Source organism: Echiichthys vipera (genome assembly GCF_963691815.1).
Source record: "Echiichthys vipera genome assembly, chromosome: 20".
In the NCBI taxonomy this organism is placed as follows: Eukaryota; Metazoa; Chordata; class Actinopteri; order Perciformes; family Trachinidae; genus Echiichthys; species Echiichthys vipera.
This window is the reverse complement of record NC_139845.1, coordinates 25,113,760-25,245,905: the sequence shown is the minus strand read 5'-3', so window position 1 is coordinate 25,245,905 and position 132,146 is coordinate 25,113,760. Positions and strand designations below refer to the sequence as shown.

Below are 132,146 nucleotides of genomic sequence, written 5' to 3'. Positions count from 1 at the left end.
TAAGCAGGGTCGGGCCTGGTCAGTACTTGGATGGGAGACCGCCTGGGAATACCAGGTGCTGTAAGCTTTTTCCCACTGCTCTCTACAAGCAGCAAAGGACTGTAGCTGAGTGTGGGCTTGAAGTAATGTTACTTTTCCCATTCCAGGTTACCTTGGACTGCTTTTCACGGGACAATATTGTGCTTTTTACTCCGATTTACCCCGTTTGCAGTTGTTTTGATGACCTTTGACTGCTTCTCAGGGGGCAATCACTGGGCTTTTCCCTCCGCCACATTTAGGATTGTTTTTGTGACTTGGGGTCGTACATTCGAAACATGCTTGCCTGACAAAGCAAGGCGCAATATGACACAGGAAGAAATGCTGCTAACGTGGTAGCAGTGGGTCAGTGGGGAGAGTCCAGCCATGGATTTACAACGTGGCCTTTAACAATGCAACACGGCCAGAGTGGGATCTCCACCGCCATAGGAGTCGCTGTGTTCCCAGCAAGCCACGGCTGTCCCCTGCAGAGACAGGGCAACAAGGAAAGGTGGTGTCAGGGCATCTTTAAAAAGCCCCTTTGTGGGTGCAGAAATTGCTTACGGCCATACCACCCTGAACACGCCCGATCTCGTCTGATCTCGGAAGCTAAGCAGGGTCGGGCCTGGTCAGTACTTGGATGGGAGACCGCCTGGGAATACCAGGTGCTGTAAGCTTTTTCCCACTGCTCTCTACAAGCAGCAAAGGACTGTAGCTGAGTGTGGGCTTGAAGTAATGTTACTTTTCCCATTCCAGGTTACCTTGGACTGCTTTTCACGGGACAATATTGTGCTTTTTACTCCGATTTACCCCGTTTGCAGTTGTTTTGATGACCTTTGACTGCTTCTCAGGGGGCAATCACTGGGCTTTTCCCTCCGCCACATTTAGGATTGTTTTTGTGACTTGGGGTCGTACATTCGAAACATGCTTGCCTGACAAAGCAAGGCGCAATATGACACAGGAAGAAATGCTGCTAACGTGGTAGCAGTGGGTCAGTGGGGAGAGTCCAGCCATGGACTTACAATGTGGCCTTTAACAATGCAACACGGCCAGAGTGGGATCTCCACCGCCATAGGAGTCGCTGTGTTCCCAGCAAGCCACGGCTGTCCCCTGTAGAGACAGGGCAACAAGGAAAGGTGGTGTCAGGGCATCTTTAAAAAGCCCCTTTGTGGGTGCAGAAATTGCTTACGGCCATACCACCCTGAACACGCCCGATCTCGTCTGATCTCGGAAGCTAAGCAGGGTCGGGCCTGGTCAGTACTTGGATGGGAGACCGCCTGGGAATACCAGGTGCTGTAAGCTTTTTCCCACTGCTCTCTACAAGCAGCAAAGGACTGTAGCTGAGTGTGGGCTTGAAGTAATGTTACTTTTCCCATTCCAGGTTACCTTGGACTGCTTTTCACGGGACAATATTGTGCTTTTTACTCCGATTTACCCCGTTTGCAGTTGTTTTGATGACCTTTGACTGCTTCTCAGGGGGCAATCACTGGGCTTTTCCCTCCGCCACATTTAGGATTGTTTTTGTGACTTGGGGTCGTACATTCGAAACATGCTTGCCTGACAAAGCAAGGCGCAATATGACACAGGAAGAAATGCTGCTAACGTGGTAGCAGTGGGTCAGTGGGGAGAGTCCAGCCATGGACTTACAATGTGGCCTTTAACAATGCAACACGGCCAGAGTGGGATCTCCACCGCCATAGGAGTCGCTGTGTTCCCAGCAAGCCACGGCTGTCCCCTGTAGAGACAGGGCAACAAGGAAAGGTGGTGTCAGGGCATCTTTAAAAAGCCCCTTTGTGGGTGCAGACATTGCTTACGGCCATACCACCCTGAACACGCCCGATCTCGTCTGATCTCGGAAGCTAAGCAGGGTCGGGCCTGGTCAGTACTTGGATGGGAGACCGCCTGGGAATACCAGGTGCTGTAAGCTTTTTCCCACTGCTCTCTACAAGCAGCAAAGGACTGTAGCTGAGTGTGGGCTTGAAGTAATGTTACTTTTCCCATTCCAGGTTACCTTGGACTGCTTTTCACGGGACAATATTGTGCTTTTTACTCCGATTTACCCCGTTTGCAGTTGTTTTGATGACCTTTGACTGCTTCTCAGGGGGCAATCACTGGGCTTTTCCCTCCGCCACATTTAGGATTGTTTTTGTGACTTGGGGTCGTACATTCGAAACATGCTTGCCTGACAAAGCAAGGCGCAATATGACACAGGAAGAAATGCTGCTAACGTGGTAGCAGTGGGTCAGTGGGGAGAGTCCAGCCATGGACTTACAACGTGGCCTTTAACAATGCAACACGGCCAGAGTGGGATCTCCACCGCCATAGGAGTCGCTGTGTTCCCAGCAAGCCACGGCTGTCCCCTGCAGAGACAGGGCAACAAGGAAAGGTGGTGTCAGGGCATCTTTAAAAAGCCCCTTTGTGGGTGCAGAAATTGCTTACGGCCATACCACCCTGAACACGCCCGATCTCGTCTGATCTCGGAAGCTAAGCAGGGTCGGGCCTGGTCAGTACTTGGATGGGAGACCGCCTGGGAATACCAGGTGCTGTAAGCTTTTTCCCACTGCTCTCTACAAGCAGCAAAGGACTGTAGCTGAGTGTGGGCTTGAAGTAATGTTACTTTTCCCATTCCAGGTTACCTTGGACTGCTTTTCACGGGACAATATTGTGCTTTTTACTCCGATTTACCCCGTTTGCAGTTGTTTTGATGACCTTTGACTGCTTCTCAGGGGGCAATCACTGGGCTTTTCCCTCCGCCACATTTAGGATTGTTTTTGTGACTTGGGGTCGTACATTCGAAACATGCTTGCCTGACAAAGCAAGGCGCAATATGACACAGGAAGAAATGCTGCTAACGTGGTAGCAGTGGGTCAGTGGGGAGAGTCCAGCCATGGACTTACAATGTGGCCTTTAACAATGCAACACGGCCAGAGTGGGATCTCCACCGCCATAGGAGTCGCTGTGTTCCCAGCAAGCCACGGCTGTCCCCTGCAGAGACAGGGCAACAAGGAAAGGTGGTGTCAGGGCATCTTTAAAAAGCCCCTTTGTGGGTGCAGAAATTGCTTACGGCCATACCACCCTGAACACGCCCGATCTCGTCTGATCTCGGAAGCTAAGCAGGGTCGGGCCTGGTCAGTACTTGGATGGGAGACCGCCTGGGAATACCAGGTGCTGTAAGCTTTTTCCCACTGCTCTCTACAAGCAGCAAAGGACTGTAGCTGAGTGTGGGCTTGAAGTAATGTTACTTTTCCCATTCCAGGTTACCTTGGACTGCTTTTCACGGGACAATATTGTGCTTTTTACTCCGATTTACCCCGTTTGCAGTTGTTTTGATGACCTTTGACTGCTTCTCAGGGGGCAATCACTGGGCTTTTCCCTCCGCCACATTTAGGATTGTTTTTGTGACTTGGGGTCGTACATTCGAAACATGCTTGCCTGACAAAGCAAGGCGCAATATGACACAGGAAGAAATGCTGCTAACGTGGTAGCAGTGGGTCAGTGGGGAGAGTCCAGCCATGGACTTACAATGTGGCCTTTAACAATGCAACACGGCCAGAGTGGGATCTCCACCGCCATAGGAGTCGCTGTGTTCCCAGCAAGCCACGGCTGTCCCCTGCAGAGACAGGGCAACAAGGAAAGGTGGTGTCAGGGCATCTTTAAAAAGCCCCTTTGTGGGTGCAGAAATTGCTTACGGCCATACCACCCTGAACACGCCCGATCTCGTCTGATCTCGGAAGCTAAGCAGGGTCGGGCCTGGTCAGTACTTGGATGGGAGACCGCCTGGGAATACCAGGTGCTGTAAGCTTTTTCCCACTGCTCTCTACAAGCAGCAAAGGACTGTAGCTGAGTGTGGGCTTGAAGTAATGTTACTTTTCCCATTCCAGGTTACCTTGGACTGCTTTTCACGGGACAATATTGTGCTTTTTACTCCGATTTACCCCGTTTGCAGTTGTTTTGATGACCTTTGACTGCTTCTCAGGGGGCAATCACTGGGCTTTTCCCTCCGCCACATTTAGGATTGTTTTTGTGACTTGGGGTCGTACATTCGAAACATGCTTGCCTGACAAAGCAAGGCGCAATATGACACAGGAAGAAATGCTGCTAACGTGGTAGCAGTGGGTCAGTGGGGAGAGTCCAGCCATGGATTTACAACGTGGCCTTTAACAATGCAACACGGCCAGAGTGGGATCTCCACCGCCATAGGAGTCGCTGTGTTCCCAGCAAGCCACGGCTGTCCCCTGCAGAGACAGGGCAACAAGGAAAGGTGGTGTCAGGGCATCTTTAAAAAGCCCCTTTGTGGGTGCAGACATTGCTTACGGCCATACCACCCTGAACACGCCCGATCTCGTCTGATCTCGGAAGCTAAGCAGGGTCGGGCCTGGTCAGTACTTGGATGGGAGACCGCCTGGGAATACCAGGTGCTGTAAGCTTTTTCCCACTGCTCTCTACAAGCAGCAAAGGACTGTAGCTGAGTGTGGGCTTGAAGTAATGTTACTTTTCCCATTCCAGGTTACCTTGGACTGCTTTTCACGGGACAATATTGTGCTTTTTACTCCGATTTACCCCGTTTGCAGTTGTTTTGATGACCTTTGACTGCTTCTCAGGGGGCAATCACTGGGCTTTTCCCTCCGCCACATTTAGGATTGTTTTTGTGACTTGGGGTCGTACATTCGAAACATGCTTGCCTGACAAAGCAAGGCGCAATATGACACAGGAAGAAATGCTGCTAACGTGGTAGCAGTGGGTCAGTGGGGAGAGTCCAGCCATGGACTTACAATGTGGCCTTTAACAATGCAACACGGCCAGAGTGGGATCTCCACCGCCATAGGAGTCGCTGTGTTCCCAGCAAGCCACGGCTGTCCCCTGCAGAGACAGGGCAACAAGGAAAGGTGGTGTCAGGGCATCTTTAAAAAGCCCCTTTGTGGGTGCAGAAATTGCTTACGGCCATACCACCCTGAACACGCCCGATCTCGTCTGATCTCGGAAGCTAAGCAGGGTCGGGCCTGGTCAGTACTTGGATGGGAGACCGCCTGGGAATACCAGGTGCTGTAAGCTTTTTCCCACTGCTCTCTACAAGCAGCAAAGGACTGTAGCTGAGTGTGGGCTTGAAGTAATGTTACTTTTCCCATTCCAGGTTACCTTGGACTGCTTTTCACGGGACAATATTGTGCTTTTTACTCCGATTTACCCCGTTTGCAGTTGTTTTGATGACCTTTGACTGCTTCTCAGGGGGCAATCACTGGGCTTTTCCCTCCGCCACATTTAGGATTGTTTTTGTGACTTGGGGTCGTACATTCGAAACATGCTTGCCTGACAAAGCAAGGCGCAATATGACACAGGAAGAAATGCTGCTAACGTGGTAGCAGTGGGTCAGTGGGGAGAGTCCAGCCATGGACTTACAATGTGGCCTTTAACAATGCAACACGGCCAGAGTGGGATCTCCACCGCCATAGGAGTCGCTGTGTTCCCAGCAAGCCACGGCTGTCCCCTGTAGAGACAGGGCAACAAGGAAAGGTGGTGTCAGGGCATCTTTAAAAAGCCCCTTTGTGGGTGCAGAAATTGCTTACGGCCATACCACCCTGAACACGCCCGATCTCGTCTGATCTCGGAAGCTAAGCAGGGTCGGGCCTGGTCAGTACTTGGATGGGAGACCGCCTGGGAATACCAGGTGCTGTAAGCTTTTTCCCACTGCTCTCTACAAGCAGCAAAGGACTGTAGCTGAGTGTGGGCTTGAAGTAATGTTACTTTTCCCATTCCAGGTTACCTTGGACTGCTTTTCACGGGACAATATTGTGCTTTTTACTCCGATTTACCCCGTTTGCAGTTGTTTTGATGACCTTTGACTGCTTCTCAGGGGGCAATCACTGGGCTTTTCCCTCCGCCACATTAAGGATTGTTTTTGTGACTTGGGGTCGTACATTCGAAACATGCTTGCCTGACAAAGCAAGGCGCAATATGACACAGGAAGAAATGCTGCTAACGTGGTAGCAGTGGGTCAGTGGGGAGAGTCCAGCCATGGACTTACAATGTGGCCTTTAACAATGCAACACGGCCAGAGTGGGATCTCCACCGCCATAGGAGTCGCTGTGTTCCCAGCAAGCCACGGCTGTCCCCTGTAGAGACAGGGCAACAAGGAAAGGTGGTGTCAGGGCATCTTTAAAAAGCCCCTTTGTGGGTGCAGAAATTGCTTACGGCCATACCACCCTGAACACGCCCGATCTCGTCTGATCTCGGAAGCTAAGCAGGGTTGGGCCTGGTCAGTACTTGGATGGGAGACCGCCTGGGAATACCAGGTGCTGTAAGCTTTTTCCCACTGCTCTCTACAAGCAGCAAAGGACTGTAGCTGAGTGTGGGCTTGAAGTAATGTTACTTTTCCAATTCCAGGTTACCTTGGACTGCTTTTCACGGGACAATATTGTGCTTTTTACTCCGATTTACCCCGTTTGCAGTTGTTTTGATGACCTTTGACTGCTTCTCAGGGGGCAATCACTGGGCTTTTCCCTCCGCCACATTTAGGATTGTTTTTGTGACTTGGGGTCGTACATTCGAAACATGCTTGCCTGACAAAGCAAGGCGCAATATGACACAGGAAGAAATGCTGCTAACGTGGTAGCAGTGGGTCAGTGGGGAGAGTCCAGCCATGGATTTACAACGTGGCCTTTAACAATGCAACACGGCCAGAGTGGGATCTCCACCGCCATAGGAGTCGCTGTGTTCCCAGCAAGCCACGGCTGTCCCCTGTAGAGACAGGGCAACAAGGAAAGGTGGTGTCAGGGCATCTTTAAAAAGCCCCCTTGTGGGTGCAGAAATTACTTACGGTCATACCACCCTCAACACGCCCGATCTCGTCTGATCTCGGAAGCTAAGCAGGGTCGGGCCTGGTCAGTACTTGGATGGGAGACCGCCTGGGAATACCAGGTGCTGTAAGCTTTTTCCCACTGCTCTCTACAAGCAGCAAAGGACTGTAGCTGAGTGTGGGCTTGAAGTAATGTTACTTTTCCCATTCCAGGTTACCTTGGACTGCTTTTCACGGGACAATATTGTGCTTTTTACTCCGATTTACCCCCGTTTGCAGTTGTTTTGATGACCTTTGACGGCAACAAGGAAAGGTGGTGTCAGGGCATCTTTAAAAAGCCCCTTTGTTGGTGCAGAAATTGCTTACGGCCATACCACCCTGAACACGCCCGATCTTGTGAAGTTACTCAGTCGGTCTCCACGCTGCTGTCACCTCTACCTCTCTCATCCAAGTGAGGAAGCCGTACAGACAGTGGGGTTTAGATTAGAGCTGATATTAGCTTACGTCGAGGTACATTTGCAAATAAATCAGACAATACAATGTCTGCGTCCACACAAATCCAGTTAAACTGACTCCAAACGCTGTAGTTCACTTGCCAGGCCGGTCACAGAAATACACCAACAAGGAGAAGAAGAGACGGGGATACAAACACCGGAGAGTTTCTCTCCAAATCTGGAGACTTGCCAAATCCTCCTCCATACTAGATAGAAATCTGTTTCTGGTGTTAGTGGAGACTTTTGTGCTGTTTTAGATACTGATCCACAATCAGTGCCAAATTCCCGGGCAAATAGGCTTATGTAGACCCCAACACTACCCTCTGACCCTAACTTTTTCCCCTAACCCTAACAAAATGCTGAATTATATTAGAGGCAGAGGCTTTTGCGACCGAGGGAACAAAGGGCGCTTTTGGGGAAAATGGGTCCGATGTTGCCTAACCGGGGAACGTATAAGCTGATTAGTTAGTCACTTACCAAGCCAGAAATAGACCACAGCACCACACATGCCGTGAGCACACAGAGAACCGAGCGACCAACGTGGTAAGGCAGCGTGGCGTCCATACCTGTCGAACCAAACGTGCCTAGATCCGGAAATTACGCACCAGTGACGCGAGCGCAAAAGGAAGAGGCAGTGGAGGATAGCAGTTTTTATAGCAAAAACCGGCGAAGTACCGGAAGTGAACAAGCCGCCATTGCTGCGGTGGCGTCTCCCTCCAGTATGTGCGTGATTGAATGGGAGCTTTCATTAGAAGGGAACTTTTGCTACAACCTTCACAAACCATTACCTCATGAAGAGTACTTGTAATTATTTTCTCATTTTCTCACTGATTAACTCAGCTCAGACATTTCCATTGTGCTCATTAGGTTTCCCTAGTTAAAGCAACTTACGTTATATTTCACAATAAAACCACATTGAGTTAATTTACTGTTTGTGACCACAGCAGCCTTGATAGAAGCTTCTATGATGAGCTAGCTAAGCGATGTTAGCTTAGCCGACATTACTTGTTAACCAACACTTAGCGTGCTGTTGCTGTTGGGAACATAGTCCCCTCTGTTAATATTCTTGATCCACTTCTGGAGAACATCTGCACGCCCAGGGAATCCATGTAGACCATACGGCCTCAGACAGAGGCGCTCTTCATGAGGTAAATGTTTGAATCCATGTAGAACGTACGGCCTCAGACAGAGGCACTCTTCATGAGGTAAATGTTTGAATCCATGTAGAACGTACGGCCTCAGACAGAGGCACTCTTCATGAGGTAAATGTTTGAATCCATGTAGAACGTACGGCCTCAGACAGGGGCGCTCTTCATGAGGTAAAGGTTTGAATCCATGTAGACTGTACGGCCTCAGACAGGGGCGCTCTTCATGAGGTAAAGGTTTGTGTAGTTCACATTCAGTTTGTTTCCGAAGTTGAAGTTTCCCACTGCTGTTGAAGCAGCAGAGAATTGCACAGGTTCTTCCTGACTTCCTAGACATTGTTGTCAAAAGTAATGCTGCATAAAAAGTACAGGTAAAAGTAGGAAATGTACTTATGACAGCTCCCATTCAAGCATGCACATGGTGGGAGACGCCAGCGCAGCAATGGCGGCGCTGCTAGATGGAGGAAACACACAAACGGCTCGCCGGATTCGTCAATACCAGCCCACCTCATTATGGCCACCAGTGGTGCTAAACACAAGCAGTGACACTAAATGACGTGGATTGCACATATATGCTGCTACACCTTCACCATAATGCACTGAGCTAATCAGTGTTAGCCACGTCCGTCTGTTAGCAACTCTACCAGACGTCTGGTCTCGATGCTTTATTTGATGTCTGTAAGTGCCAAAAAAGACCATGGGATGATTTCGCGCTGGAATTACACATTAACTTAACAGCTCCATTTTAGCGCAGTCAGCTGCATTATCGAGCAGACACTTGCCGAGCCACAGTGTTAACAAGCTTTTCATTAATAAAGTTGATCTGATTGAGTAATAGACAATGTAGCGTTCTATATGGTGGTATGTTATACATAGCGTTATTCTTGCTACGCCTCGGGCAGGAAAATAATATTAGAAATATATGTATTTCAAATCTAAAAAAGGCCCACAGGAAGCTTTAAGTACTGAGTCCAATAGACGGAAATCCATCGGAGCGACTGTGAACTTTAATCCCTGCACAGCAGTGCTGGAAATGTAAAATGTCGTGTCAGCCTTACACAGGCTTGCTACTGGAAGAGGACTAACAATAGAGTACCTTCAGTAATGTCATCAATAAACATTTAAATGTTTTAAACACGAGTCTCATCTTTCCAGCTCCATGTCCTTTAGTCACTTAGGGTATTACTCGGGCACATGCGTGCCTCCCTCATTTTCCTGTGAAGACATGCCATATGCACTTGATATAAAATGTTTTAATTTAACATTTTTATTGTGATATTGTGATGACCAAGGGATGGCCTTTTTTCTTATCAAATGAAAAAAGGTTGCTCCACCACTGTTCTGTGACTCCATCTAGTGGATGTTTGGCAAATCGCAGCGCTAACAAATGTGCAAAAATAGACTTCTTTTAGAGCTTTATTGGGAAATTGAATTTATTTAAACCTCCATTCATGATTTGTAAGCAGCGTAACAGCTTAAAAAGTGTAAATTAGAATATAAAAATGATCTGTAAAATACACACTAAGCTAAAAATTGCAAAATGTTTATAAAATATCTGAAGTATTTTACAAAGGAGAAGCAGATATTTGTTGATTCATTAATAAAGGATATGATTAAAGGATATAATAAAGAATAAAGGACATGATGAAAGAAAAACACAAGACACTCATGATACAAAATCTGTTTTCAAGGTTTTCTTGCCTGAATGCAGATACTTCACAGAAATCAGTCATTTGTAGAATACAGTGCAGCTGATTAAATACACTCATTCCATGATAATAATTCCCTATAGTGTGTCACATGTAAAAGCTAAGAGTAACTGCTGTGATTCTGGAAAACAAACAATCAAACATCCCATGAACTGTAATTTTCAGCAGCACGTACAGCAACAGAACATATTGGGATAAACCCAGATTTAGTTTGGACACTGAATGAGCAGTTATCCGTGCAACTCTCCGTCACTCTCATCAACAGTGTATTAATCAATCAGTTACAGATCAATTAGTTGAAACAGTGGCTGGCATTAAGCATCCATATTAGGTTGGTACATTAATTATGAGACGTAATGACCACTATTAAATTAAAAAAATGATGCGTTATAAAATAATTCCACTTTACAAATGTGAAATAATTCCGCAGCAATTTCAGCTTATTAGAGCTACTGTTATTTTAAAATGACTTTTTAAAAACGTCTGTGATAATGGCACTAAAACCACCTTTTAAAAATATTTTTGGTTCGTATATTCCATATCTGATCATAATTCATAATATTATTTTTCTTTATTTAATGTTGGCCATTTGAAGCAAACATCAAAAGTCGCAAAAAGGAGGAAACCTGTAAAATGTGGTCAATTCCATAGGACATCAGTGTAACACTGGAACAACACAGCTTTCTGCTCCCTCCCTTCAGTGAGAAGAGCTGACTGGACAGAATCAGAGGTGTGGCTGTGACTCAGCACTTTGACAGTGAAAAGCTTAAATTACAACTATGAGGCCTAAAATGTCATACTGCTTCTTGTTTTAATTTTTTTTTTGACATTGATTTAAAAACAAATGGGATCTAGTCCAAGCCCTGTGGTCCACCTGTAATACACTAAATATTACTCTGCTTTTTGTCCATGTATGTATAGCTTCTTTTAGCGTAAATAGATGTAATGTATTTTCTACCTCTTTCTTTCTTTCGAAAGTCTGTAAAATGATGACTGAGTGAAAAGACTGGTGGAGTGGTGCATTCAGGTACTGACTCATGATTCATGGCATATTTGGTTTTTAAAGCAGCAGGTTTTGATCGTTTATATTGCACAGATGAGTAGAAGCTGCTGTTAGTGATAATTCTAATTAAAAACACGGACATGTATTCCATGTGTGTCATATTTGGCAAAACTGAGTGGAACACAAAAGTCCTTCTGAAGTGAAACTCTCAGACGGACAGGATGGTGCAGGATCCACCGGTGTGAGTCTAAAGGAGTCCATCAGAGGATCACACAGCTGGAAGGGGACCCCTCTGCACTGCTGGACACACAAACCAAAGGTTTCAAATCATACTGAATGACAAACAAAACACATTACTATAAGAGTTAAGGTGAACAGAGAAACCCTCTTCCTTAGTTCTACAGTGCAGCTCTAACTTCAAAGTGCAGTAAAAACAGGCAAAGCACATTTTTCAGTGGATTGGGACTAAGAACAACTAAAAAGGTCCCACCTCGTAAGGACGGATAGTGGGAATTATGTTGTGTTTTTTTCTTCTTCTTTCTCACTTTAAGGCAGACGCGCTGATGCACTATACAACTGTTGTTCTTTTTGCCTGTCTGCAAAATTCAATAAAAAAAACGTGTTATATAAGAACAAATGATCCCACCTCGTCTCTGGAGCACCAGCCCGCTTCATCCTCTTGGGGGTGCTGCCCTCACACTCCATTGGATTCTGAGCCTCCTCACTGGTCTCCTGAAGAGAGGGGCATAGACATGTTCACTCTGATGGAAGTTAAATTGAATTTCGTTTTGATGATCAGTAAATAAGTTGTGTGATTACTAACTAAGACACTCCTGTTTTGTCAATTGTCAATGATGCTTCAGATTAGTATTTCCATCACAGCCAGCACATCACTGTCTAAAGACAGCACAGGGACATCTGTTAGTGCTGCACAGCTGAGTCCTTCCAATCTGAGAGAGACCGGACTTATCTGTCGCGGTGGGAAATGTATATAATAATTAAATATGTGATTCGGATAGCTGATATCAAGACCAACACAGAGATATAATCATACTTGGTGTTTATGCTGAGTTATTGGTGAGAAAACATATATCACACAATGCATCTTGGGAGTTTGCGTTTAGGCTTTTTCTGCCGTATCTCGTTAACAGAAGGTCATAGAGCAATGGAAGTTGATCTCTCTAATATGTTTTCATGTACGGGCTTTCCAACGGTGCCACCCCTGAGTGTCTTCCACCTTCAGTTCCTGAGAAATGTCAGTTATCACAAATATAAGAGCGAAAGGTTTCATTTACTAGAAATGACTCATCCATGATAAAAAACAATTTTCTGAGTAAAATTTAATTAGTATTTAAAAGTTAATGTGCAGTGACTATAAAGCCTTTAAATTGAATTTGTAAATATATAATAAAAATGTATTCTTCCTATTCAGTGAACTTATTACGTGAATAAAATGTGTAAATATTAAAATGTTTACTTAAAATATTCTAGTTTCCACTGAATTTTTATTTTACGATGTATAAATGACTTTTATAAATTTAATACACTTCACCTCAAAGTCAGTTTTTTCAGGTTTCATCACATTGAATAAAAAAAAGACAACCATCTACAGGGTTCGTCACCTTTTCCAAGGTCAAATTCAAGCACTTTCAAGGTCCATTTTTCAGCGTACAGTTTCATATTACAAATACATAGATATCAAAAATTATTATTTCACTTATTTTTTCCCCCATTAAAATCATTTTAAAAGAGATGGTAAAATGTTATAAACAACTTAAATTGTTTCGTTACACCAGACGGATAAGAAACGAAGGTATATTTTTTATTCTATAGCTATTTGTTGTGACAGAAATGCAAGTATAATACCAAGCATTTTCAATCACTTTCTCTAAAATTCAAGCCATTTCAAGGATTTCCAGCACCCGTAAAAACCCTGCAGTTATGTAGGAACAACCAACACGTTTTGTTCAGACTTTGTCGGGGTCTGACATTATGGACACTCAGAGCTTAAAAGTTACGTCTTGTGACTTTTGAAGGTGTTCAGTTTGGTTAAATGATAGTGTAGTAAGCAGTGTTATACGCACACAAAACAAACATTTTATATTCAGTACCTCATATTTAACTCTGTGGAAATGAAAGCAAATGGATGAAGATGCCACTGATTTCACTCACTCACTCACTCACCAACACACCATGTCAACCTGTATTTAGTGACTCAGAAAAGAGTAAAAACTGAATTCTATGCATGTCAGTTTGAGGGTGTTATGTGTGTGTAGCAATTTAGTGTACACACACACACACACACACACACACACACACACACACACACACACACACACACACACACACACACACACACACACACACACACACACACACACACACACACACACACACACACACACACACACACACACACACACACACACACACACACACACACACACACACACACACACACACACACACCATGAAACTCACCATGTTTCTCTTCCTGTTGGGGTTGCTGCTGCTCGGTGTGTTGTGGCTGTCGGCGGCTGATCGGAGGGGTCTCCGGCACAACTCATCTCTTTGATGGACTACTGTCTGCTTAGACTGCAGCTTCCTGTAAAAACATACACACACACACACACACACACACACGCACACGCACACACACAGAATCTTTGAAGCAGAAAAATCTGGAAATGTTAGGTTTTCATCAATAACACCAACATGAACAGTAAAATAAATCTGAGATCTTGCACCAACAGAATCACAGGAGAGAAAGTAGACTTCAGACCACAGAGATTCAGTTAGAAGATACAAAAGTACTGAGAGCAGAACACAGACACTTTTAAAAACCCCTTTCTCTCTAACCTGACTCTACAGATGGAGTGATTCTCATTTTTCTGCATATCCATCTGAACTCTGGTTTGGAGATCTTTTGGGAAGAGGTAAAAATACTAGTTGCTGATCGGATAAACCATCTGTCTATCACCAACATACGGGCCAAATCAACCAATCAGATCAACGTATGATGTAAGCGTTGAGGCAAAGCTCAGAAAGTAAACAACATGTGGGTAAAGGATATTTTTGTTTGTGTAAAGTGAATTTACGGATAAAAGGCCCAATTTCAGGAGCCCGGTCCATATTCAACAGAAGGATCCAGAGAAAAAAGAGTTAGTGAGCGGCTGCTCCATAGCTGCTCATCTCATCCACGGAAGCCTCCATGTTGTTTACACTGAACTTTGCACTTCGACCGGCCTCAAAACCAACACTGATTGGTTCGGTCTCTGGTCAAACTTCTCCAAAATTCTTCGCTGCATGTTACCAGACTGATCTGAGAGTGAAATACAACGGCGCTTGCTTGGGCGACTTTCTCTCTGCTCTCCTGCACAGGTCACCGCAGGGAGACATCATAAAATGTACCTCAATTTCCGCACATATTTAATTCACACACACACACACACACACACACACACACACACACACACACACACACACACACACACACACACACACACACACACACACACACACACACACACACACACACACACACACACACACACACACACACACACACACACACACACACACACACACACACACACACACACACACACACACACACACACACACACACATCTGCAGCCTTTTCATTAGTCCCTTGAAGGATGCTTTTAATTCACACTGCCTTCAACAGGACTGTTCTACAAACAATTATTTACAACATCACAACACTTAATTACACATAACGATACATTTCCACTGTTCAAATGTTAATATGGAAATGATCTCCAGGCCTACACCCTACATATATTATACATGTACATTGAGGTCAGCCTGAGAAGGTAGACAGGGTCACAGTTGGGCAGATAAAGAGACAAGCAAGAGTTAAACTGTCCTTAGCCTTCACTGCATCCCTGGTGGTCAGCCCTCAGCCTACCTCACCGTTCACTTTCTGTCACCCAGCATTGATCTACGCACTAATTAAGTCCCTTGACTAGGAATTGTGTGTGTGTGTGTGTATAAATGGGATTTTTCTAACAAAGGAAACATTACACAGACAAAAATTACAATCAAGAGTTAAACAAACTTTCTTTAAGTTTTTGAAAGATGAAAACAGATGAAAACTAGCCTCTCTGCTAATTCTGGCATATTTACAGCAATTTCCATCAATATACACTGTCCCTGACATATAAAATGAATAAAATAAAGTTACCTCTGCAGTCATACGTAGAGGAAAGCTGGCAGCTGCAGATGAGTGTATTGTGTGTGTGAGTTAAGTAGGTATTTTGCCTGGAAACAATGGCTACCAATCTGACTTCTCCACAGAAAACAATACATTTTTCATAATCATTGAGAGCAACATTCGATAGATTCAGAGATGTCAGTCCAGGCAGTGTGTAGTCTTGGTTAAATCAATAATTTAGCCATGCGCACGCATGCACGCACGTGCGCACACACACACACCCTTAGCCCTGCTCTCCTCCCCAGTGGTGGGAGTGCTGCTGACCCCTGGTCCTCTCAGCCTGTCCTTTCCTCACTCCTCCACCACAGCTAATTACAGTCCCTGGAGTTTAAAGCCGTCAGCCTGCAGCCTCGGCCCCACATCTGCTGGGTGGTCTGAGCTCTTTGACAGCCTCCTCCCTCTCCTCTCTGACAAAGTGATAAACTAATTAGCTTGGCCTGGCACGCTGGGGTCGGGGCCTTCAGCATCGCTGGCCCCTCCACATAGCTGGGCTGACCCAGACCCTCCTCCGGGGAGCCAGGGCCAGGCGGACTGGGAGTGGAGTTACTGAGGTCTGGCTGATCAATGATGAGAGGCTGTCTGAGAGACAGACAGGCCTGAGGTACAGTATCAGTTTGTGTCAAAGTTTTCCTGAGAGTCATTCTTTACCTACTGAGAGTTAGGAAAACCAAACCATTGTCTACATGCTGCATACAGAATCCACTACCCATTATTTCTGTAATAGCACAGACAGGAGAAGTTCTGAGCTACATGCTTTTTATCTGATAACAAGAACCAACATATCCCATATCCAAAATACAATTACCATGAAAACACACACACACACACACACACAAAAATACTCATTAGGTCACCAATGTGGATCAATCCACCGCTGAACCCCCCCTCCCCCTTTGACTTAATGTTTACTGAAAACTACAGTGCCTTAATAAAACCAAATCAAACAAAGACATAAATAAAGTGAAATATAATACACAATGTTACATGCATTTCCTTTTCATGGATGCATTCCCTGTGCAATAATTAAATAAACTAGGATTACCTAGGACTTTGATGAGAATTTCGTAAAATGTATTAAGTGTATTTTTCTTCGGATCCAAACAACCGTTGCAAAGGGGCGGTACTTTTGCAGAAACGGTCCATGGAAGCTGGGGAATTTTGGTAATATTTAAAATTGGAAACCTTCCATGGGCATTAATGGAATTTATGGGAATTAACTGGATAATTGGGCGATAAATGAATTGTATCATATCTGAATATAAATACAAACATCTTGTTTTGTCACCATGCAAAATAAAAAAAACATTACATTTAAACAGATTTATTTGTAAGTAGAACTTTATCAAGTTTGAATTATTTTATTGAACAATCAATTCTTTGAACAACAAAAACATGAACGAGTGTTGAGCAAAATATTGACCCAATTCAACAGATGTTCCCGAGTGTACTTGCATGAAATCTGGTTGTTTTAATCAGTTTTGCTAAAATATATTTTCCTAAACTCTATTTAAAAGGGCCAGCCTACAAATGTGTAAATTACAGGTTTATTCCCATTAATTCCTGCCAATCCACATAAATTCCTGTTAATTCCCATGAAAGGTTTCCAACTTTGAAAATTCCCAGAATTTTGAAACCCTGCTTGGGAGTGAGGCTGTCTGAGGGTTACGGCCTGGTATTAAAGCTATGGTCTACATTCTGAAAATCAGTTGAGCCTCTGACACAGATTTGAAAAAAAGCAGACGTGATGGATGGCTCCCATTGGTTAGTTTCTATGCAGAGCTACAGATGACAGACTGAATGGATTTTTTTGTTCTTTTTGCTGTTCACATTGTGTAGATTGGACAACAGGACCATAATCGACGATAAACAATGTTTATAATAATTACCAATATTCCAAATGGCAGACCATAGCTTTAAGGTTCAGGTTAGAACTGGATTTAGGTTCAGTCTAGGGTAAGGTTGAGGTTAGGCATATAGTTGTTGGCTAAGAGATACATTTCTTCATTTTGTGACAAGCATAGATGCACAAACGTGTGTGTGTGTGTGTGTGTAGCAGGTACATACTTGATAGCTGAGCTCAGGCTTTGGTACCAGTCGTTCAGATCCTCCTGGTTGCAGGACATCAGCAGGAGTTTGGCTTTGGGGAAAGTTAGCTGGAGGAAGAGGAGGTAGAGAAGAGCAGTTAGGATGTTTGTTGGCAGCACAGGTGTATATGAGGTGTCATGATGAGTTTGGATGACTGTTACGGCCCTGTCACACAGACATTAGCAGTGCAGCTAAAACACAGGCTAGCTCATTCATTTCAGTTACTGTGTTGTAGCTTGACTTTTTCAGCTGTGCATTGCAACAGCATCCGGGTACACATCCAGGTTCGCAAATCCATCACACAGAAGCACAATTAACAGGCGGAATACCTCTTAGTGTGTGCTTAGTAGTACTATGCTAATTCACTGTTTATCTTATAAGGACAAAAATACTATTCACAGTAAAATGTGGCCTAGGGCTTTGTGTTTCTCGTCTTTGAATTCGATTAAATGGCCCATAATTCACACAACCCTACCTGCATCCTGACCTGTGGAAACCTGTTGGATTTATCTTCTGTGATGGGTTATTGGGTGGGTACTGGATAATAAGCTTTGCTTGGCAAATTCTGCATTCTATTAGGACAGCAGCAACTAACAGTTATTTCATGTGATTAATCTGTTAATCATTTTCTCCATTAATGGATCTATAAAATGTGATGAAATGAAAAATGTGGATCAGTGTTTCCTACAGCCCAAGATGACGACCTCAAATGTCTCGTTTTGTCCACAACTCAAAGATATTCACTGTCAGAGAAGGAAAGAAAGCAGAACATATTTTTGATTTTTTCTCAAAACAGATACGTTAGATACTTTATTTCTAGTGGCCGCTTTGGTGGTAAGATTTAATTGCGGCCGCGCCTCTGGTACCTCATCTCCCAGAGTTCCTTTGGAAACCGAACAGTGTCCACTGTATGACGTCAGGAGGTCTGCAGCTCTCAACAGAGCAATGAGGCTAGATGCCTTCATGTGCTCCACGACGGGGAACAACGTAAAAGGCATCACTGACTGTGCGGAACTTTTGATTTTAGCGCAGGTGTGGCAACACGCACGGAGATCGTATTTCTTGGCAAAGCAGCAAATACACACGCTTTTATTAGTGGGTCATATGATCAATCACCGCTGTTTTAACTCACTCTGTGATAGACAGGAACTTAACAGACAATTATACTTAATCTTTGATAGATCGATATGAACTTTGTCAGAACAATTCATAGTTTTCCAGGACATTTTGTCATTTTTCAGGACCAGCAGCATGGTTTGAAACATGCATTAAAGCCATGTACATATGGGAACCATATAAACTGCAGATTTATCAGGTGTTGATTGTATTTTAGTCGCTTTAGCATCTGTTAGTCATTGAAGGCCTCTCTACACAAAAACGGCAGTAACATTATAAAAACAGTAGAGGGCAGGCCAAAGCAAGCCAAAACCTCTTCCCCCTGCAAACCTGTCATACAGCACAACCTACTGCTGCTCTGCACAGGCATCCATGCCCTTAAAACACTGGAATCTGATGGTAGAGAAAAGAGAAAACAAGTAAAGTCGAGAGAATCTGTCACATTTGCAGGAAACGCTACATTCTGTCCTGCAGGCAGGTGGACGGACGAGTTCTCAGGACTCCTCAGGTTTACAGAGTGACAGGGTCCTCTTCCTTTAAGTCAACAGTAATTATCAACTCTCTCATTCACATTGCTAAAGCCTGCCTCAGATTGTACTTGTCAAACAAACCAAAAGGAGTTGTCTGAGTCCAAACAAAAGAGGCTTTTAGAGCAGCATAATTACACTGGGAAAAGCTATTACAGGGGATCAAAATTAGGCCTCCACCATATTAAATGACCTTTCACATTTACCTGCAGCTGCAGCCTCTACACAGGAAACTAGCTGGTTGAGAAGTGACATATCGATTATTTCCATGTCTGTTTGGAAAGAACTTTACACTGGTAAGGAGGAGTGTACAGCTTATCAAACATAATGTTTTTACACAGGGGAAGGGGGGTGGCTCTCATTATACATTAAATTGATTAAGATTTCAAATGTACCATCATCAAAAGTATTATCTAATTACAGAGTTCAGTGAGTGGGGCCGAATTGAGTGCCGCATGATATTAGGCACATGCCACTTGGGGGACGGCAGTTGATTTATGCACAAATAGATTCCACTTCTATTGCAATGCGGTAATTAGGGATTTGTCAGGAAATCTGACCCTCTTAGGTAGAAATTACTTTATATAATAAGAACGGCAGAGCAAGGAGCCTCATCGCCGCACATAATTTAGCTTGATTATTTATACATCAAAGAGAATCTGTCAGGGATGTGGGAAAATATTCAAGCAGCAAGGGGATATTAGCAGGAGGAAGACTGCAGACAGAAAGAGGGGAGAATAAGGAAGGTCGACAGATGGAAGGAGAGGAGAAGACAGAAGATGAAGAGAAAAATGTGGGGCGAGCCACAAATAAAAGCCAGCTCTCTACAAACATGTGTGACCAAGAAGAAGAAAAAACACCAGAAATTTTAATAAAAGCTATTTTTTCCTCCCCAAACTTTGCATATAGATTGCCATGGCATTTACAGCTGTCAAATTTAATTTGGCTTTAATTCTTCATGGCCCTGGATGAGGAGGGCCCCGGAGTGCTGACAGCCCTTTTCCTTGAGCTCAGGTAGGGGCCGGGGATCAATAATGTGTCCTTATGAGAAATTACGTGTAATGCTATTGAGTATGCATTTGGGCCTCGCTGGGATAAGAGGCTAATGAAATGCCATTTCTGCCATTAGATAACGTGCAGCAGGGCTTGCGGAGAGCGGCGACAGGCTTGAGGAAGATGTATTTACTGGAGGGCAGGAAGAGATGGATCTGCAGCCTAATCTGATCCAGCAACTGAGAGATTCTGTTACAGGACACACACACACACACACACACACACACACACACACACACACACACACACACACACACACACACACACACACACACACACACACACACACACACACACACACACACACACACACACACACACACACACACACACACACACACACACACACACACACACACACACACACACACACACACACACACACACCTACTTCTGACTAATCTCCCCATCTGCAGCCTTTTCATTAGTCCCTTGAAGGATGCTTTTAATTCACACTGCCTTCAACAAATGAAGTCCCACAGGCTTGGTCATGACAATCTGCGACTTGGCATGCCAAGAGCATCACACTGCAACACACATGCTGGACACCGTACTAGTATACAAACTACTGACATTACCAAATTCAAGGCTCCTACACGTTTTCCATTTAGAATTCCAGACTTCTCTGAGGATTTTTCAGTCAATATTTAACATCTGAATACCAATTGTTAGATACTTATTATGTAACACCTATGAATGGATCCTTTTGCAGCTGAATTTGGCTTAAAATTGCCATGTTGGAGATGTTGAAAGATTTCAAGCACAGTTTGTTACGTAGTTTTTCCCACCTGGTATCATTTTACCATCTTTTATATTTTTCATCATGAAGCCAGCCCTGGGAAAACTTGCATCGACCCATGACACTCTTGCTATCGACAACAGGCGGCTTACTCAACCGCACGCAATGTAAATGAGAATCGCAGTCTTACGGCGAGCGGTAGCCATGGTAACCCAATACCATTCTACAGCCAACTTAATTAGTTTCATGTCATCTACAAGTCGGCTATGCTGCGTTGGTAAGCTTGTTTTGATTTGTATAGATTAATATATTTAATTTTAGAAAGTGAGATAGTATTCTGCAAACAACACAAACATTTTCCCAAACTTATCCAGACCTGGAAATGACTCACATTAAATTCACTACTTTTCCACACTGCGTAGAGGCCCTGGAAATTCACACTCATCTGGGTTTTGTGCTACAGATTTTACAAAATACATTATTTCTACAGATACACTGATTTAATGATATCAGGATCATATGTGCCTTGTTGACTGCAATCGTCTTATAATATTCACTGATTGCAGCAGCCGATGTTCATGTTGCATCAATTTTGCTAAATGTTAAATGTTAAAAATGTTTGAAGAAATAATCTTTTTCATGTGTATGACTGACTTTGTGCTCATTTAAAGAGTGTAATGAAGGCATGATGACTTATGACTTATAAGATATTTTATACTGATCCTTTTCTTTGGGGGATTAAACACCAAAGAAACATCGGCATAAGTGACAGGATTTCCCAGTTGGTGCATCCCTAATAAATTCATACTATTGATAAAGGATGCTATGGAATGACAGAGGATTCTAATGGCTGATTAAGAAGGTAAATCAGCTACATTTGCATCAACAGAATAAACAAATAATCATTAAGTGCAACTCTATTTGAAATTACTCTTACTCTGATATGTCATTTAGTTTTGCTCAAAGGTAAAAAACAATATGAAACATTTCCTGGTTCAAGCTTCTTAAATGTGCGACATTCTCAGTTTTGGCTAAATTGATACATACTTAATAAATTAAAAATCAGCTATTGAATTATAACTGGTTAATTTTCTGTCTGGTTTTAGCCACAATCTGTCCACTGCACCTTAGATTATTATATGTTTACATTTGCACTACAATTAGTCCTCTTATTCATACATTTTATTTTTAGGTATCTTTTAAGTTGTATTTTATATTACTGCTTTGATGTGTCCGTGTGTAATGCCGTGTTACACTGCAATTTCCCAGCTTGGGATCATTAAAGTATTTTTATTCTATTCTATTCTATTAAGCACTACAGTACACTACTGGTGCTGTGTGAATCAAGCTTTAAAGGTTGAATATGGAGAATGAAGAACATCATCATCCAGTGTCTCAAGACTGTAGTCACAACAACAAAACATAATTCCATCAGTCAGGTTGCCAGGTTTGTTGCTGAGTGTGTCAGAGCTCAACCTGTTCCATGTAAGTGATAAATCAAACAGGGGAACCACTCATTTACACTAATCAATTCATTTGACAACTGTATTTAACATTAGCCAGTCTTCATCTGGAAGTCTTTCTTTGAATGCTGTGGAATCCATTAGCTAGCTCTCAAATTAACATGGTTCTTGTTTCTGTAGCAACAACAGATAATCCTGGCAACCAGCAACGCCCATATTTTTTTATGGAAAAGCAATAATTTCATTCTGTACCCCTGAAAACACCCTGTGGGTGTGTTTTTAAAAGTATATAGATTTAAATAAAGATTCTACATATTCATCTTTTAATGTCAAAAAGCATCAAATGCTGCTAACATTTAGGACAGACAGAAATGTGAGCAGACAATAGGGTAATCAGACCTCGATATAGCTGCTGTCATCACAGGGAAGCACATTAGTAGCACAACATAAAGAGCTCTTTCAGCGAGAGCGCGGCTACTGAAATGAATATTGATACCATGCAGCACTGGCACTAAACACTCGCTGCATAAACACTTTCCTTACTTGCTCAATGACGCGCGACTCGTCCCTTTGAATGTTTCATGACAGCGACTACATCATTTAGACAATTTGTCAGCCAGCAGCTGTACTGAGACCTGGGAGATGGATCAGGCTGAGAGGAGTGACACGTTATAAAAGTTAAACTTTTTGGCTCTTTCAACAAAGGTCTGAAGTCATTAGGGAGGAGGAGTGGAGAGTGGATACAGGTCCTCTCTGACAAGCAGAACTAAATTACATTTTCATTCAGTGAGGCTCGAAAACAGTCAGAGAACCACTGTCTGGTAGATTCAACAGCAACCGTCAAGGCTGTAAATAAGACAAATCAAAGCAACATACATCAAAAGTGGAAATTAAATAATGCCTCTGCTAAGGACTCACTCATGTGTATATTTAAATCAGTGAGCAGATGTCTCCCCACCTGCTGCCCAAAAACACCATGAGTATATTCTACTTTTCTCTACTCAACTGTTTTACAGTAAAACAGGAAACTACAAATCCTGTGTTAACTACTGTAAATTAGAGTTGCTTCCATACAGATACCAGTATGGCTTCGATACTGCCTAAAATGCTGTAAAGTGTAAAATCTATATTAAAGTAGTTTATTTTTGTTCTTTTTCTTTAATGACTGACTGTCTAACTACATAATACAAGAAAGTTTGACGACATTTGTTCTAGGGCTGCCCCTAAATAGTCCACCAAGCACTGGTTGACCAAAAAATCATCAACCGACCAAAATTTAATTGGTGCATTGGTCGTAGGGAAAAAAACAAAAAAACATTTGAAGCCGTGTCTTGTCAAAATTAAGTGAAAATCTGAACTAAAAGGCTGGAGGGCTTTTAATTTGAAGGGCCAGACACAGGAAGTCTTGACACTCACTCACTGTCAGTGTCTTTTTTTTTTTTTTAACACGGCAGGTCCCTTCGACATCGCGGTTAGAGAGTTCATAATTATTATCCAATCATGTCAGGAAAGACGTCTAAAATATGGGATCACTTCGAAAACAAGGATGACCCCAAGAAGGTCGCATGCAAACTTCATCACTCAACCACAACGAACATGAACCTTAAAACATGTAAGTAACGTTAGACGAACATGACCTAGCACCTTAAACATGTAAGTAACGTTAGACGAACATGACCTAGCACCTTAAACATGTAAGTAACGTTAGACGAACATGACCTACCACCTCAAACATGTAAGTAACGTTAGACGAACATGACCTACCACCTTAAACATCTAAGTAACGTTAGATGAACATGACCTACCAACTTAAAACATGTAAGTAACAATAGACGAACTTGACCTACCACCTTAAACATGTAAGTAACGTTGGACGAACACGACCTACCACCTTTAACATCTAAGTAACGTTAGACGAACAAGACCTATCACCTTAAACATGTAAGTAACGTTAGACGAACATGACCTAGAACCATAAACATGTAAGTAACGTTAGACGAACATGACCTACCACCTTAAACATGTAAGTAACGTTAGACGAACATGACCTACCACCTTAAACATGTAAGTAACGTTAGACGAACATGACCTACCACCTCAAACATGTAAGTAACGTTAGACGAACATGACCTACCACCTTAAACATCTAAGTAACATTAGACGAACATGACCTACCAACTAAAAACATGTAAGTAACGTTAGATGAACTTGACCTACCACCTTAAACATGTAAGTAACGTTAGACGAACATGACCTATCACCTTAAACATGTAAGTAACGTTAGATGAACTTGACCTACCACCTTAAACATGTAAGTAACGTTAGACGAACATGACCTATCACCTTAAACATGTAAGTAACGTTAGACGGACAGGACCTACAACCTTGAACATGTAAGTAACGTTAGACGAACATGACCTACCACCTTAAAAACATGTAAGTAACGTTAGACGAACATGACCTACCACCTTAAAACATGTAAGATATACATATAATAGTATAAGAATTTTGTCGTTTCCATTCAGTTTTTCTGGACACACTGGTCGACCAAGTAAGTCCTTGGTCGGGGGCAGTCCTAATTTGTTCTCCGTATGTATTTGTTCTTGTTTTTCAAAGGGTTTAACCTGAGCCAGGCCAGACAACAACAACAATATGCAATCAAGTTATCATATCACATCCATACAGGGTTAGTAATATACAGTTCTAGGTGGTGCATCGACACCGGACAGCGTAGTGACATCGCAAGCCCTGCTGCGATCATCCTACTCAGTGCGAGCGTTTAAGTATGTATGAAGTTAGCCCGTGAACAGAAAAAAAACCTATGTTGAGACACTTCTTGCTGTCATTTCTGGTCGCACTCTTTCTGTCCTCTCAGAGAAGGAAACTTTTCCACAAGCAAACACTGGTTCAGACGTCCCACATTACCAGCACCAGCTTCAGAGCAGTGACAGACAGACAATTAACCCCCATTAACTTCTCCCTCATGAGGTGCAAGTTTATTAAATTAGAGTTGCTTCCATACAGATACCAGTATGGCTTCGATACTGCCTAAAATGCTGTAAAGTGTAAAATCTATATTAAAGTAGTTTATTTTTGTTCTTTTTCTTTTATGACTGACTGTCTAACTACATAATACAAGAAAGTTTGACGACATTTGTTCTAGGGCTGCCCCCAAATAGTCCACCAAGCACTGGTTGACCAAAAAATCATCAACCGACCAAAATTTAATTGGTGCATTGGTCGTAGGGAAAAAAACAAAAAAACATTTGAAGCCGTGTCTTGTCAAAATTAAGTGAAAATCTGAACTAAAAGGCTGGAGGGCTTTTAATTTGAAGGGCCAGACACAGGAAGTCTTGACACTCACTCACTGTCAGTGTCTTTTTTTTTTTTTTTTAACACGGCAGGTCCCTTCGACATCGCGGTTAGAGAGTTCATAATTATTATCCAATCATGTCAGGAAAGACGTCTAAAATATGGGATCACTTCGAAAACAAGGATGACCCCAAGAAGGTCGCATGCAAACTTCATCACTCAACCACAACGAACATGAACCTTAAAACATGTAAGTAACGTTAGACGAACATGACCTAGCACCTTAAACATGTAAGTAACGTTAGACGAACATGACCTAGCACCTTAAACATGTAAGTAACGTTAGACGAACATGACCTACCACCTCAAACATGTAAGTAACGTTAGACGAACATGACCTACCACCTTAAACATCTAAGTAACGTTAGATGAACATGACCTACCAACTTAAAACATGTAAGTAACGTTAGACGAACTTGACCTACCACCTTAAACATGTAAGTAACGTTGGACGAACACGACCTACCACCTTTAACATCTAAGTAACGTTAGACGAACAAGACCTATCACCTTAAACATGTAAGTAACGTTAGACGAACATGACCTAGAACCATAAACATGTAAGTAACGTTAGACGAACATGACCTACCACCTTAAACATGTAAATAACGTTAGACGAACATGACCTACCACCTTAAACATGTAAGTAACGTTAGACGAACATGACCTACCACCTCAAACATGTAAGTAACGTTAGACGAACATGACCTACCACCTTAAACATCTAAGTAACATTAGACGAACATGACCTACCACCTCAAACATGTAAGTAACGTTAGACGAACATGACCTACCAACTAAAAACATGTAAGTAACGTTAGATGAACTTGACCTACCACCTTAAACATGTAAGTAACGTTAGACGAACATGACCTATCACCTTAAACATGTAAGTAACGTTAGACGGACAGGACCTACAACCTTGAACATGTAAGTAACGTTAGACGAACATGACCTACCACCTTAAAAACATGTAAGTAACGTTAGACGAACATGACCTACCACCTTAAAACATGTAAGATATACATATAATAGTATAAGAATTTTGTCGTTTCCATTCAGTTTTTCTGGACACACTGGTCGACCAAGTAAGTCCTTGGTCGGGGGCAGTCCTAATTTGTTCTCCGTATGTATTTGTTCTTGTTTTTCAAAGGGTTTAACCTGAGCCAGGCCAGACAACAACAACAATATGCAATCAAGTTATCATATCACATCCATACAGGGTTAGTAATATACAGTTCTAGGTGGTGCATCGACACCGGACAGCGTAGTGACATCGCAAGCCCTGCTGCGATCACCCTACTCAGTGCGAGCGTTTAAGTATGTATGAAGTTAGCCCGTGAACAGAAAAAAAACCTATGTTGAGACACTTCTTGCTGTCATTTCTGGTCGCACTCTTTCTGTCCTCTCAGAGAAGGAAACTTTTCCACAAGCAAACACTGGTTCAGACGTCCCACATTACCAGCACCAGCTTCAGAGCAGTGACAGACAGACAATTAACCCCCATTAACTTCTCCCTCATGAGGTGCAAGTTTATTAATTTCTAGCGTGTACACCTTTGCGTATTTTCGAGTTAGTGTTTGTAAACTATTGTAGCGTCTCAAGATGTGCTAGCTTAAATAGCTAGGGCGGCAGTTTAGGTTACTGTAATAACCGTGGTTCTATGAATGAACAAAGTCACCAAATCACCAGATTTGTTTGTATGATTTTAAATTAATTCAAAATATTAAATTGACCTTGATACTTACAGTTTAAAGCAGTTTAAAGTATAAATAATTACGCAATTATTAAATGTTTACTGCATTACAGTGTTGAAGTTATACACACATTATAATCGCTATTGAGTAATTGTATGATTTATAATCTGAATGGAACCTTAAGGAGAAGACTAAAGGGTGCTTTGTGCAACGGGCCAACTTCCTGTTCCCTCTAATATTTTGGAAGGTAACTGAACAATCACATGAACAACACTCACGCTGAGCAGGCCTCCCTGGCTCCTGGTGTGGCCAAACACCTTCTCCACAGTGCAGTCCTTCAGGGGATAGGCGTGCTGGCCAGCAAACTTATCCCCGTTGCTGAATTGCAGCGGGCTGCAGCGCTTTGCCTGCAGCAGCATGTCGGAGAACAGGAAGAACATCTTGGGCTTAGCATCAGCACCTTTAGTAGGAACCACCTTCAGCCAGCCCTCACGGATGTACCACCTCCCTGGGAAAGGAAGAACAGAAAAAAACAGAAACAATCATCATCCCAGACAACTGGTACGGATCTTATATCAGACACAGAGACTGATGTTGTGTCTTTTTATGGACATTTAAGGTTTCCAACCAACTATGGATGGGGTCTGATGGCATTTTAGGGCTGTGCTATGGCTGCAGAAGTTAATCTTAAAACAACACTGTGAAAATAGTATTTCTACTTTATCATTCAACACATAAATTAACTATATAAATCCCAGATTTTTCCACATGCGCGATGAGTGTTACCTGAAGGTGAAATGGTTGTTGCACTGCTCAAGCAGGCTGCGGTCTCAAGTCATCAAAAATAACTCAGTAGATAAATATCCAAGCACAACCTTTTTGTTCCACTGCACATTTTGTCACTTCACCGGCACCATGTTTGTTGTTGTCATAAACTTCTTTTTTTTTCAAACTTTATTGGAGTAACTTTTGAATCGAACGACCTCTAGAGGATGTTTTGCTCAACGTCCATTCCAACATGAAGAACACATTAAAGCATGAGGGCAGAGACGCTGAGAACGATGAAGTACGTCTCTATTTACTCACGAAATGGAGCAGAAATGTTCCTTAAAACATATGGAGTAGGTCAACACCACACTCTATGACGTAGTCATGATTTACAGAGACCTAACAATTCATGTAGGAGTGCGGGTGTAGTCTGAATGCTATTTGGTCCATTGATTGTTTTGTCTTAGGCTAAATAGTACAAGACGAGGGGTGGCTTACACTACACAGTCTATGACTGGACATGGCTACAGATCGACACATTTACACAGCAGCATTACTAGTAAAAGCATACACTGGTGAAACTCCGTGGTGGGAAACAAAATGAAAATAATAAAGCACTGGATGAAGAAATCACTAGTGCAACACAATCATAGCCCCAAAGCTGAAACCCTTCTGCCTTTTGTAGAGTGCAAAGGGCATTATGATATAGTGGTCATCCTCTACCGCTGCCATACAGGAAACCTGTGTAAGACAAGCTCCGCTGAGCACGCAGAACTGCCCCATTTGACCCAGACTGCTGTCACAAGTTAATCCCTGCTCACCACCTCTGACATGCTCAAGAGCGCAGAATTAGGTCCATATCGGTACTGTTTAAACCACAGAACTACACAGAACCTTACAAAACTGCATTGCATTGCGTAACAGATAAAGACGCATTTCAGTTGTAGCTCTTCATAGACGTATTATTTTAATTTCAAGAACATGAAAGAAAAATAAGAGATTTGATCAAATGCTTTTGAACCGCACATCTAGAACACTTTCATTCAGACTGACATCAACATTAGTGTCAGTGTAAATGTGGTAATAACATGAATTCATTTCTATGGGTAATAATAATAGTATATGATCATAGAGATCATAGAGCCCTCAGAATCCGATTGCAGAACTGCAGAGAATAAAATGAATGAGACTAACTAAGCCATGCTGAATTGAAAAGATAAATTTGGACGTAAGATAATCGAAGACAGACTCAGTAGGAGGTAGGCACGTCGGGGTGTGGCTGTGAGGAAAGCTCTCATCTCTTTCACCATGATTGGCAGCAGCGTGATGATAGCTAATAAGCAAGAGGCTGACATTTGGATAGATAAGATGAAAAATTCAGCCTGGGTCCAGGGTGTTTTTGTAATTGCCCAAGCCAGTAGCCTGTGATTGCATTTAGCCTGAGTGGCCAGAGCTGTGCCTCTGGGACTCAGAAAGGACATTTTCAGCTACAGACAAGCCCAATGAGATTAAGTTGCGGGGCCAGGCGGGGGTCAAATTGCTTTTAAAATGCCATGGGTCTCAAACGTAATGGTCGAGACACACGCCCTGAGTCTCTCAGGTGTTGTGTGGAGATTGGAGCAGTGGATGTGATCGTTCTATTAAATATTATATAAATAAAACCCTGATTGAGCCTTATACGATTCTTTAAAGACAGATAGCAACATTTGAACGCGTTGTTACTCTCAGTCAGACCTATCATCTTAACACTCAGTATTGAATAAAAGACAACTATAGTAGGAGATTTCCTCATGAAACCCATCTCTCAGCTCTTTCACAGTGAACTGATAGACCGGAGACTTTTATCCCTGCGATAACTGACATGTTACAGGAAAGGTCTATATTCTGGTACAAATGCATTCTCTGGCCTCATAATTGCAAAAAAAAAGGACATTTCATTAAGTTGAATGTAGTGTGTCAAGATCATTTTAAGAGCTATGAGGCACGTTTCCATTAGGGCTGAATACTCGGAATAAGGCAGGTGTCCTTCACCGAAACGCCCCTATTCTGCATGTGAGGCGCTCCAGTGCCAGGAAGAAGACTCCAATGGAATGCCTGCGTTGCTCCGAGTGACATTTGCTGGTATGTTTACATGCTGCAGCTGAGCAGATGTGATAACATCTGTGACATGACACAGAATTACACAGTGCCGACCAAGCCCATCCTTAATTCGATCATAAACAGCAGAGTCTCTTGTTCTTTGAATTTGTCTGATGATTTCAGCGTCGGTCCTTACTGACAAGTTCATGATTTCAAATGTAAATGTGGACTCGTCAGACCACAGCACACTTTTCCACGTTACATCAGTCCATCTCAGATGAGCTAGGGTTCAGAGAAGCTGACGGTGTTTCTGGGTGTTGTTGATATATGGCTTTACCTTTGCATGGTAGAGTTTTAACTGCACTTGTAGATGCAGAGATGAACTGTGTTAACTGACAGTGGTTTTCAGAAGTGTTCCCGAGCCCACGTGGTTATAGCCTTTACAGAGTGATGTCAGTTTTTAATGCAGTGCACTCTGAGGGGTCGAAGGTCACAGGCATTCAGTGTTGGTTTTCCGCCTTATCACTTATGTGCAGAGATTTCTCCAGATTCTCTAAATCTTTTAATGATATTATGGACTGGAGATGATGAAATCCCTCAATTCCTTAAGATTGTACGTTGAGAAACCTTGTTTTTAAACTGTTGGAGTATTTGTTCACACAGTTGTTCACAAAGTGGTGAACCTCGCCCCATCCTTTCTTTGCAAACCACTGAACTTTTGGGAGAAGCCACTTTTATACCCAATAATGACTCTCACCTGTTTTTAACCTGTGGAATGTTCCAAACAGTTGTTTCATTAGTTTCATTCCTCTACTTTCCCAGTCTTTTGTTGCCCCTGTTCCAGCTACTTTGGAACATAATGCAGAACTTAAAATTGAAAATGAGGGAATTTTTTGAAAAAAAACAACACAATAAAGTTTATTAGTTTGAACATTAAATATTTTGTCTTTGTAGTGTATTCAGTTGAATGTAGGTTTAAAAGGATTTGCAAATCATTGTATTCTGTTTTTATTTACGTTTTACACAACATCCAAACTCTATGTGAATTGGGGTTGTAAATGTAGGGTGTCCAAGCCTGCAGGACCAGTGATTTAAAAAGCTGATACAGGTATGTTTGCTGTAGAAATATATACACACAAACATTTCAGTTAAATTTTAATAAATGTGTAACATCAAACATCATCATTCTGTGTACAGAATGTTATCACATTTAATTTATGCATAAGCAGTAATGTGTTCCATGTTTGCTCAAGTATCATAATGCTGCCAGTGTCCAGGGTGCTGAAACTGATACATTTCAGTCAGTCAGACATTGAGCGGAGTGGTTATACAGACATATTCGGGCTCCTTTCACAATTCAAACTACATCTCACCAGAAAGTGCGTGTTAAAGGTCTTCACCTATGGAGTCAGTCCTGAGGTTTCCGTTTAGTGGGTGAGGTTTGTAATCTGGGTGAATAACAAGGACAAGAATCATGGGTTTAAATGCCAAACAGTTGCTATCTTTTGTAAGAATAATAATTTAAAAAAAAATAATGTTCTTACTCTTTTGTTTTTAAGAATGGATTCAAACCCAATTCACTGCCAGTCTTCCTCACCTTTAAAGTTGTATCAGATATCCCCTATCAGACCCCCTGATAGACAAAGTTGACAGAGTCAGAGAGGTTGGATATGCTCTGGGAGAGCAGAAGTCTCTTTGTGGACCACATTCTTTTCAGACCCCCTGCTTACATCTGACCATACACAGTGCTTTGAGGCAGCAGCAGGTTCAAAGAGCAGGAAGTGCCAAGCACTCCTCTCCATGTCCAGGCCTTTCAGCTTCCCTTGTCAAAGAGCACCTCTGCTCTACTACAAAGTATTTTGGGCTGGACCGAGCGGGGGGCTGAGGAAGGTGGGGCAGGATATAAAGATTGATCTACAAAGGATCCTGTTCCCCCTCATGTGTTCGAGGCCAGAGGAATAACAGAGGCAGGGGGCAGCTGCTGTGGCAGAATGAGGGTTAGGTCTGGCATCCTTGTTTTGGAGAGATAACAGGCATCTTGTACTTTGTTTATGACTGCATAATACTGGAGGCATTTAAGTGGAGGCCAGAGATGAGGTCCAGTGAAAATTAGAATTTTATTTAAGAAATTAATTATTAAAGCTTAAAGTGAACTCAGGAGTATAAAAACCAGAATATGTAATTTTGTGTTAAAGGTTGGAGTCTGTTTGAGTCTGTTTGAACCCAACCCTCCAGTAAACCGCTCCATAAAACAAGTATTGCAGAGGAGTTTGACTTACAGTTAGCGTTAGCAGTTAGCATTAGCCGTTCCAGCTAAGTAAAGATGAAAGTGATGTTAGCGATCAAGGAGAACCGTAGCCATTTGGGTGTGCGTTTGAATGGCGTTTCTCTCCTTTCTCTCAGTCCATGGAGTGAATGCTTGGCCTATATTGACTCTGGTTTTTGCCCGTCTCCGATCACTCAGCTGCTGGGACAAATAATGCCCCCTTCACTGAGGCTCCAAAGCAACTGCAGGATTGTCAAACTCCATTTCACCCAGTGCCAGCCTACAGTAGCTGCACCCAACAACAATCAACCCTGGCAACCAGCAACGCACAATGCTATTGGCTGCTACCATGGAAACACAACGGGAGAGAAAGTCATTGTCAAACCCATCAAATTTTTTTTAAATATTAATTCAGACTAAATATAGTTTTTATGGAAAAGCAATACTTTCATTCTGTACCCCTCAAAACACTCTGTGGGTGGGTGTTTTTTAAACTATAGCTTTTTATAAAGATTCTACATATTCAACCTTTAATTAGATAGGGATATTATCACGACATACTATCTTCCTATTGGCTGTCCTGCAAGGCGGTGGATTACCCACTCAAAAGGACTCGGTTGGTTGGAGAGTTGGACCGGAGTCATTAAGAGGATGATTCAGATCAGCTATGTAAGCGCTGCGAGAGAAGGATGCCCGATTTGTTGTTTTCAAGTTATTGTCCGTGTCATAAATGTATACAAATGAACTGTCAATGGAGTCCCAACGCTAACCAGTGTCGGACGGTGGAGGGCGAGCTATCCAAGTGACAGGCATCAGAGGAGGCTGATGAAGCAACAGCTGAGCAAACACTCTTTACCTGTTAGCCTGGCAGATCAAAGTTTTCTCACTCTGAAACTTATACGCACCGGCAGCCAAGCCTCGGAAGCCCTAGATGCGAATGTGAGCCTTTAAAATAAGATTGGTTTCCCCGGGATTGGGCTTTGTGTGACAATATACATATACATAGAGAATTGTTCGGTTTATGAGGTGCAACGTAGTGTAAGCCTTCATGACCGCTGTCCTCTCTTGTGTCCGTCTCAGCGCTACGTCTCAGCGCTACGTCTCAGCGCTACGTCTCAGCGCTACGTCTCAGCGCTACATCTCTGCACGCTGGTAGACTTGCCCCATGCTCTCCCTGTAGGTGTGCAGCCATAACGCTACGCACATTTCCGCTACGCACATTTCCGCTACGCACGTTCCCGCTACGCACGTCCCCACTGCGCACGCTCTCGCTGAGCTCTCGCTACGCTCTTCTTTGTGGGTTTTTAATCCTCTTGGAAGCAGCTCGCTAAGCTCCGCTCTGTTTGTTTGTTTCTGTCTGGTTAAATCCGTGGTTAAATCAACACATTAATGTCTCTTTCTGCTCTGAAAAAAGGAAGGTTGGAGAATGGACTGAGAAGTTTTTGTTTCCCTCACTGTGACGCCTGTGTTAACTCTGCAGCCATATCTGAGTGTAAAGCGGATGGGTTGAGATGGCATTTTCAGAAAAATCATGCTACTCAGCATTTATGTTACGTTCATTTGTGTCATTCCAGTTTTTGATGAATAAACTAATGTTTCATATGTGCTTGTCAGCCTGGTAAAGTAACTAGTAACTGAAGTAATCAGATAAATGCAGTGCAGTAAAAAATAGAATATTTCCTCTGATTTGTAGTGGAGTAGAAGAATTAAGTAGCATGTAAATAAAATACTCACGTAAAGGACAAGAGCCTCAAACTTTACTTTAGTCCAATAATTGAGTGAAAACCTCTGGTTAACAGGTTTGTTCATTTAACAAGGATTGTTTTTTGACAAGCTTGTTGCACTTTGAGGTCATGACTAATATTTACATTGATAAAATAAAGACAATATATGCACTCCTATGTTGCTGCATTGTTTTACAATATCCATTATTGTGATGCTCATATTTTCCCGGCCCCTCATTTTGGAAAATTTCTGCCCCAATTCCAAATTAATTGAAAAGACCTGATGTAGCCTATTTCAGTCAGTTCAGTGATTGCTGTTTGTGCGTATTTTAGTGAAAGAAAACCCTTTTTGCTTAATTTTTTCTAAGATTTGATAATGTAAAAGTGTTTATATTCTTACCTAGAAGGCAAACAATTGTTTACCTTTTTGCCAACTAAATATATAAATGCGTAAATGCAGCAATGTCTCTCCTACTGTTTCAAAATCTCACTTCACTTTGATTTAAGATTGTTACAGTAATCCCTAAACAAGCTGCCTCATTATTTCAGTTTTTGCATGATTGCATGACATGTCCTTAAGAATATCTGATTAATAAAATAATCTAATTATTAGGCTACAGATCTGATACATGGTATTTTTAGAACCTAAAAGAAATAGAAAAAACAACCGAACCGAAAAACCGTGACCCGAAACCGTGATATGAACCAAAAAGTGGATTTTGTGAACCGTTCCACCACTAATATATATAAATATCTATATAGATACATGTCCGACTGAGGAAGGAGGCCTTCTGGGATATGTTATCCCAGAAGGCTCCGGAGGCAGTTGCAAGGTACCGACGGGCCAGAAGGGCTGCAGCCTCTGCTGTGTCAGAGGCAAAGCAGCTAGTGTGGGAGGAGTTCGGAGAAGTCATGGAGAAGGCCTTTCGGGCGGCACCAAGGTGTTTCTGGAAAGCCATTCAACACCTCAGGAGGGGGACACGGGGAACCGTCCAAGCTGTTTACAGTAAGGACGAGAGGCTGGTGACCTCAGCGGATGAGGTAATCGGGCGGTGGAAGGAGCACTTTGAGGAACTCCTTAATCCGACCTCTTTTGTAGAGGCAGAGCTGGAGGTTGATGGGGAATCATTGTCAATATTTCTGGCGGAAGTCACTGAGGTAGTCAAACAACTCCACAGTGGCAAAGCCCCAGGGATTGATGAGATTCATCCAGAAAAGCTGAAAGCTTTGGGTTTGGAGGGGCTGTCTTGGTTGACACGTCTCTTCAACATTGCGTGGAAGTCTGGGACAGTGCCAAGGGAGTGGCAGACCGTGGTGGTGGTTCCCCTATTTAAAAAGGGGGACCAGAGGGTGTGTGCCAATTACAGGGGTATCACACTACTCAGCCTCCCTGGTAAAGTCTACTCCAAGGTGCTGGAAAGGAGGGTTCGTCCTATAGTCGAACCTCAGATTGAAGAGGAACAATGCAGATTCCGTCCTGGACGTGGAACAACGGACCAACTCTTTACTCTCGCAAGGATGCTGGAGGAGGCCTGGGAGTATGCCCATCCAGTCTACATGTGCTTTGTGGATCTGGAGAAGGCATATGACCGGGTCCCTCAGGAGATACTGTGGGAGGTGCTGCGGGACTATGGGGTGAGAGGGTCACTTCTGTGGGCCATCCTATCTCTGTACACCCAAAGCGAGAGCTGTGTCCAGATCCTTGGCAGTACGTCGGATTCGTTCCCAGTGGGGGTTGGCCTCTGCCAGGGGTGCGCTTTGTCACCGGACTACGCCTCGATATCCTGTCCGTGTAAATCACGAACAGGATATCGAGGCGTAGTCGTGGTGGGGAGGGGTTGCAGTTCGGTGGGCTGAGGGTCTCGTCTCTGCTTTTTGCAGATGATGTGGTCCTGATGGCATCTCAGTCAGTGACCTTCAACACTCACTGGATCGGTTCGCAGCTGAATGTGAAACGGCTGGGATGAGGATCAGCACCTCTAAATCTGAGGCCATGGCTCTCAGCGGGAAACCAGTGGATTGCTTACTCCAGGTAGGGAATGAGTCCTTACCCCAAGTGAAGGAGTTCAAGAACCTCGGGATCATGTTCACGAGTGAGGGGAAGTATGGAGCGTGAGTTTGGCCGGAGAATCAGAGCAGCGGGGGCGGTGTTGCAGTCGCTCTACCGCACTGTTGTGACGAAAAGAGAGTTGAGCCGGAAGGTAAAGCTCTCGATATATCGGTCAATCTTTGTTCCTACCCTCACCTATGGTCATGAAAGCTGGGTCATAACCGGAAGAACAAGGTCGCGGGTACAAGCGGACGAAATGGGTTTTCTCAGGAGGGTGGCTGGAGTCTCCCTTAGAGAAAGGGTGAGAAGTTTAGCCATCCGTGAGGAACTCGGAGTAGAGCCGCTGCTCTTTTGCGTTGAACGTAGCCAATTGAGGTGGTTCGGGCATCTAGTAAGGATGCCTCCTGGGGAGGAGGCCTTGGGAAGACCTAGGACTAGGTGGAGAGATTATATCTCCACATTGGCCTGGGAAAGCCTCGGGATCCCCCAGTTAGAGCTAGTTAATGTGGCCCGGGATAGGGAAGTTTGGGGTCCCCTGCTAGAGCCGCTGCCCCCGCGACCCGACCCCGGATAAGCGGTTGAAGATGGGATGAGATGAGATACATATATATATATATATATATATATATATATACCTTTATATACATATATATTTATATATACGCATATATATATATATTTATGAACAGTAAGCCGTACCTAACACATTTTTCTGTAAAAAAAATTAATACATTTTTTTACAGAAAATGTGCTAGATACATACATTCATACATACATACATATATGTCTATATAAACTTTATATATGTACAGTATATAACACATTTTCTGTAAAAAAAAATATATAACACATATATATATTATAATGTTTACAGAAAATGTGCCCTAAATTAACCAATTAATCACAGCATTATTAGCTTCTGCTAATTTCCAAAGCCCACTACAGCTGCAACAACTGATTATTTTGATTACCTATTTAATAACCCATGTTGTGAAACCAATACCAATGTCAGAAATCACAGCCGACTCAAAATCTGCACCAAATTTGACAGAATGTGTGTGTGTGACTTGCTAGCAGCTAGTTACATTCCCATATTAGAGATCATCTTGCCATGGGATCAAACTGTGAAAAGCTGTGAAGCCAAATTGGGCCTCTTCCAAAGTTTCTCCATTTGTTTCCACACAAACTGAACAATGGAGATGGTGACCCTCCGGTCACTGGATCCATCAGTTACTTGTTCATAATTTTAATAACATGGCTAAAGCTAGCAGACTGGCTACAGTCCAAAGCATGACAAAAGTGTATGAATCCCAATTTGAACCACTAAAGCAAATTTCAGTGCTCTGATAAAGCAAGGTATTACAGTAGGCAGGCTTTACTGACTGATTTGGCCTACCTGATGATAGCTACGGTCACCATTTAATTGAGTTGTAAGCTGTTTCATTGACTTTCCTCTCTCTGGTAATCAGTGATGTGTTGTAAAGTTATGTCTAGAGATAGTATGAAAGGAAGAAAGGAAGTAAAGTATTTCTGATTCTCTGACGTAGTGAAGCTGTAATGTGCATCTCTTGACGATGTGAAAGGAAAAAGTTTGCTGTCTTTGTTCAGACTAAGAAGCCTCTGTGTTCTAATTGTATTACCTTCATAAGTACAGTCACTCCTCAGGCTCTTTCCTCTCCCTTTGTTGTCATTATGTCAGGAGTTTGTAACCGGTGGCAGGCGGTTAAAACAAGTCTTATAGGGAACCAATCTAAATGCTGGTGGTGTCATTCTATAGCCGTTACATTGTGAAATCAACATTTACTATAAAAAATGATGAGTTAAAACCGAAAAGTTATCTGTTGGTACTGTATTTGTAAAATAGAACAGATACAATTTCCAACTGGTGCTTCCAAAATGTTTCTTTGATCTGATCTACTGTCTGAAACCCAAACATATTCGGGTTATAATGATATTAAAACAGAGACAAGCAGTAAATCCTCATATTGGAGAAACTGGAACCACCTAAGTTTGTTTTAAAACGTACAATCACGCTTATTTTATTGAGTCTGATTGACCTCAAGACACCTGAGAATTATTATTTTTTTAAATGAGGTGCATCAGTCAAGAACATAAAGGGACATACATTAGAAAAAAATCCATGTGAAACAAGATAGAAAATGTGAGACGTCTTTGTTTTAAATTGAAGGAAAAGGCATACAGACACAAATATGCAGCTTCCCAGAGAAACAGGCCAACTGTCTGCTGTATCGATGTCCCATTGATTCAGCCTTTGTGTCTCACAATCGCCCCCCTCATCTCCTACAGAGCTACTTAATATGTTTGAGGGGCTTCGACGCCTCTCATCTGTAAAAGGCAGAGCGCTTTTCTTTTACCCACATTAGAGGTGGTGTTGGTGGGGAGGGAGGAGAATGGGTCGGCGTGGGGTTGTGGGGCGGGGTGGTGGTGCTGCTGTTGCTCTGAAGTCTGCCTGGTGGGACCGGAGCTTTATTAGCTGGAAAGGAAGCCGGCGGAGTTGCGAGGGCCTGAGAACTTGGATGAGAGGAAGCTTTTGAAACTTCCCACATTGGCATTAGAGAGATGAGCTGCTATTCAGCGCTCACTCCCGGCCTTCACTAACACATCCGGATATACACACATTAAAAAAAAAAAGCCTGCATATCCAAGCAAAAAAACACACATACGTGGCTATGTGCGCAAATGCATTCACTCATATCCAACACACACACACACACACACACACACACACACACACACACACACACACACACACACACACACACACACACACACACACACACACACACACACACACACACACACACACACACACACACACACACACACACACACACACACACACACACACACACACACACACACACACACACACTTTGGCTTCCTTTTTATCTGCTGGTCCGCAAGATGAGGCTGGGCTCTAATTGGTCCTGGGGGAGGTTGGCAGGGTGAGCGGAGCAACGAGGAGGCCAGACAAACAACAGGAGGGGGAGTGGCAGGAAGAAAAGGGCCACCGCTCCACAAGTAGAGAGGGAACAACAATGGAAGAAGGGAATAAATTAGCAAGAGTGAAGGCAGGATGAAGGGGAAAAGCACATCCACTCACTAACAGTTAGCAGCAACACTCTAGTAATACAGTGTGCTTAGTGTGATGTGCAAAATACTTCAGTTTCCTGCACAATGTTCAATGAATACCGCTGATTAAAAGCAATCCAGCCACGTGCCTCCATACTTAACACATTATTATTTTAGTTTATACTACCCTTGCTTCTCCCTCTACCCCAGAGTGTCCCAAAGGACATAGAGCAATAGAAGCAGAAAGAGGTAAAGAGAAGAAGGAGGTGGTTTCCTTTGGGGTTGGGATGAAACGAATATGTGATCAGAGGCTCTAACCTGCAGCAGACACCTTCGTCTTTCGCCCCTTCAGCAGTTTCTGCACCCGGCAAAGCTGCAGGTGGTTCTCATGGCACCGCATATTTTTCTGGATACGCTGGGACACCTCGCATATCGCCGTCACTGCCCCTAAAGGAAACACACATACACACACACAAATAAGCACACAATTTCCACATACTCTCACCAATGGGTACGTATGATATCTTACGAAATATGATGTTTTATTCAACGCCCTGAAACAGTGACTGGTAAGTAATAGGGACAGTTAAGTTTAGGCACCCAAACGACCTGGTAAAGATTAGAAAAAAAGGCTGTAGTTTGGGTTAGTACTTCCAGAACATGAACACTGGTCCCCAGATGGGAAAGTCCTGTGTTTTGGGACCCATTCACAACCATGACCCTTCTCTCTAGGCTGATTTTATTGCTCTTATACTACCGGTCAGCTGATTGCCTTCATTGCTCCGTACGTAATTTCTGTAGTAACAGATACGTGATTATTATTTAGTGCATTCCTTTTAATAAGTATATGTACGGACAGTCAATAAGGATGGCCTTCTGAATGTATCTCCTTCTACATACGACCTTTTCTGAGCCCACCCCTGATCCTCTTTACAGCTGATTAATAGTGGATTTTGGGGCAGACGCTGATATTAGAGAGTTTAATAGGGGTGCCCCCGACTTAGAATTTTCCTGGTAGACCAGTAATCTTCATTAAGGTCCATTAAACTAGGAATCGTTGCATGTAAGGCCTAGATGTTTGTGCATGTCACATACTGAGCAAGACACACATTAATTCCGCTGCCTCGTCATAGTTTCTTAATCTAAACTTAGAACTTTTTCTGTGGTCTGAAAGTGAAATAAATAGGCTATATAATAATGAGGCACAAAGCAAAGTAAAACATCCCCAACACACGGAAACAAGGTTAGAAGCAAACGGAAATAACGCACACAGTAGCCTACCGGATTGAGTCAGTTTTTCAGAGTCTTGTTGTAATCGAACGATCAACTGCCAAATCTAAAGTACCTGCATGTAAAGAACTCTTTCACAAACTTTTTTTTTGCACAAAGCTTTAAAGTCTTACCAGAACAAATAGGCGAAACATAAAAAAACCCAGAAGCATCCAATTACTGTGCCAGCTCTAATAATTGCTGTAAACATTTAGAAACTACATCATTAACGCGTCCAAAATAACAACAAACAGATGGATTCTAATTTCAAGCTCAACTTTCCTGCTTTTGTTCCGAGCACTGAAACTCAGCGGATGAACTTGATCCTCAGGGCGACTTGTCTACACTAAAATAATCACGGCCTAATTGGCTCGCTTAACTTCACAACAATTACAATGTAAACCAAACAAGGCATCCGTGTAGACTTTTTCCCTTTGTTGTACGTGTTTGGAATATTTTTCCATTGCCTGCTTTAGAAAAACAACAACTCCTAATTACAGTATTCTTGGGCTGAGTTCCGGCCGAGGCATTAATAATACATCCAGCCCATTAGATATTCTGAAGCCATCTTCCACTTCTTACAGCTTTTTATTTCGTTTATTCACTATTTAGACTGTGTTTGACCACGGCACGAGGCCTGTTAACTGTTGTTGTTAAATCTGACGGAGTTTGAGAGTTGCATCAGGTCGGCCTTGGTTATGGTTACTACAGCGGAGTCGGGCATTAGTGTCGTATTAAAGCGGGCTGATGAAAACCCCTGAAGCACTGCAATTACAACAATTAAATCCAGCCAGAATGCACTGCGAGGGGAAAAAGGAGAGCTGGGGGGTGTGGGGTGTGTGTGTGTGGGGGGGGAGACAAAGAAGAGGAAGAGCAAACTGACACTGAGCAGCACAACAGGAGAAAACAACAAAAAACCTTGTGATTCTATCTGCTAGTTTGCTTAATCATATACAATGTGATTTGTCTGGAATTTCTTTTTTAAATAATTCCCTTTACAATACAAACCATGCTGACTATAGGACATTCACACACACACACACACACACACACACACACACACACACACACACACACACACACACACACACACACACACACACACACACACACACACACACACACACACACACACACACACACACACACACACACACACACACACACACACACACACACACACACACACACACACACACACACACACACACACTTTATAAAAGGATCTCTAATGAGAAGAGGAAGAGGCGATGGTGGAGCACATTTAGAAATGTACCTTCATCTTAGAGTCAGGGGCTGTTTTAATTTGTAAGCAAAGGCAGCACACCAGCAATGAGATTTTAATTGATACACATAAATAATTCCTTGTGTACATTCACACTTGAGTCAGATTCGCTGTTTATTTGACGACCAAAATTAGTCATTATCGGGATTCGTGTTGATGTTGAAGATTTTTTTATTAATATAGCTCCCGCTTAATATCCTCTGATCCGCTCCCAATTAATTATGTCAAAATCCACATCGAACTGGAACTTACACGCATATTGAGCTTTGCCTGGCTTTCATTTTCTCTGCTAGCCGAGCAGCGCTGTGACAATAACAACAAATGAGGAATGAAAGGGAAAGAGAGCACTTCCCTTTGTTCCTCAATTGGAGATAATGAGGGCTGTCTTTCACTATGACAGAGTCTGACTGCTGAAATGAAAGTCTTTGCAGGTTTTTGTATTGTTTGGTTTTGTTTTCCTGCTGTTCTAGGACTGGCCTTACATTCTGTATTTGTACAGCTTTACTTAACTCTCTGGCGCTCTGAACTGCTTGCCACAGGTAGGAAGAGTTCCCCCATGAGTGAGCCTAAAGTCTTCGACAAGTGATGCAAAGCACATCAGCACACGCTTGTACTAGTTGTTAGGTTGCTGTCGCTAGCAAACATCAGCCTCAGCTTCACGCTTGTGCAAATTTGCTCCAGACACATTGCTCCACCATAAAAGCACAGTCTTTAATCTGCATTTTTTTCCCCCTTGAGATGCAGTAAAATGATTGTTAAGGCAGCAGCATGATCCGAAAAGATGCTTACTTGACAACTGCTGAAACTCTGGGTTGTCTGGACTCGTGTTGCCAGTCAGATCCTGTAGGAAATGTTTATACCTGTGAGAAAACAGAAATAAAAAAGGTCACTGTATGATCCCCATCAAAAAATATCACTAGAAAAGGTGTTAACTGGAACAACGAACACTTGAAAGTGAGTGAGACAAGCTTTTCATTTCCATCTGACGTTACTCATGCAGCCCAAGCGCTACCAGAGCTACAGCCACTGTTGAACAGTACGTTCTTCTTGTCACAGTAGATTGGATGCAGGAAAACAACAGCGGGGCCTTACAAAATGCAATCTAACAGGCTAGAAAATGTACAGTACATATAGTCTGATTTACAGGTGTAAAGGATTTCGCTAAAAACAATCTACAGACTCAGACGCAAAAATAAACTCTCAGTCATCACTTATGAGCCACTAGAAGTGTGTGGCGATGTTTATGTCTGCAGAGGCCCTGCCCTCTGCCTGGATTTACTGTTTTCTTCATATTTCCTGTGTATAGGAGGTTTTGGGGAGTCAGCAAAGAGTCCTTGGGCCCCACTTAGGAGTGTAACCCATAGAGTGTATATAAAGATGGACAATTTGACAGCTTCCCAAAAGTGCAGTCAAAACTGGATCACCTGATGTTTGGCGGCTGGTACATTTCAAACGTTTGTGCCTTCGAACAATTAGAAAATAACATACTAGTCCTCTGATTCATGGTTTTGTTCTCGCCAACAATTCTGTGTGTTTACCAACATGAGAAAAACGTCCCTGCTCTGTGAGACGGACAACAATCGGCCGCTTACGCGACTCACATGCAAATTGGGGTGTTTCAGCGAAATCCACCTCATTCCGGGTATTCGACCCTAATGGAACCGCACTTGTGTAGACTTCATTCGACCAGCCTCAGCTCCATACAAGCTCCACCTCTTTGACCACTTCTGATTAGACCCGAATCACGCAGAGCCAGGAACTGCCAAGTTGCCGTCGGCTGGAGCCACCAAGATTGAGCTTCATATTGGCTTTTCAGAAAGACTACATTCATATTTTATAGAGTCTAATACGGTTAAGCTCCTGAATGCTCCAGCTGGAGAGAGTTTTGCTTTGAAGTAGAGTTAATGGTGACAACCTCTGACAGATAAAGCTGTAACCTGTTTAGAGCTCTACTGGTTTTCTGAGCCCTCTTCAGACACATTGCTTGTAATAAATGAAACTTTGACTAATTTTCCATCCAGGGGCTATCAATGAATGAATCAAGATTTGAGACAAACCATTAAGATAATGGACCATATCATCATAGGAAAAAAGCTATATATAAATAATTCAAACAAAAACATGGCTGAAAATAGGATTTTCAAAATACACTTTACATGTCAACACTAATTAAATAATTTGTGTTTTATGAATGGATAGCCTTCCCATTCTCTCTACAGCCTGCTGCCACAAGATTTTATCCACTGCTTCAGAATTTTATGAAATGTTATTAAGTCACAATTACACGACTCTGCGAGGGTTTTTAATTTAAGACGGGAAAGTCGTCCGGTCTCCCATCCTTTGTGTAGTCTAGGAGCCGAGTTGTAACAAATGGGGCCTTGTCTGTTCAGTTTGTTTTGTTGGTAAGTTTGTTTGTGCCTTAGGTACAAACAGGCACATGCTTATGATTGCACATACTGATTAGGTGATTTGGTCCAGCTGTGTGCTGTGTACTTTTTAGGCTGAGCTATTAGTCTCTGATCTTGTTCTACTATCTGCTTGTTTGGAAAGCTTTGACAATTGGTAAGTAGACTGTTTTCTGTTTGGGTTAATGCAAGCAGACTAGCGTGTGTGTGTGCGCGCACACGTGGCTAGCGTGTGTATGTGTATTTATTTGTGAGAGAGTGTAAAGTGTGTTTTTAGTTCCTACCTGACTGACTTACTCTATAAGTGCACTAAACTTCCCCTTGTTGGCCAAATACTTTCACTAGTTTTGTATTGCACAGAGCAAATAACACTGAACTTAATTTGGCATCAACATAAATTGTATTACTTATTCTAGACCTGTACATGCATGTAAACTAAAGATATCTGCATGGATTTGGCTAAAAGAAAATGTTGGTTTCGTCAATACTACTAGGTACTTTTATTATATTGATTAAATATAATTGCATCACTAAAAAGAGACTAATATACAATTTTCTTTGACTAAAACTAGACTAAAATGTCATACGTTTTTGTCGACTAAAACTAGACTAAAATGCTCAGACTTTTAGTCGACTAAAACTAGACTAAAATGCTCAGACTTTTAGTCGACTAAAACTAGACTGAAATGCTCAGACTTTTAGTCGACTAAAACTAGACTAAAATGCTCAGACTTTTAGTCGACTAAAACTAGACTAAAATGCTCAGACTTTTAGTCGACTAAGGCTAGACTAAAATGCTCAGACTTTTAGTCGACTAAAACTAGACTAGACTAAAAGTAAAACAGGCCGTCAAAAATAACACTACTCACCACAGCCAGCAGAGGCAACAGGTAGCTTTAGGCAGCGTTTTGTCCATTGTATTTGGCACAAGTTGGCAAAATTGCACAAACTGATTCAAATCTGTTCAGAAAGGTTCTTTGGCCTAAACGCTTAGTTATATATTTTTTCTTTTAGGGCTATGTTTTCACATAGGGAAATACTTTGGTTTCACTGTTCAATAACTTGCAAAATAATTAAAAATCAATGTAGAAAAACCTTGATAAGATCATACGACGGCGTATTAGAGCCAAAAGAGAAAAATCTCGCAGATTTCTGAGATTTAAATTGTAAATCTATGACAAAAGAGATGAACAACTAGCAAATCTACTAGAAAAAACTTGACACAGCTCCGTCCTCACAGCTGCTTTACTGTGGAAATGGAAACTTCCAGTCAGAGAATATGAAAAAAGTTGTTTTCTCTTTTAGTAATTTTAATTTTTGTGATCCTAATACACGGACCCCAAAGATACATTGACCGTAAATCCAAACACTTGAGGAGAAAAATAAAACACTATTTTCTGACTTTGAATCTAATGAATTTTTTTTATTTTTTATTCTTGCAGATTTCCTAGTTTTTAAACTCATAAATTTGCAAGTTTGTCACATAGATTTGCTAGTTTTAAACTTGTAAATCTGCAAGTTTTTTTCTCGTAGATTTGACATTTTAATCTCATAGATCTGCAACATTTTCTCGAAATATTACCCCCCTCCCCCTAGTACGCATTTTTGTTTTTCATACTTGGCCCTAATACCCTGTTGTAAAATCGTGATTGTGATTTTACTGTAAAAAAAACAAAAACGTGTTATGATATTATGACCATATTGCCCACCCCTACAACTGGGGTTGTATAATAGTGACCGAATTGGTTCTCTTTAAATGTTGATTGTTGTATCTTTACGTCTAGCAATTTGGTGGAAAGCATTAGCTCATCAGGCATGAGCTAACACTGTTTTTTGTAGCTTTGTTTTCCTTTGTGTTGTCTTGGATCAACTTGATTGGCTAGTGAGCCTTGTGTTTGGAGGGACTTTTTGGGTGCTACCTTTGGTTGACCGTATGTGTAATTCTCATTCATTGTGTTATGGGTAGCTGTAATTCTGAAAAGGTAGGGCATTTTGTGGGTCAGTGTTATCTAGCTGCTGCATAATGTAGGACTTGGTTGAACTTTTGAACACTGATACTAATTGTGTTAAGTATTTGAAAGACTACTTTGGGTAAGGTGTAATGCTGGGTGTACATACTGACCAAAAGGTCTCACTGTAATACTCAAAACATCTCACTGTTTAAAAGTTCCTTTCTTTGGCTTGCTTTTTCAGTCCAGCTCTTATTTTGCTACTGGATTGAAGGTTGCTGAGGTGAGACCGGGTGACAGTTTGGTGTGGGTAGGTTGCTATAGTTAAGTGTTTGGTAACATTTTGAAGTTTATTGACTCTAGTGCTCCTCTGGTGGTCTGCACTCAAAGCAACCTGACAACTTTGTTCCACTTCTTCTGCTGCCAAAAACCATAGGTTAATGTGATGTAGTTTGTTTTCACCCATCTAGGCAGAGCTTGCTCTTAAATGTTGGCTGTACTTGGTAATCTCTCTGGTCTTCTGTATCTCTCCTGTTACTTTTAAATGTTTCTCAGGCACCGGGGTTGTTGGGTTGCAGGATGGAGATTGTATCACTGAGGGAATACTCTACAAAACCAGTCAGTATGGCACATGTAGTCAGCTTATCTCAGAGAGTATTTAGTTGTATAATTAAATTTTGAGGCAGTATTTTTGTATAGCTGTGACCCTTCCACTCCGCTAGATGTGCCCTGTTTTACTGGCACTTCTCTTTTGTCTTTCTGGCTCTGGATTACCTTTTTAAATAACTGTTTTCTGTTATAAGTAGATTTATTCTCAATATAATTAAGAATGTGTTAGCTGCACTGGTGATCTGAAGATCTCTGCTGGTATGTGCTTGCAGTCAAATGAGAGGTGATTGCATGTAGTGTAGGGTCAATAATGTAGATAAGATGATACTTTTAAACAGAGAACATGATACTGTGATATTGTAGCACCAAGCAGACTTCAAAAGGGAGCTGTTTGAAGAGAGGTCATATTGCTATTAAATTAGCCCTAGGATTATTTTATTTTTAAATAAAATGTTAGCTTTTTCCTTTCATTTTACATTTGCTTCATATTTTGAGTCATGTTTCTCTCTTTATTAAATCACCAGAAAACAACTGTAACAAACACACAGACCAGTCTACACACACCAGACACACAACACATGCTCCATGTGAGAAAGTGAAACTACAGTTCTAAATATATATTCAGCTGTTGTCAAAGAAAGATACAAACACAACACACTTATGTCTGTTATACAACACTGGACCCGTGCATCCGCCGAAGTCCTGTGTCAGGTGCTCGCTGCCCAGAATGAGATGGTTGAATGAAAATAATAAATAGTCCAAGAATGTACTGGAAATACATATTTTGCAGTTCGTCTTTATTGATAGCCTACACTAAAGTTGCAGTCGGGAACATTTGTTTGATCATAGTCACTGAAGCAGACACTCTGAAAGAACAACATAAATCATCCGGTTTAAAAAAAAAGAAAAAAATCTACCACGCTTTATCAACCTGTCCACTCAGCGTGGTCCACAGTTCATGCACACACTACAGATCCCCCCTCCCTGCTCGCGCATGTTACAATATGCCACAAGCTAGGCATACGCTAAATGACGTTAGCAGTTGCTCTCTCTCTCATCTCATCTTCAACCACTTATCCAGGGCCGGGTCAGGGGGGCAGCAGCTCTAGCAGGGGACCCCAAACTTCCCTTTTCCGGGCCACATTAACCAGCTCTAACTGGAGGATCCTGAGGAGTTCCCAGGCCAGTGTGGAGATCTAATCTCTCCACCTGGTCCTGGGTCTTCCCCGAGGCCTCCTTACAGCTGGACGTGCCTGGAACACCTCCCTGGGGAGGCGCCCATGGGGCATCCTTACTAGATGCCCGAAACACCTCAACTGGCTCCTTTCAACGCAAAGGAGCAGCGGCTCTACTCTGAGTTCCTCACGGATGGCTGAACTTCTCACCCTATCTCTAAGGGAGACTCTAGCCACCCTCCTGTGAAAACCAATTTTGTCCGCTTGTACCCGCGACCTCGTTCTTTTGGTCATGACCCTCGAGAGCTTTGCCTTCGAACTCTCTTGGTGCGGTATAGTGACTGCAATACTGCCCCCGCTGCTCCGATGTTAGTAGTTGCTATCTATGGGTAAGTTAGCCAGCCTGCCTCTGTGTAGCATGTACTCAATGCCGTTTATTGCACGTGCACTGACAAGCTCGATTGGAGGGAGCGGAGGAGGTAGAGGGGGAGGGGCATGAGAGTTGTAAACATTCCAAATTTGACTTTTGAGTCAGCTTGATACGCCAGACTTGCCGACTGCAGCTTTAAGCAAAAAAAAAAAGTTATTATTTTTTACAGAAAATGTATTATATCGTGATTTATATCGTCATCAGGATATGAAATTACCTTTATCGTGATATGAGATTTTGGTCATATCGCCCAGCCCTAATATCCATCAAACGTAAGAATTGTGAGAGTTTCAGTTTCCTCTGAAACCTTTATCATTTGTACTAGGATGATGTGACCTTGAAGTGCATTGGTAATTGACATTGATTTCCACAGTGTCTGTCTGCCTTTGCAGCCCTCTGTGTGTGCAGTCTGGGCTCGTTTTAGAGACATAGTGGTGCCACTGAGAGAAGCTATTAGTGATACTAGCAGACTGTACACCACTGCCACTGGTCCATGTGGTGGCATGAGTGGGATGAGACATGTGTTGGACAGTTACAACAGTGTAGTGTGAGAGTTCTTGTATAGACTATGTGAATGGTGACTCTTCGAGCTGCCCTTGGAAACTTGCTTGCCTGACTTTTGAAGACTTCATGAACTAGTAAATCTGTAATATGACATCTTGTGAAAATTTTTATGGTCTTAACATATTTGGGTACATTCTAAAGGTAAATTCAGTGTTTAGGTGAAGGGTTAAGGGTTCCAACCCGTCTCCCGGCTGGATAAGCAAACTGTCTGTTGCTGCCTTTACACAGGTTAAACCCAACACTGCTATTGGCCAACAGCCAGGGTTTGCACTGACTGGATTTGAGAAAGGTCTGTCTCTGGAGCAGCTGATTGCTCTCCTCCCGGCAAAGTGTTCTCTCAGTGAGAGTGAGGCAGAGTGACCACTAGCTGGCCAATTCTTGTCTCATTTGGGATCTGATAAACAGTCAATTTGTCATCATCAATTTTTGATAAATACTGTGACAGCAGGAAGCTGTGCTGGAATCCCTTCAACTCTGTTTTGACCTCAACCTTTAGCCAGGACGAGCACCATCTGCACTTCAGCCCTGAGTCAAGCTATGCTACATAAAAAGCGTTGCCCTCTTTAAGTTCTCTCATTCTGTAAAATAATTGCCTAGATATCAGCTGGCTTCAGGGCACCCTTTTCATCATCATAAAAGTTTGTCAAGGCTGACCTCAAATGCATCCGTCAACTCTAAATGAGCCGCCAGAGCTGGTGTTTTGGTACAGCAAAGACTCCAGAACGCTTGCTGACCCGAAAATACTAGGCTATAAGATAATCCTGATGGTAAATTAGGCTTTATCCATCAAAATTTGAGCTTTATTACTATTGATGGATTGAATTAGCAAGAAATAATGAATTTGCCTTTTGTGAGCTAACTAAGCATCTGTGTACTGCTGCCTCCAGCAGGCAGACCAAAGGATCCTCTCGTGCGTTTTCTCTAAAGCTACACTAATGGATTACTAATGAGACATCACCGTGGCTAATTTCTCAAATTTGCAGTCCTTTGATTCAGTTAAGAAACTCTATGTTGCTGGATGGTATAAGCCACAACCAGAATAGCAATAGACCTAGTGAGGGCTCATAATATTGTGTCTTGCCTCAGACCTATAATGACGTGCAGATTTATTTCTCCTCCCAACCGTTGTCTAACAGATCTTGCTGCAGTTACATATCTGACCACAGATGTACATGGGGGCGCTGTGGCTCTGCACCACTTAAAACCTACTATACAAGTAAAGCAGAAGCTAGTTACATGAGATACTGTATGAGCGAGGAAATATTAAACATCCAGTTGTTGTTTTGTGACTTAGATGCTTCACTAAGTTAGCTAACAAGGTCACTCGTTAAACCACACCGCTTGGTCTCGTTTACTAACGTATTCGTTATTATTAGGGCCTGAGCACGAAAGTGCCAAGGCCTGAAAAGGTCAAGGAAACCTATTGTTTCTGAAAAAATTATTATTATTATTATTATTGAGCTTCAGCTCTATAGCACCCATTCATTACTTTTAGCATTTTTGAGGTGCTAATGGTGCTCTTAAGCACACAAAAAGTTGCACATGTAGTGTATAAAGAGTGTTTATATTTAATACCTGATATGGTACTTGGGCTTGTGTGTGTTAAATTGGCTCAAGGGCACCCCTCAAATTATTCCACTGGCTCCACCTAAAATTTTACCTACACATACGAAATTTGGTAGGTAGATGTAAAGTACGGAGACTTAAAGAAAAAAAGCCACAGGAAGTTGGCCAGTTTGGATTTACTGTGGAATTTTTTCACTTTTGTAACTACACTTTACATCATTCTTGATAAAAGACCGGGCCTGAAGGCCTCTACACACCCATAATGAGTCAGAATCACGGAGCCACCTACTGACAACATGAAGTAGATTATGTGAGAGACATCGTCCAATTTACATGAAATTTATATGGTGTTGCCTACATCTGATATACAGCAACATGGTGTGTGTTCTTTGGCACCACATAGTGTACATCCGAAGAGATAAAAAAAATTCAAATCCATGCCCAGTAGCCGATGCAGAAAAAAATGTCTTGGATCATGCATGCAGCGTGTGATGTTTGCAGGAATGTATAGATCGGTCATAGACTGTATAAAATATGGTCGTAGCATACCTGTCGGGTTCCCTTTCTCTAAACTTGATCCAATCGTACTCGCCTTCGGGAGTCGCCATATTACAGTGCATCCGGAAAGTATTCACAGCGTTTCACTTTTTCCACATTTTATTATGTTACAGCCTTATTCAAAATTTTATTAAATTAATCTCTGTCCTCAAAATTCTTCACATAATGACCCATTATGACCACGTGAAAAAAGTTTTCTTGAGTTTTGAAAATGTATTAAAATTAAAAAACAAAGAAATCACATTTACGTAAGTATTCACAGCCTTTACCATGAAGCTCAAAATTGAGCTCAGGTGCATCCTGTTTCCACTGATCATCCTTGAGATGTTTCTACAGCTTAAATGGAGTCCACCTGTGGTAAATCCAGTTGATTGGACTTACCTGTGGTAAGTCCAATCAACTGGCTCTCAGCGGAGGCGGTCGCATTTTTCCTTCCCTCCTCTCCCTTATCTTTCCCTGCTTTGCTTCTCTTGTCTCGTCTAGTCTTCTGTCTTATGTATTTCTTTTGAGAGACTCTCTCCGCACTGTTCTCTAAACCCTAAAGAATCATGGAATTGATCAACTGGTCTCTGAACGCTATTGACACCATCTTCTCGACGAGAAGCCTGGGTTCGGGGGAACCTGACTGTCCTGCCGGAACGTTTGCAGCTGGCTACACGATGGACGCGTGGGAGAGGTGGCGGGTCGTGTGCCTGGCGGCTCTTTCTGTGGAGGACGCCGAAGACATCTACCTATTCGGAACCGTGATAACAACTTCCCTGCTGATTGGAATAGGCACGGGCCTGGTTTATCAGAGAATTCGGGAATCCATGGCAGCTGCCAAAAGCCCCACATGGCTGCCTGGAATGATTGAGGCGGTGCGAGTCATGGGCACTCGCTCCGTAACGTGGACAACTTGAGCCGCGATGTGGGTACCATCAAGGAGACGCTCATGGCTTTGCAAAGGAAAGTGGATCGTATTGCTGACCAGAATGGACAAAGAGAGTAGCCGCGACATTGGAATGTGGCTGCTCGTCCCAAACCCAAACAACCCCAATCTTATCCTTTTCGGCCTCCCCAACCAGCAGCAGCAGCCTTGGCCAAGGCTACTGCTGGAACAACAACTCCCCTGGAGAACACTGCAGTGAGACGCTCTTCATTCCTTCCCCCACCTCCCACAGACACCTGCTGATTGTTGACTCTGCCTGGGTCATGATCAAGGCCGTCTCCGTTGGATCAGACTGAGGCACCGAGGTTGTGACGCCGGGCGGGGTGACGACCCAGGCTCACACATACAGTGACATTATACATTTATACAGATATGCATCCACCCTCCTCCCCCTCTCCCACGTCTCTGCAGCTTTGTACCCCCCCAGTGAGACAGACGGGTCCGTGACCAGCGCCGAATATGGCTGCAGGACCGGGTGGCTGCTGTCTACCCTGGGTTACACCCCCCACCCTCACCCCCTCCCTGTTGCTAGTCTTGAGTTTTTCTGTTGTAAGACTGATTATGTGCTTTTGTTGCTGAGGTGTTTTTTTTCCTGTTCCCACACTGCACTCCCTCTGGAGTACAATCTGGGGGTTGCCTTTTTTTCCCTCCTCCCTCTCCTCATGTTATGCTGTAACTTTCTCAATCCAATCCCTGCCTCCTGTCCTGTCGACCCCTCTGTCACATTGTATGTACATGTATGTTTGGACAGGTGCGCTGCAATTTCGCTGGTACTTGTGACTAGGGACGAATAAAGGGCTTCATCATCATCATCATCATCATCATGATTTGGAAAGGCAGACACCTGTCTATATAAGGTCCCACAGTTGACTGCATGTCAGAGCGCAAACACCAAGCATGAAGTCAAAGGAATTGTCTGTAGACCTCAGAGACAAAATTGTCTCGAGGTACAAATCTGGGGAAGGATACAGAAAAATATCTGCTGCTTTGAATGTCCCAATGAGCACAGTGGCCTCCACTGCCATCCCTACAGTCAAGCATGGTGGTGGCAGCATCATGCTATGGGGATGTTTTTTCAGCAGCAGGAACTGGTAGACTAGTAAGGATAGAGGGAAAGATGAATGCAGCAATGTACAGAGACATCCTGGATAAAAACCTGCTCCAGAGTGCTCTTGACCTCAGACTAGGGCGACGGTTCATTTTTCAGCAGGACAACGACCCAAAGCACACAGCCAAGATCTCAAAGGAGTGGCTTCAGGACCACTCTGTGAATGTCCTGGAGTGGCCCAGCCAGAGCCCAGACTTGAATCCGATTGAACATCTCTGGAGAGATCTGAAAATGGCTGCATGGTGCACAGATGTCTCCCATCCAACCCGATAGAGCTTGAGAGGTACTGCAAAGACGAATGGGCAAAACTGCCTAAAGAGAGGTGTGCCAAGCTTGTGGCATCATATTCAAAAAGACTTGAAGCTGTAGAGGCTGCCAAAGGTGGTTCTACAAAGTATTAAGCAAAGGCTGTGAATACTTATGTAAATATGATTTATTTCTTTTTTAATTTTAATACATTTTCAAAACTCTCAAGAAAACTTTTTTCACGTGGTCATAATGGGGCATTATGTGTAGAATTTTGTGGACAGAGATTCATTTAATACAATTTGGAATAAGGCTGTAACGTAATAAAATGTGGAAAAAGTGAAATGCTGTGAATACTTTCCGGATGCACTGTATCAGACTTTAACTGCACCTCATTTCCTCTTACCAAAAAAGGGCATGTATGTGACATTGGGGGGATGGAGATACATCCATCTGGATGATATATACCTCAGAGGAGAAGTAAGGGGCCAGAGGCTAGCTGCCACTCAGGAGGCCACGTCCCTAATTATTCATAAACTTTAACCTCCAATAAAATAAAAACTAGCCTGGTACAAAGTAATTAACCCCCCTCAGTGTTGTCATGGAGATATGACCTAATCATACAGACTAGAATGTTTTTTGTGGCCTTAATTAGGTCAAATTATGCTGGGAAAACGGCCTGTTTAACATGGGGGTCAATGATGAATTGCGCAATTATGAAACATGCCTGGACACTTGGACACTTGGAGAACTGCAGTTTTTAACACTTTAGTATTGATCAACCAGGAAGTCGCTGTGGCCCCTCCGACCACCTCCTCAAATGTACAGCTGTCATACAAATTTACACAAGGCAAGGTGGGTGAAGTGTCTTGCCCAAGGACACAATGACTATGACACAAGTAAGGCAGGGCGGAGATCGTACCTCAGACCCTTCAGACATTGGCCGACCCGCTCTACCAACTGGGCCATAGCCGGAAAGAGGTCAAAGGTCACAAAGCAGGAATCAGTGGACGGCAAGATACAGATAAAGAAAGAACATTTATATCTGACACCAGAGACTTTAGGTTACTATTTCCCCCCATATACAGCCGCCTGTTCATGAGACTGAAGTTTCATACTAAGCTCTTGTGAGAACAACTAAACTATCTCAATTACAACTGAGAAACTCCAATGCTGAAAAAGGCCATGAGATGTGGTTAAAAAGTGTTACCTGAACTAACCTGGTTAAGTGTGTGTGTGCTGTATTATCATGAATTTACAGGAGCTGAAGTGCAGAAAGGCAGGTTAGCACAGTGGTGGATCTTTGGGTTGGGGAGGAGGAAGAGGAGGGCATTGTTCTTGTAGTTGATTACTCATTCGAGATGAAACGGAAGCCAAACAAGATCCAATTAAGCCTCCTTCAATTAAGGGACGCTTAAAAAGAGAAATAATTCCACGTCTTTTTCTTCTTGTCTCATCTTGTAATAACAAATGCATTACAGGCATTATTAGCATTGGATGCCCTCGTTCTTATTAAGGAGTGGAGACGAAAATCTAATTAAAGCAACTGTGTAACAAAAAGGGAACACTGTAATGAGAATTATTATGCCACATTTCAAATAATGTAAACGGAACTCTCTCGTTTAGCTGCCCTGTCCCGCTCATTAGCAGCAAAGCAAAGAAAAGATAATGAGACTATAACGTAATCTGAACCATATTTATGACAGTTCAGATATTCTAATGAAGAATGCAGCTTTAGCAAGCATGCGCTGGTGGAGGGATGTGCCTGCTGCCGCTGCAGCAGGAGCTGCTAATATGCCTTTATAATATCCTGATAATATGCAGGGTTTTTTCTCACTCTCTCCTTGCACACGTCAGGTCATTTGTGCATTTGCATACACGTCAGTAAAGAAAGGAGATGGAGGAAATATCTGTCTAATTATTTTGCTTCCCATACAAGCATTAAGGACTCAAATTTGTAATTAAGAGACAAGATGCACTGGCAGCCTTTTCCATGGGTTAGTGAACATGGCATGGGCTTGTGGGTAATTACTCAACTTTAATAGCTTAAAAGGAAAGGAATGCACAATGGTGGTAAATACAGAGACTAGAGATACTCCACTGTCCAACTTGAGCAATTAAAATGTAATATGAAGTGGTTGTCAAGAGTGTCTTATCTGTCTCTGAAAGGGTGAATAACAGGGATTTATTCAAAGAGAAAGGAACTCTGTGTAAATGTAGACATTAGGAAACCCTTCTCAGTCAAACTCCAGAATGACTGGAGCTTTTATTACTGTATGCTGCTGCGTGAGTCAACTTAAATCCCTGTGATAATTAAAGTTGGACAGTTTTAAATAAGTAGGGGTGCCTCATGACCTTGAAGGAATACTTCACCCATTTGCATTAAGATTTGTATCGTAAGAAACCAATTCATATTGTTGAATGTTCCTGCATCAGTCCCCCGAGACAGGAGAGAGCCGTATCTATCTCTCACACTTCAGCTTGACGTTGACGCAAAAATCCTCTTTTTGCGTCATCGTCAAGCTGAAGTGTGAGAGAGACGGACGGGCTCTGCTAAAACTACAAGCACTAGTTCCTCATTTTTCAAACCCGTCTAAAGGGGATGAAACCCACTCACACTTCAGACCTATCACAGATCAGTGGGTGGGACTTCATTTGGTGGGTGGGCCGCAGCCTGCTGAGACTTTGCAGAAAGTAAACAAACATGGCGGAGGGTAATCAGTCTGATATGGAAGAAGGGGAGTTTGAAGATCTGATGCTCCAATCGGATGTCCGTGGCATCCTATACAAGCCGTAATATAGCGAGGAGCAGCTGGAGCTGATGGGGGAACAGGAGGCGGCTGCTGCTGATGCTACTGAGGCAGCAGAGTTGTCAATGCCTGCTCCAGCCGGGAAGGTCTGGTGGTGTTGGTGCGCTCACTGTGCTCCTATGGATACAGAGTTAGAATCCGTCTGCTGCACAGAATCTCGAAGATGTAAATTTATCCTGGACAAAATCTCTGAGTCAGACGAGGACACAGTATGTGTTGTCGATCATCCTAGTTTTGCCTATAAGGTGAACTGGAAACATCAGCCAAGGCCAGCAGCACAAACAGACGTCTGACCGTAAAGTGAGTGTTTTGATTTTCTTTCTGTTACTAACATGGCCTCTGATGGGCTGATTTATGGACTGGTGGGAGTTTTTTGTTTGTTTATTTTTAGTCGTAGAGTTGCCTACGCAGCTGAGCATTGTGGTGCATTATGGGAGTTATTGTTTTCAATCATAAAGCGCCATAAAGTCACTTTCTGCCTTTCTTGGTCATGAAGGCACCGAATTGGAAATGTATGTTACATTTCAACTACATATACAGTCCACTTTCGATACATATGAATGTTTCCACCGGTGAAGTATTCCATTAATGATTGGAATCATCAGTCAAGAAGTACCTGTTTCAAACCTGTCAGTCGAAGCATCTGACTTGTATCTTTCCCCTCCTTTATTGTTCACAGCACAACACAGGCAGGTCATATACTTGTATAAACCCAGTCTTGACTAAAAATCAGGTAACTGATAAGTGTTACTTCAATAGAGAGGGATGATGGAAAAGGGGGACAGAGCAGCGTCATATGCTCTGATGGGACATGTGGAAGGAGCAGCTGAGGGTTCGAACACTGTTTGAATGGACAACCTACTCTACCCTATGATCCACAGCCGCCAACGTTAACATGTTATCGAAGAGACTGGCACTGCTTCCTCGACTGTGGTGGTCAAGAGTAGGGGTGTGTATCCCTACCTCTCAGACATCTTTAAACATACTGTATCTGGATATACAGTCAATGATCCCTCAGAAACCAGATACCATGCTCTGTGATTCAAAAATGATACAATTCAGCTACAATTACTGTCTCAGAGATAAAGTGGTGTCTGTGGGCCGACAGTGTCAAGCCCACAGACACCACATGGCCCATCTGTAAATGATGCTTTAAATCAATACAGACCGACTTGGAGAAACATGGAGCTGACCGACATGAGGACTTGTTCAAAGAGTTCAGAGAGCTGCAGGTTAAAGATAGATAACAAAAATATCCCCCGGATGTAACGTGAAGTCAAGCAAGTGTTTATTTAGTGACATGTGAACTTTTTTTCACCATCAGAGTTGGAGGAGGAAGTCAGGGGTAAAGTTAACGGTTTAACTGTCCGATGTGGTTCACACATCTATGTATGCAAACAGTTCACACTGGAGACATTAACTTTACCAGAACATGAGCTGGAGACATTAACTTTACCAGAACAAGAGCTGGAGACATTAACTTTACCAGAACATGAGCTGGTGTTTACAATTATGCTGATCAACAACATCAGTTCCAAATGAACTATTGCAATCAATCAATCACGTTCAATCAATCGGTACTCGTTATATTTTTATACCATGTAGATTTTTCTCAATTTATAATATATATAATAATTGTATACAAGTAGAAAATGGTCTGATCAGAGCACAGCCCTCCACCAGGTCTGGGTCATTTGTGTTGTACTTTAGTGTACTATTGTAGTTTGCAGGGTTTGAACTTTATCAAAATGTACCCCTTTGTGAGATAAATAAAGGATATTTTATGAACTGAACGTGTTAAGTAGCTATAAAGCTCAGCAGCTTTTACAAAAATGTAGTTCTATTTAGACTTTTTAAGTGTTTTAATTAATTGTTAAAAAAAAGTTTTGAATTCTCTCATCTAATATTTTATTCCATTAATATACTTGATGATTTTTTAGTTTTTCGCCATGGTATCTTTCCTTTATCTGTATGGAGACATTTTACGCAGGTATCGTACCATACTCATAATTTTGGTATCGTTACAAACCTACTTCAATAACGCTGAATAGACTAATGTCCTTGTACATAAAACAATGAATGAGACGGCATCTTTATTTTATTTTATTTCAAACCTGACCTTTCACGTCAGAGATGACATTCAAAGACACTAAGGTTGGGCGATCTTAAAATTCTCCAACAGCAAGTATTGCTTTAAGAAAAACAACGATACCATCGTCCCCAAAAAAGCTAATGAGATAGACACACACAGAAAAATCCACCTGAAAAGTTAAATATTTTTAACCTGCACAATGAGGCAATGGACGGGACTCTATTTCAACAATGTAGGCTTAAAAGACATACATGCAGCCTGAAATTAACCGCGGTGTTTGGAGCTATTACCAGTAACTAGCTGCTAATTTATGAATTCAACTGAAGCCCTGCAGCCAGTGCATGTCGGAGAAGCAGAGACACTTCAGTCGGGGCCACATTAGAACCAAGCTGTCTGGTGTGTGTAGAGGCCTGTGTGTTGTTTTCATGCGCTTTAATTTATATAAACGTCTACATTTGCAGGTAATTACACAGATAGAGAGGGAGGGAGGGTAGCTAGCCAGCTAGCCAGCTTGCTTGCTTACTTGCTAGCTTGCTTGCTTGATTGAGACTTTGAGACATGCTAATATGAAAGGTATACTGATTAAAGAAATCTGTAAAAATGTTGGGGATTTAAAAAAAAAAATGGAATAAGCATAAGCTGTTTGTTTTATATGACAGTCAGTTGATTATGAAGCACTCATATTCAATTATCCAAATATTTTCTGTTCAGTTATGAAGTGTGGTCTCTAAGTTCATGGTCAATAGAACCAACTAATGATTCACAACAAAACACTGTCTCATACCATAATTGAGGCATTTTATTTCATTGCAATCCTTACTTCAAACTTGGCAATGAACTACAGGGTCAACTGAAGGACAATGTAACACAAATTATTAACAGAAATACAACTCGGTACCTGCAGACCATGTAGAGGAGCCACTTAAGAAAAGCTCTATCTTTCAGAATTATTTCAAAAGAAATTAATCAGTGCTCTGACCTTGCGTCGGAGCACCTTACTGTGTTCAGCTGTTGGAGATGATGGAACTACATGAGCACATAAAGCAGTCAATTTGAAATCCTACCTTGACAATTGAAAGACATATCAAGCGTGGACAATGCATACAGCACACCGCTACACTCTTCTCAATGCTTTGCGAGGATGACAATGACCCTGAGACCTCTAGAGTTGTACAGCTTTTACATAGAGCATGCTCAGTCTATACAGTGAACCGACCACTGGCCAGTTCCCTTGTTATACTAAATGGTATTCAGCTTAGAGCAAATATATCCCAAGGCTTCTAAGTGCTGCCATCTTTATGAGAGCTGCATCTCTATTATCGACACAAACATGGCCAATACAGGCAGAGAGGAGTGCTATTCACTGCCACAATCAACTCGAGACCCCATCACTGTCATAATGGTGATCTCAGTGGGGAGCACGCCGATGACTGCTCCAGCCGGCTCGAGTGAATGCCACTTAATAAAGGCAATGATTTTATTCCTCCCCCAGCAGCAACATAAGTATCCACACTCTGGGCCCCACTCGCCATCCATCATCCTTGAATGGTGATAAGTGACAACAATTTCCTATTCCCAGCCATGGAGCCGGAGCAAGGTAAGGCGCCAGCCGTAGATGATTATCTAGCAGTGCCACTTAAAATCATCATACAATTAGACACATCCCTCGAGTCTCCTGAGTTTCACTGAGAATGACAGACGAATCAATGATGATGATGATGGGAAGTACAGAGAAAAAGGCAGTGAGAGGAGGCTGAGCAGGAGAGAATGAGGCCAAGTGATTATGTGTCAGAGTCAAATACAACAGTGGTCAGCATACTCATATGACAAAAGGCTGCAGTCTTACAGGATGTCCACTATTGGTTACATAAAAAGTAAACAGGCCTCCCACTCTTGGATAGAAAATATAATATTTCCAAGACACTTTCAATAACCTAAAGACTAATAGTAGAGTAGAGAGCAGGTTTCGTGGAAGGCATGCTGCATTCACGCAGTGCCATTATGGGTGATAAGTATCGTGATAGACCGTGTGATACAGAGACCGATGTTATTTTATTACCGATTTGATTTGATTCAATATTGGTAAGATTGGACCCATTCTGCTTGCATATGAATGAGATTCTCAGAGACCTAAAGCTTTATATTGCACAAGGAACATTCTAATCTGGTGTATTATTAAAAATATCAATGTTCATTCATACATTCAATGCCCAAATCCGTTTGACTAAGATGAGCCCGTTTGTTTTATGAGAACAAGACAGACATCTACTGCTATGTTTTATCTTAGGGCAAAACTTGAACCAAATATTTTAGTTTACATTGTAATTATCTTATACTTGAATATTATATAATCATTCTAATGTTATTTTTTACAGGTGTTTGACACTATAGAAACTTAAAATATAGTATTTTGTAAGATATTCCTTTTTGTCAAGGCAGTTTATTTGATATTCAGTGTAGACGAGATTTTCAGTTGAGAGTACCTTAAGATGCTGTGTCAACCATACTGGAGAAGCTATTATTTTTATGTAAATGTATTATTAATTAATGAACAGTTTACAGTTTAATATACAGGGTTAGTACACCTTTTCCAAGGCCAAATTCAAATACTTTTAAGGTCCATTTTCAAGCGTTTCCAGCACCTTAGGGCTGTGATAAATTGAATATTTCTACAAATACATATTGAAAATGTTTATTTCACCTTTTTTCATCCCATTGAAAGAGATAATATTGTGTTATAAACAACTAAAATTCTGTTTTGTAATACCAGAAGGATAAGAAATTTCTATTCTATAACTATTTGTTGTAAAAGAAATGCAATACAGATTTTCAAGCACTTTTCAAACCAAACTTTTCAAGCTGAATTTGTTTTTTACTTGTTTGATTGGTGCTGACCATAAAAAAGTCTGCCAAAAGTTCTGTGAGTTATGGAATACTGCTGTTTTATTTCTCAGTCATGTTGCTGCCTTTAGGTTGATTATTTGTTTCACAGAGTATGATGTTTTAGAATACTAGTAGGGATACGCACAAGTAGTTAATTCCAAGCTCAAGGTATCGCATCAATTCCTATGGAGTACAGAATGCACTGGAGTTCAGTTCAATACTTTCCTCCATGAACTAAACTCCAGTGCATTCTGTAATCCACTTGTATGGACTGTCTCTCAACATGGACGTAGCAGGCTGCTAAGGCTTGTAGCACTGTAAAACAGTCTTTTTTAATAAATTCCGGGTTCACTTACTATGTTGTTGGTGCTTCGTTTTAAGTGAAAGGACTCTTCTCATGCTACTGCAGAGGTTTGCTTTTATTTTGACCAGTATTAGTGGTTAAAAAAAAAACTGTTTTGGGTGGTTTAGCGCTCCGCCCCGAGGTAATCAGTGTTAGCCCAGTCTGGCTGTTAGCGACTCACTGGGCTTTCTCTGTTAAAAGGTGGTCAATGAAAAAAACTGTCTTGATGGCTTATTTGATGTATATTAGTGTCGTGGATCCTCTCTGACAATGGCCGTGTCAGTTTTTCCCTTACTGAAATTAAGCCGAACTTTGGAGCGTTTTTTAACCCCCTTCCCAACAAGCTAACATGTCATAGTAGGTCATCTAGTATTTAAATTTAAATTTTATGAATCAATATCTCTCATCTCATCTCATCTCATCTTCATCCGCTTATCCGGGGTCGGGTCGCGGGGGCAGCAGCTTTAGCAGGGGACCCCAAACTTCCCTTTCGCGGGCCACATTAACCAGCTCTAACTGGGGGATCCCGAGGCGTTCCCAGGCCAGTGTGGAGATATAATCTCTCTTCCCCGAGGCCTCCTCCCAGTTGGACGTGCCTGGAACACCTCCCTAGGGAGGCGCCCAGGGGGCATCCTTACTAGATGCCCGAACCACCTCAACTGTCTCCTTTCAACGCTAAGGAGCAGCGGCTCTACTCCGAGTTCCTCACGGATGGCTGAACTTCTCACCCTATCTCTAAGGGAGACTCCAGCCACCCTCCTGAGAAAACCCATCTCGGCCGCTTGTACCCGCGACCTCGTTCTTTCGGTCATGACCCAGCTTTCATGACCATAGGTGAGGGTAGGAACGAAGATTGACCGGTAGATCGAGAGCTTTGCCTTCCGGCTCAGCTCTCTTTTCGTCACAACGGTGCGGTAAAGCGACTGCAACACCGCCCCCGCTGCTCCGATTCTCCGGCCAAACTCACTTTCCATCGTCCCCTCACTCGTGAACATGATCCTGAGGTACTTAAACTCCTTCACTTGGGGTAAGGACTCATTCCCTACCTGGAGAAAGCAATCCACCGGTTTGCTGCTTAGAGCCATGGCCTCAGATTTAGAGGTGCTGATCCTCATCCCAGCCGTTTCACACTCGGCTGCGAACAGATCCAGTGAGTGCTGAAGGTCACTGACCGACGATGCCATCAGGACCACATCATCTGCGAAAAACAGAGACGAGATCCTCAGCCCATCGAACTGCAACCCCTCCCCACCACAACTACGCCTCGATATCCTGTCCATGAAAATCACGAATAGGATTGGTGACAAAGCGCACCCCTGGCGGAGGCCAACCCCCACCGGGAACGAATCCGACTTACTGCCGAGGATCCGGACACAGCTCTCGCTTTGGGTGTACAGAGATTGGATGGCCCCCAGAAGTGACGCCCTCACCCCATACTCCCGCCGCACCTCCCACAGTATCTCCCGAGGAACCCGGTCATATGCCTTCCCCTGATCCACAAAACACATGTAGACTGGATGAGCATACTCCCAGGCCCCCTCCAGGATCCTTGCGAGAATGAAGAGCTGGTCCGTTGTTCCACGTCCAGGACGGAATCCACATTGTTCCTCTTCAATCTGAGGTTCGACTATAGGACGAACCCTCCTTTCCAGCACCTTTGAGTAGACTTTACCAGGGAGGCTGAGTAGTGTGATACCCCTGTAATTGGCACACACCCTCTGGTCCCCCTTTTTAAAAAGAGGAACCACCACCCCGGTCTGCCACTCCCTTGGCACTGTCCCAGACTTCCACACAATGTTGAAGAGGCGTGTCAACCAAAACAGTCCCACCAAACCCAAAGCTTTCAGCATTTCTGGACGAATCTCATCAACCCCTTCGGGCTTTGCCACTGTGGAGTTGTTTGACTACCTCAGTGACTTCCACCAGGGATATTGACAATGATTCCCCATCAGCCTCCAGCTCTGCCTCTACAAAAGAGGGCATGTTAGTCGGATTAAGGAGTTCCTCAAAGTGCTCCTTCCACCGCCCGATTACCTCATCGGCTGAGGTCACCAGCGTCCCGTCCTTACTGTAAACAGCTTGGACGGTTCCCCGTTTCCCCCTCCTGAGATGTCGAATGGTTTTCCAGAAGCACCTTGGTGCCGCCCGAAAGTCCTTCTCCATGGCTTCTCCGGACTCCTCCCACACCCGCTGCTTTGCCTCTGACACAGCAGAGGCTGCAGCCCTTCTGGCCTGTCGATACCTTGCAACTGCCTCCGGAGTCTTCTGGGATAGCATATCCCGGAAGGCCTCCTTCTTCAGCCGGACAGCTTCCCTGACCGCCGGTGTCCACCACAGTGTTCGAGGGTTACCGCCCCTTGAGGCACCTAAGACCTTGAGGCCACAGCTCACCGCTGCAGCTTCAGCAATGGAAGCTTTGAACATTGCCCACTCCTGTTCAATGCCCCCAACCTCCACAGGGATGCCAGAAAAGCTCCGCCGGAGGTGTGAGTTGAAGATCTCTCGGACAGGGGCCTCCTCCAGACGTTCCAAGTTCACCCGCACTACTCGTTTGGGTTTACCTGGTCTGTCCAGAATCTTCCCCCATCCTCTGATCCAACTCATCACCAGATGGTGATCAGTTGACAGCTCTGCCCCTCTCTTCACCCGAGTGTCCAAAACATACGGCCTCAGATCAGATGACACGATCACAAAATCGATCATTGACCTTTGGCCTAGGGTGCTCTGGTACCACGTACACTTATGAGCATCCTTATGTTCGAACATGGTGTTAGTTATAGATAATCCGTGACTAGAACAGAAGTCTAATAACTGACGACCACTCGGATTTAGATCAGGGAGGCCGTTCTTCCCAATCACGCCTCTCCAGGTGTCTCCATCATTGCCCACGTGGGCGTTGAAGTCTCCCAGCAGAACTATGGAGTCCCTTACCGGAGCCCCATGCAGGACTCCATTCAGGGTCTCCAAGAAGGCAGAATACTCTGAACTGCTGTTCGGTGCATATGCACAAACAACAGTCAGGAGGCGACCCTCTCGTCCACCGGGGTGAACTCCAACACCGCAGAGCTCAGCCGGGGGTTTGTGAGTATCCCCACGACCGCCCAGTGCATCACACCCTAGGCAACTCCAGAGAAGAATAGGGTCCAACCCCTTATCCAGGAGTACGGTTCCAGAACCGAGACTGTGTGTGGAGGTAAGCCCCACCAGATCTAAGTGGTAGCGCTCCACCTCCCGCACAAGCTCCGGCTCCTTCCCCGACAGAGAGGTGACATTCCACGTCCCAAGAGCCAGCTTCTTCTGCCCTTGTCTGGTCCGTCGAGGCCCCTCACCTTCACTGCCACCCGTGCAGCAGCGCACCCGACCCAAGTGGTTCCTCCTGCGAGTGGTGGGCCCACAGGATGGAGAGGAGGGAGGTGCCACGTCACTTTTTCGGGCTGTGCCCGGCCGGGCTCCGTGGCAAACCCGGCCACCAGGCGCTCGCCGGTGAGCCTTCCGTCTGGCCCTAGCTCCAGACGGGGGCCCCGGGCTTCCTCCGGGCAGGGTCTCTCTTCCTCTTCCTTGTTTGTCCATTGAGTCTCTGTGAACCATGAATCAATATCAGATAATTTAAATGAAGATCAATTTTAATAAAATAATCTATTTTTAAACCCCGGTCCTATTCAATTCTGAATTCTATCTATAAAATTGAATGTGGCTCAGTCACATTATAGCATCAATACTCGATTCACTGAACATGGTCAATATCAGCACCTATCTGATCAGCGCATCCTTAATTAACTTAAGGAATTTATTTTTAGCTCTTCATAAACAATCAAAACCAGAAACAAACTAACTTTCTCTAGGTTCTTTTAAATTAGAACTGGCTGAATTAGAGACAGTATTGAATTGTAAAATATATTATATAGTTTTCTCCTTTAACTGTTTGTTCAGGCCCAAACTGGAATAACTTGTTAAATGTCGACTGAAATGCTGCAATGAGTAATGTGCCTATAGCTTTCATTTCAGTACAGGTGTTATAATCTCTGCCTGGATCCTGTGTTTGGTCAGTGTGTGTGTGTACATGCGCGGGTGATAGTGCGTGCATACATCTGTCTGTCTGCACATAGGCTACTACCGGACCTTAGATAAAAAAAAAAGAAGTCCTATGAGGTATGCACAATGATGCTTATACACTAATATGTGCGCAGAAATGTTCTTACTGTGCACGCAAAATAAGTGTGCATGCTAAATTACTGTTGAATTCATGACACATGCGCACTGGCCAATTTTGTTCTTACCACCGTGTATATGTTAATGATACAGAATCATTCTAAATTGACAGGCACTGTCACCATCTGCGATCAGCATACTGCCACACCCTATTTCTCTATATAAGGAAAGTAATTTGCCTAGAGGAGTCACAGTTATAAGAGTGAAATGTCACCTAAAGCAAAGAAGCAAAATCATTTTACGACTGAAGAAACTGAAACAATAGTGTCCGAGGTGGAAGCCAGAACCATTGGTTAAAATGTTTGTGCTTACATTTTCAAATACATGGTCTCCTATCAGGAGAAAAAAGGTTGGATTGATGCGTCGCAAATACCATTTTCCAAAACTGGGAAAAGTCCATATGGAGTTCAACATTATCCTGGAAAGGTGGGAACAGTGAAAAAAATAATGGAAAGGCAATCCTTTGTTGCAGAGGAGAAAGTAAACATAAATTAAATATACAGTTAAGTGTCTCAGATGTTAAGGTGAAGGGTCAGCTTATCTCAGAGACAACTTCTCTCTTCCATGATGGATTTATGTAACATTTACAGTCCTCAACTGTACATCTGGAGAGATGGGAACGTGAGAGGGGCCTAATTAAGACATAACCAGGCAGCTTGATAAACCACTGTCAGATATCTGCTGCATTGGAAAGCGCGTTTCAGCCCATTACTCCTTGTTCAACTAATTAACAAGCTAGATCAAGACCGCATGAAATTACAGCCAACAAAAACTTGTGCTTAAGAGAAGAGATTTTGACAGTTTCTGGACAGTCTGAGTACTTACATGGGTGGTACATCGAATAATAATAATTACATCTGTCACAGAGACTATACATTGTGCAGTGCAGCGGGTGACTGGAGAAAGGAAAACAACTAAACATCAAAAACAGAAGTCAAGCATGTAAGCTGTGACCCATCTCCGGAAGTGCTATCGATGGTGAACAGCACCAACATAACACCTTCACAGAAACTCAGTTGTGTTTTAATTGTTTATAACTTGAGCATCAATTACAGAGAGACAATTGCATATTTTCTCGTAGTTAAATTAAAAATAACACTCTCTGATGTAAGAAAACATCAGTGTGTGATGTGTCATAATTCCCTGTATTTTGGGGAATGGCTTTGAGGTTCTCTGAGCTGTACATACATCGTAGGGGTGTCATAATTTCAGTTCTAAATCAAAAATCGAGCTTCCAGCTTCAATTATAGAATTCAAAAGCAGTGTGCACAATAGAATTGCATTTGAACTGGGATTTTAATGTTATTCATAATACTCTGCTGGCAAATTAACTTTCATTGTGAATGTAGCTCTCAAATGCACATTGTAGTCTCTTCGGTCAACCTCCCTCTGATACGATACAACTATTGTTCCAGAAATTAGCTGTTATTTCCTTTAGTATATCTCTCACTGATCATAGAGGCAGAATTTAGTGAAAGGTGAATTTGAGGATGGCTATTTCAAAGCTATTGTTTGCCTTTTTTCAAATCCGTCTCAGAGGCTCAACTGATTTTCAGAATGTAGACCATAGCTTTAAGTTACAGGAGAAGGCCCATTAAGTGACACAATAGTAAAAACACAAATGTTTATTTTTTGTTCTTGCAGCTTAACCCTCTGAGGTCGACGCCCGTGCCGGCACACTGTTTATATCAATATCTTAGCCATTATACAGTGTACAAACATGATCTATATATTGCTGGAGACGGCAGACACTCCTCTTCTGCATTCTTTTTACTGCAAGCTCATAGGTCACTCAAACGGCCAATTAAAAGACAGAAAAGAGCACTTGCGACTGGCATCATTTGCTTAACAGTGTGCGGTTGGTGGACCGTGGTGTCCTTCATCATTTTCTGTGAAACTAACCAATAGACACTCAGAAAATCACTCGACTTATTCAATCACCTGAATTGTCTTCACACAGTTGATTTTTTGTATCAGGTGTGTTGTTGCTTGGTTGAAATGAAAACCTGCAGCCACAGCAGCCCTTTACTGGATCAGTTTGACGCCCCTGGTCTAGATGAATGGATATGTTTTGGCCACTATGTCAGCACACTGTTCTGTGCAGATGAAACTGTCTAGAATTACATTTCTTTATTTGTTTGTGATTTTTATACTGAATGTAACAGTGAAATCCTTTTCTCTCTGCCACCAGGAACACATCATCCTGGTCCTGTGTTCCTGGTCCTGTGTCTACACCACAGCCATCACCACCTCTCCAGCACATGGCACAGCTGAATAAATGAAGCATAAAAACATGCACATTATGTAAATATTGTAAATTGTGTATTACAAATATTTGGTTCAGAAGAGGAACAGTTGTAATGCTATTTTTCTTCATGCACACATCCCATGAAGCTAGATATGTAGTATGAAGCCCCATTTCATCTCATGGTGAAAATAGAGTGAGAGACCACACTTTTTCTCAAAAAGCGATATTGACAAAATTCTATTTCAGACATTCATTTTACATGTATCTACTATTCTATTCATATATTACACTACTTTTGTGAAGCTAACTTTGGTAAACTTATTTCAAGCACCAAAACAGTCCGTCCACATGAGTAAAGGTATGTTTTCATCAGAGATGTGAATAATTTGAAAAAGTGGAATTCAATTTTCAACATTTGGGCCAAATAATCTCTTTACACTTTGCTCTAGGACAAATTTGGGCCTACAATAAATATGATTATCTGGGGTCGAGACTACCATGGCAATTCCAATCCATATATAAAACATTGGGGTATTATGTTATAGACAAGTACCCTTAAAAGGGGAATTTACAAAATGATGCAAAATCGAGAAAAAAGCCTTAGACCTCAGAGGGTTAAAGGTAAGTTTATGCAAGACACCATGACTACAGCAGATGGACAGCCACGAGCAAGCACAGAGACATTTGTGCTCACCCCTTTGTTTGTTGCAGTACATTCCGAAAAACTAGCGGGCGTACAAACAAAACAATCTGTGAATAAGCAAGAAATAGTTGAAAGGAAGTAGAGAGTGAAAGTAAGTAAACACTGATGTACCACCTTTGCATTGCATTCGTACAATTGTGTAGGCTACTGTACCTACATTATTGTCTCTCGATGTTTAACACACTGGATAGTCATCCTCCTCATCATAGCTTTGACAAAGCAATCATGTTTTTTTCACAATCCAGAAAAATGCCTCTTCTTTTTCTGGTATGGTGACTCTCTACTGTAAGTTACCACACATTTAAGGCAATTTCACTGCTCCTGTGTTCTCTTCATGAGAGATGTTGTACAGGCTTGCCTGCTCGGCCTGTCTTCCCAGCGCATGCCTAGTTAGAAAAATTCAGAGGTCCACGACCAAGCACAGCAACGCCGACCATCCCAGCAGCTGCAAACTGCGCACTCACACTGTCCTTCCGCACCGCGCCCCGGGCTTTAGGGTACTTGTCCCCCCTCCCTCTCCCCCCGCGCCCCAGGCCCGTTTGTACTCACACTGCCTGGGCCTCACGCAAATGCTTCTCGCTATCCATACGTCATCACGTCATAACACGTGACACGCATTGATTGACGTCATCGCGATGCCTCGCTTTGTTTACAAATCTTTCCATAGACCTCGGAGTTTTTGTGCGTCTTGTCCGACTGTTTTTTAATATTTTCATCCGACCTAAATCTGCAGTAAACACTCCACCTCCGCATCACACCAACGTGAACCTTTCGCCGCCGTTGTTGTTGTTAAATGTCCGCACATGGTCCCTCCTTCTATTTTCTATGTCCGAACAGGCGCACATAAAGGACGTCAGAACCGCCGTAGACCTTGTGCTCGTACACGTGCGCACGCTCGTGCTCGTACATGTGCAAACGGGCTCTACAAAAGCCCACCTCTCTCAGGCGGGCCGTGGACTGCCCGCTGTCCGCAGTTATGCGCGGAGCAGGTGCACTCACACTGCTCAAACGCACTAGGCTTTAGCTGAAAAAACGTTTTTGGCCCGGTGCGGAAGGACAGTGTGAGTGCGCCGATTAATCCGTCCATACGAAGACACGTTTTCCTGTAACCGCATTACTTTTGTATCGTTATGGCGGACCATCTACACGCAGCCGGCGTTATCGGAGCCTGAAAACAGTATCTTTTGTAACCAGGTCCCAGGGTGGGAAGTTTTGAAAACGGCCCGATGGCGCTGTCGTCTGAACGGCAAAACTGTAGAAGTTGTTAAAGGATTCCGTCATCGCCACCTCTAACCCTGCGGTGTCATATAACAACAACAGTGCTGCTGCATGAAAGGAGAGAGACAGACCCATAGACTGTTTACTGAACTGGACTCTGAGCCACATGCATGGCAATGAATTAGGCCGTCCACAGATTTCTCCTGTTTCCCTGATGCTCTGAATAAGGAGCTAAAATAGCTTTTTATGAATAAAGTTGCCAAAAAGTAGCGAGGCAGTGCCCATCTGGGAGTGCTTTGGGACGGGGTAGGGGCTCCCAGCAGCACCGTCTGCTCATTGAGGACACTAACTGCAGAGTGATCGGTGCATCAGAGTCCAAAACAGCACAAAAGTCTCCACTAACACCAGAAACAGTGGACTCATTTCGCTCTAGGATGGAGGATTTGGTCTCCGGTGTTTGTATTCTCCACAGCGTCTCCCCGTCTCTTCTTCTCCTTGTTGGTGTATTTCTGTGGGAGTTACAGCGCCACACCCAGGCCTGGCATGTGTACTACAGCGTTTTTAGCCGGTTTCAGTGGTTTCCTGTGGACGCAGAGATTTCCCGAGCTAAGTTCGTGTGGACGACGGAGAAAAAAAAGGTAGTTTTTGATTGCGTGGACGAACCCTTAGTGAAGTCCTTTCTTGCTTGCAAACCATAAACCTAGCTTAAGGCCCAGAGCCATTAACACCAGCTGGCTCCAAGATAGTCGTGGCTCGCAGTGGCATGAAAGTGAGAAATGAGCTCTGTTGAGACTTTACACATTTCACTAAAAGTTAAAGCTGCAAGCAGCATTGATTGGGCCCTGGCACATCCTTGCTCGGGCCCTAAAAAAAAACAAAAAAAACCCCACTGAACACTGACATTTTATGGATGAAACAACTAATCAATTAATTTAGAAAATAATAAGCCGATTAATCAACAAAAGCTAGAGAAAAGGAAACAGAAAACTTACTGATCAATCCGCTGAATGGGAAGTTGAAGCAAGTCCTCAAGCTCATGGTTGTTGAACTCTGGTCGGGCTTCCTGAAGTTTCTTAAAACGTCTGAAGGCCTTGTTCTTCTTCAGTTGGATCTAAGCCAACACACAAATCATTGTGAAGCTATTCTCAGAGCCATAAAGGCACATTCACACACAGCTTTGTGCTTTGTGTATTTTGGGTAGAGTTGCTCCGATTTACATACCAGTATCGGAAATACCTCAGATACTGCCTAAAATGCTGGTATCAGTGAGTATGCGAGTATATGCACCTATCCAATACCACGTTATTTGTTTTGATGTGCGTTAAAGTAGTTCGTACATTTACATTTGTTGTAAACTAGAATGCTGTCAAACTAGATAATTGTATGTATTTGTTGATTTTTAAAAGGGTTTAACCTGAGCTGGGCTATACACAATGACAGCAACCCTATCAAATCTAAACAAGGTTAGTAGCATGAACATGTTAGTTGTGTGTGTGTGTGTCTCTCCTCTTACCCTATACTGTATAACTTTATAACTTTGTCTCAGGTGTCAGCTGATGCAGCATGATTCGGAGCACTTGGGCCCGGTTCGACAAAGAAAATAAAAGGCCCAGCTTCCTGGAGCTCTATCGCTTTCTCTACCCTGCCGACACCAGAAGGTCTGTTGCTATTATTTTTTGCTGTTTATTTGTGCATCACAGCACCCTATACACATTTTATACACATTCACATGCACACTACTGAAGTTACTGGTTTTCACACATTCTTTTATTTAGTTCAGCTTTATATCTACTTTTGGTAATACATACCTTAATTATGATAAATAATATTTCTCATGACACAAAACTTCTCATTTTGTGTCTGTTCGCAGTTTTGTCATGACCTAGGGCCAGGTTTCTGCAATTTCCCAGCTTGGGATCAATCAAGTATTTCTATTCTATTCTATTATTATGAAAGTAGTATAGAGCTGTTAAATTATGTTAATTAAAAAAATACAGGTAAATATACAGACAGTGTGTATATATAGTTATCATAGACTGTATAAAAAATGGATGTAGCCTCTCCGTCGAGGTCCGATCCCTCAACTTGATTCAATCATACTCGCCACCATCTTTTCTCATCTTCTCTCATTTCCTCCTACCAAAAAAAGGACATTGTTGGGGGAGGGAGAAGCGTCCGTCTGGCTGACGTTTACTGAATTAGCAACATTAGCACCACTGCCCGGGAGCTAGGCTAACAGAACACGTTACTAGATAAACGGGAGTGGGAGACAATGTTGAGATTTTTTTCCAGGACCAGGAGGGAAAGAGAGTCTGTTTTTAATTTTATTTTCCCAAGTCTCTGGCAAAGACTACACCGGCTCGACGAGTATAGTGCAGGCAGTGTTTATGATCTATGATTAAAACTGGTATCCACCCAACACAGTCCCATGCTCATAGACTGTAAAACACTGACCCTCACGGCCCGAATCCTCCTGCTGCTCCAGATTAGCATCTAGTGTATGTGCCGTTGATAAAAGGCTGTATTTTAAGTCATGGTGTAAGTGCTATTTAATTAGCATAACAGAGCTAACGTTAACACGTTGTGTTTCTAAACCATCTGTTTGTACAGTCGATCGAAGAGAAAACCATGTTGTCACTTATGGAAACACCACCACACGAATGGCCGCAGTCCAGGTCCAGATGACAGAGTTTGCATGCTAATGATGCTAATCCTGACAACTAGCATCTGAGATGAAGTATGAAGTAGTCTAGTCTACCCTAAAGCCCGGGGCGCGGTGCGGAAGGACAGTGTGAGTGCGCCCTAAAAGTCTGAGCATTTGAGTCTAGTTTTAGTCGACTAAAAGTCTGAGCATTTTAGTCTAGTTATAGTCGACGGAAATCGTATATTAGTCTCCTTTTAGTAATGCAATTATATCTAATCACAATGATAAAAGTACCTAGTAGTATTGACAAAACCAACATTTCCTTTTAGCCAAACCCATGCAGATATCTTTAGTTTACATGCATGTACAGGTCTAGAATAAGTAATCCAATTTATGTTGATGCCAAATTCAGTTCAGTGGGATTTGCTCTGTGTAATACAAAACTAGTGGAAGTATTTGGCCAACAAGGGGAAGTTTAGTGCACTGATAGAGTGAGTCAGTCTTTCAGGTAGGAACTAAAAACACACTTTACAAACACACACGCACGCTAGTCTCACGCGCACACACACACACACACACACACACACACACACACACACACACACACACACACACACACACACACACACACACACACACACACACACACACACACACACACACACACACACACACACACACACACACACACACACACACACACACACACACACACACACACACACACACACACACACACACACACACACACACACACACACACACACACACACACACACACACACACACACACACACACACACACACACACACACACACACAGCTCCAGTGGCTAACGTCTAAAGCTAGCGTTAAAACCCGACACATTAACCGTAGCCTCATGTCGCATGAGCTTTCTAAAACAGAAAGTATCGTTACGTTATGTCTTGACTTACCTAAATGTCATTATGGGATGCCCTGAGGTGTCTCTTAAGATCCGTGGTGTTTTTTCCTGTGATTTTGTGGTCGCATTTCTCCAAACACGAGCCCCGGCTGGTGTCAAACTTTGTTCTCATGTTTCTTTAGTTCTGACCCACAGCAGCGGCATCTTCAGAAACTAAATAATGCGCGTGTGGGGATTGAGGAAGTGACGTCGCCCAGACGCGAGAGTGGGAGAAAACTTATAATAATAATAATAATAACGTGACTAAACGAGATGAAACAACGTTATTTCGTCTCATTTTTGTCAACGAAATTGAAGAGACATTTCGTCTCGTTTTTATTCGTCAACGAAATTGCATTATATATTTCATCTTAGTCATCGTCTCGTTTAGTTTTCGTCACGTGATAAAGGTTCGTTGACGACAATATTTCGTCATCATTTTCGTTGACGAAAACAACACTAGTGAGGGCCAGAGGCTAACTGTCACTCAAGAGGCCATGCCCTAATTATTCATAAACTTTAACCTCCAATAAAATAAAAACTAGCCTGGTACAAAACAATTCACCCCCCTCAGTGTTGTCATGGAGATATGACCTAAACATACAGACTAGAATGTTTTTTTGTACCAGGCCTTAAACCGGTTTAATTATGCTGTGAAAACGGCCTGTTTAACATGGGGTCAATGAGAAACTGCTCTGTGATGAAACCTGTCTCTAGTGGACACTCAGAGAACTGCAGTTTTTGGCACTTCCTGTAGTGGGGGCTTAATAGCTATGTATATTTTCGACGCACTGTATCGGATTGGTACTCGGTATCGGGTGACACTCCAGTTCAGGAGTTGGAATCTGTTTCAGAAAGTAAAAAATGGTATCAGAGCAGCTCTAATTTTGGGATTAGATTGGAAACAAATCTCCCTCGCTACCAAAGACATCAAATCCAAACAGGGATTAAAATAACCCTTACTTTTAAAATAAGCCCTTGAACTCACCCTGAATAGCCCTTGTGCCTTTAGCCACGAAAATACTTACAGAAAATGGCATGGACACACTGTACTCTGTCTAGACTACAGTACTTCATGTAAAACACTTTATGACCCTCTGACTAGCAACTGATCAACAGGAACATAATATACTAATGGAGTGAGTACACGTGTTTCATGCTCAGTATCTGGATTCACTGTGAGCCATCTTTATGCATGCAGCTTGTACCAGTGATGGACATGTCACAACCAGTGACGACCGCAGAATCTCATGTCACTTTCTAGATGTGTACTCTTCCTGACAAGACCCCCAAATCATCTTGTTGTCACAAATTAATGCTGGATGTCTAGCTGAGACACGAGGAGGTGGAGGGGGGAGGAGGAGGTAGATGTTATTAAATATGCATTTGCACATCATGTCAGCATTAGCGTATGTCAACATTTGGACGACAAAAAGCTTTATCTTGTCATTCCTGTAAATCATCAAAATAAACACTGCTGCTGTATTTAAATAGACCTGAGGAGAGCTCCACACCTACACAGCTTTAAAAACATCAGTGTATGCCACTTGACTCTAGATACCAGCTGTGTGTGTGTGTATGTGTGTGTGTGTGTGTGTGTGTGTGTGTGTGTGTGTGTGTGTGTGTGTGTGTGTGTGTGTGTGTGTGTGTGTGTGTGTGTGTGTGTGTGTGTGTGTGTGTGTGTGTGTGTGCACATACAGCTGTTTAGCTGGTCAATTTGCCTGTGGCCAGCAGCTAGAGATGGACATGGTAAGCAGGTGGTGAGTAAGTCAGATGATGGGGACAATGTGAGAGGAATCACTTATTTAGCTGGGGAAGTACAGTAGTGACAGAGTGAAGTGAGGGTGTAAATCAGAGCTGACAGGTTGGATTTAGCGTTGAAGGTTGCCAAGTGAGTAAAATGTGTGGATTGGCAGCTCCACAAGACAGCAAGACATACAGAAACCATGATGGCTCTGATTTAGGCATGAGGCAATATGAAAATATCATGTCACGATTATCATGGCTACAAATGTGATATTACACATTACAAACCAGGGCTATTCAATTGGCAGCGGGAATATTTATTGGTCCTTTGAGTAGAAGCCTATGTGAAAAATTAATTTGTGGCTGATGTTGACTGCAGTCCTGGGAGACTTTTCTCCGTGCACTCCCTGTAGGCGTACAGCCACTATGCTCCACACGCCCCCCCTATGCTCTTCTTTGTGGGTTTCTGAACAATAAGCAACAGCTCGCCAAGCTCCGAAGATGGCTCAAGAAGTTGTTGTTCTTGCAATCATTTCAGTCTGGTTAAATCCACGGTTAAATCACCACCGCTATGTCTCTTTCTACTTAGAAAAAACAAAAGGTTGACACAGAATACCGGCAATTCAACAGAAAATGGACAGAGAAGTTTTTGTTTATAACTGTCACTGAAACCTGTGTTTACTCTGCAGCAAGTGTATATCTGTTTGTAAAGAGTTTAACTTGAGAAGGCATTTTAAAATCATGCTAACTTTAACACCACTTTCCCACTGTACTGTGAAAATACTCTGCATTTATGTTCCATTCATTTTTGTCAGTCCATACTGTATGTTCTCATATGTATGTTTCAGGTGTAAAAATCTTAATCGGTAAAGTAACTAGTAACTATGATATATGTCATGTAGTAAAAAGTAGAATATTTCCACTGGTTTGTAGTAGAGTAGAAGTTTAAAGTAGCATGGAAATAAAATGCTCAAGTAAAGGAGAAGAGCTTAAAACTTGTACTTTAGTCCAACAATTGAGTGAAAACCTCTGGTTAACAGGTATTTTAATTTAACAAGGATTGTTTTTGGTAAACACTTTACTGTCATTCTGTCTCACTCTGCAGTATAAAACTCTGACACGAAGGTAAACACTTTACTGTCATTCTGTCTCACTCTGCAGTATAAAACTCTGACATGAAGGTTAACACTTTACTGTCATTCTGTCTCACTCTGCAGTATAAAACTCTGACACAAAGGTAAACACTTTACTGTCATTCTGTCTCACTCTGCAGTATAAAACTCTGACATGAAGGTAAACACTTTACTGTCATTCTGTCTCACTCTGCAGTATAAAACTCTGACATGAAGGTAAACACTTTACTGTCAGTCTGTCTCACTCTGCAGTATAAAACTCTGACATGAAGGTTAACACTTTACTGTCATTCTGTCTCACTCTGCAGTATAAAACTCTGACATGAAGGTAAACACTTTACTGTCATTCTGTCTCACTCCGCAGTATAAAACTCTGAAATGAAGAGAGGAGAAAGTATTAATTTTACACAAGAACAACACGTAAAATGTATTTGTTGTGTCCAAATCCGTTTTTCAGTTTTCAGAATAAAGTGTTACACAACCAGGCCCAAATACAGGATAAAAAATGGGTATAAGATTGACTGCATGATATTCAAAAAACTTTTCATTGTGGAATTTCTGAATAAAACGCATTTGGATATTTACATTACAGTAAAATATAACATTATATTAAATATTAATTAGAATAAAACTGTCTGTTCACTTCAGGTGCATTCTAGAGGACCTCAGGGATCTTTTCACAAACTTACAGAGGTTTTCACTGGGGAATATCAGAATAAAATACTCTTAATATTAAGAGTACTCTTAAAAAATTAACATTATATTAAAAGATTAACTAAAATTAAACTGTTCCAATCAGTATTTCTGAATGTAAGGAATATTTTTTTAATATTGTACTGAGATGACAGCGATGGTGCTGCTGGTGCACAAAAAATGTGACACTGAATTTGAAACAGCACTCTGTAATTTCTGCATCTATAATCAAAGTATTTATAAGTAATACAGTGAAAATAGTAGAAATGTGAATATTTAGTTGATCATGTTCATTTATCCTGTATGCCCCTAAAATTTCTGGTTTCGCCCCTAAAATTTAAGTTGGGGGCCTAGTGAAAAAAGTTAGTCTAGAGCCCTGCATATGGGGGTGTACATGTACGGTTTGGTTCTGTATGGTTTGGTACACAACTCACTGTGTTTCCATTATCAAGGGGGCCAAAACTACAGACCTGTACCGTACCCTTCCGTAGGAGTAGAGGGGTGCAATCTCTTCAAGGGTGAAAAAGGTGACAACCTATTACCACAGATTCCTGGATGATGACAAATTGAACCATACAGAACTGACCCACAAGTTTCCATATTTTAAGTATGCCTCAGACAAAGTTTTAAAGTAAAAATAATAGATAATCAGACTAATGTGGGTCATAGGTAACTCTCATTAAGGGCCCAAGCTGGTTTCTACTGTTTAAAAGACAGATCACTAGTCACCTGAGTAAACTAGCACACCTGTCACTACAACTCGCTTCCCTGTTCAGTCAATCTGCAGGAGGATAAGTGCTTTCTTGCAGGGCTGCTTGGTCCATAATCAATGCAAGTCAATGTTCTGAAGACGAATCCTTACTCTTAATTGAGACAATATTATTTTTACAGCTTTAATGCAAAGCTAGCAACAAGACATCTCTGCTGGTCCACAAACATATGCCTCTGTGCCTCTACACTGGGATCTTTGTCACTGTATCAAGGTGTGACTTATGGAAAGTGGAGGGAGGAGTACAATTGTAAAACAAATAGTTCAACAATTTGGGAAATATGCTGATTTGCTGTTAAATCAGCTGCTTTTATTTGGGTCCTATTCTACTCTTCTTCAGATTCATACATGTATTTTGTGTTTTTACTAGAACATATTTACACGCTCTAATGTTCAAAACACAATTTTTGCTCATACTTCTCACAGCTGCTGATTGGTCAGGCACTTCCCCAACCCATAATTAAACCTAGTTAAGGCCCCTGTACAAAAAACATTCTAGTCTGTATGTTTAGGTCATATCTCAATAACAACAGTGAAGTTAAAGTTTATGAATAATTAGGGTTGTGGCCTCTTGACTGACAGCTAGCCTCTGGCCCTCACTTCTCCTGGGAGGCTAGTTGTCAGGATTAGCATGCAAACTCCATCATCTGGACCTGGACTGTGGTCATTTGTGTGGTGGTGGTGTTAACAATAAGTGACAAGATGGTTTGCTCTTCGATCAACTGTACAAACAGATGGTTTAGGAACACAACATGTTAGCTCTGTTATGCTAATTAAATAGCCGCATTTGCACCAATGACTTGCAATACAGCCTGCTATCCATGACACATACACTAGATGCTAATCTGGAGCAGCGGAGGATTCGGGCCGTGAGGGTCGGTGTTTTACAGTCTATGAGCATGGAACTGTGATGAATATCAGTTTAAATCATAAATGCTGGCTGCACTTCACTCCCAGAGCCGGTGTGTTTTCCACTAGAGACAGGGGAGTTCCTGAACTTGACTCTGCTAGAGACAGACCTCTGGTGCTAGTCTCTACCATCTAAAAAATCCTGTTCCCGTTACAAAATGAAAAAAAAAAAGACTTCCGTTCCCTCCAAGAAAAAAACCTCAACATCGACTCCCACTCGCGTTTGTCTAGTAGCACGTTCTATTAGCCTAGCTCCCGGGCAATTGTGCTAATGTGGCTTATTCGGTATATGTCAGCCAGATGGACATAACTCCCTCCCCAAACGTCACATACACGCCTTTTTTTGGTAAGAGGAAAGGAGGCAGAGTCGAAGTCTGATAAGATGGAGACTCCTGTAGGCGAGTACGATTGGATCAAGTTGAGAGAACGGACCTTGACGGAGAGGCCATGTCCATTTTTTATACAGTCTATGGGTTAGACTAGTTACCCTTATAAACCTTTACCTCATTATTTGAGACCTTGGTCATGATCAGCCTGAACATCTGACATTATATCAAGATATATATGACAGAAACTAAGGAAAAGCATAGTAGAACCCCTTTAAAGGTTCTGTACTTGACATTTAGAACATTACTTTTATGATGACCTGTATATTATTTTGCTATACTGCTATATTGCTATATTTTTAGGCTATATCACACATAGAGTTCCAGCGTAAGACTTCTACTAAACCACAAATTGTGGTATTAATTTGGAGGTCATAAAACCACATAACTAATAATTAATTAGAATTTGCCTCGTCATACAGTCCATACAAGAAAGTGCTGTTACGGCATCACTGACGGCAGTGGAATTGATTGTCAGCAAAAAAAAGAATCCAATAACCACACACTTGCATTTCTAACTATGTATTCAGTCCAATAGTTGAGGAAGACAATGGACAATTTTCCCACAGGGATTATTCAAATCTTATCACTTGTAATGTAATAAGCAGCTTGTGAAATTATCATACTAGTAACAGCAGAATCTGACACAGAGAAGTGATAACCATGTGGAAATACTGTGTTCCTACCCCAAGCACTTTGCTGGCATTATAGATGTTGTCCACATACGTGTTGTAGAGGTGTAGGTGTGGACAGATCTGGTCGAAGCCTCGGCCAAAGTAGCCATTCTCCAAATGGACCAGCAGAGATCTAAACAAAAAAACACAAAACAGGTTAGATATTATCAAATAGAAAAAAGACCAGCAATCATTTTAAATCAACAACCGAAATGTTTATGATAAACATATATAAATCGTCATGTTCTAACAAGCTGTAGGGAATGAAATGTTTAGGCTGGATATAATGGAGGGGACGAGTTCAAACAGGCTCAAACCGACTGCTACTGGTCTGACCAACCTGGCAACCCGACTGCTGGAATTATTTTTGGTTGTTGCGACTACGATCTTGAGACACTAGATGGTGGTGTTCTGCTCATTATCTATAATCAACCTTTAAATTTACCATTTATTTATTTTTGGTTATCACAATATTTGTCAAAAAAAAAGCTTTTTTTTTTAATTCCTCAAAAAATCCAGCCACAAATTAAAACACATCAACACGTTGACCTAGCGATTATAATTTATCCAGTCACTGTGAACCATTTTTAGGGCATGCAAACAAGCAGACACTCATTACTGAATCACAACAACATCCTTAACGCCAACACAGGACATGGCATAAGTTACTATTCCAGTATGTGTGGCATATTGTTTGTGCATCACAGATCTTTGACACATTCATTTCAAAGTGCCCCCCAGTGAGCATTTAGCCTCCAGCCAAACCACTTTGGACTTTGAGTTAGTGCACATTACTGCCTGACAATGTACTGCTGCTCTGCATCAGTGAAAAGAAGGAGCTCAAATAAGGCGAGATCCCATCTGGAGCATAATTTTCAGCAAAGACACACATATTTAGAGGAAATGCGGAGGTTGAGCAAAGTTCAGAGGATTGCTTCCCCGTTAATGGGAGGTTAGGCAGGCGAGGCTCTGAAGTGTCATTTGAGGGCCTCTCCCTGTGGGTGACATATTTACTGGGACCAAGACAGTGGATCTACCTTCAGGGCACCCAGGGCCACTTTGTAGAGAGAACACGCCGGCTGAACTCAGGAACAAAACAACTGGATCAAGGCAGAGGCAAAGCAGTCGTTCAGCCTGTCAGGCACATTACAGTAACACAGGCGCAATTGGTTGGGGGTGTTGACACTTGTGAAGGAGCTTGTTATCCAAACTTAGAGGAAGTACCACACACGCACACATGCACACACACATAATCCTACTCTCTAATGATGTTCCCAGAGACTTCTGTTCGTACATGCTGTAAGACGGAGCACTTTGCCGCCGAAGTTGATTTAAATAGATTTTAATGAAGTTGTGCGCCAAGGTAGCCTCTATTCATAATCAGGAGATGCAGGAGCAGCCGAGAGACTTCTAACGAGGGCAAAGGGCGGGAAAAACTGTGTTTCCGTTTTTTCCCCTTCTCACTGCCAGAGGCTATTATGATAAATATGAAATTATGGATTACATTTTTTATACTTTTTTCATAGCAATTAAATTGTCTGGCCATAAGCAGCAGGATCGAGATAACATTAGCATTCTGCGTGTGTCACGGTAATCCACATTAATTCCGAGCAGCGGCGACATCTGGGGCGGATACAACCTCCACCAAACAATTCAGGCCAAGGCGCCTTCATTTGAGGGGAGAGGGGGATCTTGAACAGAGGAATACTAATTGTTAGGACACATTGTGAGCATCTGCTAAACATAAGTGACTACCTAATGAAATAATAAACACAGCTGTTTTCAGTAGAAAACAAAGCAATAAAGCAACCTTTTGTTGCTCTACATGATCTGTATGATGAGACTCGTGCCGTGATGACTGGTGTCACTCCATGTCTCGGAAACAACCTTTTTTCCTCCTACGTTCTTAAAGTTTTCCGAACACAGACCTCGGCTCAAGAAATATCTGCGTCCACACGAAACCAGTGAAACTGGCTAAAAACGCTATAGTCTACATGCCAGGCCTGAGGGCGCACTCACACTGTCCTTCCGCGCCCCGGGCATTAGGGTACTTGTCTCCCCCCCCCCCCCCGCGCACTCCAGGCCTGTTTGTACTCACACTACCTGGGCCTCGCGCAAATGCTTCTTGCTGTCCATACGTCATCACGCCGTAACACCTCACACAAATTTATTGACGTCATTGCGATGCGTCGTTTTGTTTACAAATCTTTCCATAGACCTCTGAGTTTTTGTGCGTCTTGTCCGACTGTTTTTTTAATATTTTCATCCGACCAAATCTGCAGTAAACACTCCACCTCCGCATCACACCAACGTGAACCTTTCGCCGCCGTTGTTGTTGTTGTTAAATGTCCGCGCATGGTCCGTCCTTCTATTTTCTATGTCCGAAAAGGCGCACATAAATGACGTCAGAACCGTCGTAGGCCTCGTGCTCTTACACGTGCGCACGCTCGTGCTCGTACATGTGCAAACGCGCTCTACAAAAGCCCACCTCTCTCAGGCGGGCCGTGGACGGCGCGCTGCCGCAGTTATGCGCGGAGCGGGTGCACACTGGTCAAACGCACTAGGCTTTAGCCGAAAAACCGGTTTTGGCCCAGTGCGGAAGGACAGTGTGAGTGCGCCCTGAATGTGGCGCTGTAACTGCCACAGAAATAAACCAACATGGAGAAGAAGAGATGGGGAGACGCTGTGGAGAATACAAACACCAGAGAGTTTCTCTCCAAATCTGGAGACTTCCCAAATCCTCCTCCACCCTAGGGAGAAATCTGTTCACTGTTTCTGGTGATAGTGGAGACTTTTGTGCTGTTTTGGACTCTGATGCACCAAAACCCTCTGCATTTGGGTCCTCAACGAGCAGAGGGTGCTGCTGGGAGCCCCTTCCTCGTCCCAAAGCACTCACAGACGCCACATTCTCACTAGATTTAGGGCGTACTCACACTGTCCTTCCGCACCGCGACCCGGGCTTTAGGGTACTTGTCCCCCCTCCCTCTCCCCCCGCGCCCCAGCCCCGTTTGTACTCACACTGCCAGGGCTGGCCAATGCTTCTTGCTGCCTATACGTCATCACACCGTAACACGTCATACGCATTGATCGCGTGTGTGTGTGGCTTTGTTTACAAATCTTTCCACAGACCTCTGAGTTTTTGTGCGTCTTGTCTACCGTTTTTGAATATTTTCATCCGACCAAATCTGCAGTAAACACTCCACCTCCGCATCACATCAACGTGAACCTTTCACCGCCATTGTTGTTGTTGTTAAATGTCCGCGCATGGTCCCTCCTTCTATTTACATGTCCGAACAGGCGGACATAACGCTACTGCCGTAGGGCTCGTGCTCGTACACGTGCGCACGCTCGTGCTCGTACATGTGCAAACGGCTCCGCTAAAGCCCGCCTCTTTCAAGCGGGCCGTGGGCAGCCCGCTGGCCGCAGTTATGCGCGGAACGGGTGCACTCACACTGCTTAAAGGTACTAGGCTTTAGCTGAAAAAACGGTTTTGGCCCCGGCCAGAAGGACAGTGTGAGTACGTCCTTAGAGACTTTTCACACCTTCTTAGAACTTGATTTATAAAAAGAGACTGGAGAGCAGTTTAGCTCCTTATTCAGAGCATCAGGGAAAAGAGAGAAATCTGTGCTCGGCCTAATTCATTCCCATGCATGTGGCTCAGAGTCCAGTTCAGTAAACAGTTTAGGGTCCGTCTCTCTCCTCTCACGCAGCAGCACTGTTGTTGGTATGTGTGTATCTCAGACTATACCTATTCTCATTTTGACTCACCCCCCTCCCTTCTAATCTATTGCTGATTGCATGCTACTCACTAAATCCACTGAAACCTCTTCAACTTGCTGATTCCTGTTTGTCATGTAAGCAGCAGAGGATAATTGGGTTGCTCCTTCTGCTGCCTGCGCTCTGTTCTCCATCAACAGTCTGCAGAAGAATGAACGGCATGGCATATCAATATATTCACATCTCCTTACTTATTTAACTCAACAAAGCTTAATGAAAGCAGCATTCATTACTACAATTCCCACTGCACTCTGGAGTTCAGTGAAGACAGGAACACCAGATAAAGATACCTCAGCTCTGCACATACTGACACACTGGTCTGACGATCAGAGATCTATTAGGCTGTGTAGAGCTGACAAGTACGGCTCTCACCAAGGGTTTCTGCCAAAGTGGTTACTTGCTACGTAGTGGTGATAAACAGCCCTACCTCCAGCAACAATGCTAGTAGTAGTTCTCTCCGAGGTTGAAATAGCAGCAAAAATTCAAAAATATTTAAGTGCTTTGAAAGAGACATCTTGGCGGCCAAGGCCATTCAGATGCTGCCTCATCATAAGGCAATGAGTTTACATGCATATCAGTAACCTGAAAATGGCCTTACCCCGGTTAAGGGAATAATCGTTTATTGAAGTTCCCCTTGTATACATGAGAGGGGGTTGAATGGCAAAATGACAGAGTAACCCTCCCTCCGGTATAGTAGGTGGAGCTCAGCCAACATACAGCTGGAATGAATATGGTTATATATTTTCTGGTTCATCTTTGTCAAAATCACAAACGGGGGAAAAAAGGCCGACTTTTTGACAGAATTACGACAGAAACTGGTCTTCTTGGTGGTGATGTTACTTGTCATGGTGAAGTCCTCCCTTATCGCAACCATAATTATTATCATTGTCATATCACCTTAGCTGTACTTGTTTCTACTGTTCTGCTGTATTAACTGCCATAACATATAAGTCATATTCACATTATTATAGCTATTATTATAGTTACTGTTACTTTTGTGGTTGATTGCATCTCTGGGACTGTCTGTCTGTCTGCCTTCGTGTCTGTCTTTGTCTCTCTCTGTCCATCTGTCTGTCTTTTCCCTCTTTCTCTCTCCTTTTCTTCCTTCCCAACCAGTGCAGACAGATGTCCGTCCTCCATAGAGCTGTGTCTGTCCGACGTTCCTGCCTGTTAAAGGGAAGGTTTTCAACACCACTGTGTGCACAAGATTGCTGTTGCTGCTCATGGGGGAATTGTTGGGTCTCTGTAAATCATAAATAAGTCATAGAGTGTGGTCTTTATCTACTCCATACGTAAAGTGTCCTGAGATAACTTTTGTTATGAATTGGCACTGTAAATAAAATTGAACTGAATTGAATTGAATTAATGCCCGAGACGTTTTTGACCTAGCTTCGCACAAATATGCGAAGCAGGGGAGGAGCTGTAAACTAAACGCAAAAAACGTTCATCCTGACATCCCTAGTGCGAACCCTCATCTCATCTCAAATACTTCCATGTTGCATCTTGTCTAGAGTGTCCTCGGTTTACCATCCAAAGTAAAATAAATCTCATCTGACAGGGTTGTGTACCAGTGCCAGTATGATACCTGAGTTTCTATATTGACACCAAAAACATTTTTTTTTTCTCATTTAACAAAAGAAGCAAACATTCTCAAATGTTAAATGTTGTCTAAATATAAGCAGACGCCATATATGAACTTGTCCTAAACTTGAATTTGAGTCAGGAGCTGATCAAACAATATGAAACAAGTGTGAATCTTATCAGACATCCAAGCCCTCAACTTGACTGAGACAGTGCACTTGTTGACAGACACAGCAGCAAGCCTTTTACAACATTCGCTTGATACTAAAGTGAGCCTCTTTAATGCACTTACACATACAGTATGTTGTACTTGATGTTTCATGTGTGACAGATGGATGAGAAAGTCACCCACATATCCATCTGTGAGAACTAATTATCACCACTGCGATTATTCTCGGCACTGTGACACAGATATTCACTGTATATCAAATGTCAGAATGAAAGAAAGTGAAAAGACTATGGGAAAATCTATAATCAATCACCGAGCAGTGGTAGATCAGTCTAGCACTAACACTGTCTCTCCATGGACCATTTTTTAAATGGAGTGCTTGCCATTATGTTTCAACCATTGATTCAATAAGGGGCTCATAATGAAGATGTATGGGAACTGTAGAACCATTTATCCAATACATCAGACTGTGTAATTTATACTTCAATCTTCATTGTAGCACTCCCAACAAGAAAGCCTTTCAGTCTACAGAGGATGAGAGCCTGAGGGAACCCACACCATTCATTATTTAGTCTGGAAATGGAACTCCCAATCAAAGGTATCCCAAATCCTCCACAGTTTGTCAAGCTGTGTGCAGTCTGAAAGTGAATGTTTTTTGTCTATTAGACTGTGCTCAGGCTGCACGGTGGCGCAAATACGCCAATGCAGAGCTAAGGGGTGCGTGTAGATGTTTGTGAAGCCTTGCATGAGAAGCTAAAGTTAAGATCAGGTCCCACAAAAATCAGGGTTCCCACTCTTATTTTAAGAGACATCTCGCCACACACCAGTGTTTCCTCTACATGGATCCACCAGCGGAGCGGCACTGAATTATTATTTTTTTATTTTATGAATAATTATTTTATCTAAAAAAACGTCCGTCCTTGTCCAACAACACACGAGCGTCAGACTATCGCATCTCATTGACGCTCTGTTCTCACTCAGTGTGGAACTAGTGTTGCACGGTAAACCGACACGAGAAAGGTACAAACAATACTATATTGATACGGTAGCTGTTACAGACACTGGTCATAGGATTAACTAATGCCGACCTTGTCCCGTGGTTCAGTCCAGTGTTGTAGGAGTTTTATTTAGCGACCACTTAGCTGGAGGTTTGGACGTGTGTGTGTGTGTGTGTGTGTGTGTGTGTGTGTGTGTGTGTGTTTCCCTCCCTCTCTCTACTTGGAGCGGGGCGGAGCTCCCTTGCCATCACAGTGATATCATAGCGCAACACCCAAGAAGAGCTTTAATGATGAGACATTCGTTTTATACAAACTTGAATATAAATTTGTGTTAACGTTTATCATATATCAATATGGGCTCAAGAAAATCGGCAGTCCTTATCGGTCATCGGCTAAGGCCGAAAATAAACAGCATCCGCCCTAAAAAGTCCATATCGCTCAGCCCCTAATACCAAGTATTGTTATCTTTAACCTAGAAATGATAAAAGCTGAAATCTGAAACTATTAAAAATATAAATTTTGGTATCAGCTTTCAAAAACATGAGCCCTATTTTTCTACTTCATTGATTTAAAGATTCCGTAGCTGAATCCAGTGCCTTAGCACGTACATGTGTACTAACTTTAAACATCAACCTTTTATTTATATAACCAAGTTTTTCAAGTGCACTTGGTGATTTGAAATTTGGGACGCCCTCACACTGTCCGTTCGTACCGTGCCCAGGCATGCTTCGTGATTGTCCCTCCTCCCTCCTACCCCGCGGCCCAGGGCCGTTTGTACTCGCATTACTTGAAATGAAGCGTGCCATGCCTGGGCGTGGAAGAGTTATACACACTTGTCAAACAAAGTAGACTTTAGCTTGGGCACAGTACGAATGGACAGTGTGAGTGTGCCCTTACACCACCTTGAGAGCCAGATCAATCTAATGTCTAGACATGCTGAGATCAGCTTCTCTCAGCTCTGATTTCCAATTGACCACCCTCTAAGATCTTCAACAGCAGGTCAGGTAGGCAACGAGAAGGCAGGAATTTTCTATGGTAAGAATAATGGTCTTCACTTGTGATATCACCTGGAGTAATTTACCTGATATGCATTAATATATCCACCATGGGAGATAATACCTCTACACTGCAACACAATATCATTGACTTGTGCTAATGGTGCAGATAAGGTAGAGTCAGAGTTTATCTAGACTGCATTCGTAAGCAAGAGACAAACTACTAATGCTCAGTCCAACATCCCATAGATGAAAATGTTAATTATTCAGAGGATACTTACTGGTTTACTGAATGAATGGCTTTAATTGAACTGAAGATGCTTTCTCTAATGTCCTGCCTCAAGGTTCCTTTGGCCTTCAAGATCTCCACAAAGTACTGTGAGAAACAAGAAAGCAGAGTTAGATGCAATGATGTTATTTCTCAGCATTTGTATTAAGAAGCTAAAACAGGTCTGATTGAATATGCCTTTGATGAAATCTTTTTTTATAAGGATGAGTTTGAGTGCTTACATCTCAATTACTTTCCCAACAATAGAGAGCAAAATATAATACCATCAACAGACTGCACATAACATACCAACTTAGAGGTTGGTAGTTTTTTACCCTACAGCCCAGACTGACTGTTAACAATATATGGTACTGTATATCTGCATGGCTCATAGGAAGCACGCGTACAGAGGGACGTTTTTATACCACAACACTCACAATAAAGCGACAGCTGTGCTGGTCTCAAGTCATTTGAAGTGAAAATGGGATTAGCAAATTGAATGTGCATTAAGCCTAAAATGACTCCTAATTGGACTGAACGGGTGGAGGGTGAGTAATTGTGTAGAAATGAGGCTGCAGCGGTGGGTGAAAAAGTCTGTTCTCTCCACAGGGAGTACCATGGATGCTACCTTCAGTCTGTTAATGTACTGTATAGTCAGAGTGCACTTCACATAATTTGATGTAGCAGTGGAACGTACATGATGCCTCTGAGAAAGTTTGGAGATTTTGAGAGTGTGTATGTTATTATGAAAAAAAGAATTGGGGTGATGCACCCTAATTATCAAAGCAAAGCCGTGTAGTGGGATCTAGCGATGCAGTTAGTTTTAGTTGAATGTGTCCTGTTTTTGTGACATCCATCTCTGAGGTTTCTGTCTCCATCCAAATACAATGGATGAGGATGAAAACATTTAAATGCAGCGCTTTCTTTCTATTCTGATAGAAAGAATAAAGACAGAAAGTATATTACAGCTAAAATAAATGGGGAATGGAAATGCAGCATACATAGGCAGGGTGTGTACTTGCTACACACACTCAGTATATACAGTTTGGTTCTGCAGGTTTGGAAACTGTGCTGCCTCACATTGCCCTCTGTTACAACAAGGTATGTATCTAAACTGATTGTATTCGTTTTCTCAGTTTTATGTAGTTTTTACCTGTTGGGAGGGCCGTAAGGGAGGAAAAATAGACATGCCTTGTTAAAATAGAGCTGAGCCGCGGGGTTCCCACGCTAGTGCGCACAGCTTCCACAGCCCATGTAGCCGCTTCAATAGGATGTAATGGACCCAGTCTGTGTAGTTTGGCTGTTAGTCCAAATTCTCTTTTTTCTTTTCTTTTCTCCAGCTACCAGTTCACACTCCATACTTGGTCCGCACAAGGACCTGAACTGCGACTCTGCGGTTCCCAAGCCAAGTCCGGCTGTTAGTGCCTCTACCGGATTTCTCTGTTAATAGTTCATACACAAAAAAACTGTCTCCATGGCTTATTTGATTTATGTAATTGAAAAAGACCATTGATTGATTGTCTCCGGACGTTATCTTCAGCCCAGGATTTGCGTAGAGCCATAATTTTGTCATTTGACCAATACTGTGGGTTGTTTTTTTTGTTTTGTTTTTTTCCATTTTCCGTTATTCTTCAGCAAGTTCATGAGAAATTTTAGGTGCTGTGTTTACATTTCTCCTTATTAACCTGTGTCCGTCTACCAAGCCCAAAGCCAGGTAAGTCCTGCCTATGACCCTTCACCCCACCTCAGGCTGTAGTCAGCCCTGCTTGGTCCATGGGTAATCTAGGGGCCAATTGCAGCTGGAAAGTGGCCCAGACAAAACCCCAGACAAGAGACCTCAGGGAGCGACAGATGAGGAAGAAGAGGGGAGGTGAGCGGAAAGTCTACAGGTGAGGGGAGCCAGAGAGAAGAGGGCAGAGGAAAGAGAGAAGCTTCTAAAAGATTTCCTCACAAGAAGTTTGGACGTGACCCAAATGGGTCTGAAATACCAAGGTTCAAGCTTTGGTTGCACTATAAAAGTCATGGAACACCATATGTGGCCAGTACATACAGTGGTAACCAGCTCCAGCTGTTGGCAGTAGCGTTGTTCTGTCTGCACCAACTCTCTGGCTGTAAGGCTGCGTTTTCTCTCCCAGCGGTCCCTTTGCTCCTGGACACTGGTGCACCCAGGGGGACCGGACGGACCAGGGGAGAAACTCATGGTCAGAGTGATGAGGAGGACACTGCAGAGACACAACACCAGGCCAGGTTTACAGATAATAAACCAAACATTATGCCACATTGGAATGAGAGAAGGAGTTCATTTCTTCGTCTCGATTGTCATTTGATAGGTCACTGTGTTAAATTTGAAGCATCCTACAGTATCTCAGCGTACACTAAGTAGCTAGCATTTTGCTTCACAATAAAAGACTCCCACTGGTCCACCAATGAAAAGCTTTTCATTTAAAATAACAGCAGTAAATGTTCAGTTTGCAACAGTAACTGTAACAGATCTGTGTAAAATATAAATTAAAACAGAATGCAATCAAGATGAATAAACAGAACAATATTTCCAAAGTGCGTTGAAAAAAAAAAAAAAACCCGGCAAACAGCAACACTACAATCCGATACCTGGGCTGAGCGTATTGGCCGATACCCGATACTGATCTGATCCTACTGTTGAATGAATGAACCGTATACCTGTCCATGTTAGTGAAAGGCGTGACATAAAGCCTTGTTAAAAAAGGTAATAAATGAACACAGATATAAATGTACTAATTATTATTTGAATTGAAGTGACTTGATCGCTGTAACTGTATTACTGTGTAAGATATTAATAAAAAAGAAACGAGTGGATCTGAATGCTGGATCGACCTCATTCAGCCGATATCAGATCCAGGTAACGGATCTGTGCATCTCTAGTTAGAATGGGTTATAAGTATGGCTGGACAAAAAATGGACAACAAATGATATCTTGACGTTTTTTTGCTGAATGGCGATACTCAATATACACAGGAGATAACAATTAGAGCACAAATTATAAATACTTTCTGAAATATTGTTATTTGTTATCGTTCAGAATTTGACGGAATATCCTCTGTGTCTATACCACTGCTGTACTAGCATGTTTTTTTTTTTTAAATAACCAAGGCACTTCAACAACAACGTTTATTTTGTGAAAAAAGCAGTGATCAAAATTAGAAAACAGTAACCATTGTGTCAGAAGAGAAGATGACCAATATCAGCCTTGCTAATGAGCGTGCAATTCACAACTTCACCAGGCTTGTAAATGTTGAAAACAACATTTACAAGCAAACAAAATAGTGTCCATAACAGGTTTGAATATTAAGGGATGCCTAATATTTGTTTGAATATAATTAATAATAAATATCAAAATTTAGAGTCAAAGCCCTACTGCTGATGTAAAGTTTGGAAACCCGAAATTTCCTGATTTTGCCGCTTCACAATAAAAGCTTTAAAATAAAAAACTGACAGGGGACTTTTAATTTGAAGAATTTGTTGGAAATTATCATGTTTATAGCATTACACCCAATCCTTCATAGTGACATGACAAGGTATAGCATACCTGCCATACCTTGGATCAATAATAATAACAACAACAACAACAATAATAATAATAGGCTAATAATAAAAAGAAGAAGTATCAGAAGAACACCACCATATCAATAAGCTTAGGATTTATAAATTTCAACTTTCAATTTGCCTTAATAAAAAAGCCGTACTTTAATGTCGATCAAGTATTGATATCGGAACCGTTAAGGCACCGGCACCATTTTAAAAGTATCGTATTAGCACCGGTATTGACTACTTGCAAAATAAATAATGGCAATCTCTCTCAAACACTGGTCTGTCCCTTAACCAGCTGTGGAAATATGCCAACCCTCCCCCAGGGGACCTACAGCCAAAGTCAGAGTGGAGGGGTCTTAAAAATGACACACCTTGAACACATCTTGTAAACTTGGTTTCTGTTACCAGAAACATCTACTAAGAATGTATCCTAGTCAGATTACATAAGTCAACAATCATGATCATATTAATGCCTCTCTCCAAATTCCTACAACATGTAAAAAGCTATTAAAACTAAAAGTGAAAAAATAAATGAGAAATTTCAACATTAACAATTTCATGTACAGCCAGAAATATATATTTGCCGACCAATATTATGAGACCATCAAAGACATATCAGTATCTATCGGTATATATGAAAAGTGTTTTTCCAGAACATATAATCAAGAGTGCTATGAGTGATTTAGAAATTGCCACATTTTCTGATTAAATGTTAAAAAAGTGAACAATTTACTGATGGTCTACTGAACATGATGTTTATTTAGCTTTTTTTTTCTGTGTTCATTCCTACAACTGGTTGATAATGTAATACATTGCAGGTATAATGTATAATTATTATATTATATTCTTTAATAAAGTGGTTATTTGTTCTTCTGAGGACCTTTGCGGAGTCATATCGGTGCAAAATCAGTAAGGAATCCACATAGAAAATATCAATTTTTATTGTAGTTTAATACTAAATTTGATGACAGGAGGAAGATTGTTTGATTTGATCGAGGAACAAGCAGCTACTAAATGCGCTTGTAGTGAGAATGGGTTGTCAACTATTAAAACTAAGCAAAAATTAGCATCTTCAAATCCCATTATGATCCATATTTATTTAAGTAATAAGTGATTTACTGGCACAATTATTGACTGTCCCGAACTATTTAAATTCAAATCACAGACTGGTTATCACTCTCAAACTGATTGACAGGTCTGACCGAAGTTTAACTACAAATATTATTTAAAAAAAACTTTAATACTGGGGATTATCTTGCTAGTAGCGGAGAAAATGATTTGTGTGAACAGGAGAAAAGTAAAACCACCAACCATAGGTAAATGGACCCAGAGCCTGAAACATGTATACAGAATGGAGCGAATGACGCGCACTTTAATGCAAAGATGGACTTGTATTTCAAGATACCTGGGTGTACGATAGATGGGACGATGTGATGGAGTACTGTTGTAGGTGCTGCTCAGCTACACTTTATAGATATTTGCTCTTCTACCTGTCATTGTCAGTGCTTTTACTATTGTTAATATTATATTTGTCAATTTTTGTCTGCTAGTCTGCGCTATATTCACTTATTCTGTTTGAATATATTATTTTTACGCATTAACATACCTCTTTAACTTATAATCTAATTATACATACGTATATGTTTGAAGGTATGTGCATACATGCATGTGTAGGATGATGTATTGGTGGATGTGTGTTTTATTTATCTAGTTAATCATTTTATTAATTTTTCTCTTATGTATTCTCATTTCAATTCCCCCTCCTCCTCTCCCCTTTTAATGCATTTATTTATTTTATAATTAATTTAACTTATTTGAACTCATTCCACTGTACAGTCAAGACCGTCCTCCACAGAGCAGGGTCTGTTCCACGTTCCTGCCTGTTATAGTGAAGGTTTTCGTTGCCACCGTACTCTACGGGGGAATAGTTGGGTCTATGTAAATCATAAATAAGTCATAGAGTGTGGTCTTTACCTACTCTGTAAAGTGTCCTGAGATAACTTTTGTTATGAATTGGCACTATAAATAAAATTGAATTGAATTGAATAATTTAAATAATTCTCAAAGTCGTGTGTCAGGAAATGTTTTGTAAAACGTTTAAAATGTTTAAATAAAATAAAAAGTTATTTAAAAAAAACAAACTTGAATCAGTCAGGAACAGTAAAACAGTTCCATAACATGTTGAGGTGAAAGCTTCAGGGCTTATCGATTTTATAATTAAGGCATCCTCTTGTCTTATGTCGAATTTAACATTGACTTCCGGTGATCCCAAAGATCTCACACATTAGTTGGGTGAGGCAGGCAGATAACTTAGGGAGCCCGACTGAGGAAAAGTTAGAAGGTTTCTGATATTTTGCTGAAATATTTATTGTACCAGTCAAACACAGGTAACTTGAGCAACATGTGTACAGTTGCGGCTGTGGGAAACAGTCCATAAAAGGACACTTCTGTATCATTTTATTTAACGTCGACATTATTTCTTGTCGAAAGGTAGCAGGCTATCGCACGAGTCTGTGAGTAAGCGATATAAGGAACAGTAACGCTACTTCGTGTGAGAAACGCGTTGCCGTAACAACATCAAATGTATTTACGTATATACTGTATGTCGAAGTAATAAGAGGCTTACCTTCAGGTAACGATCCCACTTTTGACCAAGGCGCTCTTTTGGATTTGAGCTTCCTTCTTCCGGGCTGCAGTGTTGACGCGCACGCCGATTGGCTGCTTCCTTGCAACGTCACAGGAAATACCTCCCGCTCTGTGCTCACAACTGGACTGCTACTGTACCAGCTGCATCCTGAACTTCAATAATAACGTGCTTACATTCATCCAGATATTGATATTTGTAACAAGTTGTGGGTCCGTGCACGTTTTGGGTCATTGTATCTTTTGGTCGTTCGATTTTCAATTCACTAAAGGATATTCAAATGCCTTTTTCTTTATCAAGGTCAGAAAGTGATTAACTCAATTTAAAAAGAGATTTGATTTTCATCTTGTTATAATAACAAAAATGAAAGGGTTGAATACGAAGAATCTTTATTAAAAGCTATATTTAAAAACAAATAAAAAATACACCCACTGGGTGTTTTGAGGGGTACAGAATGAAAGTATTGCTTTCCCAAAAAAAATATATTGGTTAGTAGTATATGTAAAAAAAATTGGCGGGTTTGACAATGACTTTGTGTCCCGTTCTGTTTCCATGGTAGCAGCCAATAGCGTTGGGCGTTGCTGGTTGCCAGGGTTGTCTGTTGTTGGGTGCAGCTACTGTAGGCTGTTACTGGGTGAAATGGAGTTTGCCAATCCTTCAGCTGCTTCGGAGCCTCAGTGAAGGGGGCGTTATTTGTCCCGGCAGCTGAGTGATCGGAGACGGGCAAAAACCAGAGTCAATATAGGCCGAGCATTCACTCCATGGACTGAGAGAAAGGAGAGAAACGCCATTAAAACGCACGCCCACATGGCTACGTTTCTCCTTGATGGCTAACATCACTTTCATCTTTACTTAGCTGGAATGGCTTACGCTAACGGCTAACACTAACGCTAACTGTCAGTCAAACTCCTCTAATACTTGTTTTTATGGTGTGATTTACCGGAGGCGGTGGGTTCAAACAGGCTCAAACAGATTCTGGTCTCCTGTAGGCTACTGGGCCGGGTCTGACCAACCGGGCAACCTGACTGCTGGAGTTATTTTTTGTTGTTGCGACTACGATCTTGAGACACTAGATGGCGGCGTTCTGCTCATTCTCTATATTCAACCTTTAAAATTACTAAAAGACAGACATTTTTTTAAAAAGCGTCTTTTTTTTAAAACATTCTTGGACCTGAAGTTGTCGTTTACACGGTAAGCACGTACGAGGATGATGCTGTGTCGGAGAGGGCGAATTTGCTAATTAATGGATACAGAGCCACTACAGAGAGTGTAAATCTGTGCGCACAGATTCATAAACTGAGGGAACAGATTTGGTGTTCTTCTACACAGAAGCAGTGAAGTGGACCTCATGTATCTCCCCAGGGATTAAAGCTTCTAATTTTGATATTAGAACTTGTGACAACACATCAGTAAGGTTTTGAGGAGTTTGACTGTTGGTAGTTATAATTGGTTTCGTTCAAAAGTGCCAAATTTTATCTTAATTGCTTATTGTTGTTTGGAGGGCAATGTCAGCTTGTACTTGTTGCCATTCAGGTAACATTAGTGGGCTGAAGGAACATAATGTGAACATTATATGGATAAAATACAGAATGACAACCCATAATACTTTTTGATATACTAAAAGCTATCATTTCTCATTTCCGGTTCCGGCGCTGTGTAAAGCGGCAGCCAGCAACAGTTGCTCTCTCTCCTTTCCGCACTTTTTTGCTATTGTATCTTATTTTACTGTCTTTTTATTAGTGCTTTTTCCTGTAAGTAGTCGTGCTAACCCTAGCCAACTATGTTCGTTAACTTTCTTACATGTTTTTTGTCCATTTGTCTCATTCTTGGGACTGTTTTTGGCGACCGCGTCTCCGTCTGGATGCAACAATGCGGCGGCTCCATTGTTTACACCTGTGAACGGCTTTTGTCGCTAGCACCAATGGCGCTAATGCGGGAGAGGCCTGAAATCCCCACAGAACTGAGGAGAAAGTACAGGGGATGTAAGGCTGGACGTAAACACCGGGAAAAGAAGAGGAGATATAAACCATGTCTCCCTTCCATCACCATGGGGAACATGAGGTCGCTGGCTAATAAGATGGACTAGCTGGCGGGCCTGGTGAAGACTCAGAATCAGAATCAGAATCAGAATCAGGTTTATTGCCAGACAATTTTCATTGCAAGGAATTTGACTTGATTTCACAGTGCCTACATAAATATTAACATGAACACAAGCAAAACTAAACATATGGCATTATATACATGAAATATAAGTGACTGTATTTGTATGAGTTAAAGTGTCCAGTGAAAAAAAAATTAATATAACACCTGTGATTTGGGTACGTTAATATAACGTATAAGTTCCAGATGTCGTTAATATAACGAATGACCGTTAAGTGTCTTTAGCAGAATTCCAAAGCCTGATGGCAGAGGGGAAGAAACTGTTCTTGTGGCGGGAGGTTTTGGTCCTGATGGACCGCAGCCTCCGGCCAGAGGGGAGAGGTTCAAACAGGTAGTGTCCAGGGTGGGAGGGATCAGCAGCTATCTTCCTCGCTCTCCTCAGGGTCCTGGAAGAGTAGAGTTCTGGAAGAGAAGGGAGGTTGCAGCCAATCACCTTTTCTGCAGAACGTATGATACGCTGCAGTCTGCGCCTGTCCTTGGCAGAGGCAGCAGCGTACCAGACGGTGATGGAGGAGGTGAGGATGGACTCGATGATGGCAGTGTAGAACTGGACCAGCATTGTCCGTGGTAGATTGAACTTCTTCAGCTGCCTCAGGAAGTACATCCTCTGCTGAGCCTTCTTGATGAGGGAGCTGATGTTTGGCTCCTACCTGAGGTCCTGGGAGATGATGGTTCCCAGGAAGCGGAAGGACTCCACAGTGTCCACTGGAGAGTCACACAGGATGATGGGGGAGGGTGGGGCTGTGCTCTTTCTGAAGTCTATAGTCATCTCCACTGTTTTTGAAGCATATAGCTCCAGGTTGTTCTCCCTGCACCAAGACACCAGTTGGTCGATCTCCCATCTGTAGGCAGACTCATCCCCACCAGAGATGAGTCCAATGAGGGTGCTGTCATCCGCGAACTTAAGGAGCTTGACGGACTGGTGACTGGAGGTGCAGTTGTTAGTGTACAGGGAGAAGAGCAGGGGAGAAAGAACACAGCCCTGCGGAGAGCCGGTGCTGATCATCCTGGAGTCCGAGGTGAGGCTTCCCAGCCTCACGTGCTGCTTCCTGTCAGTCAGGAACTCAGTGATCCACCTGCAGGTGGAGTCTGGCACGTTGAGTTGAGACAGCTTGTCCTGCAGACGAGCCGGGATGATTGTGTTGAATGCAGAGCTGAAGTCTACAAACAGGATCCTGACGTAGGATCCGGCAGAGTCCAGATGCTGGAGGATGAAGTGTGTAGCCATGTTAACAGCATCGTCTACAGACCTGTTGGCTCTGTAGGCAAACTGCAGGGGGTCCAGGAGTGAGTCTGTGATGGATTTGAGGTGGGACAAAACCAGGCGCTCAAAGGATTTCATGACCACAGAGGTCAGGGCGACAGGTCTGTAATCGTTTAATCCGGTGGGTCCTGGTTTTTTGGGGACTGGTATGATGGTGGAGGCCTTGAAGCAAGCTGGCACACGGCATGTCTCCAGGGAGGTGTTGAAGATGTCCGTGAACAGAGGAGACAGCTGATCTGCACAGTGCTTCAGGCAGGATGGCGACACGGAATCTGGCCCAGCAGCTTTGCGGGGGTTCTGTCTCTTGAAGAGCCTGTTAACGTCTCTCTCAAGGACAGACAGAGGTGTCGTGGAGGGGGGGTGGGGAGGGGCAGCTGTGGTGGTAGGAGGTTTACAGTCTCTATTGTGGTGGTGGGGGGGAGAAGGGCTGATGGGCTGGAGCTGGTGGGTAGTGTGGTGGGGGGTGGTGTGAGTACTGTCCAGGTGATCTTCAAAGCGTGCCTGAGCCCCCTCCAGACAGAGGCAGAGTCGTTAGAGGAGAACTGATGTTGTAGCTTCTTGGAGTACAGCTGTTTAGCGTCCCTCACCGCCCTGCTTAACCTGTACTTGGCCTCTTTGTACTCTGCTCTGTTGCCACTTTTGAAAGCCCTTTCCTTGTCAGACCTCAACTGTCGCAGTCTGGGTGTGAACCAGGGCTTGTCATTGTTATAAGTCAGCCTGGTGCGTGTTGGTACACAGCAGTCCTCACAGAAGCTGATGTATGAGGTCACAGCTTCTGTGTACTCATCCAGACTGGTGGAAGCAGTCCTGAAAACATCCCAGTCAGTACATTCCAGACACGCCTTTAAGTCCTCTGCAGCTTCACTGGTCCACTTCTTTGATGTCCTCACCACAGGTTTAGAGAGTTTTAGTCTTTGTCTGTAGGCAGGAATCAGGTGGACCATGTTGTGGTCAGAGTGTCCCAGTGCAGCGCGGGTGACGGCGTGATAAGCGTTACTGACTGTTGCGTAACAGTGATCCAGAGTGTTCCCCTCCCTGGTTGCACATTTAATAAACTGTCTGTATTTGGGCAATTCGTGACTGAGGTTACCTTTGTTAAAATCCCCGAGGACAATAACTAAGGAGTCCGGGTTGGTCCGCTCCACTTCCAGTATCTGGTCGGCGAGCGCGCGCTGTGCGTCTTGCACGTTGGCCTCCGGTGGAATGTAAACACCGACCAGAATGAAGGAAGCGAACTCACGTGGGGAGTAGAATGGTTTGCAATTAATAATAAAAGTTTCCAGGAATGGAGAACAGTGCCGTTGTCTCACCGTTACGTCGTTGCACCAGCCGCTGTTGATGTAGAAACAAATACCTCCAACCTTTGTTTTGCCAGAGAGCAGCGTGTCACGGTCCGCTCGGTGAAGCTGGAATCCATCCAGCTGTAGCGCAGGGTCCGGGATGTTCTCACACAGCCATGACTCGGTGAAGCACAAAACAGAGGATGAATTAAAGTCCTTGTCTCTCCTCAACAGGAGCTGAAGTTCGTCCATTTTATTGCCCAGTGAGCGCACGTTAGAGAGAAATATTCCAGGTAGCAGTGTGCGTCTTCCCCTCTGGCGAAGGCGCCCGAGCGCACCGGCTCGTTTCCCCCTGCGACAGCGTAAGATTGTAAAGGCGAGGGCACCTTGGACTAAAAAGTTCAGCAGAACCGATGTGGGAGCCAGAAATTCGGGAAACAAATCCCGCGGAGTTGTTACCCGAATGTTCATGAGCTGTTCTCTGGTGAAAGACAGCCGTGAATCCAGACAAACAAAACAAGACAAAACAAAGTGCACCAACAAATCGAGGCAGCCATCCGCGGCGCCATCTTACATACATACTGGATGTATCGTGTGAGCAGTGTGCTGGGTTTCACAGAGACGTGGCTTCACTAGGACATCCCGGACTCTAACGTAACTGTGGACGGCTTTCAGACTGTTCGGGCGGACAGGAGTCACCGTGAGAGTGGCAAGAGGAAAGGTGGGTGACTTGCTATTCTTATTAACAACAAGTGGTGTCATCCTGGACACGTTACTGTAAAGGAGCGTGTGTGCAGCCTGGACATTGAGCTGCTTGCCGTGAGTCTTCGGCCATATTATCTGCCGAGGGAGTTTTCACACGTGATCGTCCTGGTTGTTTACATTCCTCCGACTGCAAACGCGGCGCATGCGAGTGATGTCATCCACAACGTCGTCGCGGGCCTTCAGACACGGTACCCAGACGCATTCATTGCAATATCTTCAACCACATCACTCTGGCTGCAACACTGCCCAGCAGTTTGTGGACTGTCCCCCCAGGGAAAACAAGACACTGGACCTGCTGTATGCTAATGTTAAGGAGGCTTACAGCTCCACTGCCCTTCCTCCTCTTGGAAGATCAGACCACAACCTCATCCACCTGCAGCCCCTGTATAAGCCCCAAGTCCAGCGGCTTCCTGTGACCACCAGGACTGTGAGGAGATGGTCACAGGAGACTGATGCAGCTTTACAGGGCTGCTTTGAACTCACAGACTGGGATTTGCTCTGTAATTCACATGGAGAGGACCTTGATGATCTCACGGACTGCATAACAGGATACAACAATTTCTGTGTGGACAGCCTTGTTTCTACAGTGACTGTACGCTGTTTCCCAAATAACAAGCCGTGGGTCACCAGAGACATCAAGGTCCTGCTGAATGAGAAGAAGAGGGCCTTCAGAGAAGGGGAAAGAGAGCAGATGAGGCAGGTCCAGAGGGAGCTGAAGGAGAGGATCCAACAGGGCAAAGACACCTACAGGAGGAAGCTGGAGCACAAACTCCAGCAGAACAATTTAAAGGATGTGTGGAGCGGCATGAGGAGCATCACTGGCTACAAACCATCTGGTAGCTAGACAGTAGGAGGTGGTACTGACCGTGCCAATGAGCTGAATCTGTTCTTCAACAGATTTGATGAAAGGGCTCTGGACCACCCCCCCACGGCTCCTCCACAACCATCCACCTCCAAACCTCCAGCCCTGCTGACACCCCCCCCTCCCCCTCAATTCCTTCCTGATTTTTCCCTACCTGGCCCCTCCCCCCCGCCATCACCTCTCTCCACCCCCACCAACACACACAGCAGACAGACCTTCACTGCAGAGCAGGTGAGGAAGGAGCTGTGCAGACTCCGCCCAGGCAAGGCAGCAGGTCCCGACGGTGTCAGCCCGAGGGTCCTCAAAGCATGTGCGATCCAGCTGTGTGGAGTCCTGCAGTACATCTATAACCTCAGCCTGAGTCTTGAGAGGGTCCCTGTGCTGTGGAAGACATCCTGCCTGGTACCAGTACCAAAGAAGGTGCGTCCCAGCACCTCCGAGACTACAGACCGGTGGCGCTGACGTCGCACCTGATGAAGTCCCTGGAGAGGCTGGTCCTGTCACTTCTTCGGCCCCTGGTCAGCTCATCACTGACCCTCTACAGTTTGCCTACCAGCTGAGACTAGGTTTGGAGGACGCTATCATCTTCCTGCTCAACCGTGCCGGCGCCCACCTGGACAGACCGGGAACCACAGTGAAATACGGATTACTTGACGGGTCGACGGTCAGCAGCACTGGAGCTCCACAGGGAACTGTTCTTTCCCCCTTTCTGTTCACCCTGTACACCTCAGACTTTCAGCTCCTCTCTGAGTCCTGCCACCTGCAGAAGTTTGCTGACGATTCTGCAATTGTTGGCTGTGTCAGTGAGGGAAAGGAGGAGGAATACAGGGGCGTTGTGGACTCCTTCGTCGACTGGTGTGCAGCTAATCACCTGATTCTAAACGCCACCAAGACTAAGGAGCTCGTGGTGGATTTCCGCAGGAGTAAATCTGCCCCCACATCCATCTCCATCAACGGCGTGACTGTGGATGTTGTCCAGGATTACAAATACCTTGGAGTATACCTGGATAACAAACTGGACTGGTCCAAGAACACTGAGGCTTTCTACAAAAAGGGCCAGAGTCGTCTCTATTTCCTGAGGAGGCTCCGGTCATTCAATGTATGTAACATCATGCTGAGGATGTTCTATCAGTCGGTGGTAGCCAGTGCCATCTTCTTTGCTGTTGTGTGCTGGGGCAGCAGACTGAGGGCAGCAGAAGCAAAGAGAATCAGTAAGATCATCAGGAAGGCTGGCTCCATCCTGTGGGTCAAACTGGACTCTTTGGTGGCGGTGTCTGAGAGGCGGATGCTGTCTAAACTGCACAGCATCCTGGACAACAACTCTCACCCTCTCCACCATCTGCTGACCTCCAGCAGAAGCACCTTCAGCCACAGTCTAATTTTCCCCCGGTGTAACACTGAACGCCGGAGGAAGTCTTTTCTTCCGGTGGCCATCAAACTTTATAATTCATCTCTCCCTGGTCAAGTAAGGAACAGTGGAGACGCTGTGTCCTGAGAAATGTCACTTTATATCATCACTGCACCACTTTATTCAGTTGTACTGTCACTTACTTCAGTAAGAAATGCTGCTACACTTTACACTGTTACTTTACATTACCACTACTTCACTTTACTTAGTGGTACTGTAACTTACTGCTGCTACACTTTACTGTGCTTTACTGTAACCTAGTTCAGTAAGAAATGCTGCTACATTTCACTGTGGTTTACTGTAACGTATCTCAGTAAAATGCTGCTACACTGTACTTTACTGTACTTTACTGTAACTTACTTCAGTAAGAAAGGCTGCTACACTTCACTGTGCCATACTGTCACTTAGTTCTGTAGGAAATGCTGCTACATTTTTAACACTGTTATCACTTATCGCTCCTTCTCACTTATTTAGTTTGTACTTATTTTATTTCAATCTGCACAGTTGTATTGTTGTATATTGTATATACCTACGCTTAACCACAATTGTTTTTGACTGAAATTGCTTTGAGGATAACGATGACCTGGACGAATGAGAACATTCACAGGCTTAACCACAATGTCTGTTGCACTCTGTCACACTTAGTTAATTGTTTGATTTATTTTACGTTAGCTTTTTTTTTATTTGATTATGTTAGCTTATTGTTACTCTGATCCTTTCCCACCTTTGTATTGAAACTGTTGCACAATAATTTCCCTCTGGATAAATAAAGCTTCTTGAATCTTGAATGTAGGGTTATCCATATTTACAATGGAACTTGATCACACTTCCTCAGGCCACAGAAGGTTTATCTTTGCATTGCATTATATTACCTTTATTAGCTTAACTATAATCTTCCAAATAACAATTAGCCATGCAATGTGGCATTTTTTAACAAAACCTTTTACTGATGGCAATAGTCAGACCTATTAGAACCATAACTGATAACTTACTTTGTTAGACAGCTATTTCCACCACCTACGTAGCGCTGTTGTATAATACTCAAGCAAAGCACAATCATTTGAACACAACCATAAAGACAGACTACCATAATAGCAAATGCAATGCTTAGGTAAAATAAGTACGAGGTTGCTAATTTACATGTTTTGAGGGTCCGTGTACGTTTGGACCATTTGTTTCTTCGTTTAAACCAATGAACGAGAAAGCGGAAATACCATGTTTTTTGTTATTTCGTTTTGAACTATAAACAAAAAAAATAGATGTAATATAACACTTTCACTCATATCAAACCAGTTGATATAAACTAACCACATGAATGTTTTTCAACTAGTGGCCCTCATTAGGTCCTCAAGATCAGGCATTAAAACAGGAAGCACTTTAAGGCCCTTATCAGTTGGTGGATATCCCTTACTTTATATTCATTTATTTTGCACAAACCAGTTGACACTGGAGCCCTTGGGGGGCCTGGATTCCTGGTAATCCAGCTTTAAATGTTACTGAGGGCCCGTCCACACGCAGCCGGCGTCATCAGAGCCTGAAAACGGTATCTTTTGAAAGCGGGTCCCAGAGTGGGAAGATTTGATTTTGTGGCATTGTCGTCTGGACAGTGAAGCCCCATACTTGTACTACACTGTTAAACAATGCCGTCATCGCCCTACCTCCGACCTCTGACCCCGCGGCATCACATAACAACAACAGTACTGCTGCGTGAGAGGAGAGACCCAGAGACTGTTTACTGAACTGGACTCTGAGCAACATGCATGGGAATGAATTAGGCTGAGCACAGATTTCTCCCTTTTCCCTGATGCTCTGAATAAGGAGCTAAACTGCTCTCTAGCAGATTTGTATAAATAAAGTTGCTAAGAAGGTGTGAAAAGTCGCTAAATCTTGTGAGAAAGTGACAGATTCGTGCATCACCACAAATCACTCTTTTGCGGTATTATCTCCACTAACACCAGAAACAGTGGACAGATTTCTCTCTAGGATGGAGGAGGATTTGGGAAGTCTCCAGATTTGGAGAGAAACTCTGTTTGAAAACTGTTTGTATTCTCCACAGCGTCTCCCCGTCTCTTCTTCTCTGTTGTTGGTGTATTTCTGTGGCAGTTACAGCGCCACTTCCAGGCCTGGCATGTGAACTACAGCGTTTTTAGTCGGTTTCACTGGTTTCATGTGGACGCAGATATTTCTTGAGTCGAGACCATGTGGACGAAAAACTTTTTATGAACGATGGAGAAAAAAAGGTTTTTTTTTCATTGTGTGGACGTACCCTGAGACTCCAACGTGTAGCCTATAAGGAATAAGTAATATAAATGATTTTGGTATGCTTAAGATTTAAACTGTGGAGTGAACTTTTGGTAGTTTTGTATTCTCTGTTCTTTCCTTTTCTTTTTGTAACTTTCTCTGACTCATTTTCAAACCCTTGGTAGATTGTAATGTAGATGTGTGAAGTTATATCTTTTTACTTAAAGACACAACTGAAGTGCATGGCAACAAGTGGTGAGAGATGGTGCACTGGTTGATAGGAGAGTGGCTCCAGAATAAAGCGCAGCTCAGCAGTTTGGTGCTCATTATGAGATAAAAGTGATGCCCTCAGTAATCAGGCCATGGCGCAGGGGGCTATAGCATGAAATCCATGAAGACTTTGGACTTTCCAGTGAAACAATAGGATGCATTTTTTCTCGAGCATATCCGAGGCTGGAGTTCACACTGCAGCTTCACAGAGCAGCGAGAACACTGACATCTAGTGCTGACAGAGGCCAAGTCCTGCTGCAAGACAGGACACATACTGTATCAGGAGGGGGGCTGCTGGAACAACTCAGCAGGACACATGTAGTACTGAATATCCTGGAAATTCCCTGGTTTCAATTTGTTCCAATGGATGTAATATAACAAGTGCACTCATATCAAACCAGTTGATATAAACTACTGTGTTTGGCAATTGCTGGCAACTTAATTTAATTCCCATCTGGGCATTGGTTTGAGTGTTAATTACAAAAACATGAAATGACAAACAGCAGCAAATGTCTTTTTTTCATTTGTTAGGGTTTTTACAAACAGTGGTATTCACATACTGTGACTGAAGAGTTTTTTGAATTAGACAGAACATCAGTGATGTTCAACTTATAAGAATACAGGCTTGTTACTCACTATAGACAAACATTTTTATGGAGAAAACAAAAACATTCTAATCTTCTCTTTGGTCAACATTTGGATAACAGATTGAAAAAAAAAACTATGCCTCCTCCAAAATATTACATGATTGCATTTTCAACAGTTTTACTGTTGGAAAGATATTACTAAGACCTTTAGATTTCTGTTCAGGGTCCAGTGATTCAACCTTTTTTCTTTGACATTCATTCCAAAACGACCCCTCAAGCAAGTTCATGGACACAATGATGCCTACGGGGAGAAATGTAACAGTGATAAACATTACAGTTAAACTGTGGTGATAAACTCACAGTCAATATTCCTGTTTCTTTCACAAAATACAGAATTGATCATTTTTATCAGACCTTATATTTTATAGTAAGAATGAAAGAAAGAAAGAAAGCATGCCTTTATTAGTCTTTTTTTTTGTTTTTAACACACACGCCTCAAACAGGTCCTATATACATGCATTAATGGAGAGATGTCAGAGCGAGAAGGCTGCCACAGGCTCCCCTGTGCCTTGCTCAAGGACACATCAGTAGTGCCCAGGGGATGAAAAGGCACCTCTCCAGCCACCAGTCCACCTTCCTGTCTTAGTCCATTTGGGGACTTGAACCGGTGTTCAAAAGCCAAGTCCCTATGGGCTGGGCCATTGCACAGTGTAGGTTTTATACAAATATCATGTAAAATACTTATTTCTAAATGTCAATAATAGTGACATTCCTTTAAAAAAAACCTAAACAATATTACAAGGTGATAAGGTGATTATAGTACATTTACTCAATTACCATACTTAAAGAAACAACTGGATCACAGGAGCGCTGCTGGTGTCCCTTAAAGCACCGGTGCTTTTGCAAAGGGTAACAGATCAGAAAGAAAAAAGTGCAGGCACTCAGGTGGGTTTAAAAAAGTTAAAAACCCTTTATTTTAGTGGGTAAACTTTAAAACACCAACGGGTGGCCGCTTGCGCCTCACCCTGAGGAAGGCGCAAGCCGCCACGCCTTTTTTCTTTCTACTATACTTAAAGGTTTAATATGGAGAATGAGAAGAACACAGCCACCTAGTGTCTCAAGATCGTAGTCACAACAACAAAAAATAATTCCAGCAGTCGGGTTGCCAGGTTGGTAAGACCAGGCCCAGAGTCTGTTTGAGCCTGTTTGAACCTTTCCCCTCCAGCAAATCACACCATAAAAACACCATTAGAGGAGTTTGACTGACTGACGTTAGCGTTAGCCGTTCCAGTTAAGTAAAGATGAAAGTGATGTTAGCGATCAAGGTGAACCGTAGCCATTTGGGCGTGCATTTGAATGGCGTTTCTCTCCTTTCTCTCAGTCCATGGAGTGAATGCTCGGCCTATATTGACTCTGGTTTTTGCCCGTCTCCACTCACTCTGCTGCTGGGACAAATAACGCCCCCTTCACTGAGGTTCCGATTGGCAAACTCCATTTCACCCAGTGCCAGCCTACAGTAGCTGCACCTAACAACAGAACACCCTGGCAACCAGCAACGTCCAACGCTATTGGCTGCTACTATGGAAACACAACAGGACAGAAAGTCATTGTCATTTTTTTATGGAAAAAGCAATACTTTCATTCTGAACCCCTCAAAACGGGGTTTTTTCCCTCTCAAACATAGCTTTGAAGACTCTACACATTCGACCTTTAAAGTTCTTGTACTTTATTTGAGTAATTGTATTTTCTGAAAATTTCCATTTCCATTGACTTCACTACTTCACTACTATTCAGAGGGAGTATTGTACTATTTGTCAGCATCATTCTGACAGGGGTCATTCTGCATAATGAGTACTTTCACTTTTGACACTTAAAGTATATTTTGACTGAAGTGAGTGGGAGAAGGCCTCCCAGCAGCTCTACACACCAGGAGCAGGGCGTCCATGTTCTGCAGGTAATGTGGCAGAGTGTAAAGAGAGTGAAGCAAAACTCTGCAAATTGCTAAACAGATAAAATTAATTTATAATGAGAGGAATATTAAAATGCATGATATTTCTAGGACTTCTCTTTATTGTTTTCAATTTTATTGTGTTTCCAGTACATTTGGTATTATAATAATTGGCCCCAAAACAGACCAGTGCAAATTAGGCCTCTTTTGCCTTGAGGCTATGGAGGCATGAACGGTCCAGGAGACCACAGACAAAGGGTCCATTTTTTTTAAATCGTCAATAATCTGCACAAGTGGAGGAACTCTCCCAAGGTCCTGGAGCCCTTAGGTGTATTATTCATACCAGCTATTGCCAGAGGACTCATAATTGACCTCTGCACTTTGAAAAAAAAAAAAAAAGAACTTCATGAGATGAAAGAATGTGATGTTTTGTAATTCAACTTCTGAGTCCCCTTCTCCCCAATCCAATTGTATTGAATTGCAGCTCGTGAATTATTCAACACATAAGAGGCAAAGCTACCTTTGCTGGAAGATGTTATATGAAACAAGGTTGCAAGACCAAGACATATGAAATGAGTTGGCTCTAAGAGAAAAAGAAAAAAGCAACAAATAACAGTCACATCAAAATAAATAGGAGCACTGTTTGACAGAAATCTCTTCAGTGAATACAGGGAAAATATTACTGTCAAATAGAACTTTTTCTGCAGAAGGCTGGTACTCGATGTGAAACAATCTCATAAGTGTTTATTGATGTGGAATCCCATTATCTGCCTTTGAAGAGGGGCAAAGGCTTCATTTATGTTTTAATGCTTCAGCGCTGGCTCTTCACTTAACTTCTGAGTTGTAATTAACAATGTTTTTGTCAAATGGTAATCATGGCGTCAAGTGTTGACACTTCATGCTTCCGGCCTGCTGACAAGCACATAATTGTATCATTTAGACTTAAGTAATAAAAATTGTAGTGTATTTGGGGGTTTTCTGCAATTGTTTGAGAATTCTCTTGAAATGTTCTACTGTCATGAGATGGTTGGATTTGTTTTAAGTTATGTATTGGACCTGTTCATGGCTTTATTTCTTAAGTACGGCTGAAGATTGACAGGAAACGGGAGGGAAAGAGAATAAGGGGGAGTGACATGTAGTCAAGGGCCGCAGATCAGAGTTGAACCCTGGTCGCTCTGGTAAGGACTTTTAGCCTCTGTATACAGAGCGTCTGCTCTACTGCTGAGCCAGGCGCCACATACCTCTGAACCTTTGATGTGGGGTTGTATGAGTTCTTATCCATAGTCAGTGTGTTACCAACAGTTGATGGCAGTTGGCACGCCCCCGTTTGGAGACATAGGCACAGAGGCTAAGCAATGTACTGTTGTGGATGAGGGCAGCAGCCAAATCTATTTAAACCACCTAAAAATGCCTGCCTAAAACAACTCAATCTATATATTTAATTGTGTACTATATTCAGAGTATTTTCACAGCGTTCACTTGTCACCAGACAGACATGTTTAAGATGGGGGTGGTGGTGGTGTGTGTGTTTGTGTGTGGGGGTGTTCTATCACCAGACCCCATTGAGAAAAACAGTAATTTTACCTCACCAAGGACATTTTTTAAGGGAGTGGAATATGTTTAGTCAGTCTTGGACGAAGTATCAGCACCATGGTGATGTTACCTGATTTAAAGCAATTCTTACTGTTCTTGCATGTCTCTCACAGTGATTCCCTCCAAAGTCCCACTCTCTTCCCCCTGTCTGACCCCTGACGCTCCCTCAAAACTTGCACTGAGAGAAATGCTGCTTTCAATTGCAATGGGAATTTTTGGACTTTTTTCCTCTCCGGGAACCATCACCTTATCGTGGTGGAGAGGTTTGTGTGTCCCTGTGAACCTGAGGGCTGTGTTGTCTGGAGCTTAATGCTCCTGGTAGGGTCTCCCATGGCAAAGTGGTCTCAGGCGAGGGGCCGGACTAAGAATGGTTCACAAAGACTCAATGGACAAACAACAAAGAGGAAGAGAGACCCTGCCCGGAGGAAGCCCGGGGCCCCCGTCAGGAGCCAGGCCCAGACGGAGGGCTCGCCGGCGAGCGCCTGGTGGCCGGGTTTGCCACGGAGCCCGGCCGGGCACAGCCCGAAAAAGTGACGTGGCACCTCCCTCCTCTCCATCCTGTGGGCCCACCACTCGCAGGAGGAACCATTTGGGTCGGGTGCGCTGCTGCACGGGTGGCAGTGAAGGTGAGGGGCCTCGACGGACCAGACACGGGCAGCAGAAGCTGGTTCTTGGGACGTGGAATGTCACCTCTCTGTCGGGAAAGGAGCCGGAGCTTGTGCGGGAGGTGGAGCGCTACCAGTTAGATCTGGTGGGGCTTACCTCCACACACAGTCTCGGTTCTGGAACCGTTCTCCTGGATAGGGGTTGGACACTATTCTTCTCTGGAGTTGCCCAGGGTGAGAGGCGCCGGGCGGGTGTGGGGATACTCAAAAACCCCCGGCTGAGCGCCGCGGTGTTGGAGTTCACCCCGGTGGACGAGAGGGTCGCCTCCTTACGCCTGCGGGTGGTAGGGGGGAAAACTCTGACTGTTGTTTGTGCATATGCACCAAACAGCAGTTCAGAGTATTCGGCCTTCTTGGAGACCCTGAATGGAGTCCTGCATGGGGCTTCAGTAGGGGACTCCATAGTTCTGCTGGGAGACTTCAACGCCCACGTGGGCAATGATGGAGACACCTGGAGAGGCGTGATTGGGAGGAACGGCCTCCCTGATCTAAATCCGAGTGGTCGTCAGTTATTAGACTTCTGTGCTAGTCACGGATTATCTATAACTAACACCATGTTCGAACATAAGGATGCTCATAAGTGTACGTGGTACCAGAGCACCCTAGGCCAAAGGTCGATGATCGATTTTGTGATCGTATCATTTGATCTGAGGCCGCATGTTTTGGACACTCGGGTGAAGAGAGGGGCAGAGCTGTCAACTGATCACCATCTGGTGATGAGTTGGATCAGAGGATGGGGGAAGATTCTGGACAGACCAGGTAAACCCAAACGAGTAGTGTGGGTGAACTGGGAACGTCTGGAGGAGGCCCCTGTCCGAGAGATCTTCAACTCACACCTCCGGCGGAGCTTTTCTGGCATCCCTGTGGAGGTTGGGGGCATTGAACCGGAGTGGGCAATGTTCAAAGCTTCCATTGCTGAAGCTGCAGCGGTGAGCTGTGGCCTCAAGGTCTTAGGTGCCTCAAGGGGCGGTAACCCTCGAACACCGTGGTGGACACCGGTGGTCAGGGAAGCTGTCCGACTGAAGAAGGAGGCCTTCCAGGATATGCTATCCCAGAAGACTCCGGAGGCAGTTGCAAGGTACCGACAGGCCAGAAGGGCTGCAGCCTCTCCTGTGTCAGAGGCAAAGCAGCGGGTGTGGGAGGAGTTCGGAGAAGCCATGGAGAAGGACTTTCGGGCGGCACCAAGGTGCTTCTGGAAAACCATTCGACATCTCAGGAGGGGGAAACGGGGAACCGTCCAAGCTGTTTACAGTAAAGACGGGACGCTGGTGACCTCAGCCGATGAGGTAATCGGGCAGTGGAAGGAGCACTTTGAGAAACTCCTTAATCCGACTAACATGCCCTCTTTTGTAGAGGCAGAGCTGGAGGCTGATGGGGAATCATTGTCAATATCCCTGGCGGAAGTCACTGAGGTAGTCAAGCAACTCCACAGTGGCAAAGCCCCAGGGGTTGATGAGATTCGTCCAGAAATGCTGAAAACTCTGGGTTGGGAGGGGCTGTCTTGGTTGACACGCCTCTTCAACATTGCGTGGAAGTCTGGGACAGTGCCAAGGGAGTGGCAGACCGGGGTGGTGGTTCCTCTTTTTAAAAAGGGGGACCAGAGGGTGTGTGCCAATTACAGGGGTATCACACTACTCAGCCTCCCTGGTAAAGTCTACTCCAAGGTGCTGGAAAGGAGGGTTCGTCCTATAGTCGAACCTCAGATTGAAGAGGAACAATGTGGATTCCGTCCTGGACGTGGAACAACGGACCAGCTCTTCATTCTCGCAAGGATCCTGGAGGGGGCCTGGGAGTATGCTCATCCAGTCTACATGTGTTTTGTGGATCTGGAGAAGGCATATGACCGGGTTCCTAGGGGGATGCTGTGGGAGGTGCTGCGGGAGTATGGGGTGAGGGGGTCACTTCTGTGGGCCATCCAATCTCTGTACACCCAAAGTGAGAGCTGTGTCCGGATCCTCGGGAGTAAGTCGGATTCGTTTCCGGTGGGGGTTGGCCTCCGCCAGGGGTGTGCTTTGTCACCAATCCTGTTCGTGATTTTCATGGACAGGATTTCAAGGCGTAGTCGTGGTGGGGAGGGGTTGCAGTTCGGTGGGCTGAGGATATCGTCTCTGCTTTTCGCAGATGATGTGGTCCTGACGGCATCGTCGGTCAGTGACCTTCAGCACTCACTGGATCGGTTCGCAGCCGAGTGTGAAACGGCTGGGATGAGGATCAGCATCTCTAAATCTGAGGCCATGGCTCTTAGCAGGAAACCGGTGGATTGCTTACTCCGGGTAGGGAATGAGTCCTTACCCCAAGTGAAGGAGTTCAAGTACCTCGGGATCATGTTCACGAGTGAGGGGACGATGGAGCGTGAGTTTGGCCGGAGAATCGGAGCAGCGGGGGCGGTGTTGCAGTCGCTCTACCGCACCGTTGTGACGAAAAGAGAGCTGAGCCGGAAGGCAAAGCTCTCGATCTACCGGCCAATCTTCGTTCCTACCCTCACCTATGGTCATGAAAGTTGGGTCATGACCGAAAGAACGAGGTCGCGAGTACAAGCGGCCGAAATGGGTTTTCTCAGGAGGGTGGCTGGAGTCTCCCTTAGAGATAGGGTGAGAAGTTCAGCCATCCGTGAGGAACTCGGAGTAGAGCCGCTGCTCCTTAGCGTTGAAAGGAGCCAGTTGAGGTGGTTCGGGCATCTAGTAAGGATGCCCCCTGGGCGCCTCCCTAGGGAGGTGTTCCAGGCACGTCCAGCTGGGAGGAGGCCTCGGGGAAGACCCAGGACTAGGTGGAGAGATTATATCTCCACACTGGCCTGGGAACGCCTCGGGATCCCCCAGTTAGAGCTGGTTAATGTGGCCCGGGAAAGGGAAGTTTGGGGTCCCCTGCTAAAGCTGCTGCCCCCGCGACCCGACCCCGGATAAGCGGATGAAGATGAGATGAGATGAGATTTTTGGACCTCCAATTAGGCAGGACTAGCATTCACTCATAGGAGGTTCCACCTTTGCAGTCATTCCTGTGCACTTTTCCTAGTTAGAGGTCCGAAAATTCCGACTTCCCATGACACATGAACGCAGCATGAGGAGCGCAAGTTAAACAGAGCATTGGATGACAGGCAGGAAGCTCGGGAAATCATTTTATTCAGTTTAAATAAAATGATTTGCTGAGGTCAGACTTTTATCAGAAATATATGAGAATTAACCATTGATGAGTTTTAACACCTGGTGAATTTCTTTTACAATTTAGTGTGCCACACGCTTATTATGAGCATTTTAAGATTACAAAAGAAAAGTGCAAAAATGCCAGAAAGGTAAGAATTGCTTTAAAGGAGCCAAGTACAAACAGGGCCTTCAATAGTGTGTTGTTAAATACTGGAGACTTTCTCCAGCCACCAGACCTTGTCTATCTGACCATTCAAAGCATGCCCATTTTGCAGTTTGATGCTTGAGCGACAGCTTTGGAGTGAGTTAGTGTCCCTGACCATCAATTAGGAGCAGACCTCATTGACACACATAGCAAACACATTAGTTCCTCATCCAACCCCACTTCAAAAAATCTGAACTATCCCTTTAAAGTGTAAGCATGTACAGTTTACATTCATGGGTGCATGTAACTTTTAAAATGACATGCACCCATTTGTTATATTTGTCCTCCTTTCACAGCTCTGCACCATGGCCTCAGCCAGATTGACCTTTTTTATTTAGTTTGGAGTGAGATAGTAAAATTACTTTTGGTCATATTCAGGGTCATTCTGGAGACGATTGTATTGAACATTTCAGCAAACATATAAAGGATTTGTTAATGACAGTTCAAATACAAGGAAATTGTGAATAGAATTTCTCCAGCTCCAATTAACTGTAGAATATAATAATGGCCATAGCCAGGGTCATCCTGAAGAGGACTGTATTGAACATTTCAGCAAGCCACTGAAAGAAAACATTTATTCATTTCATTTAAGAATGAATTTAAAAATGAGGACTCATTCAATGTGTTGCAATATAATTTGAGCTGACTTTCTCTGAACAGTAATGAACAGTGAAACTAGATATGGTCATGGTCAGGAGCATTTTGAACAAACCTATTATGGAAGGAGATGGAGGAAGATAAATGATTAGCATTTCCAATATTTTGAATAAACAAATAATTGTTTTAATCCCTTTCACAAACTGAAATGATATAGAAACATTCCCTGGAGCAGCTGTATGTGAGAAAACAAATGTCTGAATCAGTTGGACTGCTCAGAGCAAGTGTTCCATTAAAAGTGCCAAATGCTGCATAAGGAGGTATGTTGGGGTGTGCGATGGGTCAAACATACACTGGACTTTCAGTCTACTGGCTGAAACTGCAACATGCAATATCTGCAACGCGAAAGTTGCGAGGGTTGGTGATAAAATTGGTAATTCAACACCACAAACTTAAATAAGCACCTTCACAAGCACCATGCTAAAGACGTGGAGCCTGATTCCTTCAGTCACATGGCAAGGTATACGGTTCATTAATTTAACAGTAGTATAGGATCAGTATCGGATATCAGCCGATACGCTCAGTCCAGGTATCGTATCGGATTGGATCGTAAAAACTGGATCGGTGCATCTCTTATTACAAACACACTTCTTTTAACCCCACCCAAGATCTTTTCCTAACCCTAACCAAGTGGTTTTGTTGCCTAAACCTAACCACAGAGTTGTATGTGATTTGTATGTTTAAAACAGCACCTGGGAGCGCAATTCTTTTGATGTGCAGGGCTACCCTCTGTGGTGAGCGGGCTACCCAGGGCATTGACAAGTGACCCCAAAGGGTCCCGACAAAATGGCAGTATGTGAAATGAGAACAGGTTGATTGAGCCCATGTATGAATAGAACAGCTCAGCGAGTTGGTGTGTTCATGACGTTTCTTTCATGCAGCCCAAGCAAAACCGGAAGAAAACATAGAAGAAGAAAGGTGATTTATACAAAGACGCTTATGAAAATGTCAAACTGAAATTGTCAGACAAATTCAAGGAACAGCAAGAGATGAACCGACTATGTGACCTCGTTGTTATCCACGGCATGTCCTCCCCCTCTCAACGCAGGTGCCAACCCTCACCTAAATCAAACAGATAATTTACAGGGAGAATAGGTCTGTCACTGACAATCTCCTGTTGTGTTCTACAAGTGTTGAATAGGGCTTTGACTCCGAACTTCGATATTTGAATATAATTTGAATGTTAAAAAAAAGTATGATATTTGAACTAATATTAGGCAGCCCTTAATATTCGAACCTGTTATGGACAGTATTTTTTGTAAATGTGTTTGCTTGTTTATGTTTTCAATTCAGATTCAAAGGCTATTTCACTCCTGGTGAAGTTGTGAATCACAAGCTCATTAGCAAGGCTGTTATTGTCCACCTGGGCTCCTGCAGGTGATGTTAGCGTCAGTCAGGGATGGGGGTGTTTCACTCAGCATTAAAAAACTGATGTAAATTATCTGGGCAACATTGTCTAACAGGCAAGTTGTGAATTTGTTGTAATGTGACATTAAAACTGAAGAAAACTTACTTTGTGGCTCATAGGGATGCTCAGAGCTTCAGTGGTTGTAGCAGCATCCCATGACTAATACCAGGATAACTATACTGTTTTTTTTCATTGGTTGTTGCGTTAAATCTTACCCAGATACAATAGTGCTATTTTCTGACTGGCTATTGTGTATCCCCGTTTTTTTTTTTGATTGGCCCGTTCCATAGTGAGAGCAGCGCTGCTGCGCTGTGGCCAGAGACATTTTTGGCGCTGTAGCATATTTTACATTGTTTTTTCGTGTGAGAAATACAATGTGTGACACTTAAGAGGCCTGAACTTTTAATTAAAAATAGCTGTGACAGTGTGTTTTTCTTCTGAAAACATCATTGCCTGCCTCTTGGCATTAATACACTGCCCTCTGGTGGACAGAACATATACAACTTAATTTTGATACCAATATAGGTCTTACTGAAGGCATTTAATGGTCAAAATATTATTATAAATATTAGAATATATTTGAATATTAATATTAATAAACAAACAAACTTCGAACATGATTTTTGGGCAAAAGTCAGAGCCCTAGTGTGGAAGAGAAACTTTGGACAATGTCCGCATCTGATTTATCAAACATTGTCTAGAGTTCTTCTTAGAAAACAGCTTTAGAGTTGTTCAAAAGCAATTAGCAGTACTTACCTATTGTCTTCTTCTGGTATCCTTGGTTAAAACTCTCAATCAGCCTGTGGAACCTTGCACTCCACAACCTACTGCTGCTTTGTGTTTTGTAGAATGGTGAGCTCATTAAAGGGAAATGACCATTTGGCCTTGGGAGAGAAAAAAGAATCACATGGAAACAAACAGCTGTACTAAATTGAGTGACACTTAAGCGGTGGAGGACCGTCAAAACAGCCATGTGTTTGCAAAACCCAGCGGTTTTCATGGATAACGATAAACTGTCATGCCAATTACGGAAAGCAATGGATGGCAGGGTTTTTTATAAGTGTGTCAATGAGGTCTGCTCCTAATTGACGGTCAGGGACACTAACTCACTCAAAAGATGTCGCTTAAGCATCAAACTGCAAAAAGGGCGCGCTTTGAATGGTCCGATAGACAAGGTCTGGTGGTTGCACAAAGGCTCCAGAATTTAACAACACACTGTTTGTACTTAGCACCTTTAAAGCAATTCTTACCTTTCTGGCATTTTTGCAATTTTCTTTTGTAATCTTAAAATGCTCATAAGCGTATGGCACATTAATATGTCTCATATATTTCTGATATTTATGAATCATTTTATTTGGACCACATAAAATGTTTTGCCAAGCTTCCTGCCTGTCATTCGATGCTCTGTTTAACTTGCGCTGCTCATGCTGCGTTCATGTGTCATGAAAGTCTGAATTTCCCAACCTACAACTAGGCAAAGTGCACAGGAATGACTGTAAAAGTGGAACCTCCTGCTAAGGAATTCGGGGGAGATCGACCTACCCTGAATTCACTAATAGGAGGTTCAGTGAGATGATTGGTTCTTTTTTATTTCTGTTACTTTCTATTCTAAATTCTGCCATACCAGGTCAGACAAAGCTGTACGTCATTCTAGTCATTAATGAGATTAAGTTGGTTAATAACTCAACAGCACTTGCGAATTCTGTACAAGTGCAGGAACCATTCTCATGCATTTTCTGAGTCGTTTACCTTTATTTTAGGCACAAAAACAATTTGGCTGGTAAAAAACCAATGTGTCAGGTGGATTTCAAAATCCACCTACCACAGTGGCCGGTGGTCAGAAAAGTTAACATCAGGCCCTATACATACAATACAGTGTTATTCTTGTGGCAGGCAAAAGAGTCCAATTGACGAAATCCGTTCTAGCGGCGGAGAACTTTAATCCCTGAACATTGGATTGTGGAAGTTCACACCTTTGACAAGGACCCTGAATAATCTAAGCGGCTCTCAAACCAGGCTATCAATACTGATGATGAACAAACAAGTGTAGCACAGCCACCTTATTTTTGGTACTATTTTATCTCATTATAATAGGTTTATTCTCTAGAGGCATGCTTTACTTTCAAAGCCAATCCTTTTTTATTTCATTCTTTCATTCATGGGAGCCTGAGACTGCTGTTATTGCTTAATTCCTCCAAACTCACTATAAGAACTCCTTCTGATACGTCTTTTGTAGTTTCCATGATTTAGCAAATGTAAATAACAACGGCCAGTAACATTATTTCCCATTTGATACATTTTTTTGGCTTTATATTACAGTATCAAAAGCCTTAAAGATTCACCCATCATTCCCACAGACAATATCTGTGAGCCTCAGGTCATCTGACCACTCCTCTCACTTTGTTTTAATAGATACACATGAGACAACTGACAATGGATATGACAAAAGCTTTTTCCACATTATTGTGTTGATAATAACTCCAGTTACATTCCATTTTTGATATACATTACATTGATTTATCTGACACTTTAATCCAAAGCAACTTAATTCAACCATGAAGATACTACCCTAAAAAACTGCAAGAATCATGGGAGAACATTAAAATTGACTGCCATCATGTTGATTGAATGCTTTAAAAAGAATTACAATCATATTTAGAATCACACTAGCTTGTTTACAAATCACTCCATAAATCCACAAAGTAACCAAAGTAACTGAAGGCAGATTCATGCCACACACAGCTGGCCAACCTTAGCTCAGGTTATGGTGTGCTGACGTGAGCAAGAAAACAAGCTAAGGTAAGCCAGTTAGCTTTAATGGGTCTGGCTTTATGACTCTGGCATTGGTTGCTTCATAGCAAACAGACGGCTGTCCACCGTAGAGCCGGGTCTGTTCGACTGCCCTCCTCGGGCAAGGTCCTCCCTCCCCCATTAGGGACGCATCTGTGAAGACCATGTCACATGAGGCGCACATCCCTTCAACAGGTGTTGTAGGATCCTCCAGTATCACAGGTTGTCCTGTACTGTGGGGGGGGGATTTTAACCTACAGGAAGCATATATAAGGTGAATAGAATCGGTCCAAGGACAGAACCCTGTGGAACTCCGTGACTAACTTTAGTGTGCATGGAGGATTTGTCATTAACATCTACAAACTGAGATTTATCTGATAAATACGACTTAAACCAGCTTAATGCGGTTCCTTTAATGCCAATTAGATGCTCCAGTCTCTGTTGCAGGATGCGATGGTTAATAGTGTCGGAGGCAGCACTAAGATCTAGTAAAACAAGTACAGAGACAAGTCCTTTGTCTGAAGCTATTATAAGGTCTAAAATAAACAACTTACTCCTACCAGTCAGGCCAACTACAGGGGACATTTGACAAACATAAGCCTCCAGTATACTTCATGAATAACTATCTGCATAGCTATAGCCTGACATTTTCTCCTATCCTAATTTGAACCCCTCAACGACAACCACATTTTGGACCGGTTGGCAGAAGAAATGATTAAATTCAAAGTCTACCTAACTGACAATGATCTGAATGATGTTGCAGAAGCCCATGCGAAAAAGCACCCTTGGCTCAGGGAGTAGGGATCCTTTAATGGCTGTTATGGGTGGAAAATTAGTATATAAGTATAAAATGGCCAATTTGAGGATGTGCTAAAGTTACGATAAATTTATTAAAGTGCAAAAACCATAGTCCAGCAGCGTTGACTGTGTATAGCGAACTGTATTTTTTAATACAACTTCTATATAGTTTACAGAATATAACAGATCCATGACAGAAGGGCAGGATTCAGAAAAAAAGTAATAATTATAAAAATCAGTCTGCTGCTTCAGCACCTGGACAGTGCCTTGAATTTATCAATATATAGTACAGTTAGGCTGTACTGAATACTTTGACTGCTTGAATGCTTTATTGAAAATATTAAAGGGATAGTTAGATATTTTGGGATATGCACTCGCATTCATTTTTTAGAAAGCTAGATGAGAATATAGCTTAGCTTAGCACAAGGACTGGAGACAGGGAAACAACTAGCCTATCTCTGAATGAAGAACCTCTAAAGCTCACTAATTAACTTGTATCTGGTTTGTTAAGACTGTACAAAAAATAAAATGTAAAAACAACAGTTGCAAAAGGCGGGGAGTTTTTCTTGGCCTTGCAGTGACTTCCTGGACTCTTATTGTTAACCATATATAACCCCAACCTGTTGTTTTTACACCTGTTATAACCTGTATTATTAAGAACGTTCAGACAGAACTAGGTTGGCTGTTTACCCCCATTTCCAGTCTCAATGTTAAACTAAGCTTAGCTTTACCAGGCATTCACATCAAAAGCGATGGAGGCGATGAAAGCGTCAGGCTGCCATTCAAAATCAATGTAAACGACACAATGACACGCAATGTTGCTCCCGGTGAAGCGATTCGGGCGATAAGAGCGACGCGATGAAGTGTTGATTGCGTCCATCACGTCCATTGCCTCATCGCGTGTGTTGCTTGAAGTTGCGACATCACATGATGCTGTGCAGCGACAGCCAATTAATTACTGCAATCAGCGAGGTTGTGGTAAGCGTCATCGAAGTGCTCCGTGACACATCCAGAAGATCGCCAAAGCCACCATTGTTGCAGTCCCTTGGGGAAATCAGATTGTTCCTGTGGATATAATATAATGGGTATAACTATAAGCTGTTGATGGCAGCGACATGCCTTTAGGCATCTAGTCTGCCGGAAATTTAAAAGAAAAAAAAGAAGAAAGCCGTTAGTGCAGAGTGAAGCTGAGCAGGAGACAGGTGACGGCCTGATCTCACTACAACACAACGGCTCTTTAAAGAGCCACACACGTCTTCTGAGAGGTCATTTCTGTTCTTTTAAAAGCATTCAGATCCCTGGTTAGCACTAGCATCACTTCCCATTTAGCGCACAGCAGAGTAGGCTGAGACGAGGGCTAGCTTCAGTTAGCTAGCCGCCTCGGCTGCTACCTGCCATTGAAGCGATAAAGCGATGGTCAAAAATGTGACAAATGTGAGCAAGCGACGCGATACACTTGGCGATTTAATTGCTCCTGGTGTGAATGCACGGTTATACTTACCATACAGATATGAACAGGTATACGTTTTTTTATTATCTAACTCTCCACAAGAAAGCTAATGTTTGTATTATATGATTATTTGATATTTCAAAGCCATGGTTGGGGCCATATATTCTAACTGTCAGAAACCTTAGTCAGATAAAGGAGCAATGGATCATGGGTCACTAAAAAGCCCCTTTGCCCCAGACTCTCTGCTACTATGGGATGGAGGGAGGGGTGGCAGATTGCTGATCAGGATGCTGATTTAATTCTGGCAGATGATACATTTTCTTTTAGTTTAGACTGAACAAGATTGCTTTTTTTCATGAAACTTACCTTTTTTGGAATGGGTAATTATTACCTCAATAATCACAAAACATTGTCGTAAGTAAACAGCAATTTATTGTGAAATTGGCTCATTTGGATGCTGACAACTATGTCAGTTCCATGTTGAAACAATGTAATGCTTGTCACCACACGCTAACAATAACACATCATACACATTAATGGTACTAGGGGCACCTCAGATTAAAGTAATAAAGTCACATGTTTAAATTTAAGACATCATTTCAGGCAGAGGTTGTCAAATTCATAATGCAATTACAGTCATGTGATCTCAGCTGTGCTGCTTATGCTGGTTTCAGAGGATGACCCTGGCTAATGAAGGGATTATAGAGCTGAAGGGAACTGGTAAACATATGTGGATGAAAAGACAGACTTCTGCTGCTTCTAAGCCACCATCACCACCCAGTGGTTGGCCCATCTTGTCTGACCTGGGGGTTACAGAGTGGTAAGTGAGATTGATGGAAACCTAATTGAAAATCAGAAATGATATCAAGGAGACTTTTCAATTCAATTTTATTTATAGTGCCAAATCATAACAAAAGTTATCTCAGGACACTTTATAGAGTAGGTAAAGACCACACTCTATGACTTATTTATGATTTACAGAGACCCAACAATTCCCCCGTAGAGTACGGTGGCAACCAAAACCTTCCCTTTAACAGGCAGGAACGTGGAACAGACCCTGCTCTATGGAGGACGGACATCTGTCTGCACCGGTTGGGGAGGAAAAAAGGGAGAGAGAAAGAGAGAAAAGACAGACAGATGGACAGAGACAAAGACAGACATAAAGACAGAGACAGACACACTTCCAGTAACTAAAGTTACTATAGATAGTAATAAAATCTATAGTAATGTGAATATGGCTTATATGTTATGGCAGTTAATATAGTAGAATAGTAGAAACAAACACAGCTAACGTTATAGAATATGACAATGATAATAATTATGATGGTAAATATGATCAATGATGAGTAGACATAATAACAGCTGTGATACAGCGAGACATACCACTGATGTTTTTTTTATGGCTACAAATTTGATAGTTTATTAGACTAATGATGGTATATATGACTAATAGTTCTAATAGAAGTAGCAGGAAGCGTCATGCACCACCACGATCAGCAGCGACCTGATATATAGATAGATTGTAGATATATTATAACAATAAACCCTTCATGCTAGTGAGAAATAGTAAGCCATGTTGAAAAAGTGTGTCTGTGTGTTGTTATAGAAAAGAAAATCTGAAAAAATGAAATGAATGAATTCCATGAAATTGTATAAGATTAGTTGAAAGCAAAAATGTTGAGTTCTTGATGTTGAGAATGAACTTGTGTTACAGTAACACAGTGATTGTGAGTTAAGCCAACTAAATGAAATACTTTGATCAACAAGAAATATTTATGCTTCACCAACACAACTCTGATTCAGTTCACATTTCAATACATTTTTGGCATCATGTAACGCACTGGTAACACATATAGTTAGAGCTGCAACAAACAAACTTCTGACAATATTTTATTTTTGGCCATGAAAGACTGAAATGATGACAATTATGAATATTTTTATTCTGATTATTATTATAGATAGTGTGACTTTTTGCTACTCATGGGGGAATTGTTGGGTCTCTGTAAATCATAAATAAGTCATAGTGTTGTCTTTACCTACTCCATATATAAAGTGTCTTGAGATAACTTTTTTAATGATTTGGCACTGTAAATAAAGTTCAATTGAATAGAAACTGTAAAATATGGTTCATAATATGTAGTGACTAACAATTGATTTGTTACTATAAAATGAATCCGTCCATTTTTTTCCTGTTAATCAATTATGCGTTTGGGCTATAGGAAACTGGCACTGACATAAAGCAAGGTGCAAACTAAAGTGTTTTTCTTCTGTACATGTAAAAATGACTTAAAAACTATTGATTCATCAAAATGGCTGTGATTAATCGAACAATATAGTAGCAGTTCTAATTATATGCCATACAGTTGTGGTGCCAAAACTGTATTAAAATGTTAACTGAATTAGTGTTGGTAACAGAAACAGAACAGAAATGTGTTGGGTGGACAAAATTCATTTGTGTGGAACTTGTTGACAAATTAGAAATATCGAACTGAATAGTAAAAGATAAATTGGATGAAAACCTAATGTTTTGATTAACCAAACTTAACTGTATTTACAATAACAAATACAATATACCGTATGTTGAAGGAACTAAGGTCAAATATATAGCCTGAATATACTGTATATTATTTAAGTCATAAGATATTTAAAACAGACATAATTTGGGTAAAAATAAATATGTTTTTTTGATCAGAAGTATTTTTATCTTAGTTGGCTCAACTCAAAATCATTGTGTTACTGTGACACAAGTTCATTAACATAGAAGACATAATCACAAAACATTGTTTGCTTCTAAGCCACCATCACCACCCAGTGGTTGGCTCATCTTGTCTGACCTGGGGGTTACAGAGTGGTAAGTGAGAGTGATGGAAACATAATTGAAAATCAGAAATGATATCAAGGAGACCTTTTAACTCAACTCAAGATAACAAAATAAATGTAATTAAAGTCAATGTTTAAATTCTTTTAAAACTTATCCAGAGAACAACAGTGTTTGTGCAACTGCACAAATGGATGAACCTACAATATGAATTAGGAGATCAAAGTGTATGCCTTTTAAAGGGGCACTCCACTGATTTTACACCTGAAGGTCAGTTTTCTCATCATGAGGAGCACTCGTCTACTCAGGCTGTGAAAACACTTATACTGAATAATATCTTCTGTGGCTCTGGAGGAGCTTTTCAAAGCCTGAGAAAATAATCATCATGATTTAAAAAGCCTTTAAAAAGTAATGACGATTATTTCATCCTGGGGTCAGAGACTTCAGGGGCCATATTCATAACGTGTCTTATCTTACTAGTAAGAGTCCTAAGTAGTCCTAAAAGTTCTGGGCAAAGAGTTTCTTTTTGAGCTATTCACAAAGCTGCTGAGAGACTTTTTATTGAGGGACAGAGAGAAGGGTCCAGGGCTGACCTCGTTGCTATGGATGACATCATGTTTCTGAATTTATTTAATAATTTGTCTACAGTGACGGAACACACTGTTGGACACTCTCACAAGCACGTGTGCGCAGTGCCCCCTTAAGATTCATGCACTGTAAAATTCAATTTGTTATCATTACTTAAAAAAAGGATGCAAACCAGTTGCACTTAAAAAAACAAGTACAGAGAACTAGGTGTTTTAAGTTGTACCAACTAGTGCTTCCTTCGTAGAGTACACTAATAAATGAGTTAAAGCAACTAAAACAATCAAGTAGAGTGTACTTGATAACTTACCTTAGATGTACTCACAACTTAGTAAAGACTACTCAGAATTACTATTCTAATCTACTAAATCATTGCTAGTGAAATGTACTCTGTCTTTAGTCAATATAACACACTTATCTAAGTTGGACCAACTTAAAATAATAATATTTTTAATTAATTTTTCTTCATTTCACCCTTCTTTAGACTACAGGCATGCAATGCAGTACACTCATTTTAATGTGGCTTCAGTAAGCGTAACAACCTGAGAGGGTAATGACTGGCAATTGATCTCACATATGTGTGAATGAATATAAATACATCTACAGTCTCTAATAACTTGCTGATGAACCCATGGGCTGACAATTTGAGTGTAAATGTTGGAGTTAACCCCTTCTCTATCATTTTCATAGTGAGACAACATGACCAAAATCTTTTTTGTGTCTGTACGTCCAGTAGCTGGCTTTCAGCTCTTAGCTCAGCGCAAACAATGCAGTGGATGGAGTCAGTGGCATACTCTGTAAAAAGTGAACAAAATATTCACTGCCATGATTTGCACTGAGTTATGATGCTAATACCTGGAAGCCAGCTAATGGACTGAAAACCTTCCCTATTACAGGCAGGAACGTCATGCTTATAAACCTCCAAGCTTTACGTCTTCTTCCCAGATCGTGACTTGACTTCAATGTAACGTTAAATAGTCCGGGAAACTCCAACACACAATACGTTTGTCCTCCATCTTTTTAGCCGACTTGAGGCCGCTCTCTGGTTGCCTAGGAAACCAGAGAGCGCAGTAGCTCAGTCCATAGGTGACTTGGCTGGGAACCGTAGGGTCACTAGTTCAAGTCCCTGTGTGGACCATGTATGGAGCGTGAACTGGTGGCTGGAGAGGTGCCTGTTCATCTCCTGGGCACTGCCGAGGTGCTGTTGAGCAAGGCACCGAATCCCCAACTGCTCGGGGCGCTGGTCACTGGCAGCCCCCTCGCTCTAACATCTCTCCTTAATTGCATGTATAGGTCCTGTTTGTGCATGTGTGTATTTCGGGCCTGTGTGTGTGTGTGTATAATAATAAGAGTGAAAAAAAAGAGTGAAAAAATTCAATTTCCCCGTGTGGGATAAATAAAGTAATTCTTCTTCTTCTTCTTCTAAACGTCACACTAAAAGCTTCAATCTCATTGGTTGACTTTCAAAAGGTCAGCGGCAACGAGGCAGCGGCAGATAGTCAAACCTGAGCGGTGCGCAGCGCTACATTAGGCGCTGCCGCCTCTTCCATAGGAGATGAATGGAACGGCCAAACGTGTAGAGGCTTAGGTTTAATGTACACGACTCAACTGTTGCTTTCACTAGCGTGACGTCTTTTTCCTTCACCCGCACTGTATTAACGTTAAAAAATATACTGCTGGCTAACGTTTAACGTTACATGATGCAACACGTAAATGACACAACTTCACAGCTAACGTTAGCTAACAAACGCTAACGTTAGCTAACGAATGCTAACTGTCTAGCAGTAATTAAAACATATTACACAGACAAACTTGCTCAATAACTTACCTTATTATTCTTCAGAAGAATAACTCTAAATAAAGTAATGATCACTCTAAACTATAAGTATTTTGCGTTTTTCACCATGCAAGTAACTGTTACTACATAAATACCAGTCATAAGTACATATTTTTGATAACCTAGTAAAGATAACTAATGTTTGTTTGTCAGGGTAGCTATTACATTTTACAGTGTGGGTGCTGTGGGGAAGAGTGGGGCACAACCATCAACACATAAGGACTTTGGCAAAATAAGTAAAAACATATTTGAGTTAGATTTTCACATCTACCCTTCTGTCCAACCCTCATCTTTCCTTCCATCTATCTTGGATGAATAAGTCAGCAGCATTACATTCTCATCTCTCCCCTTTTTTCAGTCAAGTACTTAAAGTGAAATTCCGGCATAAAATCGTTCACCGTACTGCCCCGAGCTAATCAGTGTTAGCCACGTCTGGCTGTCAGTGACTCTCCCGGATTTCTCTTTCTCGATGGCTAATTTGATGTGTGCAAGTATCTAAAAAGACCATAGGATGCTTTTACGCCGGAATTTCACTTTAAATGGAATGAAGTGTCTGTGAAACATGTGCTTTTTACTTTCTAAAACCCTATTTGGACGGCATGTCAGTAATTATTCCGGATAATGTTGGTAAAAATTGAAGTGATTTTTACCTTCAGTAAAATGGTCCAGAAAAAAAAATCCTTCAGCTAAAACTAGTTCTGTCCTCATACGACTCTCTGTAAAACATATGTGGATTTTTAGTTATATCCCTTCAATGCCTAGTTTCCACATTATTTTGAGCATGGAGGTGCTTGAAGAAGCAAACTTTTTTTAAGATAATTGATTCTGTCCTTTAGTTAGTTTAGTGATATCAGGAAGCTACGTTGCACGCACCTTTGATAGAATACAGGGATTTCTGAAATACTGCAGTTCTCTGAGTGTCCAGTAGGGGTAGGTTTCATAATAGAGCAGTTTTTCACTGACCCCCATGTTAAACAGACTGTTTTCACAGCATCATTAAACCTGTTTAAGGCCTGGGACAAAAAAACATTCTAGTCTGTATGTTTAGGTCATATATGACAACACTGGGGGGGATTATTTTGTACCGGGCCAGTTTTTATTTTATTGGATGTGAAAGTTCATGAATAATTAGGGGCGCAGCCTCTTGAGTGACAAGTGACTAGTTTTTTTACACAGTCCATGGTGTAATCAAACTTTTCACGAAGGTATTGCGATGTATTGCTTCAAATAACATTATGCATGAATAACAGGAGACAAAAATGTAATACTTTTTTTATGCATCACACACATTAGCACGCAAAGAACAACAAATAATTTATCTGGCTGCTCTTTTCTGTACAGTTTGAAGTCTTTTCAGATGTTTCTCAGCAGCACTTGACCAAATAAAACAAGTGACCAAACAACTCATTACAGAAGATGGAACATATGCACAGCACTTCCTTGACATTGCAATGCCATCTTGGAAACAGTATGATTAATCGGATCAGGGGCCTGTTTCACAAAGCAGGTTTTGTGAAAACTCTGAGTCTGTTAACCCTGAAATGAGGGAAACTCTGAGTTTTCCGTTTCACAAAGGGAGGTAACTCAAACCAGAGACAGAGGGGTTACTCTAGCCTGTTTCACAAAGAGAGGTAACTTAACCTCTCGGTCAGTTACCATGGTAACATGCTCTCTGAAACTAACCTGGTCGGGACCAGGTTTTTCCCAGCAAACCTCGAGTTTCTCTCTGTCTCCGCCCTCTTTCAGCCACACACGGTGTTTGATTTCCTCATTCATTCAGTCAGCGGGCGAGTTTTGGCGTAGTATAGTTCCGTCAGTTTTTCAGAAAATCACTGCAAACATCAGACATTAGAAGTTATATGAGGTGGTGACTATTTCACTACCATGGCATGTCCTTTTGATAACGACCCCGTGGATGAAGGTGCAGCATTACCGCAAAGAGAATTAAATATTCGTCGGGAGATGATTATCAGACCGCGCATAGACTTCCTTAATATACTGTAGCCATAATTACAAAATGAATGAAATGGATCTTTTGAGCTTGAATGTATTTGACTTAGCGTTTCCTTAATATAATCCCAGCTTTTCTTGCAATTCAAATGTTCAAAAGTTTGTGCTTTTAATTGGGTTACCAGTATATAAACTACTCCTATACAGCCTTCTGATCCAGAATATCACCTATAATGCGAGGGGGTGCATTTCACGGCAGGGAAACACCGTTTCACGTCACAGTCCATCTCATCCCTCCTTACATTTCCAACATTAACAACCAAAGTCATGCTCTCATATCACAGCAGATATTGTGTGTTGCGCTGCGTTTTTTTGCAAATGGGAGTTTTTTTTTGCAACATATAAAACAGCCACTTACGGTAATATTTACTTTACCATGTAAAACATCCTGAAACTGAGGCGTCACCATGAGATTGTGCTGATGTTTTACTTGTTTGAACAAAGTTTTTATTTTTCATCATAAGCTGCTGCCAAGTGCGCTTCTCCCCCGTGGGAATGCACTTAAATTAAATAAATTAATAGGCTCCCACTCAAGCAGTTCCCCCTTTGATTTTACTGTGATTACAACAGGACTGCATTTAAACTTACGCACTGACCCGAGCAGCGATGTTCTCCCGCACCGTCTCCCTCTCTTTTGCTGCAGCGGCGGTGTAAACCTGCTCAAACTCACCGTATCAGCGCATTAATATTTCCAATTCCAGTTGTAGCGTAGCCCTTCGCTTCCCCGTTGCCATGGTGACTCGTCGAATCAGGGCTCCATTGATGCTGTCTTTTTTTTACTTGTGGTGCACGCGCTTAACTCCAGGTCAAACTACTCTGAGTTGATCAACCTAACGCAAATCTGCTGTTCTGGAACCGAAAACTCAGAGTTTCCTATCTCAGAGTAGATCAACTCAGAGTTCAGGGTTAAACTCAGAGTTTTTTGAACCTGCTTTGTGAAACGGACCCCAGGCCAAAACAATACATTATCTCCCACTCAGTAATTTGGTTTAATTGACCTGCTCAACTGATATCCCATCTATAGATGAATTCAAGATTCAAGATTCAAGATTCAAGAAGCTTTATTTATCCCGAGGGAAATTATTGTGCAACAGTTTCAATACAAAGGTGGGAAAGGGTCAGAGTAACAATAAGCATAAAAACATAAATCAAATCAAAATAAAGCTAACGTAAAATAAATCAAGCAATTAACTAAGTGTGACAGAGTGCAACAGACATTGTGGTTAAGCGTAGGTTTATACAATATACAACAATACGCACTGTGCAGTTTAGCAGCAGATTGAAATGAAGTACAAACTAAATAAGTGAGAAGGAGCAATAAGTTATAAGTGTTAAAAATGTAGCAGCATTTCCTACAGAACTAAGTGACAGTATGGCCCAGTGAAGTGTAGCAGCCTTTCTTACTGAAGTAAGTTACAGTAAGTGACGGTAAACCACAGTGAAGTGTAGCAGCCTTTCTTACTGAAGTAAGTTAGTTACAGTAAGTGAAAGTAAACCAAAGTGAAATGTAGCAGCAGTCCTAAAGCACAGTAAGTGTAGCAGCAGATAGTTACAGTACCACAAAATAAAGTGATGTAGTGGTGATATAAAGTGACAGTGTAAAGTGTAGCAGCAGTAAGTTACAGTACCACAAAATAAAGTGATGTAGGGGTGATATAAAGTGACAATGTAAAGTGTAGCAGCATTTCCTACTGAAGTAAGTGACAGTACAACTGAATAAAGTGGTGCAGTGATGATATAAAGTGACAAAGGGACATTTTTCAGGATACAGTGTCTCCACTGTTCCTTACCTGACCAGGGGGAGATGAATTATAAAGTTTGATGGCCACCGGAAGAAAAGACTTCCTCCGGCGTTCAGTATTACACCGGGAAAGAATGAGTCTGTGGCTGAAGGTGCTTCTGCTGGAAGTCAGCAGATGGTGGAGAGGGTGAGAGTTGTTGTCCAGACAGCATCCTCCTCTCAGACACCGCCACCAAAGAGTCCAGTTTGACCCCCAGGACGGAGCCAGCCTTCCTGATGATCTTACCGATCCTCTTGGCGTCATTGTGTTACATACATTGAATGACTGGAGCCTCCTCAGGAAATAGAGACGACTCTGGCCCTTCTTGTAAACAGCCTCAGTGTTCTTGGACCAGTCCAGTTTGTTGTCCAGGTATACTCCAAGGTATTTGTAATCCTGGACAACATCCACAGTCACGCCGTTGATGGAGATGGGTGTGGGGGCAGCTTTACTCCTGCGGAAATCCACCACTAGCTCCTTAGTCCTGGTGGCATTTAGAACCAGGTGATTAGCTGCACACCAGTCGACGAAGGAGTCCACAACGCCCCTGTATTCCTCCTCCTTTCCCTCACTGACACAGCCAACAATTGCAGAATCGTCAGCAAACTTCTGCAGGTGGCAGGACTCAGAGAGGAACTGAAAGTCTGAGGTGTACAGGGTGAACAGAAAGGGGGAAAGAACAGTTCCCTGTGGAGTCCCAGTGCTGCTGACCACAGTGTCAGACACTCTGTCCTGCAGTCTGACATACTGTGGTCGACCCGTCAAGTAATCCGTAATCCAGGAAACCAGGGGAGGGTCCACCTGCATCGCCGTCAGCTTACGTCCCAGCAGAGCAGGCCGGATGGTATTGAACGCACTGGAGAAGTCCATGAACAAGATTCTCACTGTGGTTCCCGGTCTGTCCAGGTGGGCGAAGGCACGGTTGAGCAGGAAGATGATAGTGTCCTCCACACCTAGTCTCAGCTGGTAGGCAAACTGTAGAGGGTCCAGTGATGAGCTGAACAGGGGCCGAAGAAGTGAAAGGACCAGCCTCTCCAGGGACCTCATCAGGTGCGACGTCAGAGCCACCGGTCTGTAGTCTTCGGAGGTGCTGGGACACACCTTCTTTGGTACTGGGGCCAGGCAGATTGTCTTCCACAGCACAGGGACCTTCTCAAGACTCAGGCTGAGGTTATAGACTCCACACAGCTGGATCGCACATGCTTTGAGGACCCTCGGGCTGACACCGTCTGGACCTGCTGCCTTGCCTGGGCGGAGTCTGCACAGCTCCTTCCTCACCTGCTCTGCAGTGAAGGTCTGTCTGCTGTGTGTGTTGGTGGGGGTGGAGAGAGGTGATGGCGGGGGGAGGGGACAGGTAGGGCAAAATCAGGAAGGAATTGAGGGGGAGGTGTCAGCAGGGTTGGAGGTTTGGAGGTGGATTGTTGTGGAGGAGCCGTGGGGGGGTGGTCCAGAGCCCTTTCATCAAATCTGTTGAAGAACAGATTCAGCTCATTGGCACCTTCAGTACCACCTCCTACTGTCTGGCTACCAGATGGTTTGTAGCCAGTGATGCTCCTCATGCCGCTCCACACATCCTTTAAATTGTTCTGCTGGAGTTTGTGCTCCAGCTTCCTCCTGTAGGTGTCTTTGCCCTGTTGGATCCTCTCCTTAAGCTCCCTCTGGACCTGCCTCATCTGCTCTCTGTCCCCTTCTCTGAAGGCCCTCTTCTTCGCACTCAGCAGGACCTTGATGTCTCTGGTGACCCACGGCTTGTTATTTGGGAAACAGCGTACAGTCACTGTAGGAACAACGCTGTCCACACAGAAATTGATGTATCCTGTAATGCAGTCCGTGAGATCATCAAGGTCCTCTCCATGTGAATTGCAATGAATGCGTCTGGGTGCCGTGTGTGAAGGCCCGCGACGACCATGTGGATGACGTCACTCGCGCGCGCCGCGTTTGCAGTCGAAGGAGTGTAAACAACCAGGACGATCATGTGGGAAAACTCCCTTGGCAGGTAGTAAGGCCGAAGACTCACGGCAAGCAGCTCAATGTCCGGGCTACACGCATGCTCCTTTACAGTAACGTGTCCAGGATGACACCACTGGTTGTTAATAAGAATAGCAAGTCCCCCACCTTTTCTCTTGCCACTCTCACGGTGACTCCTGTCCGCCCGAACAGTCTGAAAGCCGTCCACAGTTACGTTAGAGTCCGGGATGTCCTCATGGAGCCATGTCTCCGTGAAACACAGCACACTGCTCACACGATACATCCACTGTGTCTTCACCAGGCCAGCTCGTCCATCTTATTAGCCAGCGACCTCACGTTCCCCATGGTGATGGAAGGGAGAGATGGTTTATATCTCCTCTTCTTTTTCCGGTGTTTACGTCCAGCCTTACATCCCCTGTACTTTCTCCTCAGTTCTGTGGGGATTTCAGGCCTCTCCCGCATTAGCGCCGTTGGTGCTAGCGACAACAGCTTTTCGCAGGTGTAAACAATGGAGCCGCCGCATTGTTGCGTCCAGACGGCGACGCGGTCGGCAAAAATAGTCCCAAGAATGAGACAAACAATGTAAAAAACATGTAAGAAAATTAACGAACATAGTTGGCGAAGGTTAGCATGGAAAAAGCACTAATAAAAAGACAGTAAAATAAGATAAAATAGCAAAAAAGTGCGGAAAGGAGAGAGAGCAACTGTTGCTGGCTGCCGCTTTACACAGCGCCGGAACCGGAAGTAAGTGTAGTGACATAAGTAAGAACATTCCTACTACCAGAAACAACAGATTTAGTTTTGACAATGTTTAGTTAAAATTTGTTCTCTCTCAGCCATTTGGTAATATTTTACAACTCCACCTGAAGAGTGTAATACAATGTCCAGTCATCAGCATACATGACTACATTAGCATTTTTAACAACATAGGGTAAATCATTTTGCAGCAAACCATAACATTTGAACTCTGCAATCAAAATGTTGTGGTCAATGACATTGAAAGTTGCAGTAAAATCTAAGAGCCTGGTCCCAACTAGTTTCCTTTTACCCATATGTTTTAAGCATTGATCTGTCATGTGTACTGATGCTGTGCTAGTCGAGTGTCCTCGTCTGTAAGCATGCTGTGCTTTAGTAAAATGTCCATTTCTACTAAAATAATTAAACATCTGAATAAAAACTATGTTAATTAGCACAGGTAGAATACTAATAGAGCTACACAATTTAAGACTCTTTCCATGGCCCCCGACAGGTTCCACTTGTAGACATCTATTAAAGATGTGACTAATTGCTTTGGAAACCAGCCCAGCTGCAATCTTAAAAATGTTTCCGTCAAACAGGAGATGTGTAACCTGAAAGAGAGAGCAACATGTCCCCAACGGTGTCTTGGTTAACCTTTTCAAATATAGAACTCTTACATTGGCATCATCTAATTGCATGCAATACTATCTACCTTGTTGATAAAAAGGAAAGTTAAAGTAATTAGCAACATCATATGGCCTTGTCATGAAATTACCTTCACATACATTTGAGAATTGCGTGTTCCATTATGTTTTTACTATCACTTACGGAGCTACACATTTTTTGTTTAAAATATGCATTCTTTTCGATATAATTTCACTTGGCAGCCCTATTTCTCAACAATAAGACTTCTATCAAAGGAGCTACCTGATTTGTTAGCAGCCGCCTTAGCTGTGTCCCTATCACGCATTAAAGATCTGAACTCATCATTGATCCATGAAGCACTTCTTCTCTCAC

The 132,146-nt window shown here is 42.8% G+C and overlaps 1 protein-coding gene across 2 annotated transcripts; it reads right to left on the bottom strand.

The window, feature by feature from the left end:
- Nucleotides 1-10,501: 10,501 nt before the first annotated feature.
- arhgef39 (Rho guanine nucleotide exchange factor (GEF) 39) lies at nucleotides 10,502-115,170 on the bottom strand. 2 transcript variants are annotated; one of them, XM_083934734.1, is made up of 12 exons: nucleotides 115,111-115,170; nucleotides 89,741-89,912; nucleotides 87,704-87,798; nucleotides 79,915-80,035; nucleotides 71,019-71,137; nucleotides 42,772-42,842; nucleotides 39,747-39,875; nucleotides 27,727-27,956; nucleotides 17,461-17,549; nucleotides 13,641-13,764; nucleotides 11,806-11,891; nucleotides 10,502-11,456 (listed from the first exon to the last, which is right to left on the bottom strand). In XM_083934734.1, the coding sequence occupies exons 2-12, from the start codon at nucleotides 89,888-89,890 to the stop codon at nucleotides 11,420-11,422; spliced, it is 1,251 nt and encodes a 416-aa protein (XP_083790860.1). In that variant the 5' UTR covers nucleotides 89,891-89,912; nucleotides 115,111-115,170; the 3' UTR covers nucleotides 10,502-11,419. The 2 variants fall into 2 exon arrangements, with proteins under 2 accessions (XP_083790860.1, XP_083790859.1); XM_083934733.1 differs by lacking the exon at nucleotides 115,111-115,170 and adding an exon at nucleotides 93,884-93,913.
- Nucleotides 115,171-132,146: the final 16,976 nt, after the last annotated feature.

Coding starts and splice junctions, on each gene's coding strand:
- arhgef39 (XM_083934734.1), bottom strand. CDS start 89,890: ATGAGTTTCTCCCCTGGTCCGTCCGGTCCCCCTGGGTGCACCAGTGTC. Junction 42,843..71,018: donor CCCATTCAGCGGATTGATCA/GTAAGTTTTCTG, acceptor GTTTTCTCACAG/GTATAAACATTTCCTACAGG. Junction 13,765..17,460: donor AGCCTGAGCTCAGCTATCAA/GTATGTACCTGC, acceptor ATGTTTTTACAG/GAAGCTGCAGTCTAAGCAGA.